The sequence below is a fragment of the Salmo salar genome, chromosome 23 (genome assembly GCF_965601325.2).
Source record: "Salmo salar chromosome 23, fSalSal1, whole genome shotgun sequence".
Classification (NCBI taxonomy): Eukaryota; Metazoa; Chordata; class Actinopteri; order Salmoniformes; family Salmonidae; genus Salmo; species Salmo salar.
Window position 1 is genome coordinate 42,244,343 of NC_138313.1, and position 121,896 is coordinate 42,366,238.

Below are 121,896 nucleotides of genomic sequence, written 5' to 3' on the forward strand. Positions count from 1 at the left end.
CAGCAGAAATGTTTTGGTACCATTCCCCAGATCTGTGCCTCGACACAATCCTGTCTCGTAGCTCTATGGACAATTCCTTTGACCTCATGGCTTGGTTTTTGCTCTGACATGCACTGTCAACTGTGGGACCTTTTATATAGACAGGTGTGTGCCTTTCCAAATCATGTCCAATTAATTGAATTTCGCACAGGTGGATTCCAATCAAGTTGTAGAAACATCTCAAGGATGATCAATGTAAACAATATGCACCTGAGCTCAATTTCGAGTCTCATGGCGAAGGGTCTGAATACTTATGTAAATAACGCATTTAAGTTTTTTTATTTGTAATACATTTTCAAACATTTCTAAAAACCTGTTTTCTCTATGTTATTATGGGGTATTGTGTGTAGATTAATGAGGAAAATAATTAATTTAATCAATTTTAGAATTAGGCTGTAACAAAATGTGGAAAAAGTCAAGGGTTCTGAATACTTTCCGAATGCGCTGTACATTCTGCTCTACTTTCCCAGTTTGTCTGTACTCTGTTTTACCTGTCTGTATGTGTCAAGTTATTTTAATACCACATGCTTGAATGTCTCTTTGCAAATAATACAGTAGAATTGTAGACCTAAATGGAATCTTTATTTGTGGCTTTTGATAAAATGGCTACAGGAGGCAAATATTAAGAGTCATCATAGACCTATTTTGATCCGGGGTAAATGTTATACTGCTGTAGGTACAGATCTAGGATCAGCTTTCCCTGCCCCATCCTAACTTTAACAATTTGTCTGAAAAATACATAACTGATTCAAGATCAGTGTCTAGGTGCAACTTCACTTTATTCCTACAGTGCAGGCCCCCCTTGCTACATTACTATCTGATGCCATCTAGTGGGTAAAGTGAGGGAACATTTCATAGTTTTTTTATCCTCAAAATACAGTGTTATGAAACGTAACCTTTTTCTCACCTGCCCTGTTAACTTTCTATACTTAGGAATTAGTCATGGGAACAAAATCTGTTTTAAAAAGCTCTCATGCAGGCTTTTAGTTCAGAGGGTATCAAGAGATCCTCATTAAAAGTGAAACTACACACGTTCAAATGATTAAATTATTAAGGTTTAACTTTAATTTTCTCTGGAGTATAATTTAGTTTGTAAAGTACCCTGACTTTAATGAAGTCAACAGGGTGGGACCAAGGCTGATGCCAGGCCCAAAAAGACCATTTCCATACACAGCCACATAGAGAAGTTAGATTTGCAAATGTGTAATAAGACACTTCCGTCATCACCTTTGTGCACAAAACACCCATTTAATTATTAAAATAGTTGTCCCTGATGACCCCTTTTTGTTTCATCACTCACAGCCGAAGACATTAACATTTTTATATTAATGAAATTGTATTTGTCACATGCTTCGTAAACAACTAAGGTGTGGACTAACAGTGAAATGCTTAATAACTGGCCGTTCCCAACAATGCAGAGAACAGTAAAGTAGTTAATAATCGATACACAATGAGTAACACGAACTTGGCTACAGTGGGCTCAAAGTACTGCGACAGTGACAAATGTTTTGTTGTTTTGACTCTGTACTCCAGCACTTTCAAATGATACAATGACTGAGGTTAAAATGCAGTCCGTCAGCTTTAATTTGAGGGTATTTTCATCCCTTAGAAATTACAGCACTTTTTGTACATAGCCCCACCCCCATTTTAGGGGACCAAAAGTATTTGGACAAATTCACTTACTGTGGATGTATATTAAAGCAGTAAAAAGTTAAGTATTTGTTACCATATTCATAGCACATAATGACTACATCTAGCTTGTGACTCTACAAACTGGTTGGATGCATTTGCTGTTTGTTTTGGTTGTGTTTCAGATGATTTTATATAGGAAGTTAGCCGCACAAGTATTATACCTCCAAGACATGCTAACCTCTCACCATCACAAGAACAGAGTTATCTGTAATGATGGTAGCATCCACATTAATGTAAACGTTTTTAGAAACATTATACTCTTATTTACAATAAAAGTGACTACAAAATGTCACAATACATTATTTACCATTCATTTCTATTGGGCACAAAATAATCTGAAACACAAACAGCAAATGCATTTGACCAATTTGTAGAGTCACAAGCTTGATGTAGTCAGAAGCTTGATGATGCTATGAATATGGGATCAAATACTTAACTTTTCACTGCTTTAAAAATACACATCTACAGTAAGGGAATTTTTCCAAATAATTTTGGTCCCCTAAAATGGGGGGACTATGTACAAAAAGTGCTGTAATTTCTAAACGGTTCACCCAATATGGATGAAAATACCCTCAAATTAAAACTGACAGTCTGCACTTTATCTTCATAGTCATTGTATCATTTCAAATCCAATGGGCTGGAGTACAGAGACAAAACAACAAAAATGGTCGCTGTCCCAATACTTTTGGAGCTCACTATACCTACAAGGGGTACCATTACCAAGTCTGTGCATGAGGTAATTGAGGTAGATATGTAGATATAACTAGGAATAAACTGACAAACAGCAACAGCAGTGTATGCAAGGAGTCCAGGAGCAATGCATATAGTCCAGGTAGCTATTTGATGAACTAGTTAGCAGTCTTATGGCTTGGGGGTAGAAGCTGTTCAGGGTCCTGGTGATTCCAGACTTGGTACATCGGTACCGCTTGCCTTGCGGTAGCAGAGAGAACAGTCTATGACTTGGGTGGCTGGAGACAGTGATCAGGCCTACGACTGTCGTGTCATCGCAAACTTAATGACGGTGTTGGAGTTGTGCGTGGCCACACGGTCATGGATGAACATGGAGTACAGGAGGGGACTAAGCACACACCCCTGAGGGGCCCCCGTGTTGAGGGTCAGTGTGGCGGATGTGTTGTCTATCCTCACCACCTGGTGGAATCCTGTCAGGAAGTTCAGGATTAAGTTTTAGATGGAGGTGTTCAGTTCCAGGGTCCTTAGCTTAGTGATGAGCTTGGAGGGCACTATGATGTTGAATACTGAGCTGTAGTCAGTGAACAGCATTCTCACATAGGTGTTTCTCTTGTCCAGGTGGGAAAGGGCAGTGTGGCTCTGTTGGGGCGGTATGCGAATTGCAGTGCGTCCAGGGTGTCTGGGATGATGCTGTTGATGTGAGCCATGACCAGCCTTTCAAAGCACTTCATGGCTACAGATGTGAGTGTTACAGGTAAATAGTCATTTAGACAGGTTACCTTGGCATTCTATGGTGGTCTGCTTGAAACATAGGTATTACATACTGGGTCAGGGAGAGATTGAAAATGTCAGTGAAGACACTTGCCAGCTAGTCGGCGCATGTTCTGAGTACACATCCTGGTAATCCGTCTGGCCCTGCAGCCTTGTGAATGTTGACCTTTTTAAAGGTCTTACTCACATCGGCTACGCAGAGCGTGATCCCACAGTCGTCCAGAACAGCTGGTGCTCTCATGCATGGTTCAGTGTAGCTTGCCTCGAAGCGAGCATAGAATGCATTTAATTAGTCTGCTAGGCTTGCGTCACTGGGCAGCTCACGGCTGTGTTTCTCTTTGTAATCTGTGATAGTTTGCAAGCCACATCTGACAAGCGTTAGAGCCGGTGTAGTAGGATTTGATCTTAGTCCTGTATTGGTGCTTTGCCTGTTTGATGTTTCGTTGGAGGGCATTTCTTATAAACGTTCGGGTTAGTGTCCCGCTCCTTGAAAGCGGCAGCTCTAGCCTTTAGCTCAGTGCGGATGTTGCCTGTAATCCATGGCTTCTGTTTGGGATCTGTACTGTCACTGTGGGGACGACGTCATCAATGCACTTATTAATGAAGCCGGTAACTGATGTGGTAAAGTCCTCAATGCCATCGGATGTGTCCCGGAACATTTTCCTGTCTGTGCTAGCGAAACTCTCCTGCAGCTTAGCATCCACTTCATCAGACCACTTCCGCATTGAGCGCGTCACTGGTACTTCTTGCTTGAGTTTTTGCTTGTAAGCAGCAATCAGGAGGATAGAGTTATGGTCAGATTTGCCAAATGGAGGGCGAGGGACGGCTTTGTATGTATTTCTGTGTGTGGAGTAAAGGTAACCTAGAGTTTTTTTAGTCTCTAGTTGCACAGGTGACATGCTGGTAGAAATTAAGTAGACAGATTTCAGTTTTCCTGCATTAAAATCACCAGCCACTAGGAGTGCCGCATCTGGGTGTGCATTTTTGTTTCCTTATGGCCCTATACAGCTCGTTGAGTGCAGTCTTAGTGCCAGCATCGGTTTGTGGTAGTAAATAAACAGCTATGAAACATATGGATATAAACTCTCTTGATAAATATTATGGTCTACAGTTTATGAGGTATTTTAAGTCAGGCGAGCCGAACCTTGAGACTTCCTTAATATTAGAGATTGCGCACCAGCTGTTGTTAACAAAGAGACACACATCACCACTCTTGAGCTTACCCAACACTGCCATTCTGTCCTGCCAACGCATAGAAAAACCGCTAGAATATTATCCATGTCCTTGTTCAGCCAAGTTTCTGGGAAACATAGGATATTATTCCAGTTTGTTCTCCAGTGACTGTACATTCACCAATAGAACAGAGGGTAGAGGTGGATTATTTACTTGCCTCTGTAGTTTCACCAGAGTACCCGCATGTCAGCCTCTATATTGCCATCTCTTTCTTTTCCGAGTGTCAGGGATTAGAGCCTGGTCCAGGGTAAGCAGTATGTCCTGTGCCGTCGACTCATTAAAGTAGAGATCTTCATCCAAATAGAGGTTACTGATCGCTGTTCTGATGTCCAGAACTATTTTTGGTCTTAAGACATGATGGCGCGAACATTATGTGCAAAACAGGTTAAGATCAGCGCAAAAAAACAAACCGAATAGCAGAATTGGTTAGGATCCTGTAAAACGTCTGCAGTACATTCCACCGCCATTCTCAGCATCCAATGTCTGCCATGTTTTTGGATGATTTGATGACGTTGTCATTGCTCGCCCTGCTCCCTGTGCGCACTGAGTGCTAGTGCGCATGTGATGTTGGTCTGTACAAACCTTATGCAACCCGGATATAGACGGTCCGTGAATCATCGTATGTGAACGTGAGTAGATTACCTTGAAAAATATGGTCGAACATCTTGGACACAGTCCTATTATGCCTCAGTGGGTGGGAGTCATGTCCTGGAGGGATCAGCCAATCATGAACAAAATGGACTATTTTAAAATGGAGATAGTATGGACAGCTCCATTGAGGCTGTCACAGACGCTATAATGGCACAGATAAAGCTTTTTATTTAACTTGGCAAGTCCGTTAAGAACAAAATCTTATTTACAATGACGGCCTACGCCCTAACCCGGACGGTGCTGGGCCAATTGTGCGCCGCCCTATGGGACTCCCAATCACGGCCGGTTGTGATACAGCCTGGAATCAAACCAGGTTCAGTAGTGATTCCTCTAGCACTGAGATGCAGTGCCTTAGACTGCTGCGCCACTCGGGAGCCCAGTTAGTTAATGGACTCATCTCCTATCTCTATGGTTACATCCACCTTGGGGAAAAAAACACTGACAAAATAGCTGATGAAACCAACACAGTAAAAGTATAAACGTTTTAATCAGCGTCACTTCTCAGTAGTTGATGGTTGAAAATATGATCAACAGGACCTTTGTGTCAGCAGGTTATGCATGATCTTTTTGCCCCCAACTGATTTTAATAGACCAATAACAGAGACGTTCAAACCTCTCTGCCATTATGAACTTGTGTTAAGCTTACAAATCCCTGCCATTTCAACTGGGCTGGGGTTATTCTCCCCCTTCCCCTGCTAACTTGGTAACTTGTCTCTTTCCGACCCCAGCCCAGCGTCTTATACCGCGTTCACGTACTAGTCGAAACTAGGAAACTCAAATGTCAGACTTGCTAACTGGTTGAACACAGCACATGTATAACTACAACCAGCTAGCAAGTCAGGAATTTCAGAGTTTCCTAGTTCCCACAAGCACGTGAACGCGGCATTAGACCACACCCAGACAGTTTGGAAGAAATTTCTTGAAAAATTGTGGTTAGCAAAAAGCATTTTTTATTTTTGGAGGACCATTGTAACTGAAAACAATTAAAGTAAGTAATTTATTGTTACCCAGAAATTATTTGATACAGTGTGAAGAAGCTATGGAGATCAAAGATCAAAACCGCTACCCTGAGCCTTTAAAGGGGGGTTTATAGGGGAATCCTCTTCACCATTATCCTTACGATTGGAGTCCAACTGTAGTCCTAGGTAGGCCATTCTGTCTCTCTCAGCCAATCCCGGCCAGTCTTTCTGGGGATATCACACAGACTTCCTCCTCTTGCCAAACATGTTGTTGATGAGCTTGGCCATGGACTTGGAGCTGCTGTAGCGGCGTCGGTCGGCACGGTACTTGAGGTGCTCCATCACTTGTCTGATGAGCTGGGTGAAGAGGTTGGCGATCTCCTGGTAGCTCTCGGCCGCCGACACCTCCTGGAAAAGGCAGCGGTTCTCCTGCGCCAGCGAGCGGCCCTCCTCCTCACAAACCTGCCGGGCGTGGCACAGGTCCTGCTTGTTGCCCACAAGACAGACTGGCACCTCCACCTCCCTGGCAGAGTAAAGCAGAGACTGAGAGTCAGTGTATTTTCATTTGGAGAATCGAGGTGTGCTTCTAGTTTGACTAGGTATCAGAGCAGGTATCAGAAGATGGGGCATTAGCATCTCATATGAGGGAAAAGTTAAAGCGTATGACAACGACTAACTGACTTCATGCCACACATGGTTTCTTAATGTTTTTAGGCTAGTTTTAATAGGCGGGACTAAAAAAAAGCAAGCCTTTTACTGTAGGTCTAGAAATCCTGCCATTACAAACCACTGAGCTCCAGAGATATGCTGCTCTATCCAAATTAAGCCCATTCCCACTGCCTTACTGAGATGTTTTTGTCTATGACAGTTTGATGTATATGGGTGGCCCAGATTCATGCCCTCGCTCAGTCTGTTTGGCTGTTATAGATATAATGCTTGTCTGTTTATGCAGTCTTTATAAGGTGAATCCCTAACACGATCAACAGCATTATTCCAGACAAATTCTTTCCCAGTGCCACAGAATTCAAACTTTATAGAAAAGATGCATGCCTTGTCCCTCTGGGCATGGGTTACAAAACGCACCCTGAGACTTTTAACTCTGCCATTCACCCAGTCTGTCTCCCCATCTCATTGCGCTGTCCAACAAAGAACAAAAAAATAGGAAAAGCATGTGGATTTCCACTCTTTTTATTAAAAGAAACAGAGGTACTGCAAATGGTTTTGCCTCTCACCAAGCCTCCCAAAAATGTAATTCCCTGTTCAGAGGAGCTCTCACCCTTTGCAGTTCTCAATCCGTGTCTCTCTGATCTGCTGCAGAATGTTTTCAGCATTGATGAAGGATGTTCGGTCGCTGATGTTGTACACCACCACAAAGCCATCAGCCCAGTCCACCGGCTCCTCCAGTATACACCTAGCCTCAGTTCCCTGTCAAACAACACTGCCACAGTTAGGTAGCTCAACACTGAGACGTGTTCATTAGACACAAAACAGAAGAGAACGGACTGAAACAAGGGAGGGACTATCTGATCTAATAAGAAACATACATTTTCATTAATGAACATGATTATGATGTGTTCTTCTTAAATTCTCTAAAAATGTACTGACGTTTTCTCTCAAGATTCATTCTATGCATCTCATACAATCTCCGCATGAATCATTTTTAGGTTAAATAAGATGAAATCAGTCCTGTATCAAAACAGTGACCGTGGTGTATATGGCAAATGACAAGTAGCTCTTTCACACGCCGTACCCCTTGGCTACAGGTGCTGCAGAGCAGTGAACATTCCAGGCTCACACCAACCTCTCTCTGTTTCTCTCTTTAATGACATCATGGCTTTTCTTTATGAAGGTGGAGGCCGTAAAGATCGAGCCATGGGACAATGCATCTAAAGCCACTGTAGCATTCCTCTTAGGTCTTGGCTTACAGTGAGCTTTAGCAGAGAAGTACAATAGATTGGCCTTTCCCCCTCTGGGCCTCAGCCTCAGGGTGTTCCAATAAAGCAGAACTTTGTAGTAAAAACCCTCTGAGGTCTCTGGCCTGGTTGGCTACGCACAGAACAGCTTGTATGGCTTTCTTTCTTCAAAGGCAGACTCATTGGCACTCACTGCATTGGGATACACTCGTAAATCTCATCAGATTTAAAACTCTAAGGTATGGATTGTCCATGTGCCTGCAGAAAGTAAACATTAGACTGCTCCTGGGGTTTGTGCAAGGGGAAAACCAGGTCACAGAAGTGCGGTACAACGCTACCCCAATGTTGTGACAGGTGTTGTTTAGGAAGATTTGGCCTATGTTGTATTCTGTTGTACCTGAGAGCAAGGGTCGAACACCTCCAGGTTCAGCTGTCTACCATTGATGCACAATGTTTCAACAATGTTACAATAACGTTACCCAAACGCTATGACAGGGTTTTTTTGTTTTGTTAAAATACTGCTGTTTGGAGATTTTCTGTTGTACCTGAGAGCATGGGTCAAACACCTCCAGATTCAGCTGTCTACCGTCAATGGATAGTCTTTTACGATACAGTGAATCTAGAACAGAGAAGATATCCATTAGAAACCTGTGAGTAAACTAACCCTATTTACCAGTACAGGGTACATACATGTGTTTGCATGTATTACATTGATGTGCAGTGATTGCTTTAAGAACAAGAAGCACAGGTGTAATTTCTACACCATAATTAGGAAGATGGATAATAATATTTGATAAACATTGATTGGTGTTGAGATGCCACTGCACATACACTACCGTTCAAAAGTTTGGGGTCACTTAGAAATGTCCTTGTTTTTGAAAGAAAAGCACATTTTTGGTCCATTAAAATAACATCAAATTGATCAGAAATACAGTGTAGACATTGTTAATGTTGTAAATCTGCCGTTTCCAGCTACAATAGTCATTTTTCATGGAATATCTACATAGGAGTACAGAGGACCATTATCAGCAACCATCACTCCTGTGTTCCAATGGCACAGTTTATCATAAAAGGCTAATTGATCATTAGAAAACCCTTTTGCAATTATGTTAGCACAGCTGAAAACTGTTGTTCTGATTAAAGAAGCAATAAAACTGGCCTTCTTTAGACTAGTTGAGTATCGGGAGCATCAGCATTTGGGGGTTCGATTACAGGCTAAAAATGACCAGAAACAAAGACTTTCATCTGAAACTCGTCAGTCTATTCGTGTTCTGAGAAATGAAGGCTATTCCATGCTAGAAATTGCCAATAAACTGAAAATCTCGTACAACACTGTGTACTACCCCCTTCACAGAACAGCGCAAACTGGCTCTAACCAGAATAGAAAGAGGAGTAGGCGGTCCCGGTGCACAACTGAGCAAGAGGACAAGTACATTAGAGTGTCTAGTTTGAGAAACAGACGCCTCACAAGTTCTCAACTGGCAGCTTCATTAAATAGTATCCGCAAAACACCAGTCTCAACGTCAACAGTGGAGAGGCGACTCCGGGATGCTGGCCTTCTAGGCAGTGTTGCAAAGAAATAGCCATATCTCAGACTGGCCAATAAAAATAGAATATTAAGATGGGAAAAAGAACACAGACACTGGACAGAGGAAGATTGGAAAAAAGTGTTATGGACAGACAAATGTAAGTTTGAGGTGTTCGGATCACAAAGAAGAACATTCATGAGACGCAGAAAAAATGAAAAGATGCTGGAGGAGTGCTTGACGCCATCTGTCAAGCATGGTGGAGGCAATGTGATGGTCTGGGGGTGCTTTGGTGGTGGTAAAGTGGGAGATTTGTACAGGGTAAAAGGGATCTTGGAGAAGGAAGACCATCACTCCATTTTGCAACGCCATGCCATACCCTGTGGACAGCGCTTAATTGGAACCAATTTCCTCCTACAACAGGACAATGACCCAAAGCGCAGCTCCAAACTATGCAATAATTATTTAGGGAAGAAGCAGTCAGCTGGTATTCTGTCTATAATGGAGTGGCCAGCATAGTCACCGGATCTCAACCGTATTGAGCTGTTGTGGGAGCAGCTTGACCGTATGGTACGTAAGAAGTGCCCATAAAGCCAATCCAACTTGTGAGAGGAGCTTCAGGAAGCATGGGGTGAAATCTCTTCAGATTACCTCAACAAATTGACAACTAGAATGCCAAAGGTCTGGAAGGCTGTAATTGCTGCAAATGGAGGATTCTTTGACGAAGCAAAGTTTGAAGGACACAATTATTATTTCAATTAAAAATAATTATTTATTACCTTGTCAACATCTTGACTATATTTCCTATTCATTTTGCAACTAATTTCATGTATATTTTCATGGAAAACAAGGACATTTCTAAGTGACCCCAAACCTTTGAACGGTAGTGTATCTGTGATACTTTGCTCCACTGATGCAGTATGTGAACAACACTATGGCCATGATATCATGGGACTGTGGGCCTGTGTGGAGCACCTACTAGTGTTGGAGGCGTACTCCCCGATGAAGCGCTTGGTCAGAAACCGCACCAGGACAGCTGGAGGAAATCGGCGAATGAAAAAGAAAACAAGGTTACAGTTTGTCCAGTGGAGGAAAATGTATTTTCATATGATCCCTCAGGCTGAGGTTGTGTCCCAAATGGCTCCCTATTTACAGTGTGTTCACTACTATTGACCTGATCCCTATGGGCCCTACCTGATCCCTATGGGCCCTGGTCAATAGTAGTGCACTTTATAAGGTGGGTGTCATTTGGGACGCAGGCTTGGTGAGGGTGCAGGCTTGATGAGGGTGCCAAAAGCCTGAGGAATCAGGGGTTTCATCTAACCTCACACATGAAAGGTTTGGCCTGGATGGGTTTACCTCGAGGGATGTGTGCATATTTGGCAAGCAAAATTGGCTATTTCTGCTCGTTCTCCCTTTCCAGATTCTGAACACACTACCCTCTCTGTGAGAGATGAGGTCACAGCCGTCAGACTCAATTGAAGCCCCAGGTTGAGTTTTACTGAGCTCTGGTTGAAGCACTCCAGTCCACTTGCACACACACATGCTCATACACACACATACAGTAATGCACACGCGCACACACACACACACACACACACACACACACACACACACACACACACACACACACACACACACACACACACACACACACACACACACACACACACACAAATGCACACACGCAAGCACACACACACATACTGGCAGAAACACAGAAACAGACCGATACACACCTACAATGTAAAACATTTCCTGTAAAGTGTACAGTAACTTAATGGCAGCACTCTCCCTCATACACTCACTGTCACACTCACACACAGATCCCTGCAGTCTCTGGGCTTCTAGCCTCACAGCACAGTCGGTGCATCTCCACAGAAAACACTCTGCAGTGCAGTGTGCCAGGGGGAATGGTACACCCTGCTGTTTTATTAAACACATATACCAGGGTCGTATTCACTAGGCACCAAACGGAAGAAAATGGCCTGCAACAGGGAGGGGCTAACCTGCACTTGTCCAATAAGAAACAATTGTTTTCATTGAAAAACATTTTCCATTGCAAAACGTTTTGCTACGGTGTGCACTAATGGGCTCTGGGCCCCGAAGGCTGCAGTGACTCACTGAATACTGATATTTACCAAACAGGACACCATGCAGCCACAAGACTCTTAATGAGTCCCCCTGCCTCCCTCAAGTCCAGACAATGAAAAACGACTGTACAGTCACTGTCCCTCCCAAGTTAATTTCAATTGATTTATTGTGGAAAATACATGGGGTTTCTTTCACTCACAAGTCCCTCAGAGAAGCTGATGCACATAATAAAGATTGTGATCATTGTCATTAGTATTCACTGAAATATTTTATTTCCCTATTACATTCATATCTGGAGCTATATTTATTACATTCATATCTGGAGCTATATTTATTAAATTCATATCTGGGGATATATTTATTACATTCATATCTGGAGCTATATTTATTACATTCATACCTGGAGCTATATTTATTACATTCATATCTTGGGATATATTTTTTACATTCATATCTGGAGATATATTTATTACATTCATATCTTGGGATATATTTTTTACATTCATATCTGGAGATATATTTATTACATTCATATCTGGAGATATTAAGTGATGCTTTTCCATTCATTGTGTACAGCCATATATTTGATCAAGGGTCATTCTGCATATCCAGTACTATATGAGACTAAATACTCATAATGAAGAGTTACACTGATTGACCCCTCATAACGGATTTGTTTTCTCAGACCACACTCCCCTCCATATCTGAATGGGTCTCCCATATATTATCACATTGTGGGACAAATTATGACTAACAGTGAGATTAAACATTTATTTACATGCTCCCACATACACTCTTAGAAATAAAGGATTAGATTTTTTCTTAAACACTTGTCACTGGGGTGGTACCCTGTAAGGTCATCCTTTGAGCCTTTAGTTATAGCAACATGATTGTACCCTTGTTCATACCTCAGATAGTACCTTTCTTACATATAGTCCACAGGTACAAAAGTATGCATTTAGAAAATGTACATTTAGCCTTTATAGGGTAGAACCACAATAAAAAGTTATTTGTTCTTTGTAAGTGACAAAAATGTTTACCTCTGCCATAGACTACTTAAAGTGGCACAACACTTTGACTCACGGGTGGCCAAAAATAACTAACGGAAAGCCATTAAGCCACGCCTCCAATATAATTTCCCAGTGTGCCTTGCCTTTTCGAGTGAATTGTAGAGTTACCACCCATTACTGTATTTGTTAATGACAGAGAAATGTTTAGCCCTGTGGCCTTAACCGAGCGAGGTCCTAGGTGAATTTTGTCATTCAAATTTAAGTAATTATAACAAAATACATCTCATAAGGCTTTATTTTGAGGGTCTATGCTTACCCTAATACAGTATGCTGAAACTCATGGTTTAAAGGCCACGTCAGATTGCAGTAATTTTTTACATTTCCTGCTTATTCTGGCCCAGTTCCAACCATGGAAAAGTTTCCAGAATTTTGCAAACCTACCTGCAATTCACACTGTGCTAGCTTGCAAAGGGATATGTAATTCCTTTTGGAATCCAGCCAGAGTTAGACTATCCAACAGTTGGAATTATTATTTACCAGCAACCTGCATTCACTGACTTCCAGGTTCAGGGACAATGTGAAGAGACTAACTAAGCCATTTAAACTGGAACAACCATTTCAGTAACGGGTGCAAAAAATCCAACCGTATTGATTTGTTTAGAAAAATTCATGTTATTTAAGTTTATGTATCATAACATTAATGAATCAATGCAAAATCACAGATATTTAAACATAAATATGATAATGATTATGGTACAAATTTGCATTTTAGGGTACCACCACAGTAACCACGGTTCCATCCACAGTTTGTATGCGAGTAAAGTCATACTGTATAAAAACAATAACAGCTGTGATGGAAACAGGAAGTTTCGGTGTAACTTCATAAATGTCGACCGATAATTTGTTCATTCGACATGGTGGGATCTTTTGTGTCAGTAAAATCCATAATAAATACAAATACAAATACAAATGCAGTTCAAGAAATAGAGTTATAACCATAATAACCATCATATCAAAGTCAATTTGAAGCCACGTGATGAAATGTTGTGTAGTCCTCCAAATGATGTATGATGAAACCATTATTTACATGCTCCCACATACATACAGGTGTGTACTTGTATGACTTTGATCTTGAACTTGTTTCTCTTTAGAAGATTGATTAGTAGATTACCCCCCCTCTGCATATAGACTACCATATATTCCCCTCCCTCCAGGCACAGTGTCTCTATCTGACCTAGAGATTTCTCTGCTCTCCGGTGGATCTCTCACCTGATTTCCCAGCGCCCTCACTGCCCAGCAGGGCCAGTTTGATGTCGTTCATGTCGCTCTTGATTTCTCTCCTCTGATCTCACTCTGGTCCAGTCCTGTGCAGTGCTGTTAGCTGGTTAGCTTTCGCACACTAACATGCCTTTTGGTCGTGAGAGCAACAGAGTGTGGACTGCCCCTTCAAAGAGTGGTTTCACAAATGCTTCCCTCTCACAAGACGCACACCCCTCTTCTTCTCTCACTCTCCATTATCTCTTTCCCACTCTTAATTCCTAGCTCTCTCCTTTTGTCTGCCTTTTTCAATCTTTTACTCTCTGTCCTCTGTCTGTCTCTGTCTGTTTCTTTCTCTCCTCTCCGTCTTTCCTCTCACTAAGGTGGAGGTTACTTCAAGGTCACTGAAGTAAGTGAATATTTTCTTTCCTCTCTTTATGCTTCCATCTCCGGCTGTACAGTATTCTATGCCTCTTTTCACCATGTGATGTTTGCTTTTTCCCCTTGGGTGAATGTTCTCTACATGGTTTCATTGTTTTGAAGTGCAGCTCCCTCCCCCTATTCACCTATAGCATTACTGTTCACATACTGTAATGTATTTAGTTGTACTTCATGGTGCATACAAATAAATACATTCATTACATACAATCTACAGTGCACACATTGAAGAAGTTCCGGTGGTGAGTTGCTAGTGGCCATGCTACTGGCAAAGTCCTGGATTAATACTGTATGACATCAATACTCTGTATCAAAACATCGATCATACTCTGACATACTCTGTTTTGGATGAGATGTCAAACAATCCATCTCCTCAGCTTCCCACCACACAAAATGTGGCACGTGTAGCCATTCCATCATCCTTAACCTCAATTTCATAGACGGTAGCCTAACACCAGCCAAGAAATGCAATATTATAGAAATGTCTGCCATTTTATCCCCTAACCTTCTTTTGCTTGTGCAGGGCCTTTGTGCCCCATTCCAATCCGATTTAATTTGATCTTATTGTATCTGTTGAGTGTAAAGCCACTGGCCCACTTCCAGAAGAAAGCCTTAACTTGTACCCCAGCCTGTCAAAATGGCCTGTTCTCCCTTGGCTGTGTTAACCTAGGATAACACTGTTTGGGAAAACTGAAACAGCACTGTTTAACTGGTTTAAAGTTAGGTTAAATGCGAGCAATTCTAGAATCGAAAATAATAACATAGCCACGGCATGTTGATCCTTAGCAGCCGTATTGCGTGGTACTCCATTCAGACACAAAGGGCTTTTGAAATGTTTACTAAAATATGGATTTGCTCTTCAAATGGAATCTCACTTCAAATTGTATACAGAGGGGCTGACCTCACATGAGGAGACATAAGTGCTACCACATTGCAATGAGTTAGGGATGAAATGAGGACGGGACATGTTCTGCTTCATTATCTTTAAAGGTGCAATCTGAGATACAAACGACAACAAAGGGGTCACTGCATTCATTTATTTTGGGCAAAAAGCTGAAGGATAGAGATAGATAAATGTAACCACACAATAATTCATAGATTGATTTATGGGATGCAAAGGCTGATCATCCATGAGATCAAAATTATTGTTTAAGCTATACAATGTCATTGTTTACAAACAATGGAGTAAAATAAACTTATAGTTTGGTTTCTGTTGGGGTAAGACAGGATAACTATGAGGCGTATACAGTTGAAGTCGGAAGTTTACATACACCTTAGCCAAATACATTTAAACTCAGTTTTCACAATTCCTGACATTTAATCCGGGTAAAATTTCCCTGTCTTAGGTCAGTTAGGATCACCAGTCTATTTTAAGAATGTGAAATGTCAGAATAATAGTAGAGAGAATTATTTATTACAGCTTTTATTTTTTTCATCACATTCCCAGTGGGTCAAAAGTTTACATACACTCAATTAGTATTTGGTAGCATTGACTTTAAATTATTTAACTTGGGTCAAATGTTTCGGGTAGCCTTCCACAAGCTTCCCACAATAAGATGGGTGAATTTTGGCCCATTCCTCCTGACAGAGCTGGTGTAACTGAGTCAGGTTTGTAGGCCTCCTTGCTCACACACGCTTTTTCAGTTCTGCCCCACACATTTTCTATAGGCTTGAGGTCAGGGCTTTGTGATGGCCACTCCAATACCTTGACTTTGTTGTCCTTAAGCCATTTCGCCACAACTTTGGAAGTATGCTTAGGGTCATTGTCCATTTAGAAGACCCATTTGCGACCAAGCTTTAACTTCCTGACTGATGACTTCAGATGTCGCTTCAATATATCCACATAATTTTCCACCCCTATGATGCCATCTATTTCGTGAAGCGCACCGGTCCCTCCTGCAGCAAAGCACCCACACAACATGATGATGCCACCACCGTGGTTCGAGGTTGGGATAGTGTTCTTCGGCTTGCAAGCCTCCCCCTTTTTTCTCCAAACATAACGATGGTCATTATGGCCAAACAGTTCTAATTTTGTTTCATCAGACGAGAGGAAATTTCTCCAAAAATTTCGATCTTTGTCCCCATGTGGCAATTCTTCGGACACTGTGTTAACTAACCTCCATACGAGCTTCCATGCCATACAACTCTCCTTCCGTAGCCTCCAACTGCTCTTAAGTGCAAGTAAAACTAAATGCATGCTGCCCGCCCATCCTGCATCACTACTCTGGACGTTTCTGACTTAGAATATGTCGACAACTACAAATACCTAGGTGTCTGGTTAGACTGTAAATTCTCCTTCCAGACTCACATTAAGCATCTCCAATCCAAAATTTCATCTGGAATCGGCTTCCTACTTCGCAACAAAGCATCCTTCACTCATGCTGCCAAACATGCCCTCGTAAAACTGACTATCCTACCGATCCTTGACTTCGGTGATGTCATTTACAAAATAGCCTCCAACGCTCTACCCAGCAAATTGGATGCAGTCTATCACAGAGCCATCCATTTTGTTACCAAAGCCCCATATAATACCCACCACTGCAACCTGTATGCTCTCGTCGGCTGGCCCTCGCTTCATATTCGTCGCCAAACCCACTGGCTCCAGGTCATCTATAAGTCTTTGCTAGGTAAAGCTCCGCCTTATCTCAGCTCACTGGTCACCATAGCAGCACCCACCCGTAGCACACGCTCCAGAAGGTATATCTCACTTCTCACCGCCAAAGCCAATTCCTCCTTTGGCCGCCTTTCCTTCCAGTTCTCTGCTGCCAATGACTGGAACGAACTGCAAAAATCACTGAAGCTGGAGACTCATATCTCCCTCACTAACTTTCACAGATCACTGCACCTGTACATAGCCCATCTGTAAATAGCCCATCCAACTACCTCATCCCCCATACTGTTATTTATTTTGCTCCTTTGCACCCCAGTATCTCTACTTGCACACTCATCTTCTGCACATCTATCACTCCAGTATTTAATTGCTACATTGTAATTATTTCACCACTATGGCCTATTTATTGCCTTACCTCCCTTATCCTACCTCATTTGCACATACTGTATATAGACTTTTTCGATTGTATTATTGACTGCATGTTTGTTTATTCCATGTGTAACTCTGTGTTGTTGTTTGTGTTGCACTGCTTTGCTTTATCTTGGCCAGGTCGCAGGTGTAAATGAGAACTTGTCCTCAACTAGCCTACCTGGTTAAATAAAGGTGAAATAAATAAATTAAACAAATAAATGTGCAGTTGCAAACCGTAGTCTGGCTTTTTTATGGTGGTTTTGGAGCAGTGGCTTCTTCCTTGCCGAGCAGCCTTTCAGGTTATGACGATATAGGACTCGTTTTACTGTGGATATAGATACTTTTGTACCTGTTTCCTCCAGCATCTTCACAAGGTCCTTTGCTGTTGTTCTGGGATTGAGTTGCACTTTTCGCACCAAGGTACATTCATCTCTGGGAGGCAGAACGCATCTCCTTCCTGAGCGGTACGACGGCTGCGTGGTCCCGTGGTGTATATACTTGCGTACTATTGTTTGTACAGATGAACGAGTTTTAATGACTCCAACCTAAGTGTATTTAAACTTCCGACTTCAACTGTATATTATTCATTTAAAAGTCAAAAGTTGAACAGTTGAAGTTGGAAGTTTATATACACTTAGGTTGGAGTCATTAAAACTCCTTTTTCAACCACTCCACAAATTTATTGTTGACAAACTATAGTTTATATATATACACTATAGTATTTTTTCCAACAATTGTTTACAGACAGATTATTTCAATTATAATTCACTGTATCACAATTCCAGTGGGTCAGAAGTTTAAACAGCTTGGAAAATTGGCTTTAGTGTAACCTGTGTCGTAATGATTGGACCAAGGTGCAGCGGGAACGTGTATACTCAAAATCTTTAATTGGTAAAAAGAAAGAAAAAACAAACACGCATACAAACACAACGAACGAACACTAAATGTCATGTCGCATGTCATGTCATGTCATGTCGTCATGTCATGTCATGTCATGTCATGTCATGTCATGTCATGTCATGTGCTCGGACACTACACAAGGAGACAACTACCCACAAATCCCATGACAAAAAACCCCCCTTAAATAAGACCTTCAATTAGAAGCAATGAAGAGCAGCTGCTTCCAATTGAAGGTCAACACCATCAACTAAACATAGAAATAGAAAGACTAAACTAGAACATAGAAATATACTAACCTAGAACATTAACCAAAACCCCGGAACACTCTAAACAAACACCCCTCTACATAAACACATAGCCCAACAAACCCCGAACCACATAAAACAAACACCCCCTGCCACGTCCTGACCAAACTATAATAACAAATAACCCCTTTACTGGTCAGAACGTGACATTTAGAAGCTTCTGATAGGCTAATTGACATAATCGATTGAAGGTGTACCTGTGGATGTATTTCAAGGCCTACCTTCAAACTCAGTGCCTCTTTGCTTGACATCATGGGAAAATCAAAAGAAATCAGCCAAGACCTCAGACAACAAATTGTAGACCTCCACAAGTCAGGTATCATTCCCTCTACTATTATTCTGACATTTCATATTTTTAAAATAAAGTGGTGATCCTAACTGACCTAAGACAGGGAATTTTTACTAGGATTAAATGTCAGGAATTGTGAATAACTGAGTTTAAATGTATTTGGCTAAGGTGTATGTAAACTTCCGACTTCAACTGTATGTACAAATTCCAGAATGTCCTTTTAATAATTGTCCTTCATGGACAACTGTCTGGGCTAATCTTCTACTGTCATCCAGAGGAGGATGGGGTTCTTGTCAACTGTCTGGCCTAATATTCTACAGTCATCCAGAGAAGGACGGGGTTCCTGTCAATTGTCTGGCCTATTATTCTAGTCATCCAGAGAAGGACTGGGTTTCTACAGTCATCCAGAGGAGGACAGAGTTACCGTCCATTGTCTGGCCTGATCTTCTACAGTCATCCAGAGGAGGACAGAGTTACCGTCCATTGTCTGGCCTGATCTTCTACAGTCATCCAGAGGAGGACAGAGTTACCGTCCATTGTCTGGCCTGATCTTCTACAGTCATCCAGAGGAGGACAGAGTTACCGTCCATTGTCTGGCCTGATCTTCTACAGTCATCCAGAGGAGGACAGAGTTACCGTCCATTGTCTGGCCTGATCTTCTACAGTCATCCACAGGAGGACAGAGTTTCTGTCCACTGTCTGGCCTGATCCTCTACAGTCATCCAGAGGAGGACAGAGTTACCGTCCACTGTCTGGCCTGATCCTCTACAGTCATCCAGAGGAGGACGGGGATCCTGTCAAGGAGTTTGGCCTTTTCAGACTGTTACATCAGGTTCCTCGTAGGCCCAGTTTGCTGTTGAGCACTTTGTGATAAATAGATTTGATAATACACTGTGTTATACATACCGTGTATAATTTCATTGATTTATGAAATGTAATCTAATTGCAATTCTGTGATGAGTCATCTCCAACATATTACACTGATAAATAGTGTAAGAACACTTCTTCTCAAAGCAACATAACCCCATACACTTATAATGCCACAGATCTGACCTGTACTTAAAGTCTCCTGATGTGGCCTGGGGTGGTCTAGTGGTCTAAACTGCTGTCTCTGGAGCACATAAACACCACTTCAGCATGGGTTTAAATCCACCTTATTGCCATTTCAGTATTTTCTCTTACCTTTCCACTCTGTCTCTATCCTATAAACAAAAAAGAGAAGGGCTGCCACACATCTTCTTTGATTAAAAACAGCCAGTTAGATTGAGGATGGAGAGATAAAATGTGCAGTAGATAAAAGCAAGTAAACCCGAGAATAAGACTGCATTCTTCTGTCGCCTCTCATCCTCACATCTCAAAATCTTCTTAATGAAAAGAAATATTCCACCACTGATGAAAAATAAAACACATGCTGCCAGACTCAGCCATTCATAACAGTATAAAACTTTTAATCTGACCAAATGGACCCACACGTGGCTGTATATCACTACTGCGCAAGAGTCAATGTCACATACTCCAAAAAAACATCAAACTCACTTAGCTACAGTGTACAGGTCATCATCTCATGCACTCCTTCCCTCCAACTAACTCCCTCTAAGTCGCAGTATAAACCCACTCAACACACATTGAAAGGGCTCTTTCCAGCTCTCAGTATGGTTTAAGGGGTAACGCAGCCCTTCATGGTATTACATAACGTCTGTGTCATAAGAATGTCTCATGGGGCTGAGACAGAATGGTAAAGTGCCCATGGTGAAATTAGGGATAAGCCCATATGCTTCTCCAGCACTGTAGGTGGAGGAGAGGTTCATTACTAACATATAGTAGTGGTGAGCATTCTGACCCCAAATGGCAAGAGCATAGTGCATCATTGGGGTGAGTGCTATCAGAGCATTGTGTGTAGCTTAATGTTTGAAAAGCACTTTACAGATCAACTAAATGATCATTAGGTACCAAGTGTTTTATGACCTCAGAGGAGCCAATTTAGCAAATGTAACAATGATACATTTCAATTGCATTAGTTATAATCCTAAATCCACTAAATCTGGGTAATCAACGGTTTATTTTGTAATGTCTTCTATACCAGCAATATTTTCCACTTACATCCAGCTCAGTTACCTTATAAAGTTGTAATATGAATAAAAACAACAAAGGTATGAACAGCACAAGGCAAACTAAGTGAAACTGAATACATACTGCGCATTACTTTAACCAAAGAATATATTTCAGACAGGGCATATAGCCTAGATAGCTGAAGTACACTATAGGAATGAAGACTACAGGTCAAATGACATCATTTGACATGCCTCACTCTTTTTCTCATGGTGTGATGGATAATGTTCTCTCCTCTTGCCGAGTTAGATTCCCAAATTTGGGCATAAGGCAGACTTTGACATACTTATTCTCTCGAAGTTCAAATACTGGGCATGGAGTGAAATAACTAATTAATGAAATATTAATTGAATTGATATTCCTTTGGCTCCGCCTCATTTGAACTTGAATTGGTCTTTGTTGTGCTGTAATGTTGATCCAAGTCCATGTCTTGGTCAGGGTGTTCTGTAGGATATTATGAGGATAACGATATGTAATTAAAGATTTCTGTGGCACAGATATTAGGGAGAGGACAGTTCAAGCAGCCCTTGATTAGAAATTACTTCCTTTATAGTATTTTCCCTTGCATGTTCATTAATCTGCCAGTTAAATATTGGCCATTTTGTAATGAATGAGACACAAATTATAAAAAAGCTGAATAATATTCCTGGGCCCGTCCTGTATCCAACCGAAATGAAACTTTCAAGGATGGTAGAAAACTTCTAACCTTGTTGTCAACCACAGGAGGTTGGTGATAACTTAATTGGGGGGAATGGGCTCGTGGTAATGGCTGGAGCGGAATCAGTAGAATGGTATGAAATACATCAAACACATGGTTTCCAGATGTTTGATGCCATTCCATTTGCTCCGTTCCGGCCATTATTATGAGCTGTTCTCCCCTCAGCAGCCTCCACTGTTCTCAACATAGTCCAAAACAAACAACGCACCCTGCTATTCCTGTTTATAGACTCAATATTTTACTAATGAATGTTGGATAATTTTATGAGTTGTTTTATTCCAGGCTTGTGAGAAGAAAGCGAGTAAAGTCGTTTATTTTTGTCTTAATTAGGAAATGCACTTTATTTTTGTTTTAGAAATACATGTACATTGCTTTTTCTTGCTTAGACATTCGTAACAGAGAGAGAGAAACAGGTACAGAGAGAGAGACAGAGAGTTGGAGCCAAGGCATGATTAGTAACCCAGTCGCAGGCGTGTGTGTGTACTCCGGAGTCAGCCGCGCTACCACTAGGCCAGACGCTAGCAGCCGGAAAACTGGCATGGACATATCTGTAAGCGTTTTTAAACATATTGCATTGCTTCCAAAATGATGAAATCCCTTAAAGTGAATGGTAAGCAAGTGTATGGTTCACAATGCACACTTCCAGCTGGCTCTAGTCTATGTGATTGAGTGTAGGGTAAACAATACATGTAGGTCTAGTAGAATGTGTCTCCATTACATGGGGCTTGCTGGTTGTACTCCCTTGAGGTGTGTTGGCTCTTCACCCAACAACGGTCAAAAACACATGTGGCTCGGCTTCTTTAGAATTAGAAAAAAGTAAAGACCGTGCATGTGTAGAGAATCATCCCCTCCCCTTGATACAATCTCAAAATCAATTTCCCCATTTTACTTAACATTACCCAAAAGGCTGTAGGCTTTTAAAAGGGGATCTTATCTCCTTCCATGTGTCTTCTTTCATTTGTTGTTAATGCCCATGGATACACAAATACATCAAAGACATTCAGATGGTGGCTGCATGGCAACAAAGATACAGAATTTAACACTCACCTGTGGGGTGATATAGATGGGTTGTCGGCACTGTTGGTTTGTTTACAAGCAGGTCAGGAGAATTAACGTGTCAGGTTAGGAGAACTAACTTGGCAGGTTCGGATAACTAATGTGGCAGGTTAGGAGACTGAGGTTAAGGTTAGGAAACGGGTTAGGCTTAGCTAAAATGCTACAGTTGTCAACAACTGTTATCCTCAACAACTAGATGGAGCTGTAATGGTAGCCACAAACCATCAGTCTCGAAAACCATCAGCATTATAACACTTACAGGTTAGCACTGGATTTTTTTACATGCTACTAACGGGAGATTACATGGAGCTCCAAGCTAAAATAATCGTGGTTGCAACGAAAATAACTGAGGATCTATACAGACCAGCTGATCTGACGTTGTTACGGTGTCAAGCCGTCTTAATACTAGACAGAGGAAATGGTCATTGGCTTCATTCAATACTCCTGCCCCCAATGAAGTAACATCCTATCAGGAACAACGAAATTGGAATAGGAAAAATATAAATGGAAGAATATGACATATTACAACTAGTGATGGGCAGTTCGGCTCTTTAATTGACTCTCATTTTTTCGACTCATTCAGTCAAAAGAACGAATCTTTTGACTCATTTTGTTCATTTGAGTCAGCAATGCCCAGAGCACGCAGGACGCCTATTCATAAAGAATATTCAAGAGTCTCGACATAGAACCCGTCGGGTAATTGGCTTGAGCCTTTTTGAGTGCGCGACGTCACTCTGCTTACCGAAACACAAAAAATGGCGGACAATTTCTCTAGGATCTGAAACCAGTATTAACCACCAAATTCAATGACAGTTAACATAAAATTTAAATACGAATCTGACATTCCTGCTCCCCAATAAAATTGTTGTCGATGAGGGCTTGCTAGCTACAGTATTTGATTCAGAAATGCTAGCTAGCTAACATTAGCTAGACTCGGGAGCTCATGGGGACATAGATAGGCTTCAGGAGACAACTGCATTTAAGAGGATAGCTAATTTCTGAAATGTAGCTAACTAAATCACTGGCCAGGCAGTAGCCATTAACTTATTGTGGATGAATACATTTGTGTTAACTTGCTCATATCAAGCAACACGTACCAGACCATTTCTGGAAAGGTCAAAATAACAATTAGTGGGCTCGTTTTTTGAATGATCAGACAGTGAAATTAAAATAAACTGCTAGCTAGCTGGTGAGGCTTTAATTTATTTCCCAATTCATTTGGTGATCAAGCTGAAGCTGGGTTTCCCAAGGAGTTTGGTCGGTGCTAACTGCCCATCCCGATGGAATCAGCTAGCTAAACAGACGGCTCTGTAGAGCATCTGTGTGACGTCACTAAAATGTAAATGTAAACGTTATGCACTCAAGAAGGCTCAACCAATCACCCGACGGGTTCTGTCGAGGCTCATGAATATTCATGAATTGCCCCGTCCTCCTACAGGAGGAAATTTAGCCTACCGGCGAACGATGAACTGACAACTCGAAAAGGTCATGATTCTACAAAAGTTCACCATTAGGGGTTTATAAAGGCTCTGCATGGTCAAGCCGACAACTGGTCCGATAACGTCAAGTTAGGATGTGTTAGTTATTCCGTGAGAGATTTTAGGTGCCAAGCATATGGTCATGTTGCAGCAGTATGTAGGTGGGAGATTCCTAGATGTGAGAAGTGTGCGGGAGGGCATGAGATGAAGGAATGTGTAGTATCGGGTGGAGAAAGTTGTGTGTATGCTGTGGAGGTGCCCATTGGGCTGGAGATCAGAGGTGTCCAGTGAGAGAAAGGCAGATTGAGGTTGCCAGGGTCAGAGTAGTACAGAAAGTGTTGTATGCTGAAGAGAGTGGTAGAGGAGTATGGGTACAGGGTGAGGGATCATGAGAGGACTGACTGGCCTCACACTCCGGTGCAGTAGGTGGCGGTGTATGCATCTAAAAGTTGGATGTGATCCACCAACCCAATCTCAAAGAAAGAAGAATCATCCAACGTCTGCAGTGACCTTACAGCGTTTACTGCAATGCAGCCTCAGCAGAAGTCAGAGCATTCACACTTCTTGCTTTTTGGGGAGCTGTGATACGCATCCAATAAATTGGTCTGCACCACATCACTCATAGTGATTCAGGGCTAATCTCTATAGCCATCCAGCTAATTACGAGCAACTGGCTAAACGAAAATACCTGTCTGTTTTTCTGGCGCTTGACATAGGAGCTCACCCAAGATAGCAGGAAGTAAAAAGGCTGCACAGTTTTCTCACCTGCATCTCCATCCCGAATCTCCCCAACACCACCCCAGCAAAATTAGCCTAAAAGTATTATTGTTTAAATGTGTATTTCACACTATGTTGAGGTAAAAATCAGAGTATAATGCTTGTATGGATGTCAACCCCAATATATGTTCACGTCATCGTCAAATCAAGTGCATTACAGTTAAAAACAACTTTGACTACCACAACCGATTTAAAATGTATACAAATCGGATGTTAGTAACCACATTATGGGCCTGTTACAATATATCAGTCATGACGGATTTGACAAATATCCACTTTGCTAGATTTGTTGAATGTGCGCCAATCCAGTGTCCTTCTATCCCCCCAGTTTGCATTCCATTGACCTCTTTACCACAGTAGCATACCACCCTGCATCCCACTGCTGGCTTGCTTCTGAAGCTAAGCAGGGTTGGTCCTGGTCAGTCCCTGGATGGGAGACCAGATGCTGCTGGAAGTGGTGTTGGAGGGCAAGTAGGAGGCACTCTTCCTGTGGTCTAAAAAATACCCCAGGGCTGTGATTGGGGACACTGCCCTGTGTAGGGTGCCATCTTTTGGATGGGATGTTAAACAGGTGTCCTGACTCTCTGAGGTCATTAAAGATCCCATTGCACTTATTGTAAGAGTAGGGGTGTTAACCCCAGTGTCCTGGCTAAGTTCCCAATCTGGCCCTCATACCATCATGGCCACCTAATCATCCCCAGCTTACAATTGGCTCATTCATCCCCCCTATCCCCTGAAACTATTCCCCAGGTTGTTGCTGAGAATGTGTTCTCAGTCAACTTACCTGGTATAATAAACATCTACCCCCATTACCTCCCAGATCTCTTTCCAGGAGTTCAAACTCATTTTTGTGTCTTTGAAATCCCTACATGAGGTATCATAAAGATGTTTTGGATTTCAAACTTGTTCTGATAGCCTTTCATCAAAGTTCTCCATGTTTGTTGACCACCAGATGCATTTGCATTTCGTTTTGCCAGATGTCTAGCCTGTATTTTCCGTACTTGACGCACATGTGCTTTGCTTTTCAACTAGCTAAAATCTAGCTAGTCGGAGTCTGTGTGTACGGTAAAGCAATGCAGAAGTTGAAAATATTGAACAAAAGCTGCACTGCCTAGAAGTAGGCATAATTTGACGAAGTAATTGTCTGCAATTAAATGTGTTAACAATGCAGCCTATATCAATTAGGCCTATGATTTAGTTAACTACATCGAGGCTACTCTTCTACGAAAATAAAGTCATGAACAACTTAATTAAAATACCACATTGTAAATTAAACTGATATGGATTGCAGCAATGTATGATGCCAATTTAAATATCATTATAACGAAGGCTTGTATCGGTTTCTTTGGTTAAGATAACTTCCTAACAATAATAATAAACTCTCCCTACCACATTCCAATTCAGACATTGTTTCTTCAATAACATACAATATTCCACAGCAGGGCTACTGTCTTAATTACTGTAGCCCTGTAAGAAAATATAAAAGTGTTATCATATTGTTTTCTAAATAAATAATCTCTGATATCCACACAACATTGGAAATGTTAGACACACTTTTCACTACCAGCCTAACCATGGAAAGCTCATCACGCACAGACAATCACGCTGTATGCGGTTTGTGGGCTTGTTCAACGGCGCAGCCGACAGTGCAGGCAACTGATCTACAAAGAACCTTGCATCATAAATAATAGGCTTTGTAGAACAGTCAGTCAGTCACAATTTACACATAATACATTGCGGTTTTGATCCTATCGAACACAGTCTGTATGTTGTTTTGTTTTTGAAAGCGATTCAATGAAAACAGAATTATTATATCATTTGTGCAACTTTAAATAACTTTATTAGTATACAATATCATTTGATAAAAAATACAACACAAACACAATTTAGTTTCAAATGTCAAATGTGTAGCCTAGAGTTCAGGAATATTTACTTTTCCACTTTTGATAAGACAGGTAAAAGCATTAATCGATTTACATAAATTGGAATAAAAAAAGATTTATCCTATACCATGATTTTTTCATTCATTAAATGTGTAGGGTAGGCTACATTGTCATAGTATATTAAGACAATAGGATTATAATTAAGCAATAAGGCCTGAGGGGGTGTTCTTAAGCATGACGCAACGCGGAGTGCCTGGACACAGCCCTTAGCCATGGTATATTGGCCATATATCACAAAGCCCCGAGGTGCCTTATTGCTATTATAAATGCAATTAGAGCAGTAAAAATAAAATGTTTTGTCATATCCGTGGTATATACCACGGCTGTCAGATAATCAGGATTGAGGGCTTAAACCACCCAGTTTATAATATTCCATAACTACTCAGTTAATACATAGCATAACTGCTTACTGTCAATCTATTAATTTTGACGTTTTTTAAATATCTACAGCCACTTTATTACTAGATTTCCCAACCGTGGTCACGTTTTCAATGCTAATCCTTTAGAATCCGGCAATGGCGCTGGTCCCATGAATTTGTTTATTTTCAAATGCTTCTGCATGGAATTACGTTGTCTTAACCTTTCCATCTTCAACCTGACCAGCTAGCTATGTCAGTTATGTATGAATAAAAACAAGCCATATTACAACCTGTGTGTTGTGATAATTGCGTTGTTTGCCCTATAACCTGTTAAGTGCATATGGCTTGCCACCGTGATATAGCCTAAGGCTATAAGACACAGTGGTAGAACAAATTCAACCACAACTTTGTTTCAACACAAAACCGGAGAGCAACATCTGTCTGGTGGAGTCCACAAAGGATATTGCATGCAACCAGTGGTAGAAAAAGTATCCAATTGTCATACTAAAGTAAAAGTAAAGATACCTTAATAGAAAATGACTCAAGTAAAAGTGAAAATCACCCAGTAAAATACTACTTGAGTAAAAGTATAAAAGTATTTGGTTTTAAATACACTTAAGTATCAAAGTAAATGTAATTTCTCAAATAAACTTAAGTATCTAAAGTAAAAGTCATTTAAAATTCCTTATATTAAGCAAACAGGATCATTTTCTTGTTTTTTAAATTTACGGATACAACATTTACAAACAAAGCATGTGTATTTAGTGAGTCCGCTAGAGGCAATAAGGATGACCAGGGATGTTCTCTTGATAAGTGCGTGAATTGGACCATTTTCCTTTCCTGCTAAGCATTCAAAATGTAACGAGTACTTTTGGTTGTCAGGGAAAATGTATGTATGTACATTATTTTCTTTAGGAATGTAGTGAAGTAAAAGTTGTCAAAAATATTAATAGTAAAGTACAGATACCACAAAAAACGACTTAAGTAGTACTTTAAAGTAGTTTTACTTACTGTAAGTTCTTTATACCACTGCATGTAACTAACAGTTACATGACCTACAGCATGGTCAAGCAAGTTAATGTTTCCGACATTTTCGGACTACTAAACAACTTGATTTAGAACACCCGAGAGTTACTGCAAGTTGCAAAGAAAAACGGAACTGCCTCCACTATTCCAACACCATTTCAACATCATTAATTCACCTATGCTTAGTCTACTAATATAGTTACAACTAAAAGATTCCAAAAACAATTTAGTCCAAACAATGTTAGCTAACTACAATGTGGCTGTCCATGGTACTGATTCCGGTGTGTGTGTGCGTAAGTGGAAAAAACATGTTAACTCACCCTACGGCCAATGCCATCCTCCTCTCTTTCATGTTAACGAAATGTTTTATGACTCTGGCATACAGTACACACTTTTAGTTGTTGTTGTCCTAGGCTACCTGCCTAAAATGCTTGCTCGCTAGCCTAACTTCCTTTCATGGACAACAATTAGCCAGCTAATTAACATTAGCCTACCACTGTTACATCTAGCTACATATTGAACTTCCATTCTCTCAGGCCAGAGGCACAATGTATGAATTTATGGTTGGATCAGAATCGCTGTTATAATCATTGGTCAGTACGGAGGAGAATCCATGGCTAATTTAGGAAAGGAACAATTTTAGCTAGCTAGCTAGCCACCAGAGGTCAACAACTCAACGAGATGCAACATTTACATTTATTTTCTGATAAATGACGTTTGGCTTGATGTGATTTGTGTGAAGCAAAATTCAAACTGGCTTCCCTTGACACTTAAAAATGTGGTGTGCCAGGACCATTCACAGTTGAGCTTACTCAGTTTAGCTCAACGCTGATTGGATATTATTGTATAAACAAAAATATCAAGGGAGGCCAAATGCGTGCTGGCTTCCCATGTATTCAATGCTACGCGCAGCAAAAATATCATACTATTTTTGACCAGACAGCATCAGATAGATGGGCTACACATACAGAGAGGCGCTGTTTCGCTTGCTCGGATGCTTCTCCGGTGAGATACATTCAGCCTTTTGCGAATTGAAGGAAAATGATGAAACACAGAGACGAAAGCTCAATAATTTTTTTTTTTTTGGTTTGGTTGTTTTGTACATTTTTGGGGGAAACCTGGCTTCCCTTGGCATCCATGAACACACGCCACTTATCTTATATGCTAACGTTAGCTAGCTGGCTAGATGGTTGTGGTCTTTTTGCTGCCTAGGCAGCTTAGCTACAACTCTTGAGCTGGTCCCATGGTTGATTCAGAGTGGTAGAACCTTTACATTATTGTGACACCGTTGTCGTAACCTTCCCATCTTCAACCAAGTGGTAAACAAGGAAATTGAATAGTTTATTTCAGTTGTACGGAATGATTGTCAAATATATAAATTGCTATAATAGCAGGATTCAATTGTTCCGATGATAACACCAGCAGAAGGTGAAATAGTCTTGAAAAATGATGGCAGCAATCAGGACTAAGACTAAACTCCGACATCCGCTTCACGGAGCAGTAAATCGGTGGCCAATAATGGTTGCAATTAAGATCACTGTGTGCGTGATTTTAGCAGTATTGATGGTTTAACAAAAGATCAGATGGCGATAATCTGGTGGCCATCGATGGATTCAATTGGCCCCTAAATGTTTAATAAAGACATTTAATCGCTTCAAAATTTGACAAGACTGTAAAACACAAATTATGAATAAAACGTTCCCATATGTCTACATTCCTTGATTATAAAATAATGAATTTAGATATAGCCAGACTAAGGTTTAATTAATATTCAAAATATACAACTATGTGAGATGTTTTGCCACCATACAACATTACACCAGACCACTTCAGAAGTCAAGGAAGTGACCTCGTTTCTTCTTCCTGTGGTAGTCCCTCCTTTTCCTGTTCAGCCAAGCGAGACTGTTCCTGTTCGCTCTGTCCTGGGTCAGCGTGGGGAATGCTTGGCTGTGAAACACCTCCCTCAGCTTGGACAGGAAGAACACCTCCAGGTTACGACCTGCGTTGGCGACCTCAGAGTCTGGCTAGAGGTCAAGAGGTCAGATGTCACGAAGGGAGCTGCAGAGTTCAACTTTCAACACAATGAAGGAGAATTTATGTACAAAACCAAAAAAATCAATAGCTGCTCCTATATGTCTATGGGAAAATCCCTATGGCTTATTGGCAAGAAAAAAGATAGGTATAGTTTTAGGTTCTGGAAATTGAATATTATCTTAACATTAACAATAACCAAATATTTTTTTAAATAACAAAATAATGATTTAATTCATGTGGATTTGACCTACGTAATTGAAAGTTGCACAGTTCCTGAACATGAGAAGGACGTCGTCCACAAACTGCTGGGCTGTGAAGTAGTGAAGAGTGTTCCTCTGGTCCAGCTTCCTTCTGATCACTGATAGGTCCATCGGCCTCTTAATGATCTGGTAGTAATGACGAGCCTGGAGCCCAATCACAGAGTCTATTTAATTTATCACAACATAACGATAAGATGGCGCGCGCCGAAGAGGATGGCTGATGTTTTACATGCTCCTGATCAATTGTGCTCTTTTGTTAGTATTTTTGCGATGTTTGTAACTTATTTGTTTACTTATTTTGTACATAATGTTTCTGCTACCGTCTCTTATAACCGAAAATAACTTCTGGACATCAGAACAGCGATTACTCACCACGAACTGGAAGAAGCTTTTTCCTTTAACGAGTCCGAGGAGAAGGATATCCTGCTCTCCGGGGAACAGGCCCAAATCCCCGTCATTTGCGTGAAGAGACGCCAGAGAAAAAGAGGACGGAGGATGGGCTGCCTTCTGAGAATCCGTAGGCAAGCGAGTAAACTCCCACTGCATTCCGTTCTACTTGCTAACATGCAATCATTGGAAAATATAATGTAGGACCTACTATTACGATTATCCTACCAACAGGACATTAAGAACTGTAATATCTTATGTTTCACCGAGTCGTGGCTGAACGACGACACGGTTAATATAGAGCTGGCGGGATTTTCCATGCACCGGCAGAACAGAGATGCTACGTCTGGTAAGATGAGGGGTGGGGGTGTGTCTTTTTGTCAATACAGCTGGTGCGCAATGTCTAATATTAAAGAAGTCTCGAGGTATTGCTCGCCTGAGGTAGAATACCTTATGATAAGCTGTAGACCACAATATCTTCCAAGAGAATTGTCATCTATATTATTCGTAGCTGTCTATTTACCACCACAGACCGATGCTGGCACTAAGACTGCACTCAACCAACTCTATAAGGCCATAAGCAAACAAGAAAATGCTCATCCAGAAGCGGGGGTCCTAGTGGCTGGGGACTTTAATGCAGGCAAACTTGATTCAGTTTTACAAACATTTTACCAGCACGTCACATTTACTCCACACAGAGATGCATACAAAGCTCACCCCGTGCTCCATTTCACAAATCTGACCATAATTCTATCCTCCTGATTCCTGTTACAAGCAAAAACGAAATCAGGAAGTCAGATGAAGCGGATGCTACGCTACAGGACTGTTTTGCTAGCACAGAATGGAATACGTTCCGGGATTCATCCAATGGCATTGATGAGTATACCACCTCAGTCATCGGCTTCATCAATAAGTGCATCGACGACGACGTCCCCACAGTGACCGTACGTACATATCCCAACCAGAAGCCATGGATTACAGGCAACATCTGCATCGAACTAATGGCTAGAGCTGCCGCTTTCAAGGAACGGGAGACTAATCCGGACGCTTATAAGAAATCCCACTATACCCTCAGACAAACCATCAAACAAGCAAAGCGCCAATACAGGATTAAGATTGAATCCTACCACACCGGCTCTGACGCTCGTCGGATATGGCAGGGCTTGAAAACTATTACGGACTACAAAGGGAAACCCAGACGCGAGCTGCCCAGTGACGCGAGCCTACCAGATGAGCTAAATGCCTTTTATGCTGACTTCAAGGCAAGCAACACTGAAGCAGGAACTAGAGCACCAGCTGTTCTGGATGACTGTGTGATAACGCTCTCAGTAGCCGATGTGAGTAAGACCTTTAAACAGGTTCACATTCACAAAGCCGCGGGGCCAGATGGATTACCAGGACGTGTTCTCATAGCATGCATGGACCAACTGGCATGTGTCTACACTGACATTTTCAACCTCTCCCTGTCTGAGTCTGTAATATCTACATGTTTCAAGCAGACCCCCATAGTCCCTGTGCCCAAGGAAGCAAAGGTAACCTGCCTAAATGGTTACCGCCCCGTAGCAGTCACGTCGGTAACCATGAAGTGCTTTGAAAGGCTGGTCGTGGATCCCTAGACCAGGGCTGCCCAACCCTCTTCCTGGAGATCTACCGTCTTGTGGGTTCAGTCCAACCCTAATTTAACACACCTGATTCTACTAATTAGCTGCTCAACAAGACCTTAACTAGCTGAATCAGATATGCTAAATGAGGGTTGACTGAAAACCTATAGGACAGTAGCTCTCCAGGAAGAGGGTTGGGCAGCCCATCCCTAGACCCACTCCAACTCCAATACCGCCCCAACAGATCCACAGATGACGCAATCTCAAAATCACACTCCACACTGCCCTTTCCCACCTGGACAAAAGGAACACCTATGTGAGAATGCTGTTCATTGACTACAGCTCAGTGGTCAACACCATAGTGCCCACGAAACTCATCACTAAGCTAAGGACCCTGGGACTAAACACCTCCCTCTGCAACTGGATCCTGGACTTCATGATGGGCTGCCCCCAGGTGGTAAGGGTAGGCAACAACACGTCTGCCACGCTGGTCCTCAACACTGGGGCCCCTCAGGTGTGTGTACTTAGGCCAGTGAAGACACTTGCCAGTTGGTCAGCGCATGCTCGCAGTACACGTCCTGGTAATCCGTCTAGCCCTGTGACCTTGTGAATGTTGACCTGTTTAAAGGTCTTACTCCCTTCGGCTGCGGAGAGCATGACCACACAGTCGTCCGGAACAGCTGGTGCTCTCATGCATGTTTCAGTGTTATTTGCCTCGAAGCAGCTCTCGGCTGTGCTTCCCTTTGTAGTCTGTAATGGTTTGTAAGCCCAGCCACATCCGACGAGCGTCGGAGCCGGTGTAGTCCGATTCGATCTTAGTCCTGTATTGACGCTTTGCCTGTTTGATGGTTTGTCGGAGGGCATAGCGGGATTTCTTATAAGCTTCCGGGTTAGAGTCCCGCTCCTTGAAAGCGGCAGCTTTAGCTTTTAGCTCCAGTCTGTGCTAGCAAAACAGTCCTGTAGCTTAGCATCTGCTTCATCTGACCACTTTTTTAATTGACCGAGTCACTGGTGCTTCGTGCTTTAATTTTAGCTTGTAAGCAGGAATCAGGAGGATAGAATTATGGTCAGATTTGCCAAATGGAGGGCGAGGGAGAGCTTTGTACATGTCTCTGTGTGTGGTAAAGGTGGTCTCGAGTTTTTTTCTTCTCTGGCTGCACATTTAACATGCTGATAGAAATTTGGTAAAAACAGATTTAGGTTTTCCTGCATTAAAGTCCCCGGCCACTAGCGCCGCCTCTGGATGAGCGTTTTCCTGTTTGCTTATGGCGGAATACAGCTCATTGAGTGCGGTCTTAGTGCCAACATCGGACTGTGGTGGTATTTATTTATTTCAACTTTATTTAACCAGGTAGGCCAGTTGAGAACAAGTTCTCATTTACAACGGCGACCTGGTATGTAGACAACTACGAAAATACAGATAAAAACTCTAGATAGTGTGGTCTACAGCTTATCATGAGATACTCTACCTCAGGCGAGCAAAACATTAACTTACTTAGATATTGTGCACCCGCTGTTGTTTACATATATGCATAGTCCACCCCCCTTGTCTTAACAGACGCCGCGGTTCTATCCTGCCAATACAGCGTATAACCAGCCAGCTGTATGATGATAATGTCGTCGTTCAGCCACGACTCCGTGAAGCATAAGGTATTAACGTTTTTGATGTCCTGTTGGTAGTTTAATCTTCCTTGTAAGTTGTCGATTTTATTTTCCAATGATTGCAAGTTAGCTAGAAGAACAGAAGGCAGGGGGGGTTTATTCGATCACCTACGAATTCTCAGAGGGCAGCCCGACCTCTGTCCTTTTTCTCCGTCGTTTCTTCACGCAAATGACGGGGAATAGGGCCTGTTCCTGGGAAAGCAGTTTGTCGTTCACGTCGGGCTCGTTAAAGGAAAAAAAAAGCTTCTGCCAGTCCACGATGAGTAATCGCTGTTCTGATGTCCATTAGTTATTTTCGGTCATAAGAGACGGTAGTAGCAACATTATGTACAAAATAAGTTAAAAAATAAGTTTAACAACGCCAAAACAATTTGAATAAAAACACAATTGGTTAGGAGCATGTAAAACGTCAGCCATCTTCTCCGGCGCCGTCTTCTTTTTTTCTCCACTACATTCCTAAAGAAAATAATGTACTTTTTACTCGTTACATTTTCCCTGACACCCAAACATACTCGTTACATTTTGAATGCTTAGCAGGACAGGAAAATGGTCTAATTCACACACTTATCAAGAGAATATCCCTGGTCATCCCTACTGCCTCTGGCAGACTCACTAGAAAACACAAATCCTTCATTTGTAAATTATGTCAGACTGTTGAAGAGCACCCCTGGCTATCCATACATTTTTTTTTTTAAACAAGAAAATCGTGCCATCTGGGTTGCTTAATATAAGGAATTTGATGATTTATACTTTTACTTTTGACTCTTAAGTATATTTCAGCAATTACATTTACTTTGATACTTAAGTATATTTCAAACCAAATACTTTTATACTTTTACTCAATTAGTAGTTTACTGGGTGACTTTCACTTTTACTTGAGTCATTTTCCATTAAGGCATCTTTACTTTTACTCAAGTATGATAATTGGGTACTTTTTCTACCACTGAATAGAAGATATGTCAATGGAATTGGAGGAAGATGATTGGTGCCTTATTACCAGTGGGCTGACAGGCTCCTGGAATGGGGCACTGAGGACGTGGCTGGACAACAGAAGAGTCAGCTTCTCACACCTCTGCAAAGAAAGAGATACACATAACTAACCCCACTATTCCCTTCATTAAACCATGATAGTTCCCAATCCTAAACAGACACTGTAGCTGGCTCTTATCTAGTCTCCTTTAACGTATGTTGGTGATGTGCTGTAAATCTGTCTATGCGAATACTTTTATGCTTGATTGCTGTTTGACATGGAAAGAATATCCTAACGGATACAGTGAAGATCATCATCATCATCATCATCATCATAACCCACTCTTTGGTCCAGGCTGGACAGTGTGTATGGTGTGCCTGCCCCCTGGTGGTCTGTCGAGGGATGTATGGTCTCACAGTCATACCCCACCACAGGGTCTTGGTCACTCCGGCACAATGTGCACACCCAGTCGCCCCTGTGGGACAGAGAGAGAGGGTCAGATTCATATTTGTTCAATTTACTCATCTAATCCAGAGGCTTTCAGTATTACATAAACTGTCAGTATGGTTATTGGTTACAGAACACATATTGTTGCCCTGTGAACATTGTCAACAATGCCAACTCAAGACCGGTTCTGTTTTGCACTACAGCAGGGCTGGGGTTATGGGCGGGCCTTAGGGGACCTGGCCCGCCCTACCGTACCTCTGTGCCAGTCCAAATAAAATATTGAAATATTGATCATGTATTTGACAGAGATGCAAGCCGACAGAAAGATGCATCAATCGAGAGTTTCAGCAGAGCGGAAGAGGTGAAGCGAGAGGGCTCACTCTCGCCAAAATCTGCCCAGAATAAGCCCAGTGAGTTTCTTTGGACATTATATGCAGACCCAGGGGCGCAACTTTGGTTTTAGAGGTGGGGCGGACCAATTGTTATTATTTTATTTTTCTATCCAGTTGGATAAACACTCCAAACAGCCTACCCGACCACTCGAAGGTGTCCGCATGGTCCTAAAGCACACCGTTGCCTTGTTTTGTGTCACATTCCAATGATAAAGCTGGGTGGGGGACAAAAATGCCATTTCAGAATGTTGGGGGGGACATGTGAAAGTTGCAGACCTAAGCTTGTCGCCTGCCTTCCCGCCTTTGGGACAACTACTCCCATTGTTAGGGCGGAGACATGAGCATCTTGTCATTATATACAGATCTCTGGTTTCAGCCTCTTGCGAATTGGAAAGGAAAATTGGCTGGTGCAGCGTTAAGATGCTGGCTTCCCCAAAAGTAAATTGATGTTTGGCCAAAATGATAGAATTACTACTCCTGTCTAAATAAAAACATAAAAAATACTTCACCAGAGAGCATGACTTAGCCACAGAGGATCATTAGTTGATTTAAAAAAAGCTGTGGATTATTTCAAATTATAAGTGTGTAGGTCTATACCTATTTGGAAATCCTGCAATTTGGGCGGCGCGTATGACAATATGTCTAGCTGATTGAGTAGAGGCTGTCAGTGAAAAGCATCTAAAATGTGTGGTAAGGTAACGTGTCTTGAGTATCATTAAAATGTTGCAACAAGAAGGGGAGGGGGTGTGTGGCAAAGATATGGCGTGTCTCTCTCCAGAATCCACTCAGCTCTCCAGAATGCGCTCAGCTGTCTCCCACCGATTCTTTCCCATTCATTGTGTGAATTGTTTGCCCTTTAATGGTTTCTTTTTCATAAATCCCCCATTACATGTCACCAGTAGGTCTAGTAAATGCACATAAATTCCCCATTACATGTCACCAGTAGGTCTAGTAAATGCACATAAATTCCCCATTACATGTCACCAGTAGGTCTAGTAAATGCACATAAATTCCCCATTACATGTCACCAGTAGGTCTAGTAAATGCACATAAATTCCCCATTACATGTCACCAGTAGGTCTAGTAAATGCACATAAATTCCCCATTACATGTCACCAGTAGGTCTAGTAAATGCACATAAATTCCCCATTACATGTCACCAGTAGGTCTAGTAAATGCACATAAATTCCCCATTACGTGTCACCAGTAGGTCTAGTAAATGCACATAAATTCCCCATTACATGTCACCAGTAGGTCTAGTAAATGCACATAAATTCCCCATTACGTGTCACCAGTAGGTCTAGTAAATGCACATAAATTCCCCATTACATGTCACCAGTAGGTCTAGTAAATGCACATAAATTCCCCATTACATGTCACCAGTAGGTCTAGTAAATGCACATAAATTCCCCATTACATGTCACCAGTAGGTCTAGTAAATGCACATAAATTCCCCATTACATGTCACCAGTAGGTCTAGTAAATGCACATAAATTCCCCATTACATGTCACCAGTAGGTCTAGTAAATGTACCCTTATCGCTCTTCATTTGGTTACACACATTTCTGTTCATGCATGTATTAATTAGTCATTCTCATTCTCGGAGTGGAAACGTTATTTGCAGAGTTCACAACGATTACGAGTTTTGTCAATCTTTTCTTTGTCTTTTGTTTGGAGTGTTCCGTTAGCAATGAGAATGTGTCTGGTTTCTCTGTTCTGATAATGTTGAGGGAACGAGCGCACCTGAGCACGCATAGAATCGCCCTACCTGGCCTGCTGCATGCAAATTTAGGAAAGTGCCAATTTTGCAATGTCTGATTTTTCTTGATTTTAGGTGCAAGGCCATTTGGCCTTCAAGAGGTTCCCAATCTGCCAGGGCACCAAGACCATCTGCTAGGGCACCAGGGTCATTAACCACAATAACAAATTCTATGTATTTGAAAACTGAAAAACACTAACTATTCTGTTTAGAAAAACATAAGTGTATGTAAATATACCCAATTACCCTACATGCCAAATTGTAGGTGATAGCCAATGAGTATTGGCTAGTCTGTCATGTTCAGACCGATGCTGACATGAGACATTTAGTTTCATATATGTGGGCTAAACGCCAGTCATAACAAATATAATTGTAGGTCGGATAATTAATATGAATGTCTAAAGGCTTGATTCTGTCATATTCAAATATATTTTATTTTACTATGCAAGTCAGTTAAGAACAAATTCTTATTTTCAATGACAGCCTAGGAACAGTGTGTTAACTGCCTTGTTCAGTGGCAGAACGACAGATTTTTACCTTGTCGGCTCGGGGATTCAATCTTGCAACCTTTCGGTTACTAGTCCAACGCTCTAACCACTAGACTACCTGCCGCCCCAAATAGGAGGCCAGTGCTTGTTGCACACTGCAACATCACCCACCCTGCAATCCAAACAGGAGGCAGTCAACATTTTAAAACTATTCAACCATAAACGTAATTGTTTAAAACCTGGTATATTTTACCATGTTCTGACCATAAGAATGTTAAAGGGATTGTTTTATAAACACTTCCTCATATGCCATTGAAACCTGTACTTGTCTCATGTTCTCAACTTTCTTTCATATTAACAACCCATTGGGTGCACTTGATGTATTTTGGAACATCCCCACATATAGCCTACTGCTGTGTGTGCATTGCTGCGCTTATTATGTGAAGAAATAGCCTAATAGTTGATCAACATTTTAAGCTAAACATTCTTTAAGCTAAACATTCTTTAAGCTAAACAGTCATTCTTTAAGCTAAACATTCTGTTGCATCAGCCTCATTACTTTAAAAAAATGTAGATGTCTGGTCTTAACTTACCACCTCCACCACAAATAAACTGAGATTCTCAGTCATTTTTTCTTCGGACTCACACAAGTCAACAAAGTCTTTTTTTTTTTTTTTTTTTTTTACATCCATTACAAATGATAGTTCCTCCGTATTTGAAAAATCTTTCTAACACTCTCGGCCTCGATAATCACCAAGCGTCGGTGTGAAAGAGCAAACCACCCCTTCAAATTTGTGGATTCGGCTATTTCAGCAAAACCTGTTGCTGACAGGTGTATAAAATCGAGCACACAGCCATGCAATCTCCATAGACAATTATTGGCAGGAGAATGGCCTTACAGAAGAGCTCAGTGACTGTCAACGTGGCACTGTCATAGGATGCCACCTTTACAACAAGTCAGTTCATCAAATTTCTGCCCTGCTAGAGCTGCTCCGGTCAACTGTAGTTATTGTGAAGTGGAAAAGTCAAGGAGCAACAATGGCTCAGCCGCAAAGTGGTAGGCCACACAAGCTGACAGAACGGGACCGGCGAGTGCAGAAGTGCGTAGCACGTTAAAAAAAAAAATCCCTCTCCTCGGTTGCAACACTCACTACCGACTTCCAAACTGCCTTTGGAAGCAACATTAGCACAATAACTGTTCGTCGGGAGCTTCATGAAATGGGTTTCCATGGCCAAGCAGCCACACACAAGCCTAAGATCACCATGCGCAATGACAATAGTCTTCTGGAGGGGTGTAAAGCTCGCCACCATTGGACTCTGGAGCAGTGAAAACACGTTCTCTGGAGTGATGATTAATGCGGATGCCAGAAGAACGCTACCTACCCCAATGCAAATTGCCAACTGTAAAGTTTGGTGAAGGAGGAATAATGTCCTGGGTCTGTTTTTCATGTTTCGGGCTAGGCCCCTTAGATCCAGTAAAGGGAAATCTTAACGCTACAGCATACAGAATTCTAGACGATTCTGTGCTTCCAACTTTGTGGCAACAGTTTGGGAAAGGCCCTTTCCCGTTTCAGCATGACAATGCCCCTGTGCACAAAGTGAGGTCCATACAGAAATGGTTTGTTGAGATCGGTGTGGAAGAACTTGACTGGCCTGCACAGAGCCTTGACCTCAACCCCATCGAACACCTTTGGGAGGAATTGGAAAGCCGACTGCACGCCAGGCCTAATTGCCCAACATCAGTGTCTGACCTCACTAATGCTCTTGTGGCTGAATGGAAGCAAGTCCTTGCAGCAATGTTCCAACATCTAGTGGAAAGACTTCCCAGAAGAGTGGAGGCTGTTATATCAGCAAAGGGGGGACCAACTCCATATTAATGCCCATGATTTTGGAATGAGATGTTCGACGAGCAGGGGGCGACATACTTTTGGTCAGGTAGTGTATGATGATCTGATGATCCCTATATCCAGTGGAAACATCATTAAAAACAGCTTCCTGTCTCGAGCTCACTGGTGCAGGAAACTATAATTAAGGGCCCGGAATAGGCTAGTTGATGCAATGTTGCAAGTTTGTTAGCGACAGCTTCTTCGGGCAGAACCTGTGATGATTTGATACAATGTTGAACTTCACTAGCAATAGCTCAAGTCAAGACAGATAGATAGAAAGGGAGGCAGACAAGAGAGACGAATGTGATTGAAACATTATAGGCCTACTGCTGCATTGGCCAACAGGCTATCTCTGAGTTCTATGCGCTTATTTCTTTAGCCGCCAATGGATCACAGATTATCAATTTTATTTTACTAGGCAAGTCAGTTAAGAACAAGTTCTTATTTTCAATGACAGCCTAGGAACAGTGGGTTAACTGCCTTGTTCAGGGGCAGAACAACAGATTTTTACCTTGTCAGCTCGGGGATTTGATCTTGCAACCATTTCGGTTACTAGTCCAACACAATAACCACTAGGCTACACTGCCGCCAGATTATCAATGTGTCCATATGGCAGAGGCTAGTGCTCTCGCCATAGTTACATTTAAACTTTTATATTTTTATAATTTTACTTTAGATTTTTATGATTAACTATGTGACAATTATTTTGAGAAACTAAAACATTATTATTAAAATGAAACTGTTCCACAAAAATGTGCATATAAAATAATCATAACTGGCATGCAGATTGGTAGAAAAGGTCAATTGTAAGCTTGCCCAAACTTGAAACTCACCAACTACCTATAGTGTTTACTATAACAGCCATTCAAAAATGCATGCACGCATGTGCACACATGGGGGGTTCCGTGAAAAAACAAGCCCACCTATGGAAATCAAAGGCACATCCAACTGATTCGTTTTGGTGCCGGGTCTGCGCTACAGTATGCTACACATTCATGAAATTGTATCTCCACATGTAAAATGTGCAGGATACACAAAAATTCAAAGGATGTGAAACTCTATTTGGAAAAATGTTTAGAAGAAATCATTATAAAACATTCATAAACACTGACAATGGCATCTTAATACATACAGCGGGGAGCTTCGGAGGGGTGGTATGTGGCAGGAGAGATGGTAGACCTTAGGGCAGCCATCGCAGCATAGCAAGTCGCCCCCATTGAAGCACACCGCACAGAAATCCTCACTTTCCATCCCTGCTGCCCCTTTCTCGTTCTCAGGCTGCTCCTGGGACACTATAGACCCATCGATAGGTGAGCACTGCCCCACATGACCCCCCTCACTGTCCTCCCCATCTGCAGGCTCCCAATCTGATTCCAGCTTTGTTTCTGATTCTGACTTTGGATCTAACTCCATTGACAGATTCAGTTCTGACTTTGGCTCCAGGTCTGATTCCATTTCCAGTGAATCTGAGCCCGATTTCAGACCTGGAACCAATTCAGACTCAGATTCAGACTCCAAGTCGAGAACTTGATCTGATTCTGGTGCTTTTCCTATAGGGGGCGATGGGGGTGCAGGTCTCTCCTGAGGGTGTGGTGGTTCAGTCCAGAGGAGCCTGTGTATTTGTGTTGGCTCCATCCCTGAGGCCCCTGGTTCTGATCCAGATGACTCTTCTCTGTTTGCTGAACTCTGCTGGAAATCCAGACTGGACCCTGTCTTCAAATAGAAGACAGACAGGAATCTAAAGTCACATTTATAGAATTGGCCAATAAACACATTACTCTATGTAGAACAGGGACAGGTCAGCTTGGTTGATGGGTGTGGAGGAAAACCATTTCAAACGTTGAATCCCAGGCAATTACCGTAACTGTGTAACCTCTCTAACCCAGTGTGATTTGAGGTGGCCGAATCCGAATCCTAGGAATGAAACGTCTGACTCGTCTAATAGAGTAGGACATTTTAAAGCACTAATGTATTTGTAACACTATATCATAACATGAGAAAATATGTGGGGAACCAGGTGAATCTGTAGAGGTAGATACAGGGCCATTCTTTGCATCTTTACCATAATGACTTTGACAGCATGGGCAGCACAATTGAGGGCAATTTTAAAGTAGACAATTACTTATTTTTCAACTTCTAGAAGTTTATTGGCAGTCGGTAAACAAACTGAAACGGTGAATACTGCCATCTGGAGTGTGCTGTCAGAACAGGCATAAAGCCAAGGTTGGTGATTTACTTCCACATGCAGTGAATGGAATGTTTGCTCAGGCTTATAATTCATTGGCTGATCCCTCCTGCTGACTTGTATGGAATTCTATGATCACTTGTTTACCCAGAGGAAGTACCAATCAGTTGACTGTTTCAAAATGTTGAAAGTACTCAATGGCACTGCAAGTCTTGTTGCTATGTATGTTGCTAGCAAATTACCAGTCCCTTTCATCAGCACCCATGGTAACATTTCATGGTAAAGCATGCAGGTTTTGTGGCAAGTGCACCCTTTATCCAACTCTATGGTCTGTACCTGTTGGACATGCTCCTCTGGGGTAATGACTGCCGGCAGAGGCGCCGCAGAGTCCTCAGTCAGCAACTCTGAGTGTGGTTGGCGTAACAGTGACACCAAAGACACCAGTGGTGGTACCATTGACAGGGCAACTGACTGTCCGGGGTCAAGTTTGATCCTCAGACGCTCCAGATGCACAACGGCTACACAGGAACTGCCCAGAATCCTCTGGGACTCTGGATGGATTCTGAGGATATGGAAAATGGCCTTAGTCTACGAGGTCCTGTCTTAAACATAATATGCTACAAAGTAACACTGGCCAATTTGCTGTGTAGTTATTTGAATATGTTGATATTGCAAGACCAATGTAGTAATTTGATGTCAATGCCAATGTATTAAAAAAAGTAGGTTGAAATGTCTGTCAGTTTCGCTTTACGTTTCTGCTTGTCTCAAGCAGGTCTCGTTGCTATGTATGTTGCTAGCAAATTACCAGTCCCTTATGTAATATTTCATCTGCATTCACTTCACTGATTAACTGTCTTGAATATCCTGTTTTGGTTTGTATGTTGTCCATATTAGGACAGTCACATCGATGGAAGTTGTTGGTTCTGTCCTAAAATGGACACTGTAGGTCTGAGCGAACACACAAGACTGAGCATTACTATCCAAGGGATGTCATTATTTTCTGAAACTGACTTGGCCTACCTGATTCTCTCTAGTGAAGCTGCTGTGGTTCTGTCTTTCCCATCAGCCTCTCTGTTCTTCCCACTATGGACCCATACTGAGGAGAGAAGTAGTACATTTATGAGAGCAGCATCTTTGGCATACCATTGTATTTAATTCCTTTATGATATCTTAGGGTACAACCATGAGAACTCTGTATGTCGGGCTCTGTCTGACAGACTGTCAAAGGAGCGATGGTTGGGTCAGGGTGATTTTGACGCTGCTGAGGGGATGAGGGGGACATCTTGGCTTTGCAGATAAATGTCCAACCTGGCCCCATTTCTATCCCACAAGGCTGAATAGTGCCAGGCTACAGGGAGGCAGACAAAGATGGACCAGTATAATCAGAGTAAGTTAAACACTTCAACTTTCTGTCAACCTAATTGGTGTAACACTTTCTTTCAAAGTCCATGCAAAAAAACACATAAAAAAGCCATCTCTCACTTTCTCTCCAATTCTCTATTTCTTTCGATCCCCCTCTGTCCCTTTCTACATCTTCATTGCTCTACTTTCTTATCTCTACCACTTTCTCACTCTCTTTTACCCGCCCTCCTTTCCCGTATTACCTGCTGTGTTGTCTGCCTCGGTGCCCCTGCTGTGGTTACCAGGTTTGGGCCAGTAGTCTCAGTCGTCCCAGTGGGCTGTCTCTCCGGTGCTGTCGATGTCACCTGTTTGGCCATGGAGCGCTGGAATCCCCGCGGCAACAGAGTCGCCCGCCTTTGGGGCATGTTGCCATGGCGCCTGCGGGCCGCCGCTGCCATCGCCAGCGAACTGGATCCCTGGGTGGTAGATAGACACATGACCAACTCACTACATCTCTACAGCTAAATGCCAGTTAACAATAGTCTTATATCCCTACAGCCATATGCCAGTTTACAGTAGCAAAACAAATGTCCCAATGGTATGCCATAACGAAAGATGCCCTGAATCTACATAAGCACCGAAAGATGCCCCGGACTATACACTGAATCTACATAAACACCATAACGAAAGATGCCCTGAAAGATGCCCTGAATCTACATAAACACCATAACAAAGGAAGCCCTGAAAGATGCCCTGAATCTACATAAACACCATAACGAAAGATGCCCTGAACTATGCACTGAATCTACATTTAACAAAACCACCAGGTGCTGATTGTAGTCGACAGCAAAACGACAATTTATGACATCCAGCGAACATTTCCACGTCACGACGAGACGACAGAATGCACAGACGTCTACAGTAAAACATATTTTTATAGCGATTCACTATAGTGACAGCAGAATAACACTTACCTCTACAATGTCCCAATAGTGAAACAATAAACTTTTCAAAGCAATGAATATGGGTGTGTGACTACAGAAGAACTGCGTTTCTGACCTAATGAGAAGAGTGGTAGTTCTTTTCCTTTTCTCCGGGAAAGTGGAAGACGGGATGAGATAGATTGATGTTGATGGATGAGGAGAGGAAAGAAGCAAAGAGATGACTGGGGGGGAGTATCACGGTGGTCCTCCCTGATTGGAGGAACGTTTGACGCAAAAATTGTCCCTACACGCGTCCTCTCCCCCTGGCATCTCATTAGTACCTGGATTGTATTCATTAGGGCACACCTTGGAAAAACATTTCGCAACAGAAAACAAAAACAAGTGTTCCTAATTGGTTCAGGCAGTAGCTCACTATTTTTCTTGCATTTTGTGCCTAATGAACACAACCCTGGTTTTGTACATGTGAGTTTGCAGTGCATTGCAAAGTGTTCCACATTAATCCACCTACGCGTCAGAGAGTGGTAAGGGTGTAGATGGAAAAGCATGTCACAAGCTTGGTTGAATTGTGTTAAAATGTGAAAAACTGGACAATCAAATCTTCAAGCTGCTGTCACCATTATTGATGATGAAGCACACACATGCAATCTATACTTACGCTCTTTAAAGCTTGTGGGTGGGTATCTACATGTTAACTTGGACACAAACATCAGTATCTGGTCTTAGACTTGGTCTTGCTGTCTCTGTGCTGGAAGTTCAATCAACTGGAACTCCTGCTGTTCCTCTGTGTGGCCTGTGCTTGACGTCGTCTGACTCGAAGGGCCTTGTGCACCGTCATGTGCTTCAGCTGGCCAAATCGACCCAACCCCAACCCAGCTCTGTCTGCTGCCTTGAGTACCGTCTCATGTCCATCTGCCCCTGGCTGCCTTGTAGCCTCTGGACCAGGGGCTGGTGAGGAGACCACAGCAAATGTTCTGGTGTGATCTGTAGAAGGCCTGGAGAAGAGCCACTACACGGCCATCTTAGAGTGAAGTCTGGTCCACAGGGTCTGGGGATGATTCTAAACCTGTTCTTGTGGTTTCTGCTGAGAGTTTGGATCTGGGTGTGACTGATCTGACTGATTCTGGATCTGTGATGTGTCCTCACATCAGGACAAACAACCCTGTTGAGGATAGAGTAGGGAACCATAGCTCTGATTCAAGAGGGCAATGGAAGCCAAAGAGGAGATTGCCTGAGGCTTTGGGAGACACTGCTACAAAAGAGACACTGCTACACTCCTCAAAAACCTGACGGTTTTCTCCCTCAGTGACCAGATAACCTCAATGTAGACAAATCAAATGAGCTTTTAACCCAAAATGGCCTGTCGTGATGAAAATACATCACTTTTGGATATACACAGTGTACAGAATATTAAGAACATGGGGCATGGACTCTACAAGGTGTCGAACGCGTTCCACAGGGATGCTGACCGATGTTGACTCCAATGCTTTCCACAGTTGTGTCAAGTTGGCTGGATGTCCTTTGGGTGTTGGACCATTCGTGTTACACATGGGAAACTGTTGAGAGTGAAAAACCCAGCAGCGGTGTAGTTCTTGACACAAACCGGTGAGCCTGGCACCTACTACCATACCCGGTTCAAAGGCACATAAATCTTTTGTCTTTCCCATTCTGTCAATCTGCTCCCACTACGCCCTCTGGTGTCCATCCGGTGTCGTCCTAACCTGCAGTTCTCCCCCTGTATACACTCTCTCTCTCTTGGTGTGATTGTGTGGTTGGAGACAGGTGTGCTGGAGTCAGAGCAGATGCCTACCAGCTGCAAATCGTCCCATAAATCAAGACCTCTACATATACTCATTCCTGCCACCTCCACTCTGCCAGATTGTAACCTCTGCTCAGTCAGTTGTTATCCTAGCGTGATGTGGAAAGGGGACAGTATTTTCACGGCCGGATGAAAGAAAACATACCTGATTTAAACTGGTTACTACTCTTGCCCAGAAACGAGAATATGCAATTTATTAGTAGATTTGGATAGAACACACTCTGAAGTTTCTAAAACTGTTTGAATGGTGTCTGTGAGTATAACAGAACTCATATGGCAGGCAAAAACCTGAGAAAAAGTCAACCAGAAAATGGAGGATCTGAGAATTGTAGTTCTTCTTTCTAGTCCCTTTCGAAACTACAGTATCTGTGGAGTTATGTTGCACTTTCTAAGGCTTCCATTGGCTGTCTAAAGCCTTCAGAAAGTGGTTTGAGCCTTCTGTCACTGGGCAGAGTATAGGAGCTCAGTTACTGAGTGGTCTGCCTGGCAACAAAGGGATTGGATATGCGCGGTCCAGTGAGCTTGCTGTTTTTTTTTTCTTTTTCTCCTTGAATGAATACGCTATTGTCCGGTTGGAATATTATTGCAATTTTATGTTAAATACCATAAAGATTGATTTTAAACAGCGTTTGACATGCTTCTAAGTACGGTAATGGAACATTTTGACTTTTTGTGTCTCGAATTGCGCTCGCGCGTTAGCCTTTGGATAGTGACCTGAATGCACTAACAAAACGGAGGTATTTGGACATAACTATGGATTATTTCGAAACAAAAACATTTATTGTGGAAGTAGCAGTCCTGGGAGGGCATTCTGACAAAGCTCAGCAAAGGTAAGAGTATATTTCTAACACTAATTCTGAGTTTAGGTTGCCCCAAACTTGGCGGGTGTCTGTATAGCTTTCTGTGATGGCGAGCTATGTACTCAGAATATTGAAAAATGTGCTTTCTCCGTAAAGCTATTTTAAAATCTGACACAGCGGTTGCATAAAGGAGTTCCGTATCTATAATTCTTAAAGTAATTTATGTATTTTGTCAACGTTTGAGTATTTTTGTAAATTCACTGGGAGTTTTGGTGGGAATACATTTTCTGAACATCACGCGCCAATGTAAAATGCTGTTTTTGGATATAAATATGAACTTGATCGAACAAAACATACATGTATTGTGTAACATGATGTCCTAGGAGTGTCATCTGATGAAGATCGCCAAAGGTTAGTGCTTCATTTAGCTGAGTTTTGGGTTTTATTGACATGTCCTTGCTTGGGAAACGGCTGTGTGGTTATTTTGGTCTATGTGCTCTCCTAACATAATCTAATGTTTTGCTTTCGCTGTAAAGCCTTTTTGAAATCGGAGAATGTGGTTGGATTAAGGAGAAGTGTATCTTTAAAATGGTGTAAAATAGTCGTATGTTTGAGAAAATGAAATTATTGGATTTGAGGTTTTGTATTTCGCGCCACGCTGTTCCTTGGGTATTGGCTAGGCGTTCCGCTAGCGGAGCGTCTGTCCTCAACAGGCTAGCCTTTTGTCAGTTCTCAAGATCCTGTTGCCCTGCTGTGCTTGTTTCCCTGCCTTACACCATTTTGTCCTCTCGTTGCAGTACTGCTGTCTCCTGTACCACATCTCACCACCAACTACCTTGCTCTGGACTTCACTCACCACCACCTTGGATTCCCCTCAGGACCTGTTTACCCTGTTCAACTCAGTCTACTACAAGTTACACTTCAGGTTTTTCTGCAACTCATCGAGCTACGCCAGTTCTGCACTCCATATCTCTCTGTGTACAGTAACATTTTGGTTCATTCATCCCTGCTTCTGCATCTGAGTCCGTTCTTGGGTTCCCCTGTGTTCGCTCCGTGTAACACATTCACACTCTGAATGGCACACATACACATTCCATGTCTCAAGACTTAAATCCTTCATTAACCTGTCTCCTCCCCTTCATTACACTGATTGAAGTGGATTTAACAAGTGACATCAATAAGGGATCAAAGCTTTCACCTGGTCAGTCTGTCATGGAAAGAGCAGATGTTCTTAATGTTTTGTACACTGTTAATCAAATTTTTACAAGACAAATTAAATACCCAACCGGTATCTTATAATAAGTCTTATTGTAAAAAAATAAAATAATAATATATACAAATTTGCTGACTAAATTAATTCATTATTTGATATGGGAAGATTTTCATACCTAGAGTGGCTATCTGCCTTGTTCAAAGGCTAGCGTCCCAGTATAACTGAGGTGCTCGTAGTAAGGACTAAGGATTCCAGGAGGTCTTGTACCTGGTGACAAAAAAGGGTTTGAGTTACGGAATCTCTATACGGAGTTCTTTTTAATATTCTGTCCAGACTTTGTGGGTAATAGAAGCACATCCTGTCACCCTATCATTCCTGAGCTAATAAAAAAGCCTGGAGTTATTTGAATGACATTAACTGTAACATCTGATCAAACATTCTTATCGTAATAACCAACAGACATTCTTAAAAAGAACAGTAACCTCATACCCAGTCTCACAATTTGTTACTGTTCTTTCCAAATGGATAGCTTTGCACCAGTGTGTAGTTCCATTATGCTTCCGGCCACACAAAAGAACAGTACAAAATGTATTCTGATTACACACAGGCCTACTAAACAGCAGTGGTGGTCACATATTTGTGTTGTATCGACAATGTTTGTACAACACAGAAGGAAATCACGTGACATCCCACTGGGCACAGATGTCAATTCAACGTCTATTCCACGATGGCTCAGTGTATTTTCTTGGAAACAACATTGATTTAACCAGTGGGATGGCCTTCTGTTTCTACAACAAATGGCTATAAGGGGCCATTTCAAACATACTCCACGAACATCTGCCGATTTTAAGTCAAACAAGAAAGGGTCCAAGAGCATTGTTGAAGTGAACAAATATGGTGAAGTGCTCACTGCTGAACTGTGGTTGGCAGATGAAGGTGATGTTCTGTACATGATCCAGTTGGTGGAAAAGGGCGATCTCCTGTTGCAGTTACTCATTGAGATGTTGCCTGTGATTGCTGCAAAGATTCGGTGATGGACAGAGCAATAACCCAAACGGGTATTGTATTCAGCCAACAAAAACAAGCTACAAATCACTTGAGTTGTGTAGAGAGAATAGAGACCAGCAGAAGTAAAGTGAATAGATTAAGTTCAACTGCCTCGTATGGAAATGCTACGTTGTGGTTTGTCGCCTATACACGAAACTAAGTTGATTTATACTTTACATGTCCTATCCTTAAATTTTCCCCTTTATTTAATATTTTTGTTTGGTCTGTAATGTTTAATTCCCTTTAAAAAAAAAAAAATGTACTTCAGTAAATCTGAGGGCCTTACCATGTAATACAGGAACTTAAAACTGTTTAGGTTAGAAAGCATCAAAATTGTAAAGAGGAAGGCAGAGGACACATCTAAATGGTGAAGCTAGTCATATCAGAGGAGCTAGATAAACTTAACCAATTAAACAAGGAACTGGAGGTACTGTATCCCATTCATGTGAAATTGTCTACTTCACAAAACGGGTATTGTATTCAGACAACAATAAAAACAAGATACAAATCACTAGATTCAACAACCCAAACAGCATTACAAGAGACAACAACCCACTGACCTTTTAAATTCCAGGCTCAAACTTGGCGGTCTTCACCGCACCTGCCACCGCAGTTAATTAATCCTTACTCTCATTTCCTTCTATAGCTCTTCCAAAAGTTCTGTGCATTCCCCCATTCCATATTTACTTATGTGCTCCACTTTTCTCCTTTTTTCCTGTCCGCCATCTTACCCCTACCTCATGGCCAGCTAAACGTTTTATCACAACCTTTATTTTAGTCTATTCAAACAGACCCCATTTCAAAGAAAACAAGTACTCATTAAAATCAGATGTGGCCAACACACTTAACAAGAGAGGATAGAGAAAGTTTGTTGATGCTGAGAACAGAATGTTATTTTAAGAAACATGTACATTCTTAGAACGTTCCCTGAGCGCTACTAAAATATTATTGTGGTTTTTAAGGTAAGTTTTCTTAATGTTCTCAGAACAAGTTGAGAACATGACTTGAAATAGAACCATGAGGAAACATGCTGAAGTACTGAAATTCCCAAAGAAGAACATTGTTAAGAAACATTCTCAGAAGATGTTGAAAACATTACTTTACATGGAACCTGTAGGGAACAATATGCTGAAGTACTGAAATTCTCACGAGGGGAATGTTGTTTCATAATGTTCTCTGAACTACTTGAAAACATTCCCAATGTCAAACCAGTTGGAGAACATTCCTAGAACATTACCAAAATTGAAATGAAAGGTAACCATGTTTGAACTTTTAGGAAACGTTCTGTTAAAGTAATGAAATGCGAAGAAAATAAAGTATTTTTGAAGTTCCATAAAGGTGCTGAGAATGTTCCAGAGCCAACCCACAGGGCACAGACGTCAATTCAATATCTATTCCAAGTTGGTTCAACGTAATTTAATTGAAATTGTGGAAGCAATGTTGATTCAACCAGTGTGAAGCAGCTATCTTGCAGAATTCCCAGAAAGTTGTAGGAAGGTTGTATGCAAAATAACCATAGGACAACCACGCTCTCGCCAAGCGCTAAGAAACATGGTTCTCAGAACGTTATGTGCTAGCTGGGATGTAAATTGTCCAACAAAGATTACTGGTAACTGAGAATTTTGTTATAGCCTAATAAATAAATAGGCCTACTGCAGCTTCGTGTGATCATGATTTGGTTGGGGGCTCAAACTGCGATATCATTCAGTCTAATTCAGGAATGAATAGCATTGTTTCAATTCATATTCATAAATTGAGAAGTTTATCAGCTTGTATTCGAACATATATTTTTTCTGTAGTCCTGTTGGTGTCCGTCCCATAACCCTTACCTAACCATTTAAAAAAACTTAAATGGGGTAGGAACGTCCCGAGAATTCCGTATAGCATGGACCGTCCGTCTGATGTCGCTGTAGGTTTCTTTGAAAGTTGTCGTGTTGCAAATCTCGTACAAAACCGTGAGATTTCCAATTCGCGTTCCTCTTTAATTTATCCTCCAAGATGGTAGGTAGTTACATGTATCCCCCTGCTGTAGAAATTGGTTTAAATCTATGTCCATCCCGAGTTTTGCGAGTAGAAAAAAACACATTTGTAAAAGTTGTCTTATATGTGACAGACAATGTCCCGCTCCCATGTCACTATTACTGATTATGTGGTGAAGAAACGTAAATCGGCGAAAACTCACCGATGTTGGATACATGCCGTTCAAAACTAGCTAGTTAACCACGTTTACTGGCGAGATTACGATGGCGTAAATTAGATGCATTATGTCACGGAACTTTGTAAAATGTGCTATATTCGCCTTGTAATACTTACCTTGGCCATTGTGACCAGAGATCTGTTGTGCTAACTAGTCATTTAGCTGGTAGGGGGAGAGCTAAGATGAGGCTCGAGCGCATTATGCCTAGGTGTATATTTTTCTATTTGGTTATTGACCTGGTTGTAAAGTCTTCTGTTTGGTGGTTGACATGACATGCTTGGCTAAAAAGGTCGCCTACTGGTGGGCCAATCATGACTGTTGCTACCTAGTTTGCTAACCTCAAATGATGTCTTGCAGCCCACCAAGAAGACCAAGACCAGGAAGCTCCGAGGGCATGTAAGCCACGGACATGGTCGTATCGGTGAGTTGAGCATAGTCAGCATTGGTGATACTTGTGTGTTATGTCACATCTTGTAATAACTTACAACTGTCGTTTCTCTTCCTAGGCAAGCACAGGAAGCATCCTGGAGGTCGTGGTAATGCTGGTGGCATGCATCACCACAGAATTAACTTTGACAAATAGTGAGTAGAGCACTTTTACCTTGTCTGGTTCAGTGTGACACTATTCAGCATATCTTACAGTAAGCCTACACTGCATTGTTTGGTGGGCTCTGGATAAGAGCGTCTGCTAAATGACTAAAATGTAAAAAAATGGTGGCTTCAGTAGTAAGAAAACATTATCAATGTTGTTTAAGAGAGTGATTGTCAGAGACTCAGTCTCATCTTGACAAACACCATTGTCTTGGTGTGCTAGAGTTCTCTCAGAGTGAAGACTGTTCCTATTCACCGACTGGTCCTCTCATAGGCCAGTCACCCACATGGGCAGTTACAAGTGTCATACATTGTTGCCAACACATCTATATGTCCAATACATAGTAGTTTGCTCACATTACTGAAGGTTGTGGGATGAAATCATCCCTCATCACTTTCATTTTGTGCTTCTGGTAAAGTTACTATTAAATGCTTTACCTATAAGGAAATAGTCAGGTACTTATAGCTGATGGATTTGCTGTCCTACCGCTTCAGATCTCATCTGTTGATTACATTATCATCATGGCAAACTGTTATAAAGTGGCAATATGTAACTTTTTGGCCAATCTGACCCAAATTCTGATACAAATGTGGGTTATAGATCTATCATTTGATTTGGAAGCAAGTCTAAAGTGTTAGATTTTTTTTCTATATGCGCTATTTCTATGCTTCCCTTAAAGTTTATTTTTTTTGGTGTCTGTCTTTTGGTTTTGTACAACAGCTTCAATCAGATGAAAAACCATTTTTGGTTATGGAAAATATATTTCACAGCAGTTTACATGGTACAATGATTCCCAACACTAAATGGTCTTATTTTGTCACATTAGGTGCACTGTTTGTTTCATTAACCAGGAAATGGTGGAGTGATTTGTGTTTAGTGCAACTGTAAGGGTGGATTTGGTGTGAGTACAGGTGTTAGCATACCGTAAATACCAAAGTGTGTGTGTATATACACACAAACAAAAGAGAGAAATTCAAATGATACAGGAGCTTCTCATCTAAACCATATTGCAGTGTTGCACATTTAACTAATGCAATTTTTCTCAAATGTCTGGATATTTTAAGCCTTTCATTTTCAATTTGGCTAACAGTGAAAAATGCTGTTTACTGGTACTAAGGTAATTCTTGCAGGGACTTGTGGTGTGGGAGAGCTGTTGTCTTTACACCCCCCCCCTCCCCTTTGAGTGTTATAGTGTATGTGGTGTAGATGTCTCCCATACTACCGCCAAAAGAGATCTCTTAGGTTTGAATCTAGATCTGTCTCATTACGCTACACAAGTGTCTCTCCTGGACCTAGTTTGCCGTCAATGTAGTGTAGAGGCCCTAAGACTGAACGTTTTACTTTCAGCTTCATCACCAGTAACACAATGAGTTTGATATATCACCTGTCTGGTCTCCTCTGTGCCTCCACAGCCACCCGGGCTACTTTGGTAAGGTGGGTATGAGACACTACCATCTCAAGAGGAACACGGTGCACTGCCCCACTGTCAACCTGGACAAGCTGTGGACGCTGGTGAGCGAGCAGACCAGGCTCAACTACGCCAAGAAGCCTGAGGGCCCCGCTCCCATCATTGATGCTGTGCGCGCTGTAAGTATCTTCCCAACAGGACAGTATGTCTGGTCCCAGATGGAAGTTGCTGATTCATACAGTTAATGGAAAACAGTTGTTGTAATGGCTTTTTCTACAGGCCTTTTCTTCAGTCCTGTTCTAACACCTCTGATTAAGGTAATCATGGGCCTGGTTAGTGGCTGACTGTTATGGTGGTGTTCAGTATGCCACACAGTGAGTGATGCAGCCAGAGACTGAGTCTCATCTTGACAAACACCATTGTCTTGGTGTGCTAGAGTTCTCTCAGAGTGAAGACTGTTCCTATTCACCGACTGGTCCTCTCATAGGTCAATCGGCCACATGGACCGTTACAAGTGTCATACATTGTTACAAACAAATTAATTGACCATATATAAAGTGAACTGAAAACTAAAATTAGTTTCTTGTTGGACATGTTCAAGTAGTCTTCAGGAGGGTTAGCCACCCCTGATAAGGAAATTCAGCAATTTCCGCTGTGCGTTCACTGTGAGTACTGAGGCTGTACCTGTTAGGTTATTTAACAGTGGTTAAGTAGGGTATTGTAGCTATTTGATCATAATGCAGGCCTACCAGAGTGGCCTACCATAAAAAAATGGAAGTGGCTGTATCGCTCAGCCTACAGTAGCAGCCAATGTGTGGTATTCAATATAGGCCTGCATTCCATGAGACTTCTGAAAAAAAACTGCAGGGCTTGACATTAGCCTGTTTATCCACTTGTCTTTCAGACAAGGTGACTGAGAACTTATATTGTGGTGTTTCATGCAAGAAACCACTTTACAAAATAAAATGCACCATTATTACAGAGAATCAGACAAATTCTACTACCTGCCGCCTATTAGCTACTTATCTTATTCAAGCCTGTCTCAAAATGCAACTCTGCCCCTTTAAGTAGGAAAAAAAGCTATTTTACCTGACTCACTTTTCAAAGATTGTAGGAAGCAATCACTCCCCCATTGCTGACTAAGAATGATATATAAATAACTGGGCTAATAACTCACTAACTAGCAAAGGATATGAACAAACGTGCACACGTTGCTACATGCAGCTCTTGCTTTGATCTCAACAAGCGCATCTACTCACAACCTCATGCTGTAAACAGTCCAGTTCAAAGTGAGTGGCACAGATCCATATATGGCAATGGTCTATTTGCAATTAGGCCTACTGCAGCTCTGATTGGTTATGGAGCACCAGTCTGTGTAGAGTACGGGCCTGAGTTATGAATGCAATAGAATCCTACTCTGATGCATTCTGCCTACAACAAAAGCTACCCTTGCCACCACATAGTTAGTTTCGTTTTGGTATGTTGCATTGTATTGCTAATATTGTGTTCATTTGATCACAATTCCCACAGTAAAGGGAAACGTTGATAGTGTTAAATAACGGGGTAAACTCTAGAAAGTTGAGTGAAGTTCAATCTCGTGCTTCTCTGCGCAGGCTGACATTTCTTCTGCTGGGGGAGCTGGGCAGACGCGTAGCTTAGAGGGAACATTGCACTAAAGTACTTCTATAAATGTAACTGCTACTGGGCTAACTTCAAATGAGGCTTGTGGGCGTCCTAGAGCAAAACAACCGATGTGTTTTGTGAAAGTCTCACCTTTTGATGGTGTCCTGTTACTGTGTAGCCCAAACTGTTCGGATGCTACAGACAGAAGTTAGCAGATCGGCAGTACCGACTTCCGACGAGTCCCGTGACTCTGGTGGGGGTCATAGAGCAAAACGAGTTATCTTTCCAGAGGAGTCATATTAGTTTATAGGCCAAACTGTTCAGACGCTATAGACGTTTTTGTGAGAAGACCGACTATCGGATATTTCCTGGTCTGACAAACGGCGCTGTATATCTTCCACCCCAGAAGGCCGACATAAGCGGATGGATTGAGATACAGTCCATGCAAACAGACAGATTCGATGGGTATTAACAACCCGCTACCCTTACCAATACAGCTGGAGAAAAAGATCCTAGTGGAAACACCATTGCTGCTGTGATGCTTTATCAAGGGGATAGAGATGGTAGTAGTGGTAATTTGAGCCATGTATGTCTTCAAGATCTGCTGCCTGTTTTGGTCACTCGTTTTGCAGATTAAACTTGAGTAACTACATGGCAATGGCATGTAGGACAAAAAAAAGTGTGTAGATGTGTTGGTTAATGTTGGTTCTGTCGCTCCCCACAGGGCTACTTCAAAGTGCTGGGCAAAGGCAAGCTGCCCAAGCAGCCTGTGATCGTCAAGGCAAAGTTCTTCAGCCGACGGGCAGAGGAGAAGATCAAAGCAGTGGGAGGAGCCTGTGTGTTGATGGCATAAGCTACTGTCAATGTTTTTCAAATAAACTGTATAAATGGGATCGTCTTGTGGTCTGTTGAAGATGTAAATGTTGCCTGAAGCTTAGCTCACACATTGTTGGGTAAAATATGTCAAAGGAACAGAATGGATTGATTTGCTGCATAGAGCAATGCCTTTGTCACATTGGTCAACAACCTTGGTCCTTGTAGTTACAGGGTGTGGAGACTAGTTCCAACCAGCATGTACACATCTGATTTGGCTAATCAAGGTGTGTTTGAGACATTGCCGTTGTCCTGGACAGAATCGCTGATCTACAAGTTACCTTGAATCCACCAAATAACTGTCAGGATAATAGGATGCATGAGGTGTCAGTGTTTGGCTAGGTCAACCTGTACAGATAGTTTTGCAGGACCAGGTTTGTGACCAGGGGTGAGTCAAATACAGTTTGCGGGTCATGACCTAAATTATTTGAATCACCTGAATTTTCTGTTATAATGAAGTAGGCGTACATTCGTAGTTTGGGTATTTGATGTCTCTGTTACATTACCAAAACAACCTAAGAGTCACTAATGGGGAAAAAAACTATTTTTAATCAAGACATGATTACATCCGGCAGTGTAAGTAACCATTTCACAGCACATTGATTCGGGCCATGAGCAATGCCCATTTTTTAATAAATATTTTAATTAAACATTTTGACACCTATACCAGAATAAAGGATTCAATTTCGTGAGAGACGGAGCGGGATCAAATCAATCCAGATTATAAAGGCGGCGCCCTACACCGGAAACGTGACGACAGTCTTTAAAGCAAGTTTAGTGCGCGCAAAAGTAATTTAAACAGGCGTACATTTTCTGGTAAGTAGCTTTCTGTAAATACATTTCTCGTCCACACAAATTATGATTGGATGGGAATTCGTGTTCAATATATTCTCTAATTTAGGGATCTACTCGAGTGCTCACGGCCTGTTGCATTGCTGCGCGCACAAAGCAAGGCAGATTGTGACGTCAGCGTTATTCTACAATATTTTTCTTGTCATAAGAGGGTTGTTTGCGGGTGGGTTGGGTACAGCAGAGATTTGACCCGCGGTCTTGTTTCCTATAGCGAGGCACGCCTGGCAGATGGAGTTATCCCTGCTCCGCTCCGCCAGACTCGGCCTGGAAGTACTAGAGCGAGCCTCGAGACGGAGTGTAGACTGGTCTAGTGCGAATCCGTGTCCCAGTACAACACCGAAGGATGACAACGCCGGGAGTGAGGAGGTAGACCTATGTGTAACTATTAATTATATTAATTCGATATTACATTTATTATGGCCGAGTATGGCGTTAGTCATGCAAACACCTTACTATGTTTATCTTAATCGGCGTAAAGTCATAATCGAAGTAAGCATACGCAGATTGCACAGAAAACCAGATATTTTAATCTTTCGAAAAATTAGGACTTCTCACTTTAGTCGGCGTTCCAGACGGCGTTCCAGACGTGAATATTTGATCTGCGCATGTGCTAGCACCCTCAGCGCAAACTTCCCCTTCTGTGCGAGTGGAGTGAGTTCACTGAAAGTATGCATTTTAAAAATGGTTCTCACATGCAAACTTTATTTGTCCGAACTCGGAATCAGATGGTCTTAGTAAAAATAACATGGTCACTGTGGTAGAACGTTTGTTTTGTTGGCGATTTTCTGCATTTATAAAAAAGTCCCATCAGTAGCCAGATTTCAGATGTCCCATGTATTGTATACAGATGTATTAGGGACATCGTTATTCATGCAAAGTATGCATGTAAAAGTTTTAAACGAACTATTATATTAATCTGACTATCCACAATAATTGTATTATTGCGCGCATGGAACCGTGCAGTCTTTATGGCAGCTATCTTGTTTTCCCTGGTTTCTTTGTACTATGTGAAGCACTGGGGCATTTTGGGAACTTATCTCATTTGTCTCGTGCAATTGCGACATCAATTTTTCGACTAATAAATTAAGGATATGTACCCCTTTGATTCTTGAAGAATATAATTTAAAGTTGCACTATGCAGAAATTGATCTGACATTTCCTGGTTGCTAAAACTAATTGTTTGCCTAATTTCAGTTTGTGACAAAATAAACTAATATAGTGTAGAGAATCAATGTACCATCTAAACAGCTGTGAAATATATTTTCCATAACCCAAAATATTGTATTTTCAGCTGTTTGAAGCTGGTGTACAAAACATTTTAGAATGGGAAGCATAGAAATAGAGCACATAGAACAGATCTACTGCTGCTTAGACTTGCTTTCAAGTAAAATGTTAGATCTATAACTCACATTTCTATTTTGACTTTGGCCGGGTTGCCCAAAAAGTTACATATTCCCACATGAGTTTAGTTCAACTGTCGTACCCTATCAGAACCCAAAATATATATTTTGTTTGTTTAACTAGGCAAGTCAGTTAACAACAAATTCTTATTTACAATGAAGGCTTATGAACAGTGGGTTAACTGCCTTGTTCAGGGGCAGAACGACAGATTTTGACCTTGTCAGCTCGGGGATTCGATCTAACAACCTTTTGGTTACTGGCCCAATGCTCTAACCACTAGGCTACCTGCCGCCCCTTATAATATAAGTTTAACTCCAATGTTTGTTAACAAAGTAAATCTAAAACACTGTATAGACTCAACATGGTTAAACTATATATTTGGTAGCATCGGTGGTGAGTCCTTGCATCCATAGCGCTTTGTTATTGTTTCTACTGCTGATTGCCACTTTGATGTCCAACTGTCCATATTCAGGTTCAGGGAGACTCAGCCCACACAAGCCTGGATGATGCTTTTGAGACCATAGCTGAATTCATGGCACAGACAACATATCAATGCAAGGTATGTGCTCCAAACCAAGTCTACTGCCCTTACTTTGTGCATGCTTTTGTCAATGCTAGATAAATATGTTTGTATTACAGAACTTTTACATGTCGGAGACAGAGCCTAGGGAAAATGAGAGAACCCATGTGTGTAGATACCATTCTCAATCTCACCAACGCCCAGGGACCTCACTGCAGACCAGGAAACATGTGAGGCAAAGTTACAGCCTTTCAGTGCAACAAACTGTCATAAAGCCATATTGTACATTTAGAATTGTAGGGCAGAGCCCATATATTCAAATGGGAAAGTCAACAAAAACATGCCATTTGAAATGGCGTTTGTCATACTCCTGTGGTTGAGATACTAAGCTATGCCTGTGTTTCTACAGGCACAGTCATCACCTGAGGATTTCCACATTGAGGTGTCTCCAGGTACCTATAAAATTACTGCAGGAACGCAGGACTCACAGCAACAGACCCGGGTAGTACGCATTAATGCAGGAGAGAGCATGAACCTCACATTTCACCTCTAACCTCTCACCAATCCCCATGACCTTTCTGCTAACAATAACAAAACTGCCCAACCTGAAAGTTTACGTACATATTTTCACGTCTTCTGTTGAAATGTCGCTTTAGAGCGACAGTGATAGTGTTATTAATTTGCTGCTAAATGAGAAGCCATATTTTGATGATGTAATCATGATTTTATTTTTATATTCAACTTTGTATGTAAAATGTCTATCCAAACGCATCACGTAAAGATGTTTTTTTTTTTGTCATATCAGTATAATAAAGTATATATTTTATATCAATGATCATTTAGTTTATGGCAGTTTTTCTTGTCAACTCAACTCTCAATTGAATGTTTAATACATATACTCCACAAGATTCATATCTGATAGACAAAACCTTAATGTATAAACAGTTGTGACCGCGTTGCCAGCGGTTAACTGAAGTATTGTTTTTGGATGAGGTCTGGAGTCTGTCAGGCGCAACACATCCCTGATGGTCACCCTTCTCTCACAACCAGGAAGTGGGTGAAACGCTGAGCAGTGATTGGGTGAGCCACTGATCTTAAAGTCAGGGTAGATGGCTTTCGTGGACTGGAATTTTCGGGTACTTTCCCTGACAAGTCAACAGATGTAATCATATTTCTGGTTGAACCATGCATGTTGTACTTAGTTTTATCATCAGTTTTACATTACTGCATTTTCAGCATACAGCTGAAATCAAATTGTATTTTTCACATGCTTCATAAACAACCAGTGTAGACAAACAGTAAAATACTTATGGGTCCTTTTCCAACAATGCAGAGTAAAATAAAAAGTGACAAGCAATAAATACACAGTGAATAACAATGAGTCAAAAATAACATGGTGTATATCGGGTGTGGTGTTTTTTGTGTTGTATAAATAAAAGTCTAAGGCGGAAAAATGTAAAAATAACATGGATATATATATATATATATATATATATATATATATATATATATATATATATATATATATATATATATATATACAGGGAGTACCAGTACTGAGTCGATGTGCAGGGGTACGAGGTAGCTACGAGGTAGCTATTTACATACAGCACTGTGGTGTGGACGCAGAGCAAATTGTCATGGCAGCATGGCGGCGGAGGAATTCGCTGGAGCTCCCTGATGATCCGCTCATGCTGAGATGCAGGGATCCACACAGCTAGAGTCACTATGCACCTGCATCAGCCTCCCATTCCACAGCAGCACCTGGAGCCCCTTCCCACTGTCTGCTGCAGGGGCAAAGATAGAACTCAGCTTACTGTGCAACATATAGTGACACACACTGGTCTTGTTTACAGTTCCTACTTTCCTCCATCGTACCTTTGTGAGCCCACCACCAGTAACTTTGAGCATTACTGAAATAAAAAGGGTGAAACATCTGTCATAGTTCTCAGTATGGCTGTGACGATACCAGTATCACTATTTTTCCCATGGCAAATTTTTTTAACACGAAGCTGACTTAACTATTCGGTCCTTTAAAAACCTGCAGTGTGTAAAATATTGTGTGCTATAGCTTGGAAAATAAATGTGACTGGATAACAACGTAATTATGTTCGTTCCCAACATTAGGGCTGTTTTCCTAAAGAAGTTAATTCCGCTTCGTGTTTTGTTTCCGTTCCATTATACTAACCGGTATTGCGATAATGGTATTGTCCCAGCCCTATTTCTCAGATCCTGAGTCATTACCCTCACAGACAATATAATAGTCTAGCTGCTGACAAGAACACATCTCCAGAGATACAACCTCGCCTTCCATACCTGTCAGTGAATCATCTCCAGACCCATAGATACAACCTCGCCTTCCTTACCTGTCAGTGAATCATCTCCAGACCCACAGATACAACCTTGCCTTCCATACCTGTCAGTGAATCATCTCCAGACCCATAGATACAACCTCGCCTTCCATACCTATCAGTGAATCATCTCCAGACCCATAGATCCAACCTCGCCTTCCATACCTGTCAGTGAATCATCTCCAGACCCATAGATCCAACCTCGCCTTCCTTACCTGTCAGTGAATCTTGTGTCTCCATTCCGGAGACCACTCTCCCCAGACCACATCTCCTTAGGTCAGGTTCCCATGGGGACAACACTACATCACCAGGGACCAGACAGTGTGCGTGGGCCTGAGTGTGATTCAGCATGTCTGGTGAACAGACTAACTGTGTCTGCTTCTGGAACATCCTCATACTGTGACCGTCTCCCCCTTCAGGTCTTCCTGTCAAACTCAACCACGTACACACTCTTCCACCCTAAACCTGGCGTTGAAGAGAAAATCAATCATATCTAGGAGCAGGCTAAAAGCAATGCGATGATAGTTACATAACACAGAGGTTACAACCTTGTTGCTTAGGCATAAGTTAAATGTGGCATTTATGTTGTATCTCTTCTGTGAAAAGGAATCCCTGAGAGATTTGATTGGCCTATGTTTGTCATTGTGGATTGTGCTATTAAAGTAAGAGATGGGCTTTAGGGAATTGCTTCATGTTAGTAGCCCACTTGGTCCTCCACTGTCTCTGCTTGGGCACTTTCATGATGTCAAATTACCTTTAATTACTTTCACAAAGTCTTCACTCATTTATATTGATATTTCATGAGCATGGTTGTCAACGTTGAGTGATACATCTTTTGTGTTCGATATGTTAGATATCATTCGAGTTGTTGCATACATTTTAGAAAATGAAGACTCGTAAAAAATGAGAAAGTGCTGCCTTTTTGCAACATAGTGATAAGAGACATCAATGTAATTTAAGACAGAATAAATATATGTAGAGGCTTATGGAAACATACTGTATAAATCTTTGGAAAATACAATACCCTATTAAAACATTTTAAGATGCATCATACATCTATTACAGACCTACCTGGCAAAGCATGGTATTCAATCAGAACAATATAATATATATCACAGCCACTTCTATATGATCCTTACTGGAATTGAACAGCTGGTCTTGGCTGCTAGCGCCACACCAACTAAGTCACATCCCACTGGGCACACACTGGTTGAATCAACGTTGTTTGCACATCATTTCAATAAAATTAAGTTGAACCAACGTGGAATAGACGTTGATTTGACATCTGTGCCCAGTGGGATAGGACAACACTGAGCCACACAGGACCAATCAGCCTTAGTAACATATCTTACATCAATTATATATCAATCTGAGCACTATCCTGAGATGTCTCTTCTACATTACTGCAGGTCCAGTTTCTGCGACAAGATGGAAGATCTCAATTTCACACCCTGAATGATTATCATCGTCACCATCAATTTGTGAATGCGGTCCTAAGCAATGGTCCAACAGCAGCTACACTATATACAAAAGTATGTGGACGCCCCTTCAAATTAGTGGATTCAGCTATTTCAGCCACACCCGTTGCTGAAAGGTGTATAAAATCAAGCACACAGCCATGTGTGTCCATAAACAAACATTGTCAGTACAATGGCCTTACTGAAAAGCTCAGTGACTTTCAACGTGGCACCATCATAGGATACCAACTTTTCAACAAGTGATTTCGTCAAATGTCTGCCCTGCTAGAGCTGCCCCGGTCAACTGTAAGTGCTGTTATTGTGAAGTGGAAACGTCTAAGAGCAACAACGGCTCAGCCGCGAAGTGGTAGGCCACACAAGCTCACAGAACCGCAAGTGCTGAAATGCAAGTTCCAAACTGCCATTGGGGGCTTCATGAAATGGGTTTCCATGGCTGAGCAGCTGCACACAAGCCTAAGATCCCCATGTGCAATGCCTAGAGTCGGTTGGAATGGTGTAAAGCTCGCCGCCTTTGGACTCCCAACAGTGGAAATGCGTTCTCTGGAGGGATGAATCATGCTTTACCATCTGGCAGTCCGACAGACAAATATGAGTTTTGGCGAATGCCAGGAGAACGCTACCTGCCCCAATGCATAGTGCCAACTGTAAAGTTTGGTGGAGGAGGAATAATGGTCTGGGGCTGTTTTTCATGGTTCGGGCTAGGCCTTTAGTTCCAGTGAAGGGAAATCTTAACACTACAGCATCCAATGACATTCTAGATGATTCTGTGCTTCCAACTTTGTGGCAACAGTTTGGTGAAGGCCCTTTCCTGTTTCAGCATGGCAATGCCCCCGTGCAAAAAGCAAGGTCCATACAGAAATGGTTTGTCGAGATCGGTGTGGAAGAACTTGACTGGCCAGCACAGAGCCCTGACCTCAACCCCATGGAACACCTTTGGGAGGAATTGGAGTGCCGACTGCGAGCCAGGCCTAATCAGTGCCCGACCTCACTAATTCTCTTGTGGCTGAATGGAAGCAAGTCCCCGCAGCAATGTTCCAACATCTAGTGGAAAGCCTACAAATAAAAATCAAATCAAATTTTATTGGTCATATTCACATGGTTTGCAGATGTTAATGTGAGTGTAGTGAACTCCATATGTAAACAAAGCAAAAAAAGAAATGTCCTCACTGTCAACTGCGTTTATTTTCAGCAAACCTAACGTGTAAATATTTGTATGAACATAAGATTCAACAACTGAGACATAAACTGAACAAGTTCCACAGACATGTGACTAACAGAAATGGAATAATGTGTCCCTGAACAAAGTGGGGGTCAAAATCAAAAGTAACAGTCAGTATCTGGTGTGGCCACCAGCTGCATTAAGTACTGTAGTGCATCTCCTCCTCACGGACTGCACCAGATTTGCCAGTTCTTGCTGTGAGATGTTACCCCACTCTTCCACCAAGGCACCTGCAAGTTCCCAGATATTTCTGGTGGGAATGGCCCTAGCCCTCACCCTCCAATACAACAGGTCCCAGACGTGCTCAATGGGATTGAGATCCGGGCTCTTCGCTGGCCATGGCAGAACACTGACATTCCTGTCTTGCAGGAAATCATTCACAGAACGAGCAGTATGGCTGGTGGTATTGTCATGCTGGAGGATCATGTCAGGATAAGCCTGCAGGAAGGGGACCACATGAGGGAGGAGGATGTCTTCCCTGTAACGCACAGCGTTAAGATTGCCTGCAATGACATCAAGCTCAGTCCGACGATGCTGTGACACACCGCCCCAGACCATGACAGACCCTCCACCTCCAAATTGATCCCGCTCCAGAGTACAGGCCTCGGTGTAACGCTCATTCTTTGACGATAAACGCGAATCCGGTGAGACAAAACCGCAAGTCCGGTCTGGTCCAGCGACAGTGGGTTTGTGCCCATAGGCGACGTTGTTGCCGGTGATGTCTGGTGAGGACCTGCCTTACAACAGGCCTACAAGCCCTCAGTCCAGCCTCTCTCAGCCTATTGTGGACAGTCTGAGCACTGATGGAGGGATTGTGCATTTCTGGTGTAACTTGGGCAGTTGTTGTTGCCATCCTGTACCTGTCCCGCAGGTGTGATGTTCGGATGTACCGATCCTGTGCCGGTGTTGTTACACGTGGTCTGCCACTGCGAGGACAATCAGCTGTCCGTCCTGTCTCTCTGTAGCGCTGTCTTAGGCGTCTCGCAGTATTGACATTGCAACTTATTGCCCTGGCCACATCTGCAGTCTTCATGCCTCCTTGCAGCATGCCTAAGGCACGTTCACGCAGATGAGCAGGGACCCTGGGCATCTTTCTTTTGCCGTTTTTCAGAGTCAGTAGAAAGGCCTCCTTAGTGTCCTAAGTTTTCATAATTGTGACCTTAATTGCCTACCGTCTGTAAGCTGTTAGTGTCTTTACGACCGTTCCACATGTGCATGTTCATTCATTGTTTATGGGTCATTGAACAAGCATGGGAAACAGTGTTTAAACCCTTTACAATGAAGATCTGTGAAGTTATTTGGATTTTTATGAATTATCTTTGAAAGACAGGGTCCTGAAAAAGGGACGTTTCTTTTTTTGCTGAGTTAGTGTAGCGAACTCCGAATGCCCAGGATTTTGGAATGAGATGTTCGACGAGCAGGTAAACGTGAGGTACTGTTTGTGCATGTGCCTTTTGAATAGATCTCTGCCCTTTATGTATAATTCAGCAGTCACGGTGGAATGTCTGGTTCATTACTGCAGTGAACAACAGAGATAGAGGGATCCGCCATTTTGGGCCCAGTGTTTTGGTTTCTAATGATCACAAGGTTGTAAGACTGAACTGTCTTATATTGCGCTTGAAAGTGTCAGTGTCCTAGGGTGGCTGTCCAGTGACTCCAGTCCCAAGGAGATGCTATGTAAGAAGGAGAGAGGAAGGGAAGAGAAGGGTAGACATTCCTTTCCCCCACTTCTAGTACAGTTCAAGAATCAGACAGGGGTGCACATTTTTGACCTAGTACTACACAGTTGATTAAAATAATCAACAAATCATCAGTACCCCTTGGGGTCCTGAGGACCTTGTTTGCTGACCCATGTTGACTCCAATGCTTCCCACAGTTGTGTCAAGTTGCCTGGATTTCTTTTGGGTGGTGGACCATTCTTGATACACATGGGAAATTGTTGAGCGTGAAAAACTCAGTAGTGTTGCAGTTCTTGACACAAACCTACTACCATACACCATTTAAAGGCACTTAAATATTTTTTCTTGCCCATTCACCCTCTGAATAGCGCACATACACAATCAATATCTCAACTGTCTCAAGGCTTAGAAATCCTTCTTTAAAAGGATTGGACCCTTTTTTTTTTTTAAATGGCCTAAAATGGCATACCCAAATCTTACTGCCTGTAGCTCAGGACCTGAAGGAAGGATATGCATATTCTTGATACCATTTGTAAGAAAACACTTTGAAGTTTGTGGAAATGTGAAATTCATGTAGGAGAATATAACACATTAGATCTGGTAAAAGATAATACAAAGAAAAAAAACATGATTTTTTTTTTTTACCATCATCTTTGAAATGCAAGAGAAAGGCCATAATGTATTATTCCAGCCCAGGTGCAATTTAGATTTTGGCAGCAGTGTATATGTAAAGTTTTAGACTGATCCAATGAACCATTGCACATCTGCCCAAAATGTTATATCAAGACTGCCAAAATGTTCCTAATTGGTTTATTAATACATTTTTAAGTTCATAATTGTGCACTCTCCTCAAACAATAGCATGGTATTCTTTCACTGTAATAGCTACTGTAAATTGGACAGTGCAGTTAGATTAACATGAATGTAAACTTTCTGCCCATATCAGATATGTCTATGTCCTGGGAAATGTTTTTGTTACTTACAACCTCATGCTTATCACATTAGCCTACGTTAGCACAACCGTACCGTGGGGTGGGACCGACCCCGTAGAGGTTAAACTGTCTCCTCCCCTTCATCTACACTGATTGAAGTGGATTTAACAAGTGACTTCAATAAGGGATCATATCTTTCACCTGGTAAATTTATGTCATGGAAAGAGCAGGTGTTCATAATGTTTTGTACATAAAGTATGGATTAATTATAAAAATCTTTGTGTATAAGGTCCTCCTGTGAGTGGAGATAAAGACCACGTCTCAGCACGACGCCATTGTTAGTACGTTTCACTCCTCGATTGTTCAGCCTGCCTCGCAACAGGTTGGCTTCCAGCAACCTCCTCTCCATAATGTGGTACGGCTGCTACAATTTTTTTTTTACATTTTAGCTGACGCTCTTATCCAAAGCGACTTACAGTAGTGAGTGGATACATTTACATACTTTTTTCTGCACTTGTCCCCCATGGGAATCGACCAAAGAGTTAGGTCTGCTTCGTGTTTTCATTCTTTTTTTGAATATATATATTGCGATACTGGTATTGTCACAACCCTAATTACTTTACAATGCAGCATAATGTGACTTGCAGGCCTTATGTGGCCTGTAAACTATGAGTTTTAGGCCACTGTATTAGGGTAAAACTAGGCCCTCAAAATAAGGCCTTATGAAAAATGTATTGTATTGTCTTCAATAATTTAATTTGAATGACAACATCTTCACTTATGATCTCATTTGGTGAAGTTCACAGGACTGAAAATGAAAGAATGCAACAACCAGCAAACATGGGTGGTTCTGGCAATTCTAAAATTCACTCGAAAGGCACCCTGGGAAATATGCAAATAGGGCGATTGAATTCCGGTCCTGGAGGGCCGAAATGTTTCTAGTTTGGGATTTTTATGGTTCTTCAGAGACTCTTAAAATGGTTCCCCTCTGCTATCGCTCTCAAGAACCTTATTAGGTTCCAACTTGCACCTTTATTTTTAAGAGTGTAGATGCAAGTACAACACATGCATTTGTTCTCTTTCACACACATAGGCCTTCACACTTACTGTAGCCTATGTGTATGCAAATTCAACTGTTACTATACTCAATCAGGAAACGGAGGAACACACTGGAATGGGCAAAAATTACAAAACAATTATTTTTTGTATGATAAAATACTTGTATTTTTTAAATGTATTTAATTAAAATACATGTATTTGCAAATACAGTGCATTCAGAAAGTATTTAGAACCCTTGACTCCCCCCCCAAAAAATGTACATTACAGCCTTATTCTAAAATGGATTAAATAAATAAAAAAATCCTCATCAATCTACACACAGTACACCATAATGACAAAGTGAAAACAGGTTTGTAGAAATGTTAGCAAATGTATAAAAAATTAAAAACAGATACCTTATTTACATAAGTATTCAGAACCTTCGCTATGAGACTCGAAATTGAGCTCAGGTGCATATTGTTTACATTGATCATCCTTGAGATGTTTCTACAACTTGATTGGTGTCCACCTGTGGTAAATTCAATTGATTGGACATGATTTGGAAAGGCACACACCTGTCTATATAAGGTTCCTCAGTTGACAGTGCATAAGCCAAGCCATGAGGTCAAAGCAATTGTCCGTAAAGCACCGAGACAGGATTGTGTCAGCACAGATCTGGGGAAGGGTACCAAAAAATGTATGCAGCATTGAACGTCCCCAAGAACACAGTGGCCTCCATCATTCTTAAATAGAAGAAGTTGGGAACCACCAAGACTCTTCCTAGAGCTGTCCGCCTGGCCAAACGGAGCAATCGTGGGAGAAGGGCCTTGGTCAGGGAGGTGACCAAGAACCCAATGGTCATTGACAGAGTTCCAGAGTTCCTCTGTGGAGATGGGAGAACCTTCCAGAAGGATAACCATCTCTGCAGCACTCCACAAATCAGGCCTTTATGGTAGAGTGGCCAGACGGAAGCCACTCCTCAGTAAAAGGCACATGACAGCCCGCTTGGAGTTTGCCAAAAGGCACCTAAAGGACTTTCAGACCATGAGAAACAAGATTCTCTGGTCTGATGAAACCAAGATTGAACTCTTTGACCTGAATGCCAAGCTTCACGTCTGGAAGAAACCTGGCACCATCTGTACGGTGAAGCATGGTGGTGGCAGCATCATGCTATTGTAACAGTGTAGGTTCCGTCCCTCTCTTCGCCCCAACCTGGGCTATTAGCGCGCACCACCGCTAACTAACTAGCTATTTCACATCGGTTACACTATGCAGGGGTTTGCAATTCCAGTCCTCGAGGGCCGGATTGGTGTCAGAGTTTGGCTAACACACCAGACTCTAATTACCTAATCATGATCTTCAGTTTAGAATGTAATTTGATTAACTAGCTGTGTTTGCTAGGGATGGAGTGAAAGTGTGATGCCAATCAGGCCCTCGAGGACTGGAGTTGCCCACCTCTGTATGGGGATGTTTTTCAGTGGCAGGGACTGGGAGACTAGTCAGGCTCGAGGGAAAGATAAACGAAGCAAAGTACAGAGAGATCATTGATGAAAACCTGCTCCAGAGCGCTAAGGACCTCAGACTGGGGCAAAGGTTCACCTTCCAACAGGACAATGACCCTAAGCACACAGCCAAGACAACGCAGGAGTGGCTTTGGGACAAGTCTCTGAATGTCCTTGAGTGGCCCAGCCAGAGCCGGGACTTGAACCCGATCTAACATCTCTGGAAACCTGAAAATAGCTGTGCAGCGACGCTTCCCATCCAACCTGACAGAGCTTGAGAGGATTTGCAGAGAAGAATGGGTGAAACTCCCTAAATACAGGTGTGCCAAGCTTGTAGTGTCATACCCAAGAAGACTCAAGGCTGTAATCGCTGCCAAAGGTGCTTCAACAAAGTACTGAGTAAAGGGTCTGAATAATTATGTAAATGTGATATTTCAGTTGTTTTTGCTTTGTCATTATGGGGTATTGTGTGTAGATTTGAGGGGGGAAAACAATTTAATCAATTTTAGAATAAGGCTGTAACATAACAAAATATGGAAAAAGTCAACAGGTCTGTATACTTTTCAAATGCACTGTTTGTTTTGGAATGTTTGTTCAAATAGATGCAGGGTTTTTATTTCAGCTGTTCAGAAATAAGGCCATAGACAAAGGCTACATCATCATGGTTCAGAATGATTAGAGCTTTTTAATAATGGAAATTCCCTTAGCCAAAAATGTTCATTGTTAAATTGTCAAAACATGGAAAATATTCCATTGTCCTGTCAGGTCCACATCTTCACCTGCGGGATTAAAACTTGACTTAATTTCTCTCGTGAATGATCTGATTTCTCTCTAAAGAAACCACAGGTTGGGCTCATAAAAAAAACCTGACCTAAATGGAATTCAAGTAATTGGTCAATTAGTTGTTTAATAACCGAAAAAAACGTTGGTTAGCTCAGCGTTAGCAAAGATTATGGATATACTGACACTTAGCAGCAGCTATGTTAGATAAAACGCATGCGTAGAAAATGATCCGGATCATTAGCTTTAAGGAAAAATACAATTTAAAAATGTATTTTTCTAATTGATTTACAATATTATATAACCTTTTATTTAACTAGGCGTCAGTTAAGAACAAATTCTTATTTACAATGATGGCCTAGGAACAGTGGGTTCACTGCCTTGTTCAAGGGCAGAACGACAGATTTTGACTTTGTCAGGTCAGGGATTCAATCTAGCAACCTTTCAGTTACTGGCACAACACTCTAACCACTAGTCTACCTGCCGCATCAAAGAAGTTTCAACAATATTTGTTATAATGTAACTTGTCTATAGTGTAATAAGACCCCACACAAAAAAATAAAGAAACTTTATCTGTGATATTTCACACACACAAAAATAAGAAACATTTTAATTTCCTTAGAGGTGGAGGAGGTGTGGGCGAAAACTCAGTTTCTGTAGCCATGGCCTAAAAATAGACTATATAAATTACAAATGAGTGTGAGCCCTTATATATCCAATGTATACGTTACCTTTTGTAGGGTAATTCTACTTCATTAAGTCAGATATACAATAAGCTTGGATAAAGGTCACGTTATGTCTGCATCAATACTCAGCCATCATGAGCTCAGTTCACTGCATTGCCCACATACCCCCATTTTTTTCCCACACAACCTTGTTTTCAACATGGATGCCCGACATTTCCCAGTAAATGTTGTTTACATGGAACATTTACAGACAAATTTGATCTCAGATGTATGACATAAGACAGAAATTAGAAGGGCTCAGAACGATCTAGTTACATGTTACGTAAAATGCAACGCGTCAACCGTTTTGTAACGTTAAAAAAATAACATTTATAGTCAAACGCCACAAACAATACACATAATGGCGCCTGCTAGGGGCCCATGAACGTGTATAGTGAAAATATTACCTGAAATTGTGACGTTTAGCTGGTATGTGGCCAATGGAAAGACCATCATTAAGTTCTAGACAACCAATAGAATGGTGGTAATTCAGTTGGGGTTGGTCTTTGTTGCGACGGCTTTTCTTCATACATGTTCCCGGGTGCAAATGCTCTCATAACGTTTCCTGCACTGATGCATGGTGGTCGAACGGAGGGATTGTTGGAAAATTGCGGAGGTTAGTATATAAATTGGTTTTTTACCCAGTGTGCATTATTCCCACAGCCATCTCTGAGAAGAACTACAACAGGGACTGTAAATGAGGGACGGGAGAAACCTGCTTTACAATAAAATTGAATGTCAAAGAACAATCATTCTTAACATTAATTAGCTAGCCAATAGATTGTCTTGTTGCCTAAGTGCGTTATCAGCTACGTGTGCAACCCACTTGCTATGAAACGACGAATTATTGTTAGGCTACACTGCTGGCTGTGTAACATTAGTCAATGTAGCCTATTGGGGAAACTCCAATTCAACAAATTTAGGCTAGGCTATCACTTGAGGAATTGCGGTTTGTGTTAACACAGATTAGCTTTATGTATCGTTAACTCGTGTGCAGTCTTCTAACTCAGTTGTTCCCAACGTTTTTCGTTTACTGTACCACCAACTTAATTTTTCTCTGCCTGGAGTATTCCCTCATGTGCATTTTACCAGTAGGCCTATGGATTCATGTCGAAGTACCCGCTGAGGATAGGTCAAACACCCTCAGTGGTCCTAGTACTGGTTGGGAAAAACTTTCCTAGCTGTCCTGCTCTGGCACATGCCAGTTTAGAAGTTGCAACATTTGTAACAACGCGTCTGTCTCTAGCTTGCAAGTCATTTTACCAAATAAAGTTAGTGTATGTTACCTAATAAATCAAACTTGTATACCAATACTTAATATACATAGCAATTCAAAGTCGTCTACGTTTTCTTTACAAGCCAGAATGCTGAATAAAATAACATTTGCACTTACTCAGTTGCAGGTTGTATGTGTGGTTGGTCTTTGAGACACATCCACAGTGACGTATTGCTTACCTGACTTTTTAGATCTGGTGTGTTGATTATTATTCTTTTAGATTGAACCTTTATTTAACTAGGTAAGTCAGTTAAGAGAAAATTCTGATTTACAATGACGAGGCTGGGCCAATTTTGTGCCGCCCAATCACGGCTGGATGTGATACAGCCTAGATTCGAACCAGGGAATGTAGTGACACCTCTTGCACTGAGATACAGTGCCTTAGACCGCTGCGCCCCTCAGGATACTGATCATTTATTGCCAGGGGTTGTTTACATAACAGGTTAAAATAATTAACTTGGCAGGTTAGGAGAACTAACGCAGTAGGTTAGGTGAATTAAATTAGCATAGTGGGTTAGTTAGGAAAAGGGTTAGGCTTAGCTACCATGCTACAGTTGTCAACAACTGTTGTCCCTGATAAGACCACTAGATAGATGGAGTAGGCCTACCGCTCTAACTACAACGGTAGAAACTAAAGTTCCATCTGTGGCGAGAAAATATCAGTATCATAAGACCGATACTGCCGTTGAACTTGATATCACCTGGTACATGTGCAAAACCATGTGAACAGCTGCAGATTTTGCTTACATGCATGTGTCGTGTGCATGTTCTTCCATCTTGTGCACACGCCTTTGGTCACAAGCAAACATCTTTATTGCCACACACCGAGACCAGCATTTTGAAGTTGGGTAAATAACACTTTCCTGGGGATGTTTTGTCTAAAATGTCAACCAAGTGAAAGACCAACAACATGGATTATTGGCAGAGAAAGTTCAAATGAAGTGTATGCAACATTCTGACTTGTAAAGGGACTGTTTGGAATGTAACTTAAATGTGCGTGGCGTTGCCTACATAATTTAAAGGCATCGTCATGTTTTGTGTATACAGTTTCAATGGCTGTCTTTTCGCCCCAGATATTTTTTTTGTATTTTATTTAACCTTTTTATTTTAACAGGGAGTCATACTGTGACTAAGGTCTCTTTTACAGATTTGACCAAGGTCTCTTTTACAGATGAGCCCTGAATAGCAGAAAATACACACATCAATGTAAATACAAAGTGCAAGCCGAAAGAAAAACACTGTCATAAAAAACAAACACATTCACATTCTAGGACCGATAGGAACGTTGACTGAATAATCTGCTTTCTAATATTTAGCGAGGGGCAGGACCTATTTCTATAGAAGAAGCCCATTTTTATTCTCAGCTTCTTAACTAACTCATCAATATTCTTTTTAAAAGGCAGCATTTCATCTATCCGGATGTCCAGATATTTCTAAGCAAGGACACAATCAATATGGACACCATCCAAAGTACATAAGCTTAAATCATCACCAGTTATTTTTATGTGCTCTAGAGAACAACACATACTTAGTTTTACCTGCATTCAGTACTATTTTCAGGTCTATAAAGTTTTTCTGTAGTACAATGAGGGCAGACTATAGAGCCTGGTCACCTGTGGGGGCAATAGCATACACAACAGTATCATCGGCATACAAGTGCAGGTTATTTTTTATTTTTTACAGACAAGTGGATATTGTTCATTTAAGCAGTAAAAAGTACAGGACCCAGAATTGACACCAGCGTGACACCTTTTGTAATATCCAGGAAACCTGATTTAACACCATCGATAGACCTCATTGTGTATCTGTCAAGTAATTGTTAAACCATTTACATGCAGCCTGGTCTAGGCCAATTTTAGGACTGCCTTTGAATTTGCGATCAACCGTATCAAAAGCCTTTGTGCTGCCCTCTTCATTGACTTGTCAATGTTGCCTTTTTTCCATACAGTTAACCACATCATTTTTTTATTTTACCTTTATTTAACTAGGCAAGTCATTTAAGAACAAATTCTTATTTTCAATGACAGCCTAGGAACAGTGGCTTAACTGCCTTGTTCAGGGGCAGAATGACAGATTTGATCTTGCAACCTTTCGGTTACTAGTCCAACGCTTTAACCACTAGGCTACCTGCTGCCCCATAACTAGGGATGCAGACTGATTTACATTTCAAGATAGGAAAGATCTTAGCTGAGAATTAATCAAGGATTCAAATATTTTAGCTAAGCAAGAACAATTTAAGAGCAGGGCAATTTAATAATTATTTAGGTCACAAGGGTCACCACCTTTGTGAAGGTGGAGTACATGGGCCGCCTTCCAAACCTTGGGGATAGTACCAGATATAATCGTCAGGTTGAAAATATGGGTTAATGATTCATCAATCGGGGTGGCAGAGAGCTGCAGCAAAAATGGATCCAGCATATCAGCCACAGTGGATTTTTTTTTTTTAACATCAATCTTAAGCAAGGCATCTAGCACACAGTACGCTGAACAAAAATATAAACGCAACATGTAAAGTGTTGGTCCCATGTTTCAGTAGCTGAAATAAAAGATCCCGGAATTTTACATATGCACAAAAAGCTTATCTCTCATTCTGTGCACAAATTTGTTTATATCCCTGTTAGTGAGGATTTCTCCTTTGCCAAGATAATCCATCCACCTGACAGGTGTGGCATATCAAGAAGCTGATGAAACATGATAATTACACACATGTGCATCTTGTGCTGGGAACAAAAGGCCACTCTCTAAAATGTGCAGTTTTGTCACAACACAATGCCACGGATGTCTGCAGGAATGTCCACCAGAACTGTTGCCAGAGAATTGAATGTTAATGCTAATAATACACTAGTCTTGAACATCTCTACTAAGAGCATTGTTTTTGGTACAAGTTATTCCTTAAGTTCTAGAACTTAGCTGAATCTGGTAATGAATGGTGTGGCTGTTGAACACGTTGAGGAGACTAAATTACTTGGCGTTACCTTAGATTGTAAACTGTCATTGTCAAAACATATAGATTCAATGGTTGTAAAGACGGGGAGAGGCTCTGCTTTTTTGACACCACACTCCACAAAGCAAGTCCTGCAGGCTTTATTTGTATCTTTATTGTCAAGTCATATGGTCATGTGTTGCGAAGAAAGACCTAGTTAAGCTGCAGCTGGCCTAGAACAGAGCCACATGTCTTGCTCTTCATTGTAATTGGAAAACTAATATTAATACTATGCATTCCAGTCTCTCTTGGGTAAGAGTTGAGGAAAGACCGCGTCACCTCTCGTTTTATAAGAAACATTAATGTGCTGGAAATTCCAAATTTTTTGCATAGTCAACTTACACACAGCACTGACATACACACCACACCAGACATGCCACCAGGGGTCTTTTCACAGTCCCCAGGTCCAGAACAAATTCAAGGAAACATACAGTAAGTATTATACAGAGTCGTTAGTGCATGGAACTCCCTTCCATCTTATATAGTGCAAGGGAACAGGAAACCTGGTTTCAAAAAACAAATAAAGCAACTCCTCACAGCACAACGCCTCTCCCCCATGTGATCTACTTGTTGTGTCTATGTACTGACATGTATGTGTAACTGATAGATGCATACACACACTACATGTTCATGTTTTTCAATGTATGTAAATTGTGAAGTCTTTTTGTCTGTAATGTATTTTTGTTGTTGTCGTACCCCAGTAAGACTGTTGCCATTGGAGTCGGCTAAAGGGGATCCTAATGTATCAAATAAAACATTTTTCATTTCTCTACCATAAGCCGCATGCAATGTCTTTTTAGAGAATTTGTAAGTACGTCTAACCGGCCTCACAACCGCAGACCACGTGTATGGTGTCGTGTGGGCGAGTGGTTTGCTGACGTAGCGCTCCATGTTGGGGTTATGGTATGGGCAGGCAATTGCATTTTTAAATACGGCAATTTGAATGCAAAAAAATAAGAGTGACGTGATTGTGAGGCCCCTTTTTTTTAATGCACAAATTAAATAATTTCATTATTAAATATAACTTGTATTTCATGATTTGAAACTGAATTGAGCGTTGCATTGTTTTAAATTCATTTTAATTGAAAATTCAATATTTATATATTCTGTTTCAACATGGTAGATATTTAAATTTTGTCTGTGTATCAAGTTTATAATTTCAAATTGACCAAAGTTTCATGTATTCAACTTCTCAGATTTAAGTTTTCAAATTCTGTTCTCCAAATTCAGAACCAGCGACAACATCCTGAATCATGATTTATTTTTTATTTTTAGTCCTGTTTGTTTGAGTAGGTTGAGACATGCTCTTGGCCCAGATAAACCGTGACTCCCAGGGGATGGCAGAGTTCCAGGATGCAGACGGCCAGCAGGTGACCCTCTGTCTGGCCGAGGCAGTGACCGTGGCAGGTGAGCTCCCTTGGGGTCCTAACCCAACACGGGAGGTCAAAAGGTCAAACCAATTACTAATGGGAAGTGGTCAGAGAATAGAATTAGATGTATGTATTACAGGTCAGAGTAAAATACTACAGCAAGCTTGGTACTTTGTTAATATCCCAAGACTGGGTTAGGCAAATAGCTTCCATATTACCACAGTATAACTACTACATGTCTCAACACTGTAATTACACTATATCAACATATGTAGATGGGTTTTAGAACTCAATGTGGGACCTAATTAAAGTAACATACTGCCTAGTAGAAAAAGGGCACCACCCTAATTATTATCGTGTCTCGACCAGCTCTTAGTTGAGTACGTTGATACTGACTGTTATGATCCTATATAGACGGCGATCATATGGACACAGTGAGTCTACAGGCGGTAACCCTTGCCGATGGCTCCACAGCATACATACAGCATGACCCCAAAGGTAAGCGTGCATCACTCTCATGTCATTATCAGAGGTGAGAGAAAAGCAAAAAATGTCCACATTTGCCTCACAAGTTTTCTCTATGTAAAAATACAAGGTCTTATCCTCTATGGTAAAGATAAGGGAAGGGAGTAAGCTAATCCTAGATCTGTGCTTAGCAGGGGCTTCTGAGACAAGTATGTTGTGGCTCAGTGACAGCTCTGATTAGAGTTCAGTCTAATTGAGAGGAGTAGTTTCCTTTTCAGATGGACAGCTAATGGACGGACAGGTCATCCAACTGGAGGATGGGTCTGCTGCATACGTCCAGCATATGTCCATGCCAAAATCAGGTAAAGGATATGAACCAGACTCTTACAACTCTGCATTGTTGGGAAGGGCCCATGAGTAACAATTTCACTGTTAGTCTACACCTGTTGTTTACGAAGCATTTGATTTTGACCTGTGCTTCTCAGGTATAACCTGGATAACATCTGTTGTTTCGGTGACAGACGTTTGTGTATAATGCATTTCTAGAGACTACCATGTTGTATTGCATGTTTATATTGTAGGAGGAGACAGTTTGCAACTTGAAGATGGACAGGCTGTCCAGCTAGAAGATGGAACAACAGCCTACATTCATGCACCCAAAGGTAAATGTTGTTCATCAAGGATGTAGGCCAGATTCTGTCTGGTCTCTCTTTCTTCTCTTGGATTGGCATTAGGTTTAGGTATAATTATTTATCATTAGCAATAGGATAGAAGTGCCACCTTTCTCTTTGTTAGGCCATGTGATATTTTTTGCCTCAAATTCAATCTCGGCTGTACAAGAATACCTAGGGGAGTAGTGACTAGGGGTCACATTGGTCATCACATTGGTCACGTTTAACCTTTCTTCTGATACCTCCTCAGAGACATATGAACAGAGTAGTTTGCAGGCGGTGCAGTTGGAGGACGGCAGCACGGCGTACATCCATCACACGGTGCACATGCCCCAGTCCAACACCATCCTGGCCATTCAGGCTGACGGCACCATCTCCAACCTGCAGACAGATGGGGGCATAGACCCTGAGACCATCAGTGTGCTGGAGCAGTACACCACCAAGGTAGTGTGAAATCTAAACCCAGAGCCATAGAGGGAAGTATAGATTTATTCATATAGACATGGATACTAAACATGTCACCTCTGATTTGCTTTGCAACATGGTCATGAAAAGACTGGGTTGACAAAGTATTTGGTTCCTTCCCTTATTTCTGGAGACTTTAAAGCTGGGTTGGAGTGGAGAATGTTCCATGTTACTATAGGGCAGGGGTACCCAACTGTTACCCTACGAGGTCCAGAGTCTGCTGGTTTTCTGTTTCTACCTGATAATTAACCCTACGAGGTCCAGAGTCTGCTGGTTTTCTGTTTCTACCTGATAATTAACCCTACGAGGTCCAGAGTCTGCTGGTTTTCTGTTTCTACCTGATAATTAACCCTACGAGGTCCAGAGTCTGCTGGTTTTGTTTCTACCTGATACTTAATTGCACGTACCTGGTGTCCCAGGTCTAAGTCAGTCCCTTATTAGAGGGGAACAATGAAAGTATGCAGTGGAACTGGCTTTGAGGTCCAGAGTAGAGTTTGAGGACTCAAGGTTATGGGCTGCAGTATTGCTGTGAAGAGAGTCTCATTCAGAAGCACTATATGATGATTCATTTAATTTGCTTGTTCGCTAGGTGGAGAATTTAGAGAGTGGGCTGTTCGGCCGAGAGGAGACTGATAATGGCATCCACATGCAGGTACTGTCACTCTGCTGGATAATGTTCATTAGAGCAGGGTTTTTCAACCCTCGCACCCAGATGTTTCACATTTTTGTTTTAACCCTAAACTGGCACGCAACAAAGAACTTTTGAAAACATTTTGCAATGGAAAACAAAAAGGTACGCATCTTACTCCACAAGTCCAGGTAGATCTTCTGTGTTTTAGTACGGTCTCTTCCGTTTGGTGGCTAATGAACAAGACCCTGGTTTGTCATGAGGACCTAATGTTTCCTCTTCAGATTGTTCTCCAGGGTCAAGAGGGTAGGACAGGAAGGGTTTCACACGTAGGGGAGAAGTCCTTCCACTGTGACCACGAGGACTGTGGAAAACTCTTCACCACTGCTCACCATCTAAAGGCAAGGCCCTGTGTTTGTCTCAATACCATTCTCCTCTCTATGTCAAATATTTTGTCTAATGACAGTTTTATACTTTGTTATTCTTCTAATAAAAGCTAGAGTATTTTGTGTGTGTGTGTGTAGTTTGTTTTTACTGTTGCTGTAATATAGCTTTGTTTGTGTTTCCCACAGGTACACGAGAGATGCCACACTGGAGATAAGCCATATATATGTGACCACATTGGCTGTGGGAAGAAGTTTGCTACAGGTAGCAAGCTACTGTGAGGGCTTTAACTCTTCTCATGGGTCATACAACCTTGCTGATTTCTTCTTTGTGTTTAAATTGTCTCTAGACTAAAGTTGTTTGGCACCTTGTTTTGTCCTCTTCAGGGTATGGGCTGAAGAGTCACTCGCGCACACACACCGGGGAAAAGCCTTACCGCTGCCAGGAGATCAACTGCCACAAGTCTTTCAAAACATCCGGAGACCTACAGAAGCACACACGGACACACACAGGTACAATACACTCCCGGTAGAAATGTACTGGTACAATACACTCCCGGTAGAAATGCACTGGTACAATACACTCCCGGTAGAAATGCACTGGTACAATACACTCCTGGTAGAAATGCACTGGTACAATACACTCCCGGTAGAAATGCACTGGTACAATACACTCCCGGTAGAAATGCACTGGTACAAGGAAGAGGATGGGTTCCACTTATTCTTCCACCTATTGAGTTTTCTTTGTCACTGTCTCCTCTGCCTTGTGTTGGGGTCATGTTGCTATTTTCAATATAGGCCATTGATAGATCTCATGTTTCTCACTCTCGAACCCCCATTATGTCTAATTTACATTCTGAGACGTAGTCTTACTCTCATTTGTCCTGCCTTGTGTTGTTTTCAGGAGAGAAGCCATTCAAATGTCCTGTTGAGGGCTGCGGACGGTCGTTCACCACCTCCAACATCCGCAAGGTTCACATCCGCACGCACACCGGAGAGCGGCCGTACTACTGCGCTGAGCCCAGCTGCGGGCGATCCTTCGCCAGCGCCACCAACTACAAGAACCACATGAGGATTCATACAGGCATGTACCAAAATACTAGGCTTCTTCTTTACATGTTATTTACATGGCCACATAGGAAGAAGCTGTCTGATGGAGGCTTTTTGGACCAAAATGTCATGTTCTTTTTTTGAAGCAATCACAATATACCTTGACTGAGTTCTTTTTTTGCCCAATGATAACAATGTGTTGTACCTGTCCATGTGTCCAGGAGAGAAACCTTACGTGTGCACCGTGCCAGGGTGTGATAAGCGATTCACGGAGTACTCCAGCCTGTACAAGCACCATGTGGTCCACACGCCCTGCAAGCCCTACAACTGCAACTACTGTGGGAAGACCTACAAACAGATCTCCACCCTGGCCATGCACAAGCGCACAGCGCACAACGACACGGAGCCCATCGAAGAGGAGCAGCAGGCCTACTTTGAGCAACCCACAGGTCAGTGTTTGTGTGTACGCCTGTGCACATAAACGAGAGGGAAAAGTAATACTGCACTCTATACTCAGCTGTGACATCTAGCAGACAGAATAGCAGTTTACCTATATTTCTGAAGAAATGGTGAATGATGAAATCATTGAGTTCTTAGATTATGTTGAATACTGACAAATTGCAGTGATTGCTTGGATACGGAGATGACTTTCATTGGCCCTCATTCAATCTCAGACGACCTGTCATCACATTAAACCTGACCCTATTCATTTATTCTGTGGTTTTCTAAGCTTGACCCTGTTTTCCCTGTCTGATTCAGATGCCATTGATGACCCCGAGGTCACCTACACATCTGTAGTGGAGGTGGAGGACTCCGGGTCGGAACAGGTGTCTGTGGGGACCCCAGAGGTTCTAGGGCAACAGCACCAAGTGTCTCTAGTCACACAGGATGGAACGACGCAGCAGGTAAGCATCCATGTCACACATCAGTGTTTCCCCTACTATTGGCTCACCTTCTCTCCCTTGCATATGGATGGATTTTATATTATTCTTTGCTTTTCGTGTCTTTTCGCTGGAAAGAATGATCTTTAAACTTAAATATTGCATTGCTGGGTGCATAACAGGAACTGTTCTTCAAGAGCTCTTTTATAGAGGAAATTAAGAAATACCATTCGTAAATGTATGTTGATGAGTGCATGTTGTGACGGTTGGAAAACGAGCTGATGTTGTTATACTTCAGGTCAGTATCTCTGAGGCGGATTTGCAAGCGATGGGTGGTACAATTACCATGGTAACACAAGAAGGTACCACCATCACCATCCCAGCCCATGAGCTGATGTCACAAGGGCATCATTCTGTCACCATGGTGACAGCGGATGGCACAGAGGGACAGGTATCTATCAATTATTAAAGAATGTTTAGTTATAATTATTATTTTTACGTAAAGTTGGGTGTTATTTTTATATTTTTTATATTCCGGGTTGCTGCCCATCTGCACTACTGCCAATGTCCATTCTATGTACTAGGAAAAGACAGAAATATATGTACCTATGATTTTTCCTGGGTAGATGTTGGTAAACCAAGTATACCTTCAGCAAAAAGAAAATAAAGATTCCACACACTCCCAATACATGTGGGATTTCTTTTTTATTTCAAACATTATTTCATATTTTCAAAACATGAGTGACCAACAACAAAACATACTACAGCATAATTACATGTAATCTACAATATTTACAATAATAAACACACAAAATACAGGATTTATTTTGACTTAAGGGACAAAACGTTTCCAGGCCTAATCAATCCCACTTTGGAGCAAAGTCTTTGTGTCCTTTATTTTTGCATACTATATTTTATACTCTGTATTCTCTTTTTTTTCAAATGTTATTTCTGTCCTCTGCAGGTGCAAATTATGACCCCAGATATGACCACGTTCCAGACAGTGGAGGAGGTGGATTTTATCCAGGAACAGGAGCACCAGGTGGTGTCTTCAAGCCCTCACCCGGTCACCCTATTGGCTACTTCCAATGGCACTCACATCGCTGTACAGGTATGCCATAATGAGCAGCCTATGGATGTTAGTTAGGCTGCGTTTACACAGTTACCCCAATTCTAGTGTATTGGCAAATCTGATACCTATCTGATCTTTTCCCCAATGTGTAAATGGAGGCTGCGTTTACACAGAACCTTTGGCCAATTATTGGCAAAAGAGCTTATCTGATTGGTCAAAAGACCAATTAGTGGAAAAAGATCAGAATTGGGCTGCCTGTGTACGTACATTCGTATGTGAATCTCAATTCTGATACTTCAAATGTGACCTCAGTCTGGATGCTTATATATATTTATTTCACATGACCTGCTGTTACCATGACAACCACCACAACATTTAAAGGAGCAGTGACAGGAAAGTAGGGTTGCATCTTTGCTCAGTTTGAGAGGCTACATCAGTGTGAATACGCAAATCGGATATAGGTCACATGTAAAACTGAGTGTCAGTCAGAATATTATCTGAATTGGGTTCTTCAGATGGCTGTGTAAACACAGCCTTGGTGAACATGTTACCTAGCTACTTGCTTTGGGAGATGGAAGGTAACACCACAGATGTTTCACATGATGTATAAACCTGAAGCATACGGTTGGCATTTCCACTCGCTACCAAATATGGTGACGAGGGGAAGCCCAGTGGCTGGCAAAGGGAGAAGATTGAGTGAGATGGATTTTGGCTAACATTCTGCAAATTTTCTCATCCATTAAACATTTGATCTCAATACAGTGTTCTGTTCCCAAAACTACAAAAAAAAATTGAGTGCAAGTGTGAATTGAGTAATTGCACTGTGTGGACTTCAGAATAGGTGTTACGTAATGGATATATACATGTACATGCTAGAACTCACCAATAGAATCTCTCTAGCTTGGCTCTACCCACAATTATTAATTTGCTACCATTGGAAGACCACAGCCAGTAGTTATCTTGGGTTAGTTATACAAATCTTTGGTTCTCACATTACCTGATGTTGCAGGTAGAAATTGATTTTTTATATATACACTGCTCAAAAAAATAAAGGGAATACTTAAACAACACAATGTAACTCCAAGTCAATCACACTTCTGTGAAATCAAACTGTTCACTTAGGAAGTAACACTGATTGACAATAAATCTCACATGCTGTTGTGCAAATGGAATAGACAACAGGTGGAAATTATAGGCAATAAGCAAGACACCCCCAATAAAGGACTGGTTCTGCAGGTGGGGATCACAGACCACTTCTCAGTTCCTATGCTTCCTGGCTGATGTTTTGGTCACTTTTGAATGCTGGCGGAGCTTTCACTCTAGTGGTAGCATGAGACGGAGTCTACAACCCACACAAGTGGCTCAGGTAGTGCAGCTCATCCAGGATGGCACATCAATGCGAGCTGTGGCAAGAAGGTTTGCTGTGTCTGTCAGCGTAGTGTCCAGAGCATGGAGGCGCTACCAGGAGACAGGCCAGTACATCAGGAGACGCGGAGGAGGCCGTAGGAAGGCAACAACCCAGCAGCAGGACCGCTACCTCCGCCTTTGTGCAAGGAGGAGCAGGAGAAGCACTGCCAGAGCCCTGCAAAATGACCTCCAGCAGGCCACAAATGTGCATGTGTCTGCTCAAACGGTCAGAAACAGACTCCATGAGGGTGGTATGAGGGCCCGACGTCCACAGGTGGGGGTTGTGCTTACAGCCCAACACCGTGCAGGACGTTTGGCATTTGCCAGAGAACACCAAGATTGGCAAATTCGCCACTGGCGCCCTGTGCTCTTCACAGATGAAAGCAGGTTCACACTGAGCACGTGACAGACATGACAGTGTCTGAAGACTCCGTGGAGAACGTTCTGCTGCCTGCAACATCCTCCAGCATGACCGGTTTGGCAGTGGGTCAGTCATGGTGTGGGGTGGCATTTCTTTGGGGGGGCCTGCACAGCCCTCCATGTGCTCGCCAGAGGTAGCCTGACTGCCATTAGGTACCGAGATGAGATCCTCAGACCCCTTGTGAGACTATATGCTGGTACGGTTGGCCCTGGGTTCCTCCTAATGCAAGACAATGCTAGACCTCATGTGGCTGGAGTATGTCAGCAGTTCCTGCAAGAGGAAGGCATTGATGCTATGGACTGGCCCGCCCGTTCCCCAGACCTGAATCCAATTGAGCACATCTGGGACATCATGTCTCGCTCCATCCACCAACGCCACGTTGCACCACAGACTGTCCCGGAGTTGGCGGATGCTTTAGTCCAGGTCTGGGAGGAGATCCCTCAGGAGACCATCTGCCACCTCATCAGGAGCATGCCCAGGCGTTGTAGGGAGGCCATACAGGCACGTGGAGGCCACACACACTACTGAGCCTCATTTTGACTTGTTTTAAGGACATTACATCAAAGTTGGATCAGCCTGTAGTGTGGTTTTCCACTTTAATTTTGAGTGTGACTCCAAATCTAGACCTCCATGGGTTGATAAATTGGATTTCCATTGATTATTTTTGTGTGATTTTGTTGTCAGCACATTCAACTATGTAAAGAAAAAAGTATTTAATAAGATTATTTATTTCATTCAGATCTAGGATGTGTTGTTTAAGTGTTCCCTTTATTTTTTTTAGCAGTGTGTGTGTATATATATAATGAGGAGATTCCATGTGGAAAAGGGGACAGCGCCTGCTCTATTCCTTCAGTATCATCTTAAATTGTGTTCTGTTTGACTGTTCCCCATAGTTTTGCCGGATGAGAACACATTGAACTGATATTTCTGCCGTCGATGATACTTGCATGAGTTTCAGACCAAACAAAGAGTAATCGGCAAAGATTAAACCTGAGCTATTAGCCATTGGCTAATCCCTCCCCACCCAACCTCTGTGTTTTGCTGTTTAAACGCTCAGGTGAACTTGATGGGTAGGTGGGGTTGGATTGGGGTTTAGCAGGAGCTGTGTGCCAAGGGTTGTGGTGGCCACTCTCCATTTCTGGTGTTGACCTAACTGTCTTACTGAAAGGAGGCCTATGGTCACATGATGTGTGGACTGTGGTTTCTATGCAATCCAGGTCCAGTGGACAGCTGCCTCTAGCCCTGTGGCCCACTACTGCGTAGGCTGATCCCACAGAGTGGCTTGTTGCTTACCAGCATGTGTCCCAAATGGCACCCTATTCCCTATATAGTGCACTTCTTTTAGCAGGGCTCTGGTCAAAAGTAGTGCAACATATGAGGGTGCCATTTGGGACATGTATTTCCTGTTACTCCACGAAACACCTAGAATTGACATGATTTACTACATTCTGAAGCTTATCACAAGGTACAGAAGGAAGCCAGTCCCCTTGGCGAAGTGTTTCTTTCCACTTGTACCCTCCAGGCTCCACCCAGTATCTGTTTTGGGGCATTTGGTCATTGAATAAAATGTCAACATTGATATGTAGTAAACAAAATGAATTGCAACAGTAAACTTGGTCACAGAAATGTTTGTTTTTTATATAAACACCTGTTAGGTTAATAATAATGAAAACATTTGTTGTGAGAAATTAGACTGAAATCATGTAGCCAGCAAGTCAATAACAGTTAATCATTCAGAAGCTCAAAGCTCCCTAGGACTAATATCACTTCAGTGCTGCAAGGTGTTAAACAAAGCAAGCCATTGTTCTGCCTGAGGGGGTTCTGTAATAGTCAAAGTCCTGGCTTGTTAACCCATTGATTGCTTCGATCTGCCCTCTTGTCATGCTAATGAAAATGAAAACACTCTCTAGTCCTTCTGTGGTATAACACCCTGTCAAGGTTGTTAATCACACAAAAGAGCAATAATACTGATGAGATGGTAGTGTGTTTGAGTGGTGGGGAGATTAATGGAATAAACTTGTGCTAAATATAAATTACAATTTAATTTGTAATAACATATGGTGTTTTTTTGTTGTTTTTTTTAGCTCAGTGATCAACCATCATTGGAAGAAGCCATCAGAATAGCGTCGCGAATACAGCAAGGCGAGACCACCGGATTGGATGATTAACTCCACAATTAACTAATAGCAAAAAAGAAATTGTGTCTAAACTATTTTCTAGATTCTACAATAATTGTGTGTGTGTGTGTGTGATATATATATATATGTTTTGATAACTGGAGTCCTATGTGGATTTAATGTGCTCCTTCAGCCATTGGTGAGGACAGGATTATTTCTATTGTGCAACTGCAATGTACAGCTAACTCATTTTTTTTGTAATAAATGATTGATCACACAATATACTGTGTACATAAAGTTTGTTTGGGGAACAGAGAAAGACCGAACATCATGAACCCCTTGGTCCCATTACCTTACAGTTTTATTGAGACATGCATAGAACAACTACCACAATTAGTTAAATGTTGTGGACACAATCTTGAGATCATAAAAATATATATTTTTATGATCTATAACATTTTATCTTGCTGACTTATTGAAATTAAGCCTTGAAAGCCTATGGCAACAAGGTGTGTATGAGAATATTAAATTAAGATGCAGAGCTATATCTAAACATTAAACTGAAAAAATGTAATCTTTAATGCCAAACATGAGTCATATAAAACTTGAAAGGTAGATCAGTTCCAATAATGTAGGATTATTCATGCAAATAGCCTATTGCATGCAGATCCATGCAAATACATATGTATATGGGCAATTTGTATGTCTACGATCAGTTCATAATGGCCTGGTATTAAACTTTTATGTAATTAATTTCAGATTTTTTATTTTTATTTTTAATTCGGCCTTGAAAGTAACCACCAAAAATACTTATTAAACGGGTTTTTAATTTGATTGCGTCGCTAGGAACTTGATGAAAGATGATCATTCGCGCCAAATTGACGTTTCATCAAAGAGAATGTAAATGACGTAGCATCTACTGGAACGCCTATCTTTTAAACGCGCATGATTCGCTCCAATTGGCTGAAGAGGAGATCATCTGACCAACGGTCGCGGGAAGCCCTTCACCATGCGCTTGATAAGGATGCTCTGAGTTTCGTTAGGTCAATGTATGTAAACATAGCTAGCTAATGATTTGTTGTGAAAATACACTTTTCTAGTTTGTAACGTTTAAGATAACCAAGTCATTTTATTGCGAGTTGTTGGGATATTTTTTTATTTTTTTTTAGGTACCCCGACGGATTGTATGTTTTTTCTATTCGCGCTGGGTTCTGGACAAGGGGTTGCAGTGCGCCACAGCCATTTTCCGGTACCTAAGCTAACTCGGCTGTAGCTAGTAGGAGTGACCACGGCAGGGGCGTGTAGCTGGTTAGCTAACTCTATAGCTAGCGACACATCTTCCGAGCAAATTTATCAGATGAACATAAACTTGCTTGAGATGTATTTTACAATGTGCGCCCGTCCGAGAAAGTGTTCGCTGAACGTAAGGGAGATTTCGGAGGAAGTTTGACTTTTTGCCATACTTCTCGTTTGCTAGGTAGCAGCGTCAACTTTGCTGCGTGGCTAGCCGACTGACTTGATATTTCAAGCTACATGAATTTATTTTACGGTGATATATACATACTACAGTAGTTGCATAGTAATTACGCGGATTAGCTAGCTAACAGTTGGTTAACGTTACACCTTTAGCTATAAACAGCCACTTTTTTTTGAAAAAGCGATAGCCTGGTTTTAAATGAAAATGCAGAGTTACAGTTGCCGTCGTCGGCATGGAAGTTCATCACCAAACGCCCGACCAATACGTCAGAAGTTACAGTTTGCACCGAGCGATGAAGAGGATGACCCGATTGAGGACGGCAACAACAGCACAGGAGCAGAATCGGGCTTTACAGAACTGGACTCTCCGATGCATGAGCTACGGGACAGTGTCGCTAAACGACTCGAACACAGCAGCCCTCTGAATCGGACTGGGGAACGCGGTGATGTGGAACTATGGGACGAAGAGGGATTCGGTTCTCCGTCTCACCTTCAGTCCCCTAGTAGCGTTATTTTCACGAAGGGGTCCCGGTCACCACGGAAAAGCTCTCGGTTGTACGGCAATTCACCGGAGCGGTCATACATTCAGGACGATGGGGAAGGCTCGAGCTCACCTATTCCAGACTGCCCCGACACACCTCCACACAAAACCTTCAGAAAACTTCGCCTTTTTGATACTCCACACACACCAAAGGTTTGACCATTTCATCCAGAAAAACCTGCAAGCTGTAACATACCAACAATTGGCTAATATTGTTTTGACAACACAGTTAATGCAGTGTAGCTATTATTTATGACGTAGTAATGATGTATGGCATTTTTGTAATACTGTACAAAAGGCTGGCAGCATGACCTAGTGACTCATTGAAACTTTACTTTTTAAAATGTTTTTAAAGGTTGCTTTTGTTGAATAATAGTAACCGCCCAATGACCTATTTTCAGTAGTGGTATACAATTATATAACCCAGCAGTCAGCCAATTGAGTCATTGATTCTAAGTCAAGACTTTTTCATGGCTGGACATGCCTCCGTTATCCGCTCTGGAATCCTTGTCAACATCAGTATTTTGCATTGATAGGCATATTTGTATACATTTTCACTAACATTTCACTTCAACTTTACTCAGTTATTTATACATGTGATATTTCAGTTCATTAAGGGTATTTCACGTTATCATAATAGTTTGCTGTCTAAGTGTCTCAACATGTCTTGAATATTTTCATTCCCAGAGTTTGCTGAACAAAGCCAGAACTGCCAGCTCAGTGTCCTCAAGTAGGAGAGTGGCTCTCTTCAGGAATGTGGATTCCACAGGAAAATCTGGTCCAGACGGCAGGAGAAGCCAGACCCCTTTGGTCAACATCAACCCCTTCACCCCGGAAGCCCTTCTCATCCAGTCTACCACTCAACAGAAGAACAACAGGAAGAGGGCACACTGGAATGAGTATGTCACTCATTTATCCTGTCTTTATTTTTGCCAGATAAGTTAGTATTAGACTATCATCTAAAACAGTTGAACTTAGTCCAATAACAACAGACAACAATTGATCACTTATGTTTTTGTCCTTTCATTTGATACCTGGATGTGTCCATATGTCGGTACACACAGATTGTAACCCATTGTTATTGCTAGCTGGAATCGTTAAATCCGTTGACTAAGCATCAGTAAGGCAAAAGTCTGGCAGGAAACCAAGACCCGTCATGGTCACTAATGAACTCTGCCATGTGTGTGTGAAGGCCTCAGTGCTGCCCTCTGGTGGTTGGAATGTATGCTAACAAACTCTTTGTCTCGTTTTATTCAGCTCCTGTGGTGAGAACATGGAGGCGAGTGACGCTGAAACCGAAGAAATCATTCCTCCGCCAAAGGTAGTTATTTTCTAACCATCCTGATTTCTTTATAGCATTGCGAGGAACTTGGTTCACTTGCAGGCATGTTATTCAGCAAAGCTCTTAACCTACACATATCCAGTTAGATGGATAAGATAATGATAACAATCCAAATAACACTAGTTAGACTATTGTGATTTTCTATTAAACCTCCTCTCCATCCTCAGAGAATCACCTTGATGGAGAGTAATATGAAGTCCAGGTACACCTCTGAGTTCCACCAGCTGGAGAAGATCGGCTGCGGGGAGTATGGGGCCGTCTTCAAGTGTGTCAAAAGACTGGATGGCTGCATCTATGCTATCAAGCGCTCAAAGAAGCCCCTGGCAGGCTCTGTGGATGAGTAAGTTGGAGTTTCTATCTGTGAAACAGTAGCACGCTCTAAATATACTGATCCACCTACTGTGGAGCCAGGCCCAGCACCCCCCCGCTCCTCAGACAATCCCGCAGGTAAAGAAGACGAATTTGGCGGTCGTGGTCTGCGGTTGTGAGGCCGGTTGGACGTACTGCAAAATTCTGTAAAACATCATTGGCGGTGGCTTTTGGTAGAGAAATTAACATTCAATTCTCTTGCAACAGCTCTGTTGAACATTCCTGTGAATCAGCCCCCTCAACGTGAGACATCTGACATTGTATTGTGACAAAACTGCACATTTTAGTGGACTTTTGTCCCCATCACAAGGTGCACCTGTGTAATGATCATGCTGTTTAATCAGCTTCTTGATATGACACACCTGTCAGGTGGATGGATTTATCTTGGCAAACACATTTGTGCTCAAAATTTGAGAGACATAAGCTTTTTGTGCATATGGAACATTTCTGTGATCTTTTATTTCTGCTAATGAAACATGGGACCAACAGGTGTTGAGTTTATATTTTTGTTCAGTATATATTGTGTATGGGTACTCTTGCTGAAGCCAGTCTGACATCCTCCCTTTGTTGCTGTCACCATGTATTCCAACAAGACTTGAGAATAGACATAAAATACTATTCCCTAACGGTCCTTGAAATAATAAATAATGTTAGTTATCCTAACCACAGTTAACAAACTTGAAGAAATGTTTAATCTAACTACATCTGTGTTCCACCCATAGGCAGAACGCCCTTCGGGAGGTGTATGCCCATGCTGTGCTGGGCCAGCACCCCCATGTGGTTCGCTACTACTCAGCCTGGGCAGAGGATGACCATATGCTCATCCAGAACGAGTACTGCAATGGCGGCACCCTCTCAGATGTCACGGCCGAGAACTATCGGCGGCTCGGCTTCCTATCGGAGCTGGAGCTGAAGGACCTGCTGCTGCAGGTGACTCGCGGCCTCAAGTACATCCACTCATCCTCGCTGGTCCACATGGACATCAAGCCTAGTAAGTACCACTGACAGGTTGAAAAGCATGAACTTTAATGTTAGATGGGATTTGTAATAATGAAGTGGATGTTTAGTTAACAGTGGAGACGAGAGAAACCAGCACAGGTCTTTTTGAACTTTTTTAATTGTTTTTAAAATTTTTTTAAGTATCAGCTTAGTTTTTAACAGGAGGGCGTCTTGATTCACATCCCCAATGCAATTTGTTTGAAGTGTTAGTTTTTACTTAGTCATTGACAACAAAAATGAATTTGTGTATTGTCTCTTTCAGGCAATATTTTTATCTCACGCAAGACGGTGTGCAGTGTAGACGCATGTGATGAAGAGGAGGACGAAAAGGATGGACTGGCAACCAGTGTGGTATACAAAATAGGTGACCTTGGCCATGTGACGAGGGTGAACAATCCTCAAGTTGAAGAAGGCGATAGCAGGTTCCTGGCAAATGAAGTCCTCCAAGAGGTGAGTTTTCTCTCCATTAGAAACTTGCCTTGACCCAGCTAAAGTATTATTATTATTATTATTATTCAGAAATCCAGGGTAATTCAAATGATTCTTTACAACTTTCCTAATCACGTCAAACTTTTCTTTCAGGACTACAGTAACTTGACGAAGGCGGACATCTTTGCCCTGGCCCTGACTGTTATCAGTGCCTCGGGGGCGGAGCCTCTGCCCACCAATGGGGATAAGTGGCACGAGATCCGTCAGGGAAAATTGCCACCCATCCCACAAGTGCTCTCTCAGGAATTCTTGAGTCTACTGAAGGTAAGAACTTGATGTTACTATAAGCGTTTCCTTTGAATTGTGACCGCTTAATTTAAGGTTTTCTAAAAGCGTTTTCCTCTTGACCCTATACCTTTGCTTATACCACAGCATTATTGAATACTAGTTTCTAATTGGCTAGAAGGGCATTTGAGAATTGTCATTATAACCAGATAACGGTACAGTTGGAAAATATATGATTCTATGCCACTGCTATTCAGTGATGTTCACTGTCCTGTTATAGGACAGACTGATAAAGCTGTGTGATATTGAAAGATGTACTGTTCATTTGAATTGTGCTCTCAAACATCAAATGGCTGGTGTTAGGCTATTTACAGTTGCTAGTTTTCAGGAGGTAACTTTATAATTTTTTTCTCCCCTGAAGCTGATGATCCACCCTGACCCCACCCGGCGGCCGTCCACCTCTGACCTCATCAAGCACCCGGTGCTGTTGACCGCAGCTAGAATGAGTGCTGACCAGCTCCGTGTGGAACTCAATGCAGAGAAGTTCAAGAATGCACTGCTCCAGAAGTAAGTACAGAATGGCACTGACACCAAGTGAAACAAGGATCCCCCCCCCAAGGCTGTTTTTGTCAACACTAAAGGCAGAGGTTGGCTAGTTGATGCTCATGCTTTTACATGGGTATACCAATTTCTCCATTCTGGCACATTGTACAACTAGTGACCCAACCTACCCATAGTGTGACATAAATTGATTAATTGACAGCTAAGTGACATTGAAGGCGTAGAAAAGGTGGGGCTTGTAAATTAGAGATTCATGGTATGGACTTTCGGTTTCATCTGTTTGTCTCATGGTGCAATGTTTCTTTCAGGGTTGGTCTAACTGTTCTTCATTGCTTTCCCCAGGGAGCTGAAGTTGGCCCAGATTGCCAAAGCTGCTGCTGAGGAGAAGGTTCTGTCCACGGACAGAGTCCTGACCCGCTCCACTGTTCAGCCCAACCCCAAAACCTCCAGACTCATCGGCAAGAAGATGAACCGCTCAATGAGCCTGACCATTTACTGAAATGCAGACCCCCCCCAATGATGTTGGAACATGGACTGGAAAACTGATATCTAGGGAATCTGACTAGCTACGTATTCTGTTGAGTAAGAGTGCTGAAAATGGACCCCATTTCCACTGGTCACAGAGACTTTTCACTGTTAAAATTGGTGCTGTGGGTGGACCTTTCTTGTCAGACTCGATCAAGACAGACTAGACTTTGCCATACTCAATTAGTACTGACTTGTCATATTTGACCAGTAATTCTGGTAGTGGACGTCTCTTGACAGAGACCAAGCATTCCTTAAGGTAGTTACTGTACCTTTTTTTTCCTTCTTGTGGCTGACAAAAACAAAACAAGTCTAAGTAGATTGCAGAGGCTCTCCACTGTACTCCATGCACTTCCTTGAAAGCCTTGCTCTTTGATGGAGAGGGACACAGAGAAGCCCTCAGTGTGTGAACGTACCAGGCCACAGATGTGCGCACCTTAATGCCTGATTCCAGGCATCCGAGGGTCTGTCAGACATTGCTTTTAAGAGCACTTTGGAAGCAACGGGGAACTTGCCACATAACCCGCTGCTATTCATGTCTGTGTTCTACAGGGGTAATGGATTTTTCATTTTCCCATTAGAGTAGTTTAAATCATTGCACCCATTATCATATTTGGTGGACTATAATTGTGGACCATAACACAATTTTTTTTGTTTAAACTATCCACAATATATATATATATATTTTAAATGGATCATGCAATACATGTAAGAAAATGGTGTCTATCAAACCTGGTTAAAAAAGTGTTTTCTTTGCCAAAATTAAACAGATGTACAGCCTCCAACCTTATGCTTCAACCCTGCCTATGTAGCATTAAAAAATCATTGTTCTGTACGTTCTCCGTTTCTAACTCTCTTATAGCCTGTACATTATCTTTTAATAAATTCTTATCAAATTCATGCTGGTCTTCAAATTCATGTCACATATTACATAAGGCCCTACATGACTCTGTATTACCCCCTTATCGCACACCTGGCACATTGTAACCAATTTAGTTCAATGTGAATAATCTACTAGGTGTATTTTGACTACATGCCATGAGGAAATGCAGAACTAAAATGTGCTTTCCCTAGGCGCTGACATTCGTGGACAAGCGTCTGGCAGCTTGTCACGTGACTGTCTCATTGTATCCTAGTATGAGGAAAAACGTTCAGCTACACGAACTACTTTTAGTCGCGCAAGCAGCAAGCTCAATGGCACTTCGAGACGAACTTTTAAAGCCAATATGGCATGCGTTCACAGCGTTGGACCTGGACAAAAGTGGGAAAGTGTCCAAATCACAGTTAAAGGTATGGAATTATTTACCTAGATCGTGTGTTTGTCAAACAAACCCGAGGCACGTCGTTCCCTTCATTATTAAAAAATTACACGCAGGAACTGTTTTTGAGCGTCCTAATAAGAGGTTGCCATCAAAGTGAAGGCCATCTGATTTTGGATGGATCCTTCTTAATTGCCGAGGATGCATTTGGAATTATGTCATTTTAGGCCAAATCATTGTCTGCCTTCCTATTACTACCGCACAGACACGGTGCATGTTAGACGTCAACGGTTTATGTAAAGTACTTGTGGATGGTTAGGGAACTTGTTGTTATGGCACACCTGTGGACGTTTACTGAGTCTAAATCTATAGCGCATACTTCATAATCCACTTCATGTATGCCTACAATAACAGCTACTTAAGCAATGTTAAGTGTTTGTCTAAGTAGCCTTACATTTAAACAGCATATTTGCTGAGTTGTGTGTTTAGCTTGTTTATGGTCTAGTTTCGTTAGAAGGACACTTATCAGTGCCATAGTGCTGAAATCATTCAGGGTAAAGTCACATACTTTGTGATTAATTAATAGTTGTAATAGTAGATTGCACAAGGTGCAATTTCGAAATTGGGTAGTGCATCATCAATTTTTCTCTTGTCATGTCAGTCATTGCATATTTTAGAGCTATTTATAACTAGTCAGAAATGTCCAGATCAACTAGTCCATGTCAGCCAGCTAACGTTTTTTAGCAAGGTTTTTTAGCCCATAGATTTTGTAGTAGATGTTAGTCACCTGACGACATCTTGTAATGTCTGACGTTTCCCAAAAGCTGGAAGGGGGGCCTTCAAGTGAAAAAGTTTCAGGACCGTGTAGTTGACTAGAAACCTTTCCAGTGACTGATGTGTTCAACTCCTTCATTAAGTAGAAATATATACTGTTTGGGCGATGTTGCTGCATTTAATATAACTCGTCCTGATAAGAAGAGGGGTTTTGGTCTTTGCAGGTGCTCTCGCATAACTTGTGCACTGTGATGAGGATCCCCCATGACCCGGTGGCCCTTGAAGAGCACTTCAAACATGACGACCAAGGCCCTGTCTCTACTCAGGGCTACATGCCCTACTTAAACAAGTTCATTTTGGACAAGGTGAGCCACATATACAGTAATACTTAGAGTATCTATGCCCCTCAATCAATCATTCTCTCACTCACTGCTGTTGATATGTTTTACTGTTTTGTGATGAAGGTTCACTGAAGTCTAGGATGAAGATGACAAGGTTAGAATCCCATTGCCTTAGTTTGACATCTTCAACATTGACTTCAGTAAATGCTAGGGATTCTATTGTTGGTCAAAATGGGTCATATTGAGAGTAAAGGATTTATTTTCCAATGTCACAACATGGATACCATGGTGACACAGGCATTCCTGTGTCAGTTTTGACTGGGCTGAGCGGGAACTGTGCTTCCGCAGAGGTAGGGGGGCCAGCAGGCCAGAAGTGGATGAACGCAGTGCCCTTGTTTGGGTGTAGGGACTGATCAGAGCCTGAAGGTACGGAGGTGCCGTTCCCCTCACAGCTCCGTAGGCAAGCACCACGGTCTTGTAGCAGATGCGAGCTTCAACTGGAAGCCAGTGGAGTGTGCGGAGGAGCGGGGTGACGTGAGAGAACTTGGGAAGGTTGAACACCAGACGGGCTGCAGCGTTCTGGATGAGTTGTAGGGGTTTAATGGCACAGGCAGGGAGCCCAGCCAACAGCGAGTTGCAGTAATCAAGACGAGAGATGACAAGTGCCTGGATTAGGACCTGCGCCGCTTCCTGTGTGAGGCAGGGTCGTACTCTGCGAATGTTGTAGAGCATGAACCTACAGGATCGGGTCACCGCGTTGATGTTAGCGGAGAACGACAGGGTGTTGTCCAGGGTCACGCCAAGGCTCTTAGCACTCTGGGAGGAGGACACAATGGAGTTGTCAACCGTGATGGCGAGATCATGGAACGGGCAGTCTTTCCCCGGGAGGAAGAGCAGCTCCGTCTTGCCGAGGTTCAGCTTGAGGTGGTGATCCGTCATCACTGATATGTCTGCCAGACATGCAGAGATGCGATTCGCCAACTGGTTATCAGAAGGGGGAAAAGAGAAGATTAATTGTGTGTCGTCTGCGTGGCAATGATAGGAGAGACAATGTGAGGATATGACAGAGCCAAGTGACTTGGTGTATAGCGAGAATAGGAGAGGGCCTAGAACTGAGCCCTTCCTCGTTTTGGCATATTTGTTTTCATACTTGTTTTTCATGACATAGAATTCTTGTGTGTTGTTCTAAAGAATTACTACAGCATTTATTGTCATCAATGACAGTTTAAAATTAGAATGTTTTTGGTTAACGTTTAAAAATGTTCCTGGTAAGAACCCATTTTGGACTTGGTGTGCATTTCATACCCTGGGATTTCCATTTGAAGGCAGATATTTACTGTTCAAGTGCTTCCTATGACACACACGAGGAAATAGATGACAAGGGATTTTACAACACACTTTACGGTACATTAGCCCATTTCATTCTCTGACGTGTTGATATATCTTCTGTCACTTCCTGGAGCTCTCATTCCTCTAATACTACAAAAAGGTTTCAGGAACCTAGATATGACATCATGGACAAACGTCAAGAGTCTCCCCACCCATGTGGATATGACCCTACCAAACAGGTCGGGAGCACCACCCCCACTCCCCAGGGAAACTCCAGCCTAACAGTCGTGTGTGTGTGTGTCACCTTCTTCCTCACTGACTCACTCCACTTGTCAGACAATTACAGTAACTCAGCCGGAGAGACAATCAAGTCCATCGCTGACTGTTCCACATAATTCCCCATTCTGCCATTTGGGACTCAGCAGTCCCTCACTATGTGGAGCACATCATTCTTCCTAGCCAACTGACCCTGTAGAAACCTGGAATGCATTGTTAATTGGGAGCTTAATTTGTTCCCCTTTTGTTAGAAGGGGAACAAAAGAAAGCAAGGTCACACAAACAACAGAGCACCAAAATAGTACAAGGCTGTGAACATGTGACCTTCATTTTTAGTTAACATTTTTAAGGCTGCTGTGGTTGAATTATTTCCTCATTTCATGTCTTGCTAGTTTAACAACTCTGTCCGTCCTAGTCTTGCCTAGACCTCGACATATTTTGATCCACGTTTCATAATAGAGTAACACATACGCTCTATATCATATTCTACCTTGTTTGTAATTTCATAATTACTTTTGAATGACCTGTCCTCTGCCCTCGCGCTACAGTAACAACAAGCATCTCTGTGATGTGACCATTTGACGGTAGGAAGTTTCAGTCTCCTGGAGGGCCAATGACAGTGATAAGACTGTTTGTAAACCTGTTTGGACATTCCACTGCAGAGAATACTAACGAGCATGTGTATCTGCAGTGGAGAGGCAGGACTGGTTTCTGGAGGGGCCGTGACAAGGCCCCCATTGTTGAGGTGCAGAGAGTGGGAGAATGGCAGAGAGAGAGAGAGACCTCAGTCTGGACCATCTAGTACATAGCAAGAACGAGATGACCATGACACAACATTGTGAGGACAGAGAAAGAGCTGCTATTTCATAATAATCCCACTTTCACAACTTCTATTGCTCCTTCATCCGCATCCTCTTTCTGCCTACCTCGCTGGTATTACTGTGAAATTATATTTCCCTTGAGTTGGTGTTACATTTACATTTACATTTAAGTCATTTAGCAGACGCTCTTATCCAGAGCGACTTACAAATTGGTGCATTCACCTTATGATATCCAGTGGAACAAGCACTTTACAATAGTGCATCTAAATCTTTTAAGGGGGGGGGTTAGAAGGATTACTTTATCCTATCCTAGGTATTCCTTAAAGAGGTGGGGTTTCAGGTGTCTCCGGAAGGTGGTGATTGACTCCGCTGTCCTGGCGTCGTGAGGGAGCTTGTTCCACCATTGGGGTGCCAGAGCAGCGAACAGTTTTGACTGGGCTGAGCGGGAACTGTGCTTCCTCAGAGGTAGGGAGGCGAGCAGGCCAGAGGTGGATGAACGCAGTGCCCTTGTTTGGGTGTAGGTACGGAGGTGCCGTTCCCCTCACAGCTCCGTAGGCAAGCACCATGGTCTTGTAGCGGATGCGAGCTTCAACTGGAAGTGTTACTGTGCAATCTTTGACTCACCCGAAACAAACCACAGCTCTATAGTGTCTGCTGATGTTGAAGGCAGACAGGCCACACCTGTGTTTCCCCTTAGTTCATTGACCTGATTCTTACCTGGGCCACGTTCAATAGGCAAACTCTGTGGAAGGTTGCAGTGAGAAGTGTTATGAATAGACCTGACATTAAGCCCATTCTACATGTCAAAGAGTAATGTTTATTGTACATAATTTTAACTGAACGTTCCACAATGTTCTAACCTGCAGAACTCAGCCCTGTTGTAAAATATTCCCCCACCACCTCGTGAGGGGGAGGGAAATTAGAGACACATCGAACAAATTACTCAATAATAATAATAGCAGTATGCTTTTATTTTGTATATATGTCATCTTATTATTGTGGATTTATACAACGGGTGGGTCTAATCCTGAATGCTGATTGGTTAAAACCGCATTCCAGGCGTTGTCTATTCCATAAGTTACCCACTGGCTAAATCTATTACGTTAAAATGCGATTTACACTGTTTACTCTGACTGCGCCATCCACCGAAAAGACACATGTTCTACCTGGAACTAATACATACGGCAGCAAATACACTGAGAAGATTCTTGTAATGTCTGAATTATAGAGGTGGTAACATTAGACATAACAGAAATGTTGCATGTATTATATAAAAAACAAACAAGAGTCATGTAAGCTAAGCCTTAGAAGGTCTCACATGCATGGGACATACACATTTCATTGGATACACAACTGTCTGATGTCATTGACACACTTATTCAAGAAAGAAGCAAACCCCGCTGCGAGGAGGAGGAGCAAGAAGAGGAGGATTTATCCGCTGCGAGGAGGAGGAGGATTTATCCGCTGCGAGGAGCAAGAAGAGGAGGATTTATCCGCTGCGAGGAGCAAGAAGAGGAGGATTTATCCGCTGCGAGGAGCAAGAAGAGGAGGATTTATCCGCTGCGAGGAGCAAGAAGAAGAGGAGGAGGAGCAAGAGCGGGAGGAGGAGAAACAGAGGCAGAAAGGAGGAGGAGGAATGAGTGAAAGCAGCAGTGAATCTATTTTGAGATCCCTCAACAATCATTCTCACGGTAGTACATTGGTAGTAGTCAGTGACATGTCAAAGCTAAGCAGGGCTGGGCTTGGTTAAAACTCTGTATGGGAGACCAAAGGCTGGATGGGTGACCTGTAAATAAATCAACTGTCCAGTAAAAGGTGCTGCCCAGCCTTAACCATGTAAACTCATACCTGAAAATGTAAATGTACACGGAACAAAAATGTAAACGCGACATGTAAAGTGTTGGTCCCATGTTTCATGAGGTTAAATAAAAGATCCCAGAAAATGTCCATACTCACAAAGAGCTTATTTCTCTCATTTTGTGCACAAATTTGTTTCTATCCCTGTTAGTGAGCATTTCTCATTTGTCAGGTGGATGGATTATCAAGAAGCTGATTAAACAGCATGATCATTACACATGTGCACCTTGTGCTGGGGCCAATAAAAGGCCGGTCTAAAATGTGCAGTTTGGTCACAGAACACAATGCGACAGATGTCTCAAGTTTTGAGGGAGCGTGCAATTGGTATGCTGACTGCTTGAATGTCCAACAGAGCTGTTGACAGAGAATTGAATGTTCATTTCTCTACTATAAGCTGCCTCCAACGTCGTTTTAGACAACTTGGCAGTATATCCAACTGGCCTCACAACCGCAGACCACGTGTAGCCACGCCAGCCTCCACATCCGGCCTCTTCACTTGAGGGATCATCTGAGACCAGCCACCCAGACAGCTGATGAAACTGTGGGTTTGCACAACCAAAGTATTTCTGCACAAACTGTCAGAAACTGTCTCAGCGAAGCTCATCTGCATGTTCATTGTCGTCACCAGGGTCTTGACCTGACTGCAGTTTGGCGTCGTAACCGACTTCAGTGGTTAAATGCTCACCTTCAATGTCCACTGGCACACTGGATAAGTGTGCTCTTCACGGATGAATCCCGGTTTCAACTGTACCAGGCAGATGGCAGACAGCGTGTATGGTGTTGTGTGCGGTGTGCTGATGTCAACGTTGTGAACAGAGTGCCCCATGGTGGAGGTGAAGTTATGGTATGGGCAGGCATAAACTACGGACAATGAACACAATTGCATTTTATCAATGGCAATTTGAATGCACAGAGATAGCTTGATGAGATCCTGAGGCCCATTGTCGTGTCATTCATCCACAGCCATCACCTCATATTTCAGCATGATAATGCACGGCCTCATGTTGCAAAGATCTGTACATAATTCCTGGAAGCTGAAAATGTCCCAGTTCTTCCATGGCCTGCATAATCACCAGACATGTCACCCATTGAGCATGTTTGGGATGCTCTGGATTGATGTGTACGACAGCCTATTCCAGTTCCCCAATATCCAGCAACTTCGCACAGCCATCGAAGAGGAATGAGACAACATTCCACAGGCCACAATCAACAGCCTGATGAACTCTATGCGAAGGAGATGTCGCGCTGCATGAGTCAAATGGTGGTTACACCAGATACTGACTGGTTTTCTGATCCACGGCGCTACCTTTTATTTAAGGTATCTGTGACCAACCGATGCATATCTGTATTCTCAGTCATGTGAAATCCATAAATTAGAGCCTAATTAATTTATTTCAATTGACTGATTTCCTTATATGAACTGTAACTCAGTAAAATCTTTGAAATTGTTGCATTTTGCGTTTATTTTTGTTAAGTGAATATACAAATATTGTACTTTTTCATGTTTTTGTATATGCATTCAAAAAGTATTCAGACCCCATCCCATTTTCCACATTTTGTTACGTTACAGCCTTATTCAAAAATGTTCCTACACACAATAATCTACATACCCCATAATGACAAAGTCAAAACAGGTTTTTAGCAATGTTTGCAAATTTATTGTTAATAAAAAAAACAAATACCTTATTCAGATCCTTTGTTATGAGACTCTAAATTGAGTTCCGGTGCATCCTGTTTCCATTGATCATCCTTGAGATGTTTCTTCAACTTAATTGGAGTCCACATGTGGTAAATTCAATTGATTGGACATGATTTGGAAAGGTACACACCGGTCTATATAAGGTCTCACAGTTGACAGTGCGTGTCAGAGCAAAAACCAAGCTATGAGGTCGAAGGAATTGTCTGTAGAGCGCCGAGATGACAGGATTGTGTCGAGGCACAGATCTGGGGAAGGGTAGCAAAAATGTCTGCAACATTGAAAGTACCCAAGAACACGGTGGTCTCTTAGCATTCTGTTTTATTTAACCAGGCAAGTCAGTTAAGAATAAATTCTTATTTTACAATGACTGCCTACCCCTGTCAAACCCTCCCCTAGCCCGGATGACACCCTATTCTTAAATGGAAGAAGTTTGGAACCACCAAAACTCTTCCTAGAGCTGGCCGCCCAGCCAAACTGAGCAATCGGGGTAGAAGGGCCTTGGTCAGGGAGGTGACCAAGAACCGATGGTCATTCTAAGTGCGCCAGAGTTCCTCTGTGGAGATGGGAGAACCTTCCAGAAGGACAACCATCTCTGCAGCACTCCACAAATCAGGCCTTTATGGTAGAATGGCCAGACGGAAGCCACTTCTCAGTAAAAGGCACACGACAGCCCGCTTGGAGTTTGCCAAAAGGCACCTAAAGACTCTCAGACCATGAGAAACAAGATTCTCTGGTCTGATGAAACCAAGATTGAAATCTTTGGCCTGAATGCCAAGCGTCACATCTGAAGGAAGCCTGGCACCATCCCTATGGTGAAGCATGGTGGTGGCAGCATCATGCTGTGGGCATGTTTTTCAGTGGCAGGGACTGGGAGTGTAGTCAGGATCGAGGGAAAGATGAACGGAGCCAAGTGCAGAGAGATCCTTGATAAAAATCTGCTCCAGAGCGCTCAGGACCTCAGACTGGGGTGAAGGTTCACCTTCCAACAGCACAATGACCCTAAGCACACAGTCAAGACAACGCAGGAGTGGCTTCGGAACAAGTCTCTGAATGTCATTGAGTGTCCCAGCCAGAGCCCAGAATTGAACCCGTTTGAACATCTCTGGAAAGACCTGAAAATAGCTGTGCAGTGACGCTCCCCATCCAACCCAGACGATCTGCGGAGAAGAATGGGAGAAACTTCCCAAATACAGGTATGCCAAGCTTGTAGGGTCATACCCAAGAAGACCTGGCCAAGGCTTTCGACTCTGTCAATCACCACATTCTTATCGGCAGACTCAACAGCCTTGGTTTCTCAAATGATTGCCTCGCCTGGTTCACCAACTACTTCTCAGAGTTCAGTGTGTCAAATGGAGGGCCTGTTGTCCGGACCTCTGGCAGTCTCTATGGGGGTGCCACAGGGTTCAATTCTCGGGCCGACTCTCTTCTCTGTATACAGCAATGATATCGCTCTTGCTTCTTGTGATTCTCTGATCCACCTCTACGCAGACAACACCATTCTGTATATAGACTTTTTCTACTGTATTATGTATGTTTGTTTATTCCATGTGTAACTGTGTTGTTGTTTGTGTCGAACTGCTTTGCTTATCTTAGCCAGGTCGCAGTTGTAAATGAGAACTTGTTCTCAACTAGCCTACCTGGTTAAATAAAGGAGAAATAAATAAAAAAAAGACTCAGATGTAATCACTCCCAAAGGTGTTTCAACAAAGTACTGAGTAAAGGGTCTGAGAACTTATGTAAATGTGATATTTCAGTTATCTATTTTTAATACATTTGCAAAAATGTCTAAAAACCTGTTTTTGCTTTGTCATTATGGGGTATTGTGTGTAGATTGAGGGGCAAAACAACGATTTAATCCATTTTAGAATAAGGCTGTAACTTAACAAAATGTGGAAAAAGTCTGAATACTTTCCGAATGCATTGTGTATAAACAATGTGAAACCTATAAGGAAAACATTTATTTTGTAGAGGTTACAATGTCAGAACATACACTTTTCTTATAAAATTCCTATCTGACTCATATAGTTTGTCTCAAATATGTCATACCCTATCTTTGTAAGAAATTCACCATAATCATGTAGTGACTTGTATGTCACATGGCATAAGTTAACACACATACACTACTGACATATAACGTACAAAATCTTACCAGATACTTTATAGCTTTTAATCTTATTCTGCCATACAAGATTCTTATTTGCTTTTCATGGTTATTTTTCATATGGGAAGAGCATTTTCAGCTTTTTGTTTGTGGTCATTTTTGTCTTTCATCCAGATTAGGGTTAGATGTATGTTTTAAACACTCCTAAAGACGTCTCCTTAATACATATTCCGCTTGCGTTTCAAAAGTCTGTTTCTCTGTTGATGCATCACTTGCTATTTGTAGATTGCTGATAATCATTATCAGGCCTATCTCTCTGTTGTGATTTAGCTGAGTTGAGTCAGGCATCTGTATAAACAGCTAAGTGTCATTCAACGTCCATTCAGCAAGCCATGAAACCCACCATCTCAGATTGTTCTGTAATAATTTCTGTAACAGATCAAATTAGCATTCCTTCAACATTTTGTTGAAATATAATTTAATCTCTGAGAAATTAAGCAAATTTATTGCACCCAAATTGGCCATTTAAAATGATAGGATTCATATAATATTCAATAAATATAGTACATAACATCCGATTTGTACAAAACAAATATTCTAACAATGAGTAAGACATGCCAAAGAAATAGTCAAGCCACACCCCACGCCAAATCCAACACCCATGGACTCCCCATGCCAAATCCACCCCAACAACAAGTACATAGTAGGAGTTCTCTGTTTAACAAGTGGTATGGAGCTGCACCTTGGACAATTTTTTTCCTTCATCCCTATGTAATAAATTCTCAGTGAATTTAGTGTTGTCCTGCATCCGGATATTACCTGGTTCTGACCACTAGATGATGCTGTTGCTGCTAATAGATGGTGCCGTTCCTACAAACAATTGAATCCCCCCTCTAAATGTTAAAGGGATCGTTCACCCAAATTACAAAATGACATTGGTTTCCTTACCCTGTAAGCGGTCTATGGACAAGATACGACAGCTACCCATGCTTTGTTTTTGTTTACCTGGCCACTGTTTCAAATGCTAACATTTTAGTATTTGTGGCACAAATCCAATACAAGTCAATGGTACTATATTAGCTTTTTCGCTCTTCATATCCAAATAACATCATTGAGTTTTTGGATACTTTAGCGTGAAAATGCTAATAATAGTGGCCAGGTCAGCTGTTTACGAAAAACAAAGTTTCTCCTTTCATTCTGTCCTATGAATTTGGTTTGATTCATGTGTTAATCAAACCTACACTGAATGTATGGTCTTCCATGCCATTTTAAACCTTAACTGTAGTATAAAGAGAAGAGTGAAGATGTCCTTAGTGCAGAGTCGGCTTATTGTGCCTTTGTTGTGTTTTTCTCATATGAAAAATGCCAGTCTTCAGCCAAGTGACCTGACCTGAGACTGTTCCTAATTGCAGGTCCAGGACAACTTTGACCGGCAGGACTTTAACAGAATGTGCTGGACCCTGTGCGCCCGTAAGAACCTCAACAGAACCCACCTCCTCATCTCTGACGAAGACGCTTTCAAGATCTGGTGCATCTTCAACTTCCTATCTGAAGAGAAATACCCACTGGCCATCGTCACTGAGGAGGTGAGATTGGACAGGGGTTGTGTTCATTGGGCACCAAACAGAGGAAAACCGACTTAAACAGGCAGGGACCGTCCAATAAGAAACGCTAATTTCCATTTTCTGTTGTAAAAGGTTTTAAAACGTTTCTGTCGAGTGTCCTAATGAACATGACCTGGGCTCTAATGCTGACACATTTAGTCCCAACACAAACCTGAATTTGTGCGAAGTTTGGTTTGATTATTAACAGATCAGTAATCAGTTGTACAGATAATCAGTCTGAAACTCATGATATAACATTATTTTCCTCTTCCGTATCAACGATACCTCTACCTCTGTCACAATAAGGAAGTAGGTTATAGGTAAAGAAGTAATGTTCAGATCCACTGTTATATTTTATGTACTCCTTTTGGAGAAAGACCATCACCATTGCCAAACAGCTCTCACAGAACAGGAAGTTAGCAGCTTGCTGTTAAATTACAACACGGCAGGATTTATTATAAGGCCATTAATGGAAACTGTGTGTAGTTTCATATAATTATTGCTGTGAGGATTATTACTCCTTTTTATTATTCCACATAAACACATGTGGCAGGTAGTCTAGTGGTTAGAAACTTGGGCCAGTAACTGGAAGGTTGCTGGATCGAATCCCCGAGCTGACAAGGTAAAAATCTGTCGTTTTGCCCCTGAACAAGGCAGTTAACCCACTGTTCCCCGGCCCCGGAGACGTGGACGTCGATTAAGGCAGCCATCTGCACCTCTCTGATTCAGAGGGGTTGGGTTAAATGCGGAAGACACATTTCAGTTGAATACATTGTTGGACAACTGACTAGGTATCCCCCTTTCCCTACTGTAACATACAGATTGTGTCACTTCAAAGGAAGTATGGGTATTTTCTTTGTTGGTGTGTGGGTATGCTGACCTGTCTGTCTCTTCCCCACCTCCCTCAGATCGAGTACTTCCTGCGCAAGCTGACGGAGGCCATGGGTGGCAGTTGGGTGGAGGAGCGCTTTGAGGACTACAAGTTAGAGCTGAGCATCAAGCAGCAGAGTCTGAGTGCCTGGGAGCTCATCACCCTGGTAGGCAGGGGCACCTTCAGCAAGGGCGTGGACCGCCAGACCCTCTCCATGGGCATCACCGAGGTCTTCCACGAGCTCATCCTTGACGTATTCAAACAGGTTGGCATCAGGCCCATTTATATCTCCATATCTTGGCACGATGTTGACATCAACCACATTATCGTTCTCTATGTGACCGTGATTGATGGATAGCGTTGACCCGTGTTATGTACTAGCAATACTGTAGCATGGAGTGAGCTTTTAAACACAGCACAGCAAAGCGATGGTCAGTCGAGTGCAGTAGTCATGTTATAGGGACAACATGAATATTGACAATTAGAATCTCATATGCAACACCACAAACTCATCATGTTGGCTGTGCAGTGGTCAACTAAGCAGTTAAACTGACAGGAGCCATCCCATTATCTCAACACAGATATTAACACAAACCGACAGATAAAAAAAAAAAAAAAGACTGAAACATACTGTATTCTCTTGATGCAGGGCTACATGATGAAAAAGGGCCACAAGAGGAAAAACTGGACAGAGCGCTGGTTCCTCCTGAGGCCCGACTCCATCTCCTACTACGTGAGCGAGGACCTGGCTGAGAAGAAGGGCGACATCATGCTGGATGGAAACTGCTGTGTCGAGGCAAGGAACACTAAACAACAACAAACAAGGCTCATACATTAATTTTACACCTTAACCTAACTAATAATATACACTGAGTGTAGAAAACATTAGAAACACCTTCCTAATATTGAGTTGCACCCCCTTTTGCCTTCAGAACAGCTTCAATTTGTCAGGGCATGGACTCTACAAGGTGTCAAAAGCGTTCCACAGGGATGCTGGTCCATGTTGACTCCAATGCTTCCCACAGTTGTCTCAAGTTGGCTGTATGTCCTTTAGGCTGTGGACCATTCTTGATACACACGGAAAACTGTTGTGCGTGAAAAAACCTGCAGCATTGCAGTTCTTGACACAAACCGGTGTGCCTGCCTGGCACCTACTACCATACCTCGTTCAAAGGCACTTAAATATTTTGTCTTGCCCAGTCAACCTCTGAATGTCACACATACACAATCCATGTTGCAATTGTCTCAATGCTTAAAAATCTCCTCCCCTTCATCTACACTGATTGAAGTGGATTTAAAATGTGACATCAATAAGGGATCATAGCGTTTACCTGGATAGTCTATGTCATGGAAAGAGCTGGTGTTCCTAATGTTTTATATACTGAGTGTACGTTGGTGAAAGAGTGACATTTATTTCTGAATTTGTCTTTGCAGTCGTTACCGGATAAGGAAGGAAAGAAGTGCCTGTTCTATGTCAAATGCTCTGACAAAAGCTATGAGATCAACGCGTCAGATAAGAAGAGGAAACAGGAATGGATTCAGGGTAGGACGTGGACATATTTAATTCATATTTAATCATAAATGAAATAACTCATACATAGATTTTTTTGTATTATATTGTTTTTGCACTTCAAATCCTGTTGTTGTGTAATGTTACTCTTGTAGTTTACAATTCTCTCACCATGCAATTTATCTCCTTTTGGTATTATGGAATGCTTGGATTGGACATTTAGACTTGGTTGATAGGTATATGTACAGGGGGGTGTTCAGCAGAGCACAACATTGTGGAATGTTCAGATAGATATATGTTATGTAGAATAGACATGCCTCTCCGACATGTAGAATAAGGAATCCTATCAGCTTTACTCATCACATTTCTATCTGCAACGTGCCACATCGTTTGCCTATACTGAACATTTCCCAGCCTTGGAACTGACCCCTGTCTGGTATGTCTCCTCTCCATCTCAGCCATCCAGATGTGTCTCAGTCTGCTGCAGTTGGGACGGACGGTGCCACACCGCGAGTCCCTTCAGAAGCGGCGGGATTTGAGGCAGAAACAGCAAGCGGAGCAGGAGGAGCTGGAGCTCAGGATGAGGGAGCTGCAGACGGCCAACGAGAACAAGCAGCACCAACTGGAGGCCATGAGGAAGGTGAGCCCAGCCAGCCCACTCACAACAGTCAAAGTCCTCCCTTTGCTACTATGCCTTTTTCACACTACTGAGCTGAGCTAGACTGTGCTGGCCTAGTTATGCATCAACAATGTGAAGAGAGAACATCCAAGCCAGCACAGTAAGGTGGTGTGAATGGTTCTTACACGGAACCCAAACCGGCTGTGCGCGTGCGCCATCGTGCGCTATCGTGCATACATTTATTTTGTCCCCCTACACCAAACGCGATCACAACACGCAGGTTAAAATATCAAAACAAACTCTGAACCAATTACATTAATTTGGGGACAGGTCGAAAAGCATTAAACATGCTGGGATATAAACATTGAGTTGTTATTTTACCTGAAATGCACAAGGTCCTCTACTCCGACAATTAATCCACACATAAAATGGCCAACCGAATCGTTGCTAGTCATCTCTCCTGCTTCCAGGCTTTTTCATCTTTGAACTTATATGGTGATTGGCATCTAAACTTTCATAGTATTACCACGACAACCGGCAAAACAGTTCGTCTTTCAATCACCCACATGAGTATAACCAATGAGGAGATGGCACGTGGGTACCTGCTTCTATAAACCAATGAGGAGATGGGAGAGGCAGGACTTTCAGCGCGATCTGCTCTTTGGCGCACGTGAGCAGTGTGGGTGCAATAATTGAATAACATGGATTTCTACATTTATTTTGCGACGCTCACGCACGCAACTTGTCTGGTCTGGTCAGCATGTTAGTCTAAGATTGTTAGTGCTGTTAGACTAACTGGAAGTCATGAGTATGTTTGCTGGAACACCCAAAACAGTGGGAAGGCAGAGGGAAAGTGTTTTCTCTCTACAGCTGTAAGCTCTGAATTTGATCACCCTTTTGTTGCTTAAAAATTTCCTGCACTGCAGGACATGCAGAGAAGCTTCATGGTTTACATTAATTCACTGAAAACCCGCACTAACACATGGTTATACTAACAGCAGGGGAGAGCGGGGTAAGTTGAGCAACCCTTGTTGCTAGGAAACCATACACAAAATGTATAATTTTACCAAATATTTAGGAACAGGTCTGTGAAGGAAAAAAACACATGGAAAAGTGGTAAGCAAGTTAGGCTCCCCCAAAATATTCTGTCAAATTAATTTACTGTTATAGGTTTCGTGATGCTTGTATATAAACCTAAGTAGATGATTTTAAGATTGTTCAATACAGTGCCTTCAGAAAGTATTCATCAAATCAAACTTTATTTGCCACATGCGCCAAATACAACAAGTGTAGACTTTACCGTGAAATGCTTACTTACAAGCCCTTAATAACCTGTTAGGGCTAGGGGGCAGTATTTACACGGCCGGATAAAAAACGTACCCGATTTAATCTGGTTATTACTACTGCCCAGAAACTAGAATATGCATATAATTATTGGCTTTGGATAGAAAACTCCTTAAAGTTTCTAAAACTGTTTGAATGGTGTCTGTGAGTATAACAGAACTCGCATGGCAGGCAAAAACCTGAGAAGATTCCTTACAGGAAGTGGCCTGTCTGACAAGTTCTTGTTCTTCTTGACTCTCTTTATTGAAAACTGAGGATCTTTGCTGTAACGTGACACTTCCTACGGCTCCCATAGGCTCTCAGAACCCGGGAAAAAGCTGAATGATGTAATTCCAGCCCCTGGCTGAAAAACATTAGCGCCTTTGGTAAGTGGTCTATCAGAGGACAATCAGACTGAGGCGCGTGCACGAGGCGACCCCATGTTTTTATTTTCTCTCTCTTTGAACGTAAACACGCTTTCCCGGTCGGAATATTATCGTTTTTTTACGAGAAAAATTGAATAAAAATTGATTTTAAACAGCGGTTGACATGCTTCGAAGTACGGTAATGGAATATTTAGAAATGTTTTGTCACGAAATGCGTCGTGCGCGTCACCCTTCTTTACACTTCGGATAGTGTCTTGAACGCACAAACAAAACAGAGGATATTTGAACGTAACTATGGATTATTTTGAACCAAACCAACATTTGTTATTGAAGTAGAAGTCCTGGGAGTGCATTCTGACAAAGAACAGCAAAGGTAATAACATTTTTCTTATAGTAAATCTGACTTTGGTGAGGGCTAAACTTGGTGGGTGTCTAAATAGCTAGCCCTGTGATGCCGGGCTATCTACTCAGAATTTTGCAAAATGTGCTTTCACCGAAAAGCTATTTTAAAATCGGACATAGCGAGTGCATAGAGGAGTTCTGTATCTATAATTCTTAAAATAATTGTTATGTTTTTTGTGAACGTTTATCGTGAGTAATTTAGTAAATTCACCGGAAGTGTTCGGTGGGAATGCTAGTTCTGAACGTCACATGCTAATGTAAAAAGCTGGTTTTTGATATAAATATGAACTTGATTGAACAAAACATGCATGTATTGTATAACATAATGTCCTAGGTGTGTCAGCTGATGAAGATCATCAAAGGTTAGTGCTGCATTTAGCTGTGGTTTGGGTTTATGTGACATTATATGCTAGCTTGAAAAATGGGTGTCTGATTATTTCTGGCTGGGTACTCTGCTGACATAATCTAATGTTTTGCTTTCGTTGTAAAGCCTTTTTGAAATCGGACAGTGTGGTTAGATTAACGAGAGTCTTGTCTTTAAAATGGTGTAAAATAGTCATATGTTTGAGAAATTGAAGTAATAGCATTTCTAAGGTATTTGAATAACGCGCCACAGGATTCCACTGGCTGTTACGTAGGTGGGACGATTTCGTCCCACCTTCCCTAGAGAGGTTAACCAACAGTGCTGGGGGGTGGTGTGTGTCAATGTAAATTGTCCGGTGGCGATTTTTATGAATTGTTCAGCAGTCTAATGGCTTGGGGGTAGAAGCTGTTGTGGAGCCTTTTGGTCCTAGACTTGGTACTCCGGTACCGCTTGCCTTGCGGTAGCAGAGAAAACAGTCTATAACCTGGGTGTCTCTGACAATTTTATGGGCTTTCCTCTGACACCGCCTATTATATACAGTTGAAGTCAGAAGTTTACATACACCTTAGCCAAATACATTTAAACAGTTTTTCACAATTCCTGACATTTTAATCCTAGTAAAAATTCCCTGTCTTAGGTCAGTTAGGATCACCACTTTATTTTAAGAATGTGAAATGTCAGAATAATAGTAGAGAGAATGATTTATTTCAGCTTTTATTTCTTTCATCACATTCCCAGTGGGTCAGAAGTTTACATACACTCAACTAGTATTTGGTAGCGTTGCCTTTAAATTGTTTAACTTGGGTCAAACATTTTGGGTAGCCTTCTACAAGCTTCCCACAATAAGTTGGGTGAATTTTGGCCCATTCCTCCTGACAGAGCTGGTGTAAATGAGTCAAGTTGTAGGCTTCCTTGCTCGTGCACGCTTTTTCAGTTCTGCCCACACATTTTCTATAGGATCGGGGTCAGGGCTTTGTGATGGCCACTCCAATACCTTGACTTTGTTGTCCTTAAGCCATTTTGCCACAACTTTGGAAGTATGCTTGAGGTCATTGTCCATTTGGAAGACCCATTTGCGACCAAGCTTTAACTTCCTGACTGATGTCTTGAGATGTTGCCTCAATATATCCACATAATTTTCCTTCTCATGATGCAATCTATTTTGTGAAGTGCACCAGTCCCTCCTGCAGCAAAGCACCCCCACAACATGATGCTGCCACCCCCGTGCTTCATGGTTGTGATGGTGTTCTTCGTCTTGCAAGCATCCCCCTTTTTCCTCCAAACATAACGATGGGCATTATGGCCAAACAGTGACTGGGTGTGTTAACACACCATCCAAAGTGTAACTAATAACTTCACCATGCTCAAAGGGATATTCAATGTCAGGTAACTTTATGTGTGGGGTACAGAGATGAGGTAGTCATTCATAAACCATGTTAAACACTATTATTGTACACAGAGTGAGTCCATGTAACTTATTATGCCACTTGTTAAGTACATTTCTACTCCTTAACTTATTTAGGCTTGCCACAACAAAGTGGTTGAATACTTATTGACTCAAAGACATTTCAGCTTTACGTGTTTAATGGATTTGTACATTTTTCGAAAAACACAATTCCACTTTGACGTAATGAGTTATTGTGTGTTGGCCAGTGCCAAAAAAACCACACAAATTTAATCAATTTAAAATTCAGGCTGTAACAAAACAAAATGTGGAAGAAGTCAAGGAGTGTGAATACTTTCTGAAGGTGCTTTACATCAGTTGGGGTCTCTAGCTTAAACATGAGGTCATAAACCTAGCATGAAAGTGCATCCATTTGGCTGTGTGCGCTAAAATAGTACAAATGTTTCCCATGGGGTAAGTTGAGTCAATGTCAAGTTGAGCAAATTGAAGTGTTTGCTTCCCAGGTGTAATGCAAGGCCCTGTTACCTCATATCCCAGCGACTAAAAAGTACAAAGTGTTTGTTAGGTGTTAAACCTGTGTTAAAAGATGCTTAAAATGATTAAAAGACAAGAAAGCAGTTGTGATTAGGTGGAATTGTATTTGGGAAATGAAGCTAGACATTGTTTTAAAGGGTAGTGGTCAAATTAAATGCTGTGTAGACATTTGTAGGCGACTTAACTTACCCTGTCCCAGCTCAGCTCAGCCCTGTCCCGCAGCTCAGCTCAGCCCTGTCCCGCAGCTCAGCTCAGCCCTGTCCCGCAGCTCAGCTCAGCCCTGTCCCGCAGCTCAGCTCAGCCCTGTCCCGCAGCTCAGCTCAGCCCTGTCGCTCAGCTCAGCTCAGCCCTGTCGCTCAGCTCAGCTCAGCCCTGTCCCGCAGCTCAGCTCAGCTCAGACCTGTCCCGCAGCTCAGCTCAGCTCAGACCTGTCCCGCAGCTCAGCTCAGCTCAGCCCTGTCCCGCAGCTCAGCTCAGCTCAGCCCTGTCCCGCAGCTCAGCTCAGCTCAGCCCTGTCCCGAGGGCAGCTCAGCTCAGCACTGTCCCGAGGGCAGCTCAGCTCAGCACTGTCCCGAGGGCAGCTCAGCTCAGCACTGTCCCGAGGGCAGCTCAGCTCAGCACTGTCCCGAGGGCAGCTCAGCTCAGCACTGTCCCGAGGGCAGCTCAGCTCAGCACTGTCCCGAGGGCAGCTCAGCTCAGCCCTGTCCCGAGGGCAGCTCAGCTCATTACTGTCCCGAGGGCAGCTCAGCTCAGCCCTGTCCCGCAGCTCAACTTACCCTGTCTTGTGCTGTCACTTCTATTTAACTCGTTTTTCTAACTACAGTACCTCTCTTAATCCTGATTTAAATTGTACAGTACCTCTTAATCCTGATTAAGTTCTTTAGTCTGGACTTCTGATGCAGTTTATTGACAGTTTAAATCCAATTATCGCTGCTCAGTTGGGTCTCTAATTGCAGATGAAATGTCACTTAAATTAGATGTTTCCTCATTTCACTAATCAGCAAACAAACATGGAATACATAGTGACAATATTCTGCTATTGAGCTGATTATACTAACAAGGCAGTTCCAGTTATGAGTGAAATAACATTCATAAATGTTGTCTTATGTGGTCATTGCATTTCACTGTTATAGTTCTAAAAAAAAAAAAAAAAAAATACGTTTTATTCATGCTGTAGAGATTGGTAGAGAGATTGTGCTGTACATTCCAATACCAGTTCTTGTCCTCAATACCCATTGTAGCTGAGCTCTTATAGATGAGACCCTTGACAATTAATTTGGACAAACTCACACGAGACTTGCAATACAACAATACAACTTTATTGTCCAATGTAACACATATAGTGTAGCCGTGGACAATCATTGGATTTACTGAGGAAACAATCTCTCTTTGTTGTTCATTCATTATGCATCGGAGTAGAGGCACAATGAATGTTTAGACATTCTCCCATTGAGGTGCAACAAGTCCCCGTCTCTCGTACTCTCTAATACACACAGGACTGGAGATTGAGGGTCAACCCCCTTTAAACCTTTTAACCTTGGATTCACGTGTACACAATAGCCACTGTGATTGGCTGGTCACTTCACACTAACCTGCCATGGTGAGTGAGTAACGAACGAGAAAGGTCAAATGACGAGTCACAGCTGCATGGAAAGAGTCAAATGTTAGAGGAATCACCGATTTAACAACCATGGGGAAATCTGCAGTTCAAACATAACAAAATGACCTTGCCACTGTGTTGGCAAACACCTGAGCTGAGCTGAGCGACAGGGCTGAGCTGAGCTGCGGGACAGGGCTGAGCTGAGCTGCGGGACAGGGCTGAGCTGAGCTGCGGGACAGGGCTGAGCTGAGCTGCGGGACAGGGCTGAGCTGAGCTGCGGGACAGGGCTGAGCTGAGCTGGGACAGGGTAAGTTAAGTCGCCTACAAATGTCTACACAGCATTTAATTTGACCACTACCCTTTAAAACAATGTCTATGGGGCTGTAGAAATGTAACCACTCTCAAATTCATAGACAGAGCTATGGATGCAGGGACTGACCATCTGTGAGATCAAAATGATGGTTTTAACCATGTTTTGAGTCTGCACACAATGTTGATTTACATTTACATTGTTTCACTCCATTGTTTGCAATCAAACTTAGATTTTGGGTTCTGATGGGCGTATGACAGTTGAACTAAGCTCATTAGGCATCTAAGTCATTTTTTTTCAATAGTCACTGTACATACAATTACAATTAAAGTCCAAAAATGGATGTACCAACTAAATAATGCCCCTTCTAAAAACAGTTGAGTAAAAATAGCTCATTTAGAAAGAAAAGAAATATACAACTCACTAAGATATATTACTTTCTATGCATTGTCAGCTCAAGATGACATTGGGAAATCTTTACAATACGTTTTTTTTGTGCTGCGACGACAAGTCAGACGTCAGTGCTGTGCTTGCAATTCCTCTTTAGGAGCTTTTCAGATTAGTTTTGTTTACAAAGCCGTATATCCATTAGCTTAGGTTAAGAATTTTGTTCATGCATTGCACTGGGTAGATTAAATTTTCAATTCAGCAAGTGATTTTAAATTCAGAAACGCAATCAACTTTGATGGAGAGAAGATTGTGTATCTGTCGTCAATTATGTAACGACTGTCCCCTCTGCTATTGGTCAGAAACTAGAGGAGGCTGCTACCAACGCGGCGGAGGAGGAGAGGAGCCGCCTGCAGACCCAGACTGAACAACAGGATCGCTACAGGATGGACCTGGAGAGGGAGAAAATGGTACCTACCTAGCTACTCACAATTTAGCGGTCAAAGGAGAATATGTTTGTACTGTAAACTACACCCACCGCTGACTACTACCCCTTATGTGGCCGGCTACTTAATTGACTTTAACAAAATTGCCCCTCACACTTTTAGTTGGCTAATTTTTCATTACACTGGCTACTTCAGAACTACAGATACACACTGCACCATGTGAGACTTCAATGAGTAGGTAGAAGTTGTCCTGCACCCTGAGACTTCAATGAGTAGGTAGAAGTTGTCCTGCACCATGTGAGACTTCAATGAGTAGGTAGAAGTTGTCCTGCACCATGTGAGACTTCAAGGAGTAGGTAGAAGTTGTCCGGCACCATGTGAGACTTCAAGGAGTAGGTAGAAGTTGTCCCTAACCACAGATTCAGCTTGTTCAGCATTTTCTCTTAATTTATTCAGTCAATTCTTGGGTCCATGAAAATGATTGCAACTTTCTAGTTCTTTCATCCTCCCATCTATACCCCTTAGCTCATAACCTTTGACATTTATTCCACACATCCTACTGACAGACTTTATAAATGTCATCTTCCGTTTATAGGACTGCCATCAATAAGGTTTCACATTTATTTCTCTCAGCTTAATAAGGTGTTACATTATTTCATTATTTCAGGCCAATGTCTGCTCTGTTTCAGGAAGTATCCAGAAGGGTTGCTTCCTCTTTTCTTTGTTATATGTATAAAAAAAGAACGGAACGTTTACAGATTGGCATTAGCGATGGAAAGTGTTTCCAATCATCACATAATTCATTTTCATAGCGTGAAGGGTAGGACTGAATGGTAGGAAGTTAGTGGGCATAGGATACAAAATCAAATGAGTGGTGATAAGATACAATGGGTCTCCAATAAATATATGAAAGAGAAGATGCAATGGGTTAAATTAGTTATATTAAAGGGATAGTTCAGCCATATTAGATTCAATAAGTGAGTTAAATAGACTGCTTGGCTGACAATGTGCATCAATGAATGGTCAAATAGCTGGCAACAAGGACAAGAAGCTGCCATGTGGGGAATTGTAGGTGGCTCGTTTCAGCCCGTTTTACACTATATAAACAAAAGTATGTGGACACCCCTTCAAATTAGTGGATTCGGGCTATTTCAGCCACACCTGTTGCTGACAGGAGTATAAAATTGAGCACACATCCTTGCAATCTCCATAGACAAACATTGGCAGTAGAATGGCGTTACTGAAGAGCTCAGTGACTTTCAACGTGGCACTGTCATAGGATGCCACCTTTACAACAATTTAGTTCATAAAATTTCTGCCCTGCTAGAACTGCCCCGGACAACTGTAAGTACTCGTATTGTGAAGTGGAAACGTCTAGGAACAACAACGACTCAGCTTCGAAGTGGTAGGCCACTCAAGCTCACAGAACAGGACCGCTGAGTGTTAAAGTGCGTAAAAATCATCTGTCCTCAGTTGCAACACTCACTACCGAGTTTCAAACTGCCTCTGGAAGCAACGTCAGCACAAGAACTGTTCGTCGGGAGCTTCATGAAATGGGTTTCCATGGCCGAGCAGCCGCACACAAACCTAAAATCACCATTCGCAATGCTAAGCGTCAGCTGGAGTGGTGTAAAGCTTGCTGCCATTGGACTCTGGAGCAGTGCAAACGCATTCTCTGGAGTGATCAATCACTCTTCACCATCTGGCAGTCTGACAGATGAATCTGGGTTTGGTGGATGCCAGGAGAAAGCTACCTGCCCCAATGCATAGTGCCAACTGTAAAGTTTGGTGGAGGAGGAATAATGTTCTGGGGCTGTTTTTCATGGTTCGGGCTATGCTCCTTAGATCCAGTGAAGGGAAATCTTAACGCTACAGCATACAATGACATTCTAGACGATTCTTTGCGTCCAACTTTGTGGCAACAGTTTGGGGAAAGCCCTTTCCTGTTTCAGCATGACAATGTCCCCGTGCACAAATTGAGGTCCATACAGAAATGGTTTGTCGAGATCGGTGTGGAAGAACTTGACTGGCCTGCACAGAGCCCTGACCTCAACCCTATTGAACACCTTTGGGATGAATTGGAAAGCCGACTGCAAGCAAGGCCTAATTGCCTAACATCAGTGCCCAACCTCACTAATGCACCTGTGGCTGAATGGAAGCAAGTCCCCGCAGCCATGTTCCAACATCTAGTGGAAAGCCTTTCCAGAAGAGTGGAGGCTGTTATAGCAGCAAATGATTTTGAAATGAAATGTTTGACGAGCAGGTGTCCACATACTTTTGGTCACATAATGTATCTCGTTATTGATACCATGTCTTGTTTTGACGGATTCGCTAGCTAGCTAACCAACTGTAACAAGATATTTGAGAGACAACAAGTGCTCATTGTGCAAATGTATGTTTTCAAGAAACATTTGGAGACGAAATATACTTTTCCTGTTGTCAACAGTCTTAAGCCAACTCTGTCTGTTTTTCTCCATAGTTGTGCACACGTTGGTTTTGTTGCTAACCAACCAACCCCTTCTATCAGTGCTATAACCTACTAAGCACTGACTCCTCAGGTCCAAGAGTACCAATAGATTTAGTTTTAGAGAACTGTGGTGCTCTTTCTACATTGTCTTGTTGCTGGTCTTCAGGTGGACTGTGGTGCTCTTTCTACATTGTCTTGTTGCTGGTCTTTAGGTGAACTGTGGTGCTCTTTCTACATTGTCTTGTTGCTGGTCTTCAGGTGAACTGTGGTGCTCTTTCTACATTGTCTTGTTGCTGGTCTTCAGGTGAACTGTGGTGCTCTTTCTACATTGTCTTGTTGCTGGTCTTCAGGTGAACTGTGGTGCTCTTTCTACATTGTCTTGTTGCTGGTCTTCAGGTGAACTGCAGTTCTTTCTACATTGTCTTGTTGCTGGTCTTCAGGTGAACTGTGGTGCTCTTTCTACATTGTCTTGTTGCTGGTCTTTAGGTGAACTGTGGTGCTCTTTCTACATTGTCTTGTTGCTGGTCTTCAGGTGAACTGCAGTTCTTTCTACATTGTCTTGTTGCTGGTCTTCAGGTGAACTGTGGTGCTCTTTCTACATTGTCTTGTTGCTGGTCTTCAGGTGAACTGTGGTGCTCTTTCTACATTGTCTTGTTGCTGGTCTTCAGGTGCGACAGGAGATGGAGGAGCAGGTGGCCCAGAAGTCCAGTGAGCTGGAGCAGTACCTGCAGCGCGTCCATGAGCTGGAAGACATGTACCACCGCCTGGAGGACGCCCTGGAGGACGAGAAACGTGCCAGGCAGGACGAGGAGACGGTCCGCAGGCTCCAGGCCCGGTCGGTGCTCCACGCACAGACACATAGGCAGGCATATACTGTACATAGGCAGGCATATACTGTACATAGGCAGGCATATACTGTACATAGGCACGCATGCACACTCTTGAGATGAATTGATGGACTTGATTGTCTCTCTGACTGAGTCACTGTAAGTGGAGTGAGTCAGTGTGGAAGAGGGTGACACACACACACACACACACAATTCTGTTTCTGTGGATACACTGAGACACAAGGGGGCCACACACACACACCAAGGCATCTACATGTTTCCTACATAGACATAGGCAACAGTCCCTCCCGTCCAGACACCCTTCCTTCCTCTGTGCTGACATTTGTGCTTCTCTGGGCTCAGCACTTTTCACATTGTGTTCTCAATGGGAATTTGTATGTGTGTGTGTTCGTGTGTATACCCCCAGGATGGATATGTATGCAATATAATTGTTTTGATGAACATATCCCTTTTGTTTGTATATTACACATTCTGAACTAAATGTTCCCTGTATTTAAAGTACGTCTCTCCAGGTTACTAGTGGAGACTGTTCCCTGTATTTAAAGTACGTCTCTCCAGGTTACTAGAGGAGACTGTTCCCTGTATTTAAAGTACGTCTCTCCAGGTTACTAGAGGAGACTGTTCCCTGTATTTAAAGTACGTCTCTCCAGGTTACTAGAGGAGGAGGCTGTTCCCTGTATTTAAAGTACGTCTCTCCAGGTTACTATAGGAGGAGGCTGTTCCCTGTACTTAATGTACGTCTCTCCAGGTTACTAGAGGAGGCTGTTCCCTGTATTTAAAGTACGTCTCTCCAGGTTACTAGAGGAGACTGTTTCCTGTATTTAAAGTACGTCTCTCCAGGTTACTATAGGAGGAGGCTGTTCCCTGTACTTAAAGTACGTCTCTCCAGGTTACTAGAGGAGACTGTTCCCTGTATTTAAAGTACGTCTCTCCAGGTTACTAGAGGAGGCTGTTCCCTGTATTTAAAGTACGTCTCTCCAGGTTACTAGAGGAGACTGTTTCCTGTATTTAAAGTACGTCTCTCCAGGTTACTATAGGAGGAGGCTGTTCCCTGTACTTAAAGTACGTCTCTCCAGGTTACTAGAGGAGACTGTTCCCTGTATTTAAAGTACCTCTCTCCAGGTTACTAGAGGAGGCTGTTCCCTGTACTTAATGTACGTCTCTCCAGGTTACTAGAAGAGGCTGTTCCCTGTATTTAAAGTACGTCTCTCCAGGTTACTATAGGAGGAGGCTGTTCCCTGTATTTAAAGTACGTCTCTCCAGGTTACTAGAGGAGACTGTTTCCTGTATTTAATGTACGTCTCTCCAGGTTACTAGAGGAGACTGTTTCCTGTATTTAATGTACGTCTCTCCAGGTTACTATAGGAGGAGGCTGTTCCCTGTATTTAAAGTACGTCTCTCCAGGTTACTAGAGGAGACTGTTTCCTGTATTTAAAGTACGTCTCTCCAGGTTACTATAGGAGGAGGCTGTTCCCTGTATTTAAAGTACGTCTCTCCAGGTTACTAGAGGAGGAGGCTGTTCCCTGTATTTAAAGTACGTCTCTCCAGGTTACTAGAGGAGACTGTTCCCTGTACTTAATGTACGTCTCTCCAGGTTACTAGAGGAGGAGGCTGTCAAGCGGGCTGAGCTGGAACAGATCCACCTCCACCAGCAGAGGGCCATCTCTGAGACAGAAGTGGAGAAGCAGGAGCTGCGGAAGGAGGGAACGGCCAAGGAGAATGCCCTGCAGGCTGCCATGCTGCAGCTGGAGCAGCTAGAGAAAGAGAGGCAGGGGGCACTGGAGCAGTACCAGGTGAGACATGTTTTAGGGCCGGTTTCCAGGACAAAGATTCACGGCCTATTTCTGGACTAAAATGTACTTTGAACAAAGATTCTCAATTATTTTCAGTTCAGGAGTAGGACTCATTTTGTTCTGCTGGAACAGGGATGCTGTGTGAGGCTAGAACAATACCTTTTTTGTGGTGCTAGAACAATACCTAATTATACATGTAGGGGGTGCTAGAACGGTGGGTGCCTTGTGAAGCAAATAGTACCAGATGACAATTGTAGGTGGCAGTAGAGGTCTACAGATGAGCCATGGATTGTCCTGTTTCACTATCAAAAAAACAACTGAAATCGTATTTTCTTTGTTTGTCACAGGAGGTAGTGCAGAAACTGGAGGATGCAGCAAATAACACCAGGACCTGGAAACATAAAGTGTCCCACCATGAGGGATTAGTCCGCCTCGTTCAACCAGGTAACACAACACTATATTACTGTACACTTTCCTCCTTTTATCAGTACTCTCTCTTCATTCTTCCCTCTGTTGTGTTGTTTTTTGTTCACCCTCTCTGGGTGCATCTCAATAATCTAAAGTGGCTTCCTTTCCTCATTTACTTTCCTTTGTCTTCACTGATGTAAATTAACTTTCCTTTGTCTGCGCTGATGTGAGTGAACTTTCTGATTTGTTTTCTCAGGTTCGAAGGGGCCTCAGAAAATCACTAACTGGGGCCCAGCGGCCTTCACTGAGGCAGAACTGAGCTTGCGGAAGAAAGACTGGCAGGAGAGGAAGAGCCAACCCGCCGAGAACCAGTAGAGCCCCCATTCCCACATTCAACACACTCATGGTTGCTGGAACATTGATGCAATGTTGCCCTCAGTGTACCAAGTTGCGTCTTCAGCATTCGTTGACCAACTCAAAAGAAAACAGGGAAGACAGGCTTGTTTTTACACAGACACCAGGGTTGTGTTCATTAGGAAACGGCGAGGGCCTACCTGGACCTGTCCAATACGAAAGGCTCATTTTTGTTTTCTGTTGCAAAGCGTTTTGAAATGTTTTCTATTGCGTCCCCTAATGAACACAACCTAGTTCAGAGCAGGTGCTGCACAGATCTTGATACTACCTGGATAGCCTTAGAGGGAAATGAACAGCCAGATTAAAATTGCTTTCATATGAAGGAATAAAGGAGCTGCACACTTGACACTAATAAATGTATGTTTGGGAAAGTGGAGTCGTTTTTATCAAAATGTTTTTGAGCGTGTTTTGGCGTATTTCAATTTTTCCTAAGATTTCAGTTGTTTGTCTTTTTTAAATGTTAAAACTACAGCTTGCATAGTTTTAGGATGACTGTTTTTGGTTCCATTGTCAAAGTGATAGAATTTATAGCGCTTAAATAGCCCATGTAAGTATGAACAAAACTCCATGATAACATCATGAAAGGACAATTCATGGAAATCAAATGACCGGAGCTTATCTCAATAACTAGCCATCATACTGTACTGCTCTCAGTATTTCATGTCATTTTTGTGTACACATTCTGTAAGAAACAGGGCATTTTGCAACATTACACTTGAAGCATTGTTGCTAGCAAATTACAGGGCTTTGTACCCCGGTGCCAGAACCATGATCTTGGGGGATATAGTTGTTGTTGAACTTTTGGTATTTTCTATTCTTTAATGTGTGTAAATCGCTTAATACAGAACCCTGTAATAAAACATTACATCAATCTTTAAACAGTAGTTTTGTACAATCGTTGCAAGTAGTTACACATTTGTTCTCTATCAACTGATTATTGATATATAATTTAACAATGTTCATAACAGAACACAATAGACATCACAAGAGGTTGGTGGCGCCTTAATTGGGGAGGACGGGCTCGTGATAATGGTTGGAGTGGAATGGTATCAAACTCATGGTTTCCATGTGTTTGATGTCATTCTATTAGCTCAGTTCCAGCCATTTATTATGAGCTGTCCTCCCCTCAGCCGCCGCCACTGAAAGAAATAAGAACCCAGTCTCTGCAGTTGAAAAGTCGCTGCCAGCGATACAACAGGACTAGTATGGTTGTTTGAAATGATGTCCTCCAGGGGACACGATAGTTTCAGAAAAGGCAAGGCTATACATCGTTGGTTGTCATCTCCTACAAAAGCGTACCCCAGCTGGTGGTCCGCAGGCTTTTTTTTGGCCTCCCAAGTTTTGAGCCAAAAAAAAAAGTGTTTTAAAATTAGAAT

At 42.2% G+C, this 121,896-nt stretch overlaps 7 protein-coding genes and 2 non-coding genes across 14 annotated transcripts; 7 read left to right on the forward strand and 2 right to left on the reverse strand.

Moving 5' to 3' along the window:
• Window positions 1-6,020: 6,020 nt before the first annotated feature.
• On the reverse strand, window positions 6,021-14,111 carry LOC106584607 (ras-related and estrogen-regulated growth inhibitor-like protein). The gene is made up of 5 exons (XM_014170080.3): window positions 13,848-14,111; window positions 10,454-10,510; window positions 8,494-8,567; window positions 7,312-7,460; window positions 6,021-6,558 (listed from the first exon to the last, which is right to left on the reverse strand). The coding sequence occupies exons 1-5, from the start codon at window positions 13,897-13,899 to the stop codon at window positions 6,273-6,275; spliced, it is 618 nt and encodes a 205-aa protein (XP_014025555.1). The 5' UTR covers window positions 13,900-14,111; the 3' UTR covers window positions 6,021-6,272.
• Window positions 14,112-27,109: 12,998 nt separating this feature from the next.
• Window positions 27,110-44,875, reverse strand: LOC106584612 (uncharacterized). Of its 2 annotated transcripts, none has more exons than XM_045706406.2 (10): window positions 44,727-44,875; window positions 43,931-44,143; window positions 43,509-43,674; window positions 43,347-43,422; window positions 42,663-42,888; window positions 41,274-41,854; window positions 35,512-35,644; window positions 35,197-35,271; window positions 30,541-30,693; window positions 27,110-30,279 (listed from the first exon to the last, which is right to left on the reverse strand). In XM_045706406.2, exons 2-10 carry the CDS (start codon window positions 44,123-44,125, stop codon window positions 30,085-30,087), a joined length of 1,800 nt encoding a protein of 599 aa, XP_045562362.2. In that variant the 5' UTR covers window positions 44,126-44,143; window positions 44,727-44,875; the 3' UTR covers window positions 27,110-30,084. The 2 variants fall into 2 exon arrangements, with proteins under 2 accessions (XP_045562362.2, XP_014025561.3); XM_014170086.3 differs by having other exon boundaries at window positions 44,642-44,875.
• Window positions 44,876-51,693: 6,818 nt separating this feature from the next.
• LOC106584615 (large ribosomal subunit protein uL15) lies at window positions 51,694-56,200 on the forward strand. Its single transcript, XM_014170094.2, has 4 exons — window positions 51,694-52,105; window positions 52,191-52,266; window positions 53,689-53,863; window positions 56,032-56,200. Exons 2-4 carry the CDS (start codon window positions 52,235-52,237, stop codon window positions 56,158-56,160), a joined length of 336 nt encoding a protein of 111 aa, XP_014025569.2. The 5' UTR covers window positions 51,694-52,105; window positions 52,191-52,234; the 3' UTR covers window positions 56,161-56,200.
• Window positions 52,450-52,578, forward strand: LOC123729981 (small nucleolar RNA SNORA3/SNORA45 family). The gene has a single exon (XR_006761675.2). It is a non-coding gene; the product is annotated as a small nucleolar RNA SNORA3/SNORA45 family (small nucleolar RNA).
• LOC123729980 (small nucleolar RNA SNORA3/SNORA45 family) lies at window positions 54,072-54,200 on the forward strand. Its single transcript, XR_006761674.1, has one exon. It is a non-coding gene; the product is annotated as a small nucleolar RNA SNORA3/SNORA45 family (small nucleolar RNA).
• Window positions 56,201-56,870: 670 nt separating the features above from the next.
• LOC106584614 (A-kinase-interacting protein 1) lies at window positions 56,871-59,788 on the forward strand. Of its 4 annotated transcripts, none has more exons than XM_014170087.3 (5): window positions 56,871-56,996; window positions 57,244-57,410; window positions 58,906-58,992; window positions 59,073-59,183; window positions 59,363-59,788. In XM_014170087.3, exons 2-5 carry the CDS (start codon window positions 57,261-57,263, stop codon window positions 59,504-59,506), a joined length of 492 nt encoding a protein of 163 aa, XP_014025562.1. In that variant the 5' UTR covers window positions 56,871-56,996; window positions 57,244-57,260; the 3' UTR covers window positions 59,507-59,788. The 4 variants fall into 4 exon arrangements, with proteins under 4 accessions (XP_014025562.1, XP_014025564.1, XP_082824261.1 ...); XM_014170089.3 differs by having other exon boundaries at window positions 56,872-56,996; window positions 57,244-57,398; XM_082968135.1 differs by lacking the exon at window positions 56,871-56,996 and having other exon boundaries at window positions 57,036-57,410.
• Window positions 59,789-71,171: 11,383 nt separating this feature from the next.
• znf143b (zinc finger protein 143b) lies at window positions 71,172-86,125 on the forward strand. Of its 2 annotated transcripts, none has more exons than XM_014170084.3 (16): window positions 71,172-71,272; window positions 76,191-76,322; window positions 76,700-76,783; window positions 77,017-77,112; window positions 77,332-77,412; window positions 77,672-77,865; window positions 78,476-78,538; window positions 78,799-78,915; window positions 79,087-79,162; window positions 79,285-79,410; window positions 79,802-79,981; window positions 80,169-80,396; window positions 80,707-80,852; window positions 81,127-81,279; window positions 81,793-81,939; window positions 85,813-86,125. In XM_014170084.3, the coding sequence occupies exons 2-16, from the start codon at window positions 76,217-76,219 to the stop codon at window positions 85,894-85,896; spliced, it is 1,881 nt and encodes a 626-aa protein (XP_014025559.1). In that variant the 5' UTR covers window positions 71,172-71,272; window positions 76,191-76,216; the 3' UTR covers window positions 85,897-86,125. The 2 variants fall into 2 exon arrangements, with proteins under 2 accessions (XP_014025559.1, XP_014025560.1); XM_014170085.3 differs by having other exon boundaries at window positions 71,207-71,272; window positions 76,209-76,322.
• Window positions 86,126-86,825: 700 nt separating this feature from the next.
• On the forward strand, window positions 86,826-93,272 carry LOC106584610 (wee1-like protein kinase 1-A). The gene is made up of 9 exons (XM_014170083.3): window positions 86,826-88,015; window positions 88,550-88,761; window positions 89,120-89,183; window positions 89,372-89,544; window positions 90,296-90,564; window positions 90,835-91,022; window positions 91,155-91,325; window positions 91,708-91,853; window positions 92,190-93,272. The coding sequence occupies exons 1-9, from the start codon at window positions 87,521-87,523 to the stop codon at window positions 92,344-92,346; spliced, it is 1,875 nt and encodes a 624-aa protein (XP_014025558.1). The 5' UTR covers window positions 86,826-87,520; the 3' UTR covers window positions 92,347-93,272.
• A 193-nt stretch (window positions 93,273-93,465) lies between these two features.
• LOC106584609 (switch-associated protein 70) lies at window positions 93,466-121,399 on the forward strand. The gene is made up of 12 exons (XM_014170082.3): window positions 93,466-93,662; window positions 94,630-94,770; window positions 104,242-104,415; window positions 105,342-105,569; window positions 105,954-106,100; window positions 106,739-106,847; window positions 107,273-107,454; window positions 114,507-114,614; window positions 117,726-117,892; window positions 119,500-119,698; window positions 120,046-120,142; window positions 120,363-121,399. The coding sequence occupies exons 1-12, from the start codon at window positions 93,510-93,512 to the stop codon at window positions 120,479-120,481; spliced, it is 1,824 nt and encodes a 607-aa protein (XP_014025557.2). The 5' UTR covers window positions 93,466-93,509; the 3' UTR covers window positions 120,482-121,399.
• The last annotated feature ends 497 nt before the right edge of the window (window positions 121,400-121,896 follow it).

Bases quoted from the DNA above. Each gene is read 5' to 3' on its own strand.
- LOC106584607 (XM_014170080.3), bottom strand. From the start codon at position 13,899: ATGAACGACATCAAACTGGCCCTGCTGGGCAGTGAGGGCGCTGGGAAA. The intron at 10,511-13,847 runs GTGAGAGATCCA...GATTTCCTCCAG, and splicing joins TGAGGGCGCTGGGAAATCAG to CTGTCCTGGTGCGGTTTCTG. The intron at 7,461-8,493 runs GTACAACAGAAA...GTTGTTTGACAG, and splicing joins TGTTTGACCCATGCTCTCAG to GGAACTGAGGCTAGGTGTAT.
- LOC106584612 (XM_045706406.2), bottom strand. From the start codon at position 44,125: ATGGCAGCGGCGGCCCGCAGGCGCCATGGCAACATGCCCCAAAGGCGG. The intron at 43,423-43,508 runs GTTGTACCCTAA...TTCTCTCCTCAG, and splicing joins CGACATACAGAGTTCTCATG to TATGGGTCCATAGTGGGAAG. The intron at 30,694-35,196 runs GTAATAAGGCAC...ATTGGGCTCCAG, and splicing joins AGGAGCCTGTCAGCCCACTG to GCTCGTCATTACTACCAGAT.
- LOC106584615 (XM_014170094.2), top strand. From the start codon at position 52,235: ATGCATCACCACAGAATTAACTTTGACAAATA. The intron at 52,267-53,688 runs GTGAGTAGAGCA...GTGCCTCCACAG, and splicing joins AGAATTAACTTTGACAAATA to CCACCCGGGCTACTTTGGTA. The intron at 53,864-56,031 runs GTAAGTATCTTC...CGCTCCCCACAG, and splicing joins TCATTGATGCTGTGCGCGCT to GGCTACTTCAAAGTGCTGGG.
- LOC106584614 (XM_014170087.3), top strand. From the start codon at position 57,261: ATGGAGTTATCCCTGCTCCGCTCCGCCAGACTCGGCCTGGAAGTACTA. The intron at 57,411-58,905 runs GTAACTATTAAT...GTCCATATTCAG, and splicing joins GTGAGGAGGTAGACCTATGT to GTTCAGGGAGACTCAGCCCA. The intron at 58,993-59,072 runs GTATGTGCTCCA...TTTGTATTACAG, and splicing joins AGACAACATATCAATGCAAG to AACTTTTACATGTCGGAGAC.
- znf143b (XM_014170084.3), top strand. From the start codon at position 76,217: ATGCTCTTGGCCCAGATAAACCGTGACTCCCAGGGGATGGCAGAGTTC. The intron at 76,323-76,699 runs GTGAGCTCCCTT...GATCCTATATAG, and splicing joins CGAGGCAGTGACCGTGGCAG to ACGGCGATCATATGGACACA. The intron at 81,940-85,812 runs GTATGCCATAAT...TGTTTTTTTTAG, and splicing joins GCACTCACATCGCTGTACAG to CTCAGTGATCAACCATCATT.
- LOC106584610 (XM_014170083.3), top strand. From the start codon at position 87,521: ATGAAAATGCAGAGTTACAGTTGCCGTCGTCGGCATGGAAGTTCATCA. The intron at 90,565-90,834 runs GTAAGTACCACT...TGTCTCTTTCAG, and splicing joins CCACATGGACATCAAGCCTA to GCAATATTTTTATCTCACGC. The intron at 91,326-91,707 runs GTAAGAACTTGA...TCTCCCCTGAAG, and splicing joins AATTCTTGAGTCTACTGAAG to CTGATGATCCACCCTGACCC.
- LOC106584609 (XM_014170082.3), top strand. From the start codon at position 93,510: ATGAGGAAAAACGTTCAGCTACACGAACTACTTTTAGTCGCGCAAGCA. The intron at 94,771-104,241 runs GTGAGCCACATA...TCCTAATTGCAG, and splicing joins ACAAGTTCATTTTGGACAAG to GTCCAGGACAACTTTGACCG. The intron at 119,699-120,045 runs GTGAGACATGTT...TGTTTGTCACAG, and splicing joins GGGCACTGGAGCAGTACCAG to GAGGTAGTGCAGAAACTGGA.